Below are 131,871 nucleotides of genomic sequence, written 5' to 3'. Positions count from 1 at the left end.
ACTGCGTCGTAGCTTCCAGGTTGCGGGTGACTCATCCATATTTATCCGTTCTGACAATGAGCTACTCACACTAATTTACTACTTTAGATTAATATGATTGACATTTCATTTCAGCACGCAGCCCTCCTCTCTCCCCCTCTCCCCTCCCTTCCTCTCCCCCCTCTTTGTATGTCTGACAACTGATTGGCTGAGCAGGGTGGTAATCACTGACAGCCCATTAGAAGAGTCTGCCACAATTATCTCACTAATTCAGAGGGTTATTTTTTAATTTGGCAGCATAAAATTGTCTATCTTGGAAGGATAGTCGGCCTCATTCCCTTTTCCAGACCAGGACTAAAATAAACAAGAGAGAGTGGGAGAGTGAGAAAGAGAAAGAGAGAAAGAGAGAGAGAGAGAAGGCAGACAGCGAGAGTGAGACAGAGAGGAGAGAGAGAGAGAGAGAAGGCAGACAGAGAGAGAATAACAGAGAGAGAAAGAGAGAGAGCGCGAGAGAGAGAGAGAGCACGGAGAGAGAGAGAGAGAGAGAGAGAGAGCGAGAGAGAGAGAGAGAGAGAGAGAGAGAGAGAGAGAGAGAGAGAGAGAGAGAGAGAGAGAGAGAGACTCATTAAACAACCAGTCACTACAGCCAGGTAGGCAGGGGGAATGCTGCTTCAATGGACTTCTGACAAAGCGAAGGCAAAGACATCCTTTCCCTTTTCTATCTTCAAACTCAAACCGATCTGTTAAGTGTGCGTGCATGCTTTCGGCATGCATGAGTGTGTGTGTGTGTCTGTTTGAGTGAGTATGTCAGACAGACAGAATATGAATATTAATGTCTCTCAGAGAGGTTTTAACTCTCGCACCACTGCCCCTGTCATTCAGAATGATGTGCATTGGAAGAATCTACTGAATAGTTCCTGTCTTGATATGTGTGTCATGTTGAGTGTAACCATTAGGAGAAACAGAGAGGGAAGATGCTGTAACGTTGATCACCCTGACCTCCCAGTGGGCTGCCATTCCTTCATATTGCTAGGTCTTAAGTCTAAACTAACTATTTTGCTATGCTAACATCCATCACTTACTGTCTACCAAATGGTAAACACAGAGATCCAGAACCAGACTGTGCAGGCTTCACATGTTCTCATGGGCTGAAGTCCCACTTCTCTTCCTACAGTGGCTGTGTGTAATGACCCATGAGTTTGTCAAAGCAAGACTACCCCTTCACTTCACAGACCAACCCTCATAGAATGGATTCAGAGCCGCCTGCTTTACAATGCAGGAGCAGTACACAGCTACCACTCCAATCTAGCATCTCTCACACTGGGCTTTTCTCCTATTTGTTCATGATTGCTGTTATGCTTTAGGGGTGGTAGTAGGGGTCATTTCATCAGCACCCAGAAGAGGGCCTCCAACCCAACTCAAGGACCAACGAAGGATTGAAGTTTGAACACGAAATAGGAGAGTGGATGTGAGAGGTGGGTGCAAAACACTAGAGTGAAAAAGGGAGATGGAGATTCTTTACATGAATGAGAGAGAACAAACCCTTGGCATTCTGAGCTCGAAAATGTTTTTCAAGATGTACACTCAGAACCAGAGAAGATAATTAGCTGCAACGTGCAACACATCCTCCCTCCCTCCCTCCCTCCCTCCCTCCCTCCCTCCCTAACTCACTGTTCTCCCATCAAGAGTAAAATAAATCAATACACATTTTCACTTGCATTAATGGATATAACTTAATAAGCTAAAGCATGTTATTATCAAAGGCTGAACAGTTCAATGTTTCCAATATTTACAACATTTTAACAATAACAATCACTGCACCGGTCAGATATGATGCAAGGTTATATGGTACCAACAAAACTCCATAAAGCTAAAACGTTTGCCTCTGAAATGTAGCCCACATTTAAATTCAAATCAGTGCTTTGATTGCGTATTATCATGTTCAGAACAGGCTTGGCTAGGACTGAAAGACAACACAGAGAGCCATCTGAAGTCATTGGTTGTTCAACCATAAGAAAACCTCATTTCTGGGAATCTATCTATAGGACTTTCTGACTGTGTTTGAGAGTACTCGTCTTTCTGCTGCTGAACCTCTGAGAGTTTACAGACTCATTAATAAAATATCCTGTTGCAATCCTTGAGTAGTAATGTTGCATTATTTGATTCATTCACAAGCCTTGTTTTCATTTGATTCACACTGTTAATATTCATGACTTGGCACAGTTGGCAGGCAGGGTGAAAGGAAAGAGATTCCTCTGAATGGAAGGAGGGCAACTGGGCATCGCCATCCTACCAGAAGAGGGCATCCAAGCATCGCATGAGGACACTGTTGAGCAAGCAATCGTCAATGTGATTATTGATCTAAAATTAATGTAACTTCCATTCATATTGTAATTTAAAGGATACCTAGAAACTGGATAGATATGGGAATTGGATAATAATCAGCTTTGTAAGGATGACAACAGAAGATATACATAATATCCATTGAACAAGCCCCTCGCATGCCTATTAGACTCAAAGTGAGTCTACGTTACTGATGCAACAAATACATCAAAGCATCTGTGCCACAGTAACCCCTTGTTTACTTTAGCTGTTGTACACACAACATTGCTCTGATGTAGTCCACCTCTAAGCCTGACCCTTCCTATTTATACCCTTAATCTCTTCCTGGTTTGTACAGATGTGTTCCTCCTGGGTTCCTCCTGGTCTGGGCAGTGAGTCAGTAATATACAAAGGGGGCCGTTTGGGTTTGGAAAGGGAGAATTCAGTGAAAATGTCACCAAACCTTGAAACAGAGTGGGCAGCTGTGGGTTTTTCCAATAAATCAAATGATCAAATGCCAGCCAGTCCACTGTAAACCTTACATTTGAATAAAACTAAAACATTTGATTTGTCCTATGTTGAAGTGTTCGCAAAACTTCAGTAGGCACAGAACAATTTCTCATGTACATCCGTCTGCAAGAAATCAGTTAGCTCAGGGCATCATAGAAAAGTACTGGCATTGCTATCCCTGTAAGATCTTAGAAACTGGAAAGGTGAGTGGCAGACATTGGTTTCTATGTCTCACATGTTCGTTGTACTCTCTTCAGCACCTAGTAGTATCATCATAGTTAATAATTATCAACATGATATTACATGTTTTTACCAACATGTAATTCATCCACATGCTATTATCAATGGGTGAAGAAAGGATCTTTCTCACACAGGCCACAGCATCGGACATGTTGCATCTCTACTAGATGTTATTTCAGCGGGGACAGACCAGTTTGTTTACAAGTCTGTTCTACTTGGTGAAACTGTCCACAGCTAAGTTGACAGGCCCTGTCAGGATGGTGAGAGTGTGTCACCATCTTAGTGGTGACTGGTGGAGACATACATTAGCTTATGCTAGCTAGCAACTCTTCTTGATGTGTGAAACTGTCACATATGTATTATAAAAGCTTTCAGACAACATCCGATTCACCTTGAAAATTATCCTTTTATTCTGATTATATCAGAAAGTGAGACTAGAATTTCTGAGGCTGATTTGTGTGATGATTTTTCAACATACAAAAAACGAATGGTTTCCACAGAATAACCCAACATGCTGTGATTCCAACCAAGTGGCTACAGACATTTTCAGTGTTCTGTTATATTCCTCCAAAGGATCTGGTTTTTTTTGTGCCTGAGCCAGTGCTGTTTCGCTAGTGAGGTAGCTAAACTGTTCACTAGCGTGGTAGATGACCAGATTTCACAGAATGACGGTAGAAGGCCCACTTTCTATTGACCAGAGGCTCTCTGTTCCAGAGTTTCTTTCCAAAATGCTATATCCACCAATTTTTCAAAAAATGATTGCTTATGGTTACCATCATGTTTGTGTAAAAATATTGCAGTTCCCAGATTTTTTATTAATAGATTTTAGATGTGTATGAAAATTCATTTTTTTGCAAAACGCTATATATCCATTGTTTAGCTTGAATGGAATGTTTGTATCCTGTATATTTGACTGTGATATGATGTTGACTCACCAAGCTATTTTACGATGAATGCACTTACTGTAAGTCACTCTGGATAAGAGCATCTGCTAAATTACAAAAATGTCAAATGTAAATGTTTTACATACAGATCTCATATTACTGTATTGAATTAGAAAAATAAATAAAATAATGTGTGTGTGTGTCCATGCGGCGCCTTCAGTTTTGACATCTTCATGTACTCCAGGGCATCTCTCTCTCTCTCTCTCTCTCTCTCTCTCTCTCTCTCTCTCTCTCTCTCTCTCTCTCTCTCTCTCTCTCTCTCTCTCTCTCTCTCTCTCTCGCTCTCTCCACCCCTCCTCTACTAAGATTTCACCCACCTCCGCCCCTCTCTGCTCTCCAACCCAGATGCCACAAATGTATAATTTGTACAGTTCTTTATAAAAAATTGTGTAAAAACTAGCAGTACTACTTATTTCTTTGAGAGTGAGGCAGATATATAGCGTTTAGCAAAAAACATGATTATTTTGTCTCTCTGAAAAGAAACCATCAAGTGATAGATTTTAAACAAATACATGTCTGTCATTGAACATGATTAGATAGTGGAAAAAAACACACCAATCTCTTTCATCATTTCTTTAATTAAACAATAAAAGCTAATTTACCAACATTTCTGAAAATGGATATATAGCATTTTTGGAATGAAACTCTTCCCTTTCTTCCTCTCTGCCTGGACTGTCGTTGGGTGGGGTTGGTCGGGCTCAGGGCTGACGGGTAGAGAGGGAGGGTAGGAAGAGAGGGAGGAAAGGAAAGGGGCAGAGGAGGAGGTAGAGAATTCAGCTGAGAGCAATGTCTCACCCAGGTACGACAATTTCTTCATTAACGAAGACACACAGACACCAGAGGATGAGGTGGGATGGGAGGAGGGGGAGAGGACGGGTGAGGGGGAGAGGGGAGAGGGGAGAGGGGGGAGAGGGGAGAGGGGAGAGGGGAGAGGGGAGAGGGGAGAGGGGGAGGTCTGCAAACACACCACCCCCTCCTCTGCGCTGACTAGCTGTTCCAGATTTGACTACTTGTTTTTTGGTGGTGGAACCTCATAAATCACCCAGAATGCTTTGCTCTCTGACTCACCATCATAACCGGGGTGTTTGCACTGCTGCGGCCGCTTCGCCCTCTCTCTCTCTCTCTCTCTCTCTCTCTCTCTCTCTCTCTCTCTCTCTCTCTCTCTCTCTCTCTCTCTCTCTCTCTCTCTCTCTCTCTCTCTCTTTCACTGCCTGCTCGCTCTGCAAAATATTCCTGGAAACAGAGGGATACGTGAGAGAACTAGCTAAGGACAGGATAGGAGAGAAGGCCTCATCCCCAGAAGCTTGTGTACTGAACGTAGAGATTGATAAAGGTTGGTCAATCAATGCCCAATCAGACTGTCTTATACTGTACTGGCTTTGGAATCTATCTATCTATCAATTTATCAATTTATCAATATATCAATCAATCAATCAATCAATCAATCTATATATCTATCTATCTATCTATCTATCTATCTATCTATCTATCTATCTATCTATCTATCTATCTATCTATCTATCTATCTATCTATCTATCTATCTATCTATCTATCTATCTATCTATCTATCTATCTATCTATCTATCTATCTATCTATCTATCTATCTATCTATCTATCTATCTATCTATCTATCTATCTATCTATCTATTCAGCTCTCCTTGTGTTTTCAATATACAGGAGAGGCACCTAGGGCAGCACTATGTATAAACTATATACAAATAAGTAAACAAGAGGACTTTCTACTGTCTGATTGGAGTTTCCTGACCCCTTAGAACACCACTTAACTTATCAAAACTCAATTGACCTCTTCTGTTTGGGATACACAGACCAGCCCTCCACACCCTAATGCTGGGCACACTCTGTAGAGCATATTTGGATCACACACACACACACACAATTAACGAGGACCAACAGAGACTGCTGATCGGAGCGATCGGAGCAAGCTGTGTACTCAGCTCTCTGGACGGACAAAGACTTCAGTCACTGAACTACTGTATGTATGTCTGTCTGCAGCTACACACACATCCCATAACAGAGCAGACAGATGGCCTAACTCAGCAGGACTTATTTACCACTGGTAGACTGAGCAAAGACCAGCATGTGCTGCCCAATCAGCAAACATCCTCACTGAGTATCCAGAAACACTCACACACAAGCAAATGCACAGGCACAGGCACGCACTCATGCATACACGTGTGCACACACAGACACAGACATGCACAGACACACACACACTGATGACACAAGTGAGATACTTTTACACAACTCTTATTTTTTTATACAACATGAACCAGTCCAAACTACAGTTTTCATATATTCAACACAAAAAAACTTGGACATCCCAGTCCTTTCAGTCATAAGATGATCAAATGTGAAAGTTAATGCTCCTTGAAGCTGCCATAAAGTGGACAGAGGTATGGAGTTTGAAGTTGTAAAATGAAGGTATGGAGGTATTCTGATCGAGGGGAACATTTGCTCCTTGCTCCAGCACACAGGGCTGCTTTTCTCCGGCCTGCTGCAGTCTAACCCTAACCCGGCCAGGCCCTGCCAGCTGGATGTCACATTGCTGCTTCATTACTGTTTGCTGGTGGCCCTGTGACCCTTCAGTTTTCATTTACACCCTGGTGTGGAAACCTCCATCACTGTCCAGTCCTGGGACAGGTCCCCCGCTCTGCTCTCTCAGCCTGTCAGAGAAAGAACGCAGAGAGATAACGGTGACATCATCATTCAGTACATATCAACCTAACCTGATGCCTATCATGACAAAGATGGAATATAAGAGTTGAAAGTGTACAGTGGGGAGAACAAGTATTTGATACACTGCCGATTTTGCAGGTTTTCCTACTTACAAAGCATGTAAAAAATCCAGAAAAGTGGCTACAGACATTTTCAGTGTTCTGTTATATTCCTCCAAAGGATCTGGTCCAGAAAATCACATTGTATGATTTTTAAGTAATTAATTTGCATTTTATTGCATGACATACAGTCATGGCCAAAATTGTTGGCACCCCTGAAATTTTTCCAGAAAATGAAGTATTTCTCACAGAAAAGTATTGAAATTACACATGTTTTGCTATGCACATGTTTATTTCCTTTGTGTGTATTGGAATAACACAAAAAAAACAGGAAAAAAGCAAATTTGACATAATTTCACACAAAACTCAAAAAATGGGCCGGACAAAATGATTGGCACCCTTAACTTAATATTTAGTTGCACACCCTTTGGAAAAAATAACTGAAATCAGTCGCTTCCTATAACCATCAATAAGCTTCTTACACCTCTCACCCGGAATTTTGGACCACTCTTCTTTTGCAAACTGCTCCAGGTCTCTCATATTGGATGGGTGCCTTTTCCCAACAGCAATTTTAAGATCTCTCCACAGGTGTTCAATGGGATTAAGATCTGGACTCATTGCTGGCCACTTCAGAACTCTCCAGCGCTTTGTTGCCATCCATTTCTGGGTGCTTTTTGAAGTATGTTTGGGGTCATTGTCCTGCTGGAAGACCCATGATCTCGGACGCAAACCCAGCTTTCTGACACTGGGCCCTACATTGCGACCCAAAATCCTTTGGTAATCCTCAGATTTCATGATGCCTTGCACACAGTCAAGGCACCCAGTGCCAGAGGCAGCAAAACAACCCCAAAACATCTTTGAACCTCCACCATATTTGACTGTAGGTACTGTGTTCTTTTCTTTGAAGGCTTCATTACATTTTCGGTAAACAGTAGAACGATGTGCTTTACCAAAAAGCTCTATCTTGGTCTCATCTGTCCATAAGACGTTCTCCCAGAAGGAATTTGGCTTACTCATGTACATTTTGGCAAACTGTAGTCTTGCTTTTTTATGTCTCTGTGTCAGCAGTGGGGTCCTCCTGGGTCTCCTGCCATAGCGTTTCATTTCATTCAAATTTCGACGTATAGTTCGCGCTGACACTGATGCACCCTGAGCCTGCAGGACAGCTTGAATTTCTTTGGAACTTGTTTGGGGCTGCTTATCCACCATCCGGACTATCCTGCGTTGCAACCTTTCATCAATTTTTCTCTTCCGTCCACGTCCAGGGAGATTAGCTACAGTGCCATGGGTTGCAAACTTCTTGATCATGTTGCGCACTGTGGACAAAGGAACATCTAGATCTCTGGAGATGGACTTGTAACCTTGAGATTGTTGATATTTTTCCACAATTTTGGTTCTCAAGTCCTCAGACAGTTCTCTTTTCCTCTTTCTGTTCTCCATGCTTAGTGTGGCACACACAGAAACACAATGCAAAGACTGAGTCAACTTCTCTCCTTTTTATCTGCTTTCAGGTGTGATTTTTAGATTGCCCACACCTGTTACTTGCCCCAGGTGAGTTTAAAGGAGCATCACATGCTTGGAACAAACTTATTTATCCACAATTTTGAAAGGGTGCCAATAACTTTGTCCGGCCCATTTTTTTTAGTTTTGTGTGAAATTATGTCAAATTTGCTTTTTTCCTGTTTTTTTTTGTGTTATTCCAATACACACAAAGGAAATAAACATGTGCATAGCAAAACATGTGTAATTTCAATACTTTTCTGTGAGAAATACTTCATTTTCTGGAAAAATTTCAGGGGTGCCAACAATTTTGGCCATGACTGTAAGTATTTGATACATCAGAAAAGCAGAACTTAATATTTGGTACAGAAACCTTTGTTTGCAATTACAGAGATCATACGTTTCCTGTAGGTCTTGACCAGGTTTGCACACACTGCAGCAGGGATTTTGGCCCACTCCTCCATACAGACCTTCTCCAGATCCTTCAGGTTTCGGGGCTGTCGCTGGGCAATACAGACTTTCAGCTCCCTCCAAAGATTTTCTATTGGGTTCAGGTCTGGAGACCGGCTAGGCCACTCCAGGACCTTGAGATGCTTCTTACAGAGCCACTCCTTATTTGCCCTGGCTGTGTGTTTTGGGTCGTTGTCATGCTGGAAGACCCAGCCACGACCCATCTTCAATGCTCTTACTGAGAGAAGGAGGTTGATGGCCAAGATCTCGCGATACATGGCCCCATCCATCCTCCCCTCAATATGCTTCATGGTTGGGATGGTGTTCTTGGGGTTGTACTCATCCTTCTTCTTCCTCCAAACACGGCGAGTGGAGTTTAGACCAAAAAGCTCTATTTTTGTCTCATCAGACCACATGACCTTCTCCCATTCCTCCTCTGGATCATCCAGATGGTCATTGGCAGACTTCAGACGGGCCTGGACATGCACTGGCTTGAGCAGGGGGACCTTGCGTGCGCTGCAGGATTTTAATCCATGACGGCGTAGTGTGTTACTAATGCTTATCTTTGAGACTGTGGTCCCAGCTCTCTTCAGGTCATTGACCAGGTCCTGCCGTGTAGTTCTGGGCTGATTCCTCACCTTCCTCATGATCATTGATGCCCCACGAGGTGAGATCTTGATTGGAGCCCCAGACCGAGGGTGATTGACCGTCATCTTGAACTTCTTACATTTTCTAATAATTGCGCCAACAGTTGTTCCCTTCTCACCAAGCTGCTTGCCTATTGTCCTGTAGTCCATCCCAGCCTTGTGCAGGTCTACAATGTTATCCCTGATGTCCTTACACAGCTCTCTGGTGTTGGCCATTGTGGAGAGGTTGAAGTCTGTTTGATTGAGTGTGTGGACAGGTGTCTTTTATACAGGTAACGAGTTCAAACAGGTGCAGTTAATACAGGTAATGAGTGGAGAACAGGAGAGCTTCTTAAAGAAAAACTAACAGGTCTGTGAGAGCCGGAATTCTTACTGGTTGGTAGGTGATCAAATACTTATGTCATGCAATAAAATGCAAATTAATTACTTAAAAATCATACAATGTGATTTTCTGGATTTTTGTTTTAGATTCCATCTCTCAAAGTTGAAGTGTACCTATGATAAAAATTACAGACCTCTACATGCTTTGTAAGTAGGAAAACCTGCAAAATCGGCAGTGTATCAAATACTTGTTCTCCCCACTGTATGTGTATACCTATGATGGGTGTCCATGGTATTGTAGTGATCCACGCTATATGAGCCACGTTACGATTCCCACCAAGTGAGTTAACCCTATTGGCGGTGTTTGACTTTCACACCAGCGACCTAGGTTCACTTCCCTGCCCTGCCATTCGCTACATTGGTGTTAGAAGTGGGATGGTGGCCATCGGAACGCACGGCCCGGACATGTAAGGGGTCTGAGTAGTCGAGGCACGGGGACGTGCCTTCCTTTTCAGAAGGGGCAGTGTAGCAATTCTCGCTATATAAGAAACATTACAATTCCCACCAAGTGGGTTAACCCTATTGGCATGATGCGTAGGGTGTTTGCCTTTCACACTAGTGACCCAGGTTGGCTTCCCTGCTCTGCCATTAGCTACAGTATAATACAAATGGTTTATTGTTGGGGAAATGAGAGGATGATATGGTCCAAATTAGATTGACCCGCTTCACCCAATACACTAGAAGACACGATATGAGAAATGTACATTTCAGGGACACATAAAGCAAAACAACCATGAAAATGGAGAGTTAAAGTTCTAAATAAAGCTTTGAGGCGTTGTTGCTTTCCATTTTAATTCTCTCCCTGGTGCGAGGCAGTCTGGCCTGTTGGCATACGGCATTTGGGGTTCATATACTTTTTTTGTTTAATGACAGCCAGGGAATTCTAAACGTGTTAGCCGTGTGTCACACCTTCATGAAGATTGTCACAAAGACGCGTCAGCGATGGAAACCCCTCAGAAGGATTCCTCAACCTGAATGGTTCCGTCTCTACGTGTCATATCAATTACACAAGACGATTCACTTAGCATAGCTGTGTTGGCACTAGTATTTATAAAACACTCCATCCAGCAGCCTCAAAAGATGATTGAATTTGGGTGCAGGAGACCACAACATCAGTGTAGGCAATGTGTGATAGGTACTGTGTAGGTTATGTGTGATAACCATAGTACTTTGGCAAGGTCTTATTTTCAACAGTTATTTCCTCACAATTTGGCTCTTTATGAAAAACTGGCCTGCTTCTCGTTTGCTTGTGTGGACTGTGTGAGAGTTCTATTTGAGTTGTGAGTTGTGAAAGGTTATAAAACAAGATGTATCTGTGGTAATGAATGCCAGCTGAAGTAGGCTATGTATTCACCTTAGTCCTGAGAAATATTATTTATGCTTTCATGCCGACATGGGCTCAGTCTTTGGCTTGCAGTTTTATATTATAAACTTAAATATGACATGGGCTGAAATGTATAGATTCAATCCCTCTTCACCTTTTAGGAAATGGAAATTGTATGATTGTAGACACAGTAATGTGGTGGGTAAGAAGAAGCTAAGGTAGTGCATGCCATGGCTCATTTCATTGACAGTGAATGTGACTGTAATTGACACACTGAAGTCATATTTGAGAAAACAAAGGAACTTTTAATTTATTATTAAAATGACATAAATAAACATAAACTCCCAATGAGTCCAACAAATACAAATAGAATAGATATGTACATATTATTGGCAGGGAGGGAATGTACACAGAGCGAAAGAGGAGAGACACCTGTGCTTTCTCCTGGGCTACTGTGGGAGGATACAATACACTTCTTTCTTTCATTCTTTCCTTCTTTCTTTTCCTTCAGGCCACGAAAAGCAACACACTGACACTGGATCCAAAACAGTTACATGTAAACGGCTAACAATGAAAATGGACGTTAATTTATTTTATATACACACATATACATTTTTTTATGTTAGATCAACAGATTATTTCATCTTATTTATCTGTATTATAATAATAACTAAACTAATTTTAACAATAAACAGTCAAACATAAGGATTGGCCCCTTTAGTAAAGTTGAGGGGGTTACTTCATAAACTTAGCTTTGGGTAGCTAGTGATCCTGATTGTCTTCCGCCAGCGTACGATTGTCTTGGTGTACTGTGTCTGTACTGAAGGACACGACAACAGTAACACACCAGCAACTGGAACAATTGTAGAGGAAGTATATTCAGATTGTCTTTGGCTTTTAACTGCACCTTGGAGAGAGTGAAGGAAACTCCCAATGTAACTTCAGAATGGCAACCTATGGACTTAGGCTTAGAATGCCTAGGGTTTTTGGAATGGAAGACCAACCATGTCATGTTGGTAAAACACAAGGCCTGAGAGGACCCTAAATCGCTCTGCTTCAGATAGATCTTCTTCTGAGTTGACTCTCTGCCTTTCACAGGCGTTGCTGTCCACATGTACTGCTTCAACCCAAAGGTTTCCTAGCTGATAGTCAGGCAGTAGAGAGGAGATGGTGGTGATGTGGAGCAGGATGGTGGTTGAGGAGAGTCAATGGCTATGGAAGCATTGTGCTCAGTAGCTCTGAGCCACGGGTGCCCAGGAGGCAGTGAGCCTGGCGATGGAGCTTTCGAACTGGGCCTCGCCCACTCCTACACCCACCTCGCTAAGGCTGGGGTCGTACATGGAGGATGGTGAGGATACAGGCAGGGAGGAGGTTAGGCCTGTGTAGGAGGAGCCTCGCAGGAACTGGCTGGTCAGGCCGCCAGCGATTGAACCAGAGGCGGAGCCGGAAGGAGTTAGGGCCGTCCCGGCAACAGACCACAGGCTGGGATACTGGCTGTAAGAGAGAGAGAGAGAGAGAGAGAGAGAGAGAGAGAGAGAGAGAGAGAGAGAGAGAGAGAGAGAGAGAGAGAGAGAGAGAGAGAGAGAGAGAGAGAGAGAGAGAGAGAGAGAGAGAGAGAGAGAGAGAGAGAGAGAGAGAGAGAGAGAGAGAGAGAGAGAGAGAGAGAGAGAGAGAGAGAGAGAGAGAGAGAGAGAGAGAGAGAGAGAGAGAGAGAGAGAGAGAGAGAGAGAGAGAGAGAGAGAGAGAGAGAGAGAGAGAGAGAGAGAGAGAGAGAGAGAGAGAGAGAAAAGAGAGAATGGGTTTAGAGTATGAGTTTTTTTCTAACCAGGAAGAGATCTGGGCCTAGTAAAGGTTTAGGCCTAGGGCCCAGAATGTTCCTGATCAAGTCATGTAGTCAGGAAAGTACTGAAAACTAAACAGTGATATCAGAAACATATATATGATCAACTATGACCATGTATTGCCATACCTGGAGTTGGATGCGGAGTTGCTGGTGTGGGCCAGGGTTCCCATCCCAGTGGAGTTAGGGATCTGCAGGGCTGACCAGCTGTCATGGGGGGGCAGGGCTCCCGACGAATTGTCCATGTAGTTGTCTAAACAATAAAGTACATAGAGAAATTACTAAAAACAGCATACAAACATTTCTCTGATCAAAACAATGCATTTCCTTCAGGGGAGATTTCTCAAACATTTTTTAACCAACATCTTGAAATCCATGAAACCACCATGCTGTAATCTATACCTATGTGTCTGACTAGTGATCAGAATAAACAGTAAACAGTGGATTCCCAGAGTGCTGGGTTGGGTAGAGGATGGTCTTACTTGAGCTGGTGGAGCGGTGTGGGTAGTGGCTGGGGTAGGGGGCGGCCCTGTGGCCCCTCAGGCTGGAGTACCTCTCACAGTAGGACCCTGAGGAGTAGCCAGGGGCCCCGCTGAACGGAGGGGGGCTGCTGCTGGGGCACATAGGACCGTTACCAGGTAGAAACCAACCACCAACTGGAGGGAGAGAAGAGACAAAATGGTTCGGTTAATGCACATCAAGATGTATGATGATGATGATAATTGTTTTCTGAACGTTTAAGAAAAGTTTGTTGGAAAATTATGTCACATATAATGACTTGGTTTGATTGTTGGAATTGAAATGGAGAGATATAGAAATAGCTTTTCTAATGTGGTTGATGTTGCTGAACTGAAGAGAAGACTTACGTTGAGAATAACCAGACTGTTGACTGTCTCCACCATGGTCTGGCATGTCTTTATGGTCGCTCCTAAAATTGTAAGCAGAACATCAGAATTCACACATAAAATAAAATAAATACAGAACAAAGCATCATCATATTGCTGACACAATATCAGTCTCTTCCTCTCACCTCTCTTTGGCATCGAGGAAAGCTTTAGCGAATGGATTGTGTTTGATCTTCAATGCAGTTATCTAGAAGGTACATAAATATGACAATTAAAAGCACTTTCTTCATTCACTGTAAGCTGAACACAATATAATGTTTATTATTGTGAACAATGATTATCTCTGTGACTGTGTTATTCAGGCCAACTGACCTCTTCGTTCTGGTAAGCAGTGACAGCGATGAACTGAGTCTCGGGGAAAGACTGGCTACTGATCATCTTCTGTATCCCTCCAACCTTCACAATGTGTATTCTGGGCTCATACTTGTGCAGAGAGTTCAGCATGATCTAGATATAAATTATACATTATTTTAATAATATCACAATAAAGCATAATACATTTTTTTTATCTAAAACAAAAAAATATCTAAAACACACACCCCAAATGAATAAGATAGCAATGTGCAATGGGCCTACAGAGGCCTAATAAAACATTGTGAAGTTGATTTGCCATGAAATGAACACCGTTTTTCCCCAGAAAAGGCCTAACTTTGTAATTCAGCACAGCAGGGTAGAGCATCATTAGCTCTGAGAGAGCTGGGCAATCTGACCTAGCCTACCAAGTTGACTTTAAATTGATTTACATAATAATGAATAAGCGTACTACAAATACGAACCCAGAAGACGACAAAACAAATCGGGGCCTTACCTGTCCTCCTCCGTTGAGTTTATTGGACAGTTTGACTTTGCTGAATGAAACAGGTGCTTTCATCCAGTGCGCTCCGAAGTTAGGCGAGTCTGGGTGGATGTAGACGCAGCTAGGGCTCTGTGGCTCGGGCTTGCCACCGGGAACCCACTCGCCGTTCACGTACTTCCACCGATTGTTGTCTGCAGCCACGAAGTCCAAGAGGACTGAGTACATGGCGTTGGGGTCCAAGCCGCTCACATTCGCTCTGAGCACTGGAAACATCCGCCTGTAGGTTAAAATAAAGTTGTTAAATAAACATATAGCCTAAGCAAGCCCAAATATTATGTTATGTTGGCTCAGCCGTTGATCTTTATAAATGAATTATTTGACATAGATATATTTGCATTAAAATGGGTGCCACTTCTGGGCCTGTTACTTTATCTTAATAATAGGTTTTATACGATTTGACGACCGTTGCGCGTTATGCCTAATTCTTGACATGGTATTCAAGTTGTAGCAGTAAAGTATAGATATGGCCTATTGCCTGGCCAACACCCTCTCATCTAGACTATTCTAAAAGGCTGAACATGCCTGTTGCAGATCTAACCTGTGCGCATCAGTAACGTTTAACTTTGTAAAGTCGTGCGTAAATGCGCGCTACGATCTCTCCAGATAAACTTTGCTTTTAGCGAGGCAGGCCAGTAGGCCTCGAAGGCCTCATTTTGATCCGTAGCTAACAGCAAAAACCAACCATAGCCTACCTGCCAGTCTTGGTGACGATCATTTCGTTGGTTAGTTCTTTAAACTTGGTCCATAATTCTGCGTCTTCTAGTCCCAGTTTAATATCCCTCTCCAAGGCATCTCCTTTCTCGCTGCCCTTCTGAAACTCGTTCTCCACCACGCTCAGAAGGTGGTCCAGCCGCTGGTCGGAGTTTGAAGTCATATTTCCTATAGGATGAGTTCTTGTGGAGTTCCGCGAAATGTACCGTTAGAATAGGATTCACTGTTTGAAGATTAGTTTTGACAGTGAGATAAGTACTACTGGCTTCGGAACCCAAGGCCTGATCATATAAGGCCCCCCAGGGACCACATGGGGACAAGGGCGTGGCGTTGCGTTCTAGACCACGCCCCGATGGCTTAACGGTCTCGTTTCGAGCGTCTCCTCGATGTCCCCAATGCAAAAAGGCCCACCATAACTGCGTCAATACAAAATTAATACATTTACCTATAGGCCTCTAGGCCCACTTTAAACAGGGTCATGTCTGAATAAGAATAACGTATTCATTGCATTTTCCTTTAGGTTTTTCGCCTACATGACCTAGGCCTATGCATTTTCTAAAATTGTTTGGATATTCGTTTACTTTTGCATAGTGTAATACATTTCAGAGCTGTTCATATTTCATACATTCCTTATTTATCTTAAATGACCCTCTAACGAAAAAAATACATGTGATTAGGCCTTATTGCCAATAATACACAATATGTTTATGGAATTAAAAATAGTTGATTAGTATCCTATGCTATATCATCTATTTGTCAGATGGGAAAAAACATCGTTGGATGATTAGGCCAAACAAAGTTTTTTGAATATTTAAATAAAAACAAAAGAAGGGAAGAGACAGGGCAACTGGCTGCAGCCACTGTGCCTTTGAACTAAGTTGTATATTTGCGAATAATGCTAATCTTTTGTTGTCCCAAATACACACGTGAGAAGTGTAGTGTTGACTGTGGCCGGGCCATTAGGCTGTTCCTCTGTTCCTGTACTTGGCGAAGTGTGGATAGCCCCGAGGTGACATCGGAGATCTGCATAATGGGGCCGCCAGTCTGTTTCTGATCTCACATTCACTCTCACTAACATCGAGGAAACATTTATTCACACTTCATTGTAAAAGTATTAGACTTCTTTATCATTAAGATCGGGGATTGAGATTATAGGGGATTAATAATTGTACCCTATACCAAATTATCTGCTTATGGCCCTTTTTTTCTCATCCTGATACCATGGTCTTGAGCAATGTCTGTAGCCTAATGTGTTGCTGTATATATAGGCCTACTTAGAAATTATACTGATATTAATTATCATAATTTCATATTTTTTTCCAGTTTATCTTCTTATCCATTTTATTCAATTTATTTTTTACATGTGGTTTCCTGAAGATCCCTCCAAATGTTATATGTTAATTTCAAGACAGGTGAGGCCTTGAACCTGTGTCCCTCCCTATAATGTCAGAAGATTTAGGAGGGAACTTGTGTGGCTAAAGTCTTTCCTGGTGTATGAAGGTTATATTAGGTCTAACAGTTACCACTGATCCTGAGGGAGGCAGAATACAGTGGGTCTGTGTGTTCTTGTGTTCCTGTCTGCTCTGTCTCAGGCTCTGTGATGTACTTGGAATTGAGTGGGTTCTGTGGAGCGTGACTCCAGTTTACTACTCCACTTCCTGCAGCTCTACAGAGGTCATAAATGTAAAGGGGTTCTCTCACACCTTTCCATCCCATATCATTCAGCTGCCTCTTCCTTTTCCCCCTCTTTATTTTGAGGCCTGAGAAGAGAGAGAGAGAATTTCACCACCAGCTACATAATACAGGACTGTTCTCCATCCCGACCAGGCCCTCTGTCTCCGCTCCTCACTATTCTCCCCCAACCCCGACACGTACACACACACACACACACACACACACACACACACACACACACACACACACACACACACACAACAATAATAATTTACAGTGCCTTCAGAAAGTATTCACACCCCTTGACTTTTTCCACATTTTGTTGTGTTACAGCCTGAATTTAAAATTGATTACATATCTATTTTTGGTCACTGGCCTACACATATTAACCCATAATGTCAAAGTGGAATTATGTTTAGAGAAATGTTTACAAATTAATAAAAAAATTTAAGCTGAAATGTCTTGAGTCAATAAGTATTCAACCCCTTTGTTATGACAAGCCTAAATAAGTTCAGGAGTAAAAATGTGCTTAACAAGTCACATAATAAGTTGCATGTGTGCAATAATAGTGTTGAACATGATTTTTGAATGACTACCTCATCTCTGTACCCTATACATAGAATTATCTGTAAGGTCCCTCAGTCGAGCAGTGAATTTTAAACCCAATGGTTTTCCAATGCTTCGCAAGGAAGGGCACCTGTTGGTAGATGGGTAAAGCAGACGTTGAATATCCCTTTGATCATGGTGAAGTTATTAATTACACTTTGGGTGGTGTATCAATACACCCAGTCACTACAAAGATACAGGTATCCTTCCTAATTTAGTTGCCAGAGAGTAAGGAAACCGCTCAGGGATTTCACCATGAGGCCAATGGTGACTTTAAAACAGTTACAGAGTTCAATGGGTGTGATAGGAGAAAACTGAGGATGGATCAACAACATTGTAGCTACTCCACAATACTAACCTAATTGACAGAGTGAAAAGTATGAAGCCTGTACAGAATAAAAACTATTCCAAAATATGCATCCTGTTTGCAACATGACACTAAAGTAATACTGCAAAACATTGTGGTAAAGCAATGCACTTTTTGTCATGAATAGAAAGTGTTATGTTTGGGGCAAATCCAATACAACACATTACTGAGTATCACTCTCCATATTTTCAAGCATAGTGGTGGCTTTATCATGTTATTGGTACGCTTGTAATCGTTAAGAACTGGGGAGTTTTTCAGGATAAAAAAGAAATGGAATGGAGCTAAGCACAGGCAAAATCCTAGAAGAAAACCTGGTTCAGTCTGGGAGATGAATGCACCTTTCAGCAGGACAATAACCTAAAACACAAGGCCAAATCTACACTGGAGTTGCTTACAGTTTTGACTTATATCTACTTGAAAATCTATGGCAAGACCTGAAAATGGTTGTCTTGCAATGATCAACAACCAATTTGACAGAACTTTAAGATTTCTGAAACGTATAATGGGCAAATGTTGCACAATCCAGGTATGGAAACAAAGTAAGGGGTGTGAATACTTATATAAATTAGATATTTCTGTATTTCATTTTCAATACATTAGCAACAATTTTTAAAAACATGTTTCACTTCTTTTTGGTTCTAGGCCTATGTATTTAAATAAAAACTTGGTGTTGAGTTGTACTGTATGGGTGCTGTTCTACTCAACCAATAATACATCTGAAAATAAGATACATGTAATTCCTTAATTTCTAATGTGTACGTAAATGTTATTTGTCAAATTGTGTTTCCCATCATCTCCTTGGCCTGGTCCATTGGTGACGTGAGGGTTAAACCATCCAGTCTCCTCAGGCATCAACACACACTCACCTAGGTGAGAAATATTACAGAGGCCTGGTGCTTCACAAAGGGACAGTTATAAGGCCAGGCATATTTTCCAGAGGACCTCGTCTTCATCTTCACTGGCCTAAATAAGTAAACACAGAGACGAGGATGAGTCAGCCCTGAGAAGAAGAAACAACTCACCAGACACACACACACACACAGACACACACACACACACACACACACACACACACACACACACACACACACACACACACACACACACACACTTAAGTTTGTGTCTCTTGTCACATTAAAGTCTAATAACCTCATTGTTATTTTCTTTTATAAGATGCTTTACTATAAGTTAGTGTGAACACCATTGAATCCATCTATCTTTTCTCACAGATTTCAGACTCAGTGGTCCTCCTGATCTCATCGCATATAGTATATCTGCTGTGACCACAGACTTCATTTTCCTGTTTTTGTGTTTCATCCTCCTCTCTTTGTCTGTTTCAGGATATAAGGTAACACATATAACAGTACTGTAATAACATGAAAGTACATGCTACTTCCCATGCCACTGTCATTTCACCAGCCTCTTCAAGCTCCACCATAGAACTATCTGTCTGTGTTTTCTTCTTTTGTTTATCACCGATAATTCAAGGTGGGTTTGAGTGGAGCGAGTTTTGGGTTTCTATTGCGGTCGTTGTATTGTATTTTAATGGTACTTTATTAGTGACTGGTGTAACTGTGGCTCTGTGTGACTAAGCAAAGGTGTTGTTGTCCATAGGGACAGATAGGACCTGAGTGAAACACACCAATAGCCACTTCCCTTTCCTAAACCCACAGCGTAACCCTCCTCCTACCCCTGTCCCTTACCCCCTCCCCCCCAGCCCTCTCTGATGTGGATTGAGCCCTAAGATCCGTCTGTCACTTTTGCGTTTCCGTTACAAGTTCAGGAAATCTAAACTTTCCTCTTCCAATCACCAAGGCCTTTGAAAGGGATATAAATAATTAGTGGAGACAGTGATTGCCCCCCTTATCCCTACCCCACCCCTACCCCCCTCAACCCTCTAGAAGCCTAGTGGATGTGGAGGCGCCCTAGATGAGACCCTGGGACCTTTGGGATGCTAATGCCAGCTCAGCTCAGGCTCAGCTTTGACACGACAGATGATGAACTTTCTCTGTAGAGTGGCTGCTTCTGACTGGGGATACTGTAGTAGGATACTGTAGTAGGGAAGGTGTTAGAAGCTCAGCTTTGGTAAAGCTAGGACTCTAGCTATTAGCTATAGCTAGGCCACTGTGACTTGACTGATAGTTCGCTTGACAGCTAGTTTTATATCTGCCACGCATGTTCACATAGTGAAACATACAGTACTGGTCGTGGGATGGAAGTAGGGAGTTGACACACACAGAAATGTATTTGGGATGTCTCTTATGCAACACAATGTAACCACAACTCTGTAGTATTATGGCACTTCCTGATACATTGACATGTCTTTATACAATATTTACAGTAACAATGACTTTTCTAGGACTACCGTCCATCCCTTCTGTCCATAGCCACCATTGTAATGAGCTGAAACACAGATTCACAGATTGTGGCTTTGGATTGATTATTTAGATGTTGACTTTTGAAGTGGATACGGCCGGGGCCACAGTCTTATATACTACTTTTTGTAATGTCAGGTAGCCTAGCAACACACTGTTGTTTCATTAGATGTTTTCTTCTCATGTTTAACCAAGAAGTGTTCCCACGGGGGGCCAGTATGAAAAAAATATATATATGTATGCACTCACTAACTGTAAGTCGCTCTGTATAAGAGCGTCTGCTAAATGACTAAAATGTAAAATGTAAATCTGAAGGTCCTATATAAATAGACTAATATTTTTTAAGTATAGGAGGGCTCCAGAAAAACTTTTTTCCCCAGTGTCACTGGTGCCCCTGTAACTAGTTTGGCACCTGAACACCAGACCATTTACATTTTAGTCATTTAGCAGACGCTCTTATCCAGAGCGACTTACAGTTAGTGAGTGCATACATTTTCAAGGTAAAATAGTTCACTGCTGGAATGTGAGAGTGAGCTTCTCATAATATTTTGATAGCATTTATATTCTCACAGGCCTGTATACTATCTCAGAGGGAAAAAGTACAATAATTACAGGTATATGATTAAGGAAAATCCTTATTCTACTGAGGCTATATCATCAAGCCATTTAGTCTCCTGAAACTTGTCTGCCGGTCCGTCCGTCCGTCCGTCTGTCCCCCCCTCTCTCTCTCTGTCTGTGAGTGTGTTTCTGTTTTCAGTCTGTTTTAGTGGGTTTGGTGTTGCCTGGTGTTAATATGAAAAGCTGAGGTCAGCAGACACTAGTGTGTGAGAAAACATGGTTCAATCTGCTCAGTCCAGCCCCCAGCTGTGCCATCTCCCACACACACGCACACAAGCACGCACACACACATGATCATTGGTCATGTGTGGGTAAGTCATAGTTTGGATTTCCTGACTGCCTTCTCTAAGAACCCAACACCCTTTCCACTGGATATGAGGTGGCTGGGTTACATACTATAGGTATGGAAGGAAGGACATGAGCTGGCAGGATGGAGAGAGATCAAAAGGACGGAAGCACAGACACACAGACAGATAGCTCTGACAAATATAAAAATGTGTTAACCACCATCATGCATGGATTAATGGTAGCAGATTTCAAGACCCCTGAGGACGTTATTTACCCAGAAGAGTGATGGGATGTGAGCCCACAGAGCAGACACATCACTGAGCACTCTCTTCCTGTTGCATCACTTCCTCTTTATAAATGCAAAATTACATGTTCACACGATACGGTGTCAGCTACTGATGAATGTTCTATGAACTATTAGGATTTATTTTTTATCTATTAAGAAGCCTTTGTTGCCACTGGCATACAACAGACTAACAACACCATTTATTTGTATGGTTTTCTGGTGTTAATCCTGGGACACATAGGGGAGATGGATTAAGATGGTCTGTTGCTGAGTAGTTGAACGTAATCTTTAGCTAATCTTTGTTAAAAGAGAAAGTGCTGGAACACACACTGCTGAGGCAATGCCCTACAGAAGTGCTCCTTTTTTGACTGATCGGCTTCCCTATATGTGTCCCAGGTTTTCCACGTAGGAAGGAGCTCCTCTCTGGGCAGCCAGAACCAAAGCGAGGATAAGAGCCAGCCAGGGCACCAGCCCAGAGTCTTGTCTGTCTGGCCAGTCTGAGGGGGCTAACCAGAAGCTGTAGGCCAGCAGACTATAAAATGGGGTAAACAAAGGGGTTGGGCCGGAGCTGGGGGCTTTTTACTGCATTCCCACGCCAGCAGCAGCAGCAACTCACTGAGAAGTGCTACCTGGAAAACGCAGGCAGCCCCCCCCACCCCCCACCCAGTCTCCACCCATCTACCCCCATCCCCACTACCAGCAGCAGGAGTAGACAACCAATCCAAGGCTAGTGCTGCAGCCCAGGTGTACAAACACTAAACACAGCCCCAGATCAAAGGGTCTCATTAAAGGATAATAGATAGACCCCCGTCCCACCACCTAATCCAGGTTTGTACCACAACATGAGCCTTCTCTATATCAATCCCCTTCCTTAGGCTACACCCGCTAGAGCTCCCCCTACTGTCTGGTCAATCCAGCGGCAAGACAGTCACTTTGAGTCAGGGAATCTATCAGGATCGCAACACTGCCCCTATTGGCCGGTTACTGACTGGCCCTTGTCCTGATCTTTAAGTTTAGCTGAGATTCTAGGTGGTTTGCTTGTATACAACTCTACGTTATCATCACCCAGGACTTTACATGTTGTATTGTATACACACAAATAAAGACACACAGCAGTTATGAGCTAAATAGATTGTCCAGAACAATTATTCACTCTATCCAGTCATTTTGGACAGGAAATGCAATATCGAACTGGTACTAGGCAACAGTGGATTTCGGCCTGTTCATGTATTCACCCACACTTGTGAGTGAGCAGTGAAACTGTATCGGCCTCTTATAATAAGATAAACAAATGGAAAAACACAATCAAGTGGATGTCGTGTCACTATGACCCAGATGTGCTGGGTATTACAACAGCTTTATATAGCAATGATAAATATACACAAGTGGGTAGATACTTCATAGCAGAATCATCCTTAAGAATTTGTGTGTCAACTCAGGCAGGCTCTCAAAAACAAGCTGTAAAAAAAAAGAAGAAGATCAGAACCCCCATAAAAGGTGCACTGCCGCATCATTTGATTTAGATTCAGAAAGATTTATTGATAGATGTCAGTCAGGTCAGGCCTGGGAAAGGTCTGTCTTTCTGGACTGAACAGACCTCTGAGGCCCCTACCAGCTCCTGTGTGTCTTTGATGGGGAGGCCCTCTCTTTGTAGTTGGCGTGTTAGTCAGTAAAAGTTAAAGGGCTTAAATGGTCCCTAACAGGAAGCAGTTTACACGGTGACGCTCAAGCTGCCTGTGGCCCCTATTGTTCCAGGGCCCCTCACCACTTCATTACCATTTCCATAAGAAAGGAACAGTAATTTACCCTTTTCTTCTTGTCTCCCTTCATCTTGGTGGAGTGCACCTCTCTCTCTCTTTTCTCACTCATTCCTTCTCTCCTCCAACGTACCCATTTATGGTTTGGATATCTAAGGGTTGGTTATGTAATGGCCATGTATGTTTTGAAAGCAAGTTTGAAAGCATTTCAAAATCATGGAGACCAGTTAGTAAGGATTACAAATAAGTAAAATTGCCAAATTAGAATAAAAGTGTATAATGTACAAGCATTTGTCTGTTTTGTGACTAGAAGTAGGACTAATTTGTAGAGCACATTGACCTGAGAAAGTCAGGTCTGTCTATTGATGAAAGAGTGGTTAGAGTTCATAAGGTGAAACTTGATGTCTTTGGTGTCTTCTGAGGAGCTGTACATAGAGAAAATGTTCAAATCCTGACTGACTGAAGGGTCACTGTGACTGACCCCTCTGTCCTCTGACCATTCTGTCTTCTGACCTGGACGGAGAGAAGGCTACCAGCTGAGTTACCGAGACAATTGTGGAGAGCGGGAATGATACTTTCAAGAAAATATAGATATAATGGTCATCCACATTATAAGGCATGGATGGTGTTCAAAACCAGCAAAGTTGACTGTATAGTGAATCCCAGCTGTGGCAACGCAAATGAAGGAAAGAGACCCCCCCCACACACACACACAGCCCACCCCATACTCCACCCCATCCTCCCCTTCCCCTTCCCCTGCCCCTCATCCCACACTTTGAACCTCTGAAGTGAGAAGGGGAGAAATGCAGCGAGAGCAGAATTAATCTATGCAGAGAGAACGATGTGTAACCTCTCCAGTTAATCCCATCAACCCTAGCGCATGGACACATCCTGGGACACATGCAAACACCGATCAAACATGTCTTCTCTCACTCACACCTGGTAGGATACCCCAGGATCCCCATATAACCTACTGGGTGGGCAAATACCCCTGAGTCTCCTATGATAGACCTCAGTCCTGTAAACCTGTGAACGACCTTAGTATTACCCACAGATATAATGCATGACACATCTGGATCACAGCATTACATGTGTTTAGGAGTGTTTGCATGGTTGAATGCACCAGATTCTGTTTTCAGTCCAACAGTAGCCCTGTCCTGCCCTGCCACTCCATTCACAGGAGTAGGTGGTTTGATTGTTCCCCCTCACTATTGAATGTCACTTGTCAACATGAGGTGAAACAGTCTGTCATTATATCATCCAGGGTGGTTATAATTCCAGCTATAACACCTCTCTATAAGGACCCATGGTTCTATGGTTCCTGTTTCTCGAGGGTCTTGGCTGGAAGGCTGGTTGTTGTTCCTCCAGTCTGAGAAGGGGAGAGCACCCGGCAGCGGACCCCCTCAGTGAGTTGGGCTGTTTTACCCACGGCCCCATGCAGACCCTGACAATACAGCCAGGCTGGAATCATCGTCTGACCTATTGTTGCATGGGGAGCCAGAGAGGCTGGAGGCTGGTTGAGGTCCAGAGCACATATTCACAACGTGTCTCAGAGTAGGAGAGCTGATCTAATCAATATGATTTAAAAGGCATAACAGATCCTAGATCTGCAATCCTACTCTGAGACGCTTTGCCACCGCCCCAGCATGCCTCCTTAGTACACTGTGACTCTATTTGATTTGGAGATGACCTCATCCCAGGTGACCCTTTATAGGTTACCGGCTCCTCTTAATGATCCTATATTCCTTTACAATGCCATCATTTTTTTTTGGTCTGACCCACTAACTACATATTCTAAAGAACGAATTTGATAAAAAATATATACTGATACAAATATAAACACAACATGTAAGGTGTTGGTCCCATGTTTCATGAGCTGAAATAAAATATCCCAGAAATGTTCCATACGCACAAAAAGCTTATTTCTCTCAAATTTTGTGCAACATTTTGTTTACACTGCTATTAGTGAGCATTTCTCCTTTGCCAAGATAATCCATCCACAGGTGTGGCATATCAAGAAGCTAATTAAACAGCATGATCATTACACAGGTGCACCTTGTGCTGGGGACACTAAAAGGCCACTCTAAAATGTGCAGTTTTGTCAACAATGTCACAGATGTCTCAAGTTTTGAGGGAGCATGCAATTGGAATGCTGACTGCAGGAATGTCCACCAGAGCTGTTGCCAGAGATTTGAATCTTAATTTCTCAGTCGTTTTAGAGAATTTGGCAGTATATCCAACTGGCCTCACAACCGCAGACCACGTGTAACCACACCAGCCCAGGACCTCCACATCTGGCTTCTTCACCTGCGGGATCGTCTGAGACCAGCCACCCAGACAGCTGATGAAACTGAAGAGTATTTCTGTCTGTAATAAAGCCCTTTTGTGGGGAAAAACGTATTCTGATAAGCTGGGCTTGGCTCCCCAGTGGGGGAGCCTGGCTTCCAAGTGGGTGGGCCTATGCCCTCCCAGGCCCACCCCATGGCTGCGCCCCTGCCCAGTCATGTGAAATCCATAGATTAGGGCCTAATTTATTTATTTCAATTGACTGATTTCCTTATATGAACTGTAACTCAGTAAAATGGTTGAAATAGTTTATATTATTGTTCAGTATATAGATCAACATTTTCTTGTTTATAATGAATAGAACATTCTGCAAATACTGTAGTAAAAAAAAAAAAAACTGATTTCCATTACCTATGGACAATTAACAGTCTTATCTTTTAATTTACCTGATCAAATGGATGGTAGAAAACTGCACAAAAAAAAGACTGCTGCTTTTCGAAGTAAAATAACGCTCATTGTGGTGAGATTGTATAAACAACAGGAGACAATATTCCATAAAGAATTATACCTAAATATATCTAAAATAATTTAGTAGGACTTTTAATCATATTTGTTTATTTAGTACACCCGTGACATTTATATTAATAATCTCTTCAGTGATGTCGGGTTCTTAATCTAAAATACCATGATGACCTCACCTAGTAACCTGGTAATATTGACTCAACCATTCCCAACCTATAAACTACAAATATTGATGTCATCCACTCTGTACACACTGAAGTTGTATGCTTGCTCTCCAGCCCCACCTGACACATGCTCCTTACTCTATATACCTGATTCTATATCAGATCATATTTAAAGCGATTCATAGGGGATCCATACAAACCTCTAGTCTCAAGGGCATCACACATTGCACAATAGCAACACATGGTCACTCAACACCTACAAGTTTCATTTCAAACACATTGAATATGTCAGTCAGTCGGGAGCCCTTGGGCCTGAGGCTTGGATGTCCTCCAAAATCAATACGACTACCTGTTAAACTGGCCTTCAACTACGTTTTACGATAGTACACTTTAAATTCATGGGTAATAAAAACAATATGAGAACAAATAAAAAATGTGACATTTGCCGCCTGTCACAACGTCTCTGAAAGCTCTTGTTAGATTTCACAATGAATTAAATGCCTAATCTGCATGGTAGCTAATCTCACATGGTATTTCAGTAATTTTTCTCTTACAGTAAAGTACCAATGACGCCATATTTCAATGAATGTGGTTTGAATTAATTTATTTTTAAAAAAGGAAAAGGCTCCAAACATTTCTTTAAACATTCAGAACATAGTAACACATGCAACAGAACGAAGATGGGAGTTATTACAGTCGTCAAGTTTCTGTCACAGTCACAGGAAAGAGACTAACAAGAACCCAGAACCTCAGGACTACAGAAAAGGGGAGAGACAGAAAGCGAGAGAAAGGGTAATGAAGACAGATAAAGAGAAGAGAAAGATTCAATTCAACTGTAAGATCGGCGCTGGAGGTTGGTTTTGATAAGGATTCATAGTCATCGTTTTCCTGGGCAGAGTAAGAGCGCAGAGGGGTATGGAGGGTTGGCTGGGGAACGACAGCGACGTCTCTTAGCTGAATTTGGCTTTAGAGAAGTCCATCTCTGGGTGCTGCGACATAAACCTGGAACACAATGACAGAGGGGGGGGTCACATCATAGAGTCTGAACAGTGAAAGAGTAGCCTGGTTCCAGGCTACAAGGGTTTGACAACAACCATAGGAGTTTGCAAGACTAGCCATGTTTAATAGAGTCAGATTACACCAGATAAACTCATCCCAGCTTTGAGTCCAGTAAAGGGACAGGGACAGTGGAGGAAGCCAAGCTGGTAGCAGCGCAGTGATGCCGGTTACTCCCGAGTGGCGCAGTGGTCTAAGGCACTGCATTGCAGTGATAGCTGTGCCACTAGAGATCCTGGTTCGAATCCAGGCTCTGTCGTAGCCGGCCACGACCGGGAGACTCATGGGGCGGCGCATAATTGGCCCAGCGTCGTCCAGGGTAGGGGAGGGAATGGCCGGCAGGGATGTAGCTCAGTTGGTAGAGCATGGCGTTTGCAACACCAGGGTTGTGGGTTCGATTCCCACGGGGGGTATGAAAATAAATAAATATATATATATAATGTATGCACTCACTAACTGTAAGTCGCTCTGGATAAGAGCGTCTGCTAAATGACTAAAACGTTAATGTACAGATGTGGAAATTTTGGGTGATACCGATAGGTCAATATTTTCTTAGCAATACTGACCTCTCTCTTTGTTTTCTCACCACAACGGGCCGATGCAGATATATTTTTTGGTTATTATGGTCCGATACCGATATGGTCAAAAGAGCACCTACAAAGTAACCACATCAGACTAACATCCATTTATAAAGGATTTGGAATTATTATATTGTGTCACACAGTAATGAACATACGTCTAACCATAGTAAGTGTACTTGATATTTTGAACGAGACACTTTCATAAACAAGAGAGGAAGTGTGAGGCAGAATGACATCACACATATAACCAGCTAACCTATCATTGGCCTCGCCTCGTCATGACCAGGACAGGGAGTAGAAGGGCTTAATAACCTGAACTCTGATAAGAGACTGCCCTCTACATCCATCACCGACGCCTCCCCTCAAACAGTGTTTCTAGTAAGCCACAGGTGAACAAGGGTAACCTGGCCTTGCTCGTGACAGGAACTAGAAGAGGTTAATAACCTCCAGTGATAAGAGAAGGTCCTGTACATCCATATCCGATGGTTACTGCTCCTTCCCTCTATCCCTTACACACCCCTTATCTCTGTGTAATGGTCCTTCTACCTATACTAGTGTAGTGAGTCATACAGAGATAATTAATGCAGTATTTGCCAACCATCCCTAATGCACCTCACAATGCCCAAGTCACGTCACTAGGAAATAAGGACATTGTCACTGTCTGGTCATGTAATCTGTCGAATACAGAGCATATTCACAAGACTTATGCAGTATGTAAACTGCATATAACTTCATTCGTCAATAAAAAAACAGGGCACATAAACTATGCAATCCACCTGCTCATATAACAAAAAGTTCAACAGTGGGAGACATGCGTTTCCCACAAACACACTGAGACTGCCTGTACAATGATGGCCGAGGTCAGTGTGCGTTCCTGACTTTGAATAGGGATAACTTATGCACTACTCATAACAACACACTGCATAATCCACCTGCTGAAAATGTGTGCAGTGGGTGACATGGTTACAGTGTATTATGATGGTGGAGGAGGAAGAAGCGAGGTCAGCTCTAGTCCCGGACTCCGTTGGGAAGCTGGTACAGACGTCTCACTATCCGTTTATGGCCGCAATGATCGTGTGACCTGACCTTGACAGGAAACAGTAGGAGGCAGCCTGCTTTTACATTCACTCTTTCCTTTTACCTCATTTCTATGGCTATGTTAAACTATCCAGTATACAGGAACATGTTAGACAATAAAAAGAAAAGCACCAAGTAAACCTATAGAAAGTTAACAGCATATAGATCATTTTCAGTAGGTGTATAATATGAAGTACTCTATTCTAATGTTAAATTCTGTCAGTAGATTGTCAGTAGTTAAGTCCCAGGGATGACTGGGAGGGGTCAAACTTTTCACTGTCTATGTGAAGAAAAGTATTGCACTACTTAAACGTTATCATGATGGACATGCTATATGATGGTGCTATAACCAATGTACTGAAAGCTACTTTTTGAGGATGTCTTGTTTCTTCTGCTCTTCGGAGGTGGGTAGACCCATAGACTTCTGTCTCTGGTCGTACATCATCTTCTCCACCATACCACGGGTCTCCCCATCCAGATCGGACAGCTGAGACAGCAGTGAGAGAGAGATGGAGAGGGGGATGGAGGGTGAGAGGGAGATGGAGAGGGAGAGAGATGGAGGGTGAGAGGGAGGGGGAGGGAGGGAGATAGGTTGAGAGAGAGATGGAGAAAGAGCGATGGAGAGAGATGGAGGGTTAGAGAGGGAGAGATATAGAGAGACGGAAGAGGAGAGAGAGATGGAGAGAGCGAGATGGAGGGTGAGAGTGAGGGAGAGAGATGGAAGAGCAAGGGAGGGAGAGAGGGAGAGAGAGAGAGAGATGGAGGGTGAGAGGGGGGAGATAGATGGAGAGAGATTGATGAGAGAGATGGAGGGTGAGAGGGAGGGATATAGAGAGATAAAGAGATAGAGGGTGAGAGAGGGAGGGAGGGATATAGAGAGATGAAGAGGAGAGAGAGAGAAAGAGATGGAGGGTGAGAGAGAGAGAGATAGAGATGGAGGGTGAGAGAGGGAGGGAGGGATATAGAGAGATGAAGAGGAGAGAGAGAGAAAGAGATGGAGGGTGAGAGAGAGAGAGATAAATTATTCACCTTTAAATAAAGGAGAATAATTACACGTTCTCTTGCAATATACAGTGAGCCTTGCATCAGTAGATTGGCGTTGGTTACCTTAGAGTTCTCAGGACAGATCTTCTTTGTATTGAGTTCTGGATCCGTGGTCACTATCTTATTCCACCACTCCATCTTGTTGATCTGAAACAGACGCAAGGCATGATTTAGTGACTTAAAAGGTTTCAGCGTGAAATACTTTTAATCTCAATGAAAGCACTTGTAATAAAAGATAAATAAAAGCAGTACCTTCTCCAGGTGAATGGTGACCACCTTGCCGTCCTCAATGAGCCAGGAGCTCTCCTCTACCTTGACGTCGTTGTAGAGCTGTCCCTCAATCACAGGAGGATGGCCCTTCAGACCCACCTTCAGCACACGACGCTGGATGTCCACCACTACATCCTTCCCCTTCATACGGAACTTCACATCAAAAGGCACCACCAGCTGGGGGGCGGAATAAAGGGGAACACCCAATTAGAATGAAGGCACGACCAGCTGGGGGGCGGGATAAAGGGAAACACCCAATTAGAATGAAGGCACCACCAGCTGGGGGGCAGGATAAAGGGGAACACCCAATTAGAATGAAGGCACGACCAGCTGGGGGGCGGGATAAAGGGGAACACCCAATTAGAATGAAGGCACGACCAGCTGGGGGGCGGGATAAAGGGGAACACCCAATTAGAATGAAGGCACCACCAGCTGGGGGGCGGGATAAAGGGGAACACCCAATTAGAATGAAGGCACCACCAGCTGGGGGGCGGGATAAAGGGGAACACCCAATTAGAATGAAGGCACGACCAGCTGGGGGGCGGGATAAAGGGGAACACCCAATTAGAACAAAGGCACCACCAGCTGGGGGTGGGATAAAGGGGAACACACAGAATGCCTGATTACCTTGTCTGCCCAGATTACATGTTGCCCAATACTAAACCAATCCCTAGTGACTGGGGGCAAAAAGTTTATCAACATTTGCTGTGAAATAGAGGGAGCTGCCCATGCAAAATGAACAGAGAGCACAAAATACCTCTTCATAGTTAAAGCAACAACCATGCTACAGTTAAACAACTTTAATATCCATATACTAGGGAACACTAACACTAAAGGCAAAAGGGAAACTCACGTCCACTTCAGACAAGGACTGTGTCCAGCGATAATTGGCCAGGTCAGCTCCGTTGCCAGCGTTAGGTTTTATCTTGTCCTTGTCTTTCTCATCATCTTCTCCATCTGAATCAGTCTGGCAGAAATGAACAAGTTATTCATTAGCTTCAATTGCCTTCAACATGCATAAAACACCCCTGCGCTGTAAACTATGTGCATACGTTTTTTCCCCATAGTTTATTTCCCAGGTGAGACGCCACGCCTATATGATAGCGGGGGAAACAGTGGTGTACCTCTACTGAGGCATCCCAGCAGAATCTCTTACCCCCTTGTCTCCCTTCTCTTCCCTTTCCTTCTCAGCTTTCTCAGGTGGAGTTACAGCATTTGTGTTTGTGGCCTCTTTCTTCTCCTCTTGTTTATTTTGCTGAAACCAAGACAAGACAAAGACATTAAAGTAGTGCACATACGCTTCATCAAGACAAAGACATTAAAGTAGTGCACATACGCTTCATCAAGACAAAGACATTAAAGTAGTGCACATACGCTTCATCAAGACAAAGACATTAAAGTAGTGCACATACGCTTCATCAAGACAAAGACATTAAAGTAGTGCACATATGCTTCATCAAGACAAAGACATTAAAGTAGTGCACATACGCTTCATCAAGACAAAGACATTAAAGTAGTGCACATATGCTTAATCGAGACAAAGACATTAAAGTAGTGCACATACGCTTCATCAAGACAAAGGCTAGGGCTGTCCCCGACTTTAAACATCTTGGTTGACGTGTATTTTTCCATATATTGACACATCCTATGTCTTTTAATCAAATCAACTATATTCACTGAGCTTGTCTGATGCTTTAAGCACACTGTTTGATTAAATAATTAAGACACAAATGCCTAGAGAGTCCGACCAGCAAATTATTTGACTGTGCCGGGACGGGCTCAGACTTACTGCCCTGTGTAAAAAAAAAAGACAGCAAGTGACTGTGACTAGCACCCGTTGTCTCTCTCTCCTCCCTGCTGCCATGACCACCACAAAACATCAAAGTGTTTATCGTAATGTCCGTGTTGCTGAAGCAGCAACATAATTACAGCCATTTCTGACTGAAAAGTTCTGTTACCAAAATCACTCATTTGTTTAGGAAAAACATTCCCTATTCCTTCAACACTTGATCTCTTTACGTGACACGTGTATGCATCGCATGCATGTGACCAAAGACCTATTAGCACAGGACTAGTATTACTAGAGAAAACCTGAAAGCACGAACCACCGCATTTAACCATGGCAAGGTGACTGGGAATATGGCAGAATACAAACAGAGTGGTCGTTCCCTCCGCAAGGCAATTAAACAGGCAAAACGTCAATATCAAGACAAAATGGAGTCGCAATTCAACGGCTCAGACACGAGACGTATGTGGCAGGGTTTACAGACAATCACGGACTACAATAGGAAAACCAGCCACGTCGAGGACACCGACGTCTTGCTGCCAGACAAGCTATACAAGTTCTTTGCCCGCTTTGAGGATAACACAGTGTCACCGACGCGGCCAGCTACGAAGAACTGTGGGCTCTCCTTCTCTGTGGCCGACGTGAGTAAGACATTTAAACGTGTTAACCCTCGCAAGGCTGCTGGCCCAGACGGCATTCTTAGCCGCGTCCTTAGAGCATGTGCAGACCAGCTGGCTGGTGTGTTTACGGACATATTCAATCTCTCCCTATCCCAGTCTGCTGTCCCCACTTGCTTCAAGATGGCCACCATTGTTCCTGTACACAAGAATGCAAAGGTAACTGAACTAAATGACTATCGCCCTGTAGCACTCACCTCTGTCATCATGAAGTGCTTTGAGAGACTAGTCAAGGATCATTCACCTCCACCTTACCGGTCACTCTAGACCCACTTCAATTTGCATACCGCCCCAATAGGTCCACAGACTATGTAATCGCCATCACACTGCCCTATCCAATCTGGACAAAGGAATACCTATGTAAGAATGCTGTTCATTGACTATAGCTCAGCATTCAACACCAGAGTACCCTCCAAGCTCATCATCAAGCTTGAGGCCCTGGGTCTCAACCCCGCCCTGTGCAATTGGGTCCTGGACTTCCTGACGGGCCACCCCCAGGTGGTGAAGGTAGGAAACAACATCTCCACTTCGCTGATCCTCAACACTGGGGCCCCACAAGGGTGTGTGCTTAGCCCCCTCCTGTACTCCCTGTTCACCCATGACTGCGTAGCCATGCACGCCTCGAACTCAATCATCAAGTTTGCAGACGACACAACAGTAGTAGGCTTGATTACCAACAATGATGAGACAGCCTACAGGGAGGAGGTGAGGGCCAAAAAGATAATCAAGGACAACTGCCACCCGAGCCACTGCCTGTTCACCCCGCTATCATCCAGAAGGCGAGGACAGTACAGGTGCATCAAAGCTTGGACCGAGAGACTGAAAAACAGCTTCTATCTCAAGGCCATCAGAATGTTAAACAGCCATCACCAGCACAGAAAGCTGGAAAATCACTGGCCACTTTAATAAATGAAACACTAGTCACTTTAATAATGCCACTTTAATGTTTACATACAGTGGCTTGCGAAAGTATTCACACCCTTGGCATTTTTCCTATTTTGTTGCCTTACAACCTGGAATTTAAATAGATTTTTTGGGGTTTTGTATAATTTGATTTACACAACATGCCAACCACTTTAAAGATGCAAAATATTTTTTCTTGTGAAACTTGAAAACTATACAGAAAACTTGAGCGTGCATAACTATTCACCCCCCCCCCAAAGTCAATACTTTGTAGAGCCACCTTTTGCAGCAATTACAGCTGCAAGTCTCTTGGGGTATGTCTCTATAAGCTTGGCACATCTAGCCACTGGGATTTTTTCCCATTCTTCAAGGCAAAATTGCTCCAGCTCCTTCAAGCTGGATGGGTTCCGCTAGTGTATAGCAATCTTTAAATCATATCACAGATTCTCAATTGGATTGAGGTCTGGGCTTTGACTAGGCCATTCCAAGACATTTAAATGTTTCCCCTTAAACCACTCAAGTGTTGCTTTAGCAGTATGCTTAGGGTCATTGTCCTGCTGGAAGGTGAACCTCCGTCCCAGTCTCAAATCTCTGGAAGACTGAAACAGGTTTCCCTCAAGAATTTCCCTGTATTTAACGCCATCCATCATTCCTTCAATTCTGACCAGTTTCCCAGTCCCTGCCAATGAAAAACATCCCCACAGCATGATGCTGCCACCACCATGCTCTACTGTGGGGATGGTGTTCTCGGGGTGTTGGGTTTGTGCCAGACATAGCGTTTTCTTTGATGGACAAAAAGCTCAATTTTAGTCTCATCTGACCAGAGTACCTTCTTCCATATGTTTGGGGAGTCTCCCACATGCCTTTTGGCGAACACCAAACGTGTTTGCTTATTTTCTTCTTCAAGCAATGGCTTTTTTCTGGCCACTCTTCCGTAAAGCCCAGCTCTGTGGAGAGTATGGCTTAAAGTGGTCCTATGGACAGATACTCCAATCTCCGCTGTGGAGCTTTACAGCTCCTTCAGGGTTATCTTTGGTCTCTTTGTTGCATCTCTGATTAATGCCCTCCTTGCCAGGTCCGTGAGTTTTGGTGGGCGGCCCTCTCTTGGCAGGTTTGTTGTGGTGCCATTTTCTTTCAATTTTTTAATAATGGATTTAATGGTGCTCCGTGGTATGTTCAAAGATTCAGATATTTTTTTAGAACCCAACCCTGATCTGTACTTCTCCACAACTTTGTCCCTGACCTGTTTGGAGAGCTCCTTGGCCTTCATGGTGCTGCTTGCTTGGTGGTGCCCCTTGCTTAGTGGTGTTGCAGACTATGGGGCCTTTCAGAACAGGTGTATATACAGTGGGGAGAACAAGTATTTGAGAGACGGAATCTAAAACAAAAATCCAGAAAATCACATTGTATGATTTTTAAGTAATTAATTTGCATTTTATTGCATGACATAAGTATTTGATCACCTACCAACCAGTAAGAATTCCGGCTCTCACAGACCTGTTAGTTTTTCTTTAAGAAGCCCTCCTGTTCTCCACTCATTACCTGTATTAACTGCACCTGTTTGAACTCGTTACCTGTATAAAAGACATCTGTCCACACACTCAATCAAACAGACTCCAACCTCTCCACAATGGCCAAGACCAGAGAGCTGTGTAAGGACATCAGGGATAAAATTGTAGACCTGCACAAGGCTGGGATGGGCTACAGGACAATAGGCAAGCAGCTTGGTGAGAAGGCAACAACTGTTGGCGCAATTATTAGAAAATGGAAGAAGTTCAAGATGACGGTCAATCACCCTCGGTCTGGGGCTCCATGCAAGATCTCACCTCGTGGGGCATCAATGATCATGAGGAAGGTGAGGGATCAGCCCAGAACTACACGGCAGGACCTGGTCAATGACCTGAAGAGAGCTGGGACCACAGTCTCAAAGAAAACCATTAGTAACACACTACGCCGTCATGGATTAAAATCCTGCAGCGCACGCAAGGTCCCCCTGCTCAAACCAGCGCATGTCCAGGCCTGTCTGAAGTTTGCCAATGACCATCTGGATGATCCAGAGGAAGAATGGGAGAAGGTCATGTGGTCTGATGAGACAAAAATAGAGCTTTTTGGTCTAAACTCCACTCGCCGTGTTTGGAGGAAGAAGAAGGATGAGTACAACCCCAAGAACACCATCCCAACCGTGAAGAATGGAGGTAGAAACATCATTCTTTGGGGATGCTTTTCTGCAAAGGGGACAGGACGACTGCACCGTTTTGAGGGGAGGATGGATGGGGCCATGTATCGCGAGATCTTGGCCAACAACCTATTTCCCTCAGTAAGAGCATTGAAGATGGGTCGTGGCTGGGTCTTCCAGCATGACAACGACCCAAAACACACAGCCAGGGAAACTAAGGAGTGGCTCCGTAAGAAGCATCTCAATGTCCTGGAGTGGCCTAGCCAGTCTCCAGACCTGAACCCAATAGAAAATCTTTGGAGGGAGCTGAAAGTCCGTATTGCCCAGCAACAGCCCTGAATCCTGAAAGATCTGGAGAAGGTCTGTATGGAGGAGTGGGCCAAAATCCCTGCTGCAGTGTGTGCAAACCTGGTCAAGACCTACAGGAAACGTATGATCTCTGTAATTACAAACAAAGGTTTCTGTACCAAATATTAAGTTATGCTTTTCTGATGTATCAAATACTTATGTCATGCAATAAAATGCAAATGAATTACTTAAAAATCATACAATGTGATTTTCTGGATTTTTGTTTTAGATTCCGTCTCTCACAGTTGAAGTGTACCTATGATAATAATTACAGACCTCTACATGCTTTGTAAGTAGGAAAACCTGCAAAATCGGCAGTGTATCAAATACTTGTTCTACCCACTGTATACTGAGATCATATTACACTTAGATTGCACACAGGTGGACTTTATTTAACTAATTATGTGACTTCTGAAGGTAATTGGTTGCACCAGATCTTATTTAGGGGCTTCATAGCAAAGGGGGTGAATACACACCACTTTTCCATTATTTATTATTTGGAATTTTTTGAAACAAGTAATTTTTTTCATTTCACTTCACCAATTTGGACTATTTTGTGTATGTCCATTACATGAAATCCAAATAAAATCCATTTAAATTACAGGTTGTAATGCAACAAAATAGGAAAAACGCCAAGGGGGATGAATACTTTTGCAAGGCACTGTTTCTTGCATTACCCATCTCATATGTATATATTGTATTCTATACTATCTATTGCATCTTAGACTATGCCTCTCTGATAATGATAATGCCATATATTTATATATTCTTATTCCATTCCTTGACTTAGATTTGTGTGTATTAGGTGTTTGTTGTAGAACTGTTAGATATTACTTGCTAGATATTCCTGCACTGTTGGAACTAGAAGCACAAGCATTTCGCTACACTCACAATAACATCTGCTAACCATGTGTATGTGACCAATACATTTGATTATATTTGAATGGTGGTTATGTAGTTTTTACTCCAGAATGTCCGTTATTCCAGAGGACGATTCAGACGGGATTAGTTTCCCCCCAATAAATTGACAGTAATAACGAAAGCCTGGAGGTTTTTATTCTAGGCGTGAAGATACAGTATTTCAACATGCCCAGGTGATAGGGCCACACTGATAACTCTAGCTTGATTGCCAAGTTTCTAAACCATACCAATCCATCTTTCCTATAGTGTCGCCATAATATTTGAATTCAGGAAGTGTGATCATAATCATTAGGATATTTTAGCGATCCGCAGGATGTCCAAATGCCCCCCAGCCTTCAGATGTGAGCTAAACAGTGCAAATGCACTTGAGATGCATTTTTAGGCTATGGATGAGAAAGTTAATTTATCATTTCCAAACGTTTAGGTCAGTTGTATGCTGCTTTGCGAACTATTAACAACAAGGGTTGCATTAAATAGGCTCAATATTTTTTTACTGATGCATTTGGCAATATTCAATTCATACGCACAAAATATATTTAAAAAAAAGCATTCACTGTGAAAGCTGATAGGCTACATGTAGGCCAGTCATATTTGGCTTATGCGCAGCACTTAGATCAATTGATCTAATCAGTTATTGTTTTCTTGCGCAATCCACGAGCAACACTTGTCAAACTCAGACATTTCTCTCAAAACACAGCGATGTCGATTCGCACGGGACTAGTATTATCAGAGGACCTTGGAGTTCGCCAAAAAACAGTCAGTTATTCTTGGTGGAATTGTTACTCTCCTGCCATTTAAAAATTACTGACATGGCTGATTCGGACGGGACTAAAATTACAGATGTGGTGCTTTGTGCTTGTGCACATAATTACATTACCTGACCTCCCCCAGTAAAACTAATCCTGTCCGAATAGGGTACAATAGGTCCTGACCTATAGCATATCATAATCACGTCAATACATTGGTTATAATAAACTCTGAACACCATAACACGTGACAGCAAAATGGATGCAGAGGACGTGACAAAAAAACTTGAAATGTGGGAAGGTTTACTGGTTGCTCAGGAGGTAAAGGGAAAGTCAGATGTGTGGAATAAATGTGACTAGTTGTGGAAAATCCCGGAGATCAAGAAAAATAAGGTAAGGAGCAAGCGCTGCGTGCATATTATGTGTGCCAAACAGGTGCTGTATTGATTACACTATAATTTTTCGGAACGTTTGGAACAATGTAAACAACACTAAATAAGGTATAAGCGTACCAGAGAGTCTGTTGTAATGTTTTTTTTTTTGTTAAGCCTTCATTACAGTGAAGACTAAAAACAGTCACATTCATTCGTGAATGCAATTTCCCAAATGGAACGGTTTATTTATTGTATAAGCTAATTATTAAAGGCTCGCTTTATTGTATTTTAAACCTAAAATGCTTGATTGCATTTAAAATCATGAATGACTCGTATGCTGTGTGATGACATGAACGAATGAATGATTGATACAGTAGCCTATAGAAGTATTGAAATATAGGCCTAAGTAAGTCACGGTATTAAGACTAAACAGGATGTGCTCTTAGGCCTACAGTTCGATGGTGGTTATACAAGGCTGCTATACTAAGCTTACTAATGATAATGACATTGCTTATTATTATGATAATAATAATAATAGTAATAATAACAATAAGGAGATCAAGAAAAAGGAGCGTTATTATTATTATTATAATTTTTCAGACAATTTGGAACAGTGTAAACACAAAATAAATTAAAAATAATACAAGAGAGGCTGTTCTAACAAAAAAAATTGTTAAGCCTTTATTACAGCAACGCAAAGATTAAAAACAGTCGAATTTGTGAAATTGTTTACTTAACATGTCGTTGCGTGAGGCTTGGTGCTCACGGAATCAGAAGGCTATTAAACAAACACTTAAACAGGCAACAGTAGCAAGATCTGTCTTATTTCTATAGATACATTGATTAATTATAAAGCCAGGCACATTTAACGGTTAGGCTTTTGATTATAGACCTAATTAAGTTGGGGTTTCCTCTCTCCTCACTTTTCTTAGACAATAAGGCAAGGGCTGTTTTCTCATCTCCTCATTCTGCTGCTGCCGCCACGGCATTGTTCTCAACATCAATATGCTGGTTAACTTTGCTATTATGCACATAGCAACATGGTCTAGGAAAAGGCACTAATTCAACAGCGCACTGATGTGTTTCAGAACCGTGGACAGCGACCGCTATCCAATGAGGGAAAAAGCGCATTTGTTATAAAATAATATTATTTCTATTAGTGTTGCACCATTGTTTTTATGTAATATAACCATATACAATTTCAGTATAACATGTCTTACACTGATGGACTGTGCCATCCCCACGGCCTCCACAATGGATCAGTCCACTCAGTGCGAATAAGACAGGTGTCTTGTACACCATAATATTTTTAGCTACTGCTCGACTAAAGAAATTGACCAGTAGACTAAATGGGGTCAGCCCTAACAAAGACAAACGGTTAAATCTAGTGTGTATAGCACATCAATCAATCATAACTGACAATCCGTATTTTTTTTATTTTTTTATTTTATTTTTCAATTTAAAGTTTTATTAAGTTTTCAATCAACCAACCAAACACATTCCACATTCACAGACGTGAATTAAAAAATTAAAAAAATAAAAAAAATAATAATAATAAAAAATTGTTTTATATATGTATATATATATACATACATATATATACACATACATACATACATACATACACACACAAATAATAATTATAACAAAATTTAAATTATAGAACTTGCAGCAGCACTATCAAGGTTCTTATTAGCTATTTCCAGCCTTAGCTGAGATGACGAGCCAATAATTAGTTTTTAGGTTTTACAGCACCTTACACAACACGCATCTGCCCATCTCCCTGATTCCCCATTCACTCTGTCCAATTTGAAATATAGTTGAGTAGTGGAGACCAGAGTCTATCAAACTTGGGCTGTCTCTTGTGGAGGTCATAAGTGAGCTTTTCAAGAGGGAGAAAGTCAACAATCTGGTCAATCCACATTTTAAATGTAGGAGAAGTATTAGAGGCCCACAATAGAAGAATACATTTCTTAGCAAAGTATGTAATGGTCATGAGCAAATTTTCTCTGTCAGGATCAAGAACAAAGTCCTGCTGGGCATTAAGAAGATAGAGACACGGGGTCATATCAAACTGTACATCTAGTATTTTCTGTGCAGCAGTATGTATAGATTGCCAAAATCTGGCAATCTCTCTGCAGCTCCAAAATACATGCATATAGGTTCCACTTTCAGAGGTACATCTATTACAATTAGGAGAAATGTCTGTTTTCATTTTATGGAGTCTCAGGGGAGTGTAATAAAATTTGTACAAAAATTTGTAATTAGATTCTTTCATTTTTCATTAGTAGAGGAGCAGTATACCCTGTCGCAAACCTCCGCCCATAACTCATCACTGATAGTCAGACCAAGGTCCTTTTCCCATATTATTTTCAAAGGAGTAAGGAGGATCCTCCTTTCTCAGAAAGGAGTCTATAGATATAGGATATTTTGCCTTTAATGGATTGTGCTGTGACAAGAAGGGTTTCAACTTCATTCAACTGAGTTCTAAACCTCCTCTTGGAAGTAAATGAGGAGATGACATGTCTAATTTGTAGATATTTAAAAAAATGGGATCTTGGCACATTGAATTCATTGCAGAGCTCTTGAAAGGATTTCAGTGTAGTGGTCTTCTGATGAAATAGGTCTGAAAAGGTCCTGATTCCTAGAGTATGCCAAAGATTAAAGTTGGCATCTCTCAGGGCTTTTGGCAAGTCTGGGTTGCCTACTATAGGCGAGTGAGAACATATTTGGGAGGAGATGCCCAAGTATTTCTTACAGTCCCTCCACGCTCGTAGGGTACTGTAAATCACAAATGTTTTGGCTATGTTGCCCACTTCACTAAAGTTATCAATGAATATAGTTGAGCTTAGTGGCAATGAACCACAAGATTGGGCTTCTATCTGGCTCCACGTTGACTCTTGTCTGTTTGTGATCCATGTTAGCATGTTGCGGATTTGGGCAGACCAGTAGTACAATTGAAGGGAGGGAAGGGCAAGACCACCCTTAGATTCAGGTTTCGATAGAGTGGAAAGCTTGATCCTAGGTTTTTTATTGCCCCATATAAATTTGGTGATGCTTTGGTTAATTGTTTTGAAAAAGGAAGCTGGGAGATAGCATGGGAGCATCTGAAATAAATAGTTCAGTCTAGGGAGGATGTTCATACGGATTACATTAATTCTTCCTACTAAGCTAATTGGGAGGGGAGATCCAGGTTTGGAGGTTGTTCTTGATTTGATCCAGGAGTGGAAGATAATTCTCTTTGAAAAGCCTATTCAGATCTGGTGTTATGAATATCCCAAGGTATTGAAACCCCTGTGTCTTCCATTGGAATGGGCATAGTGTCTTCATAGAACTGGTGAGTATAATATTGAGAGGGCAGACAGTGGATTTGTTAAAATTAATCTTATAACCTGAAAACGTGCCATACTGAGCAATTGTATCTAAGATGGGAGGAAGGGATTTCTTAGGGTTGGATATGTAGAGCAAGACATCATCCGCGTAAAGCGAAATCTTGTGCTGCAGGCCGCCTGCAGGAACACCCATAATACTTGGATTGCTCCTTATCAACTCTGCCAGAGGCTCCGCCCCCAACAAGTAGAGCAGGGGGACAGCGAGCACCCTTGTCTTGTGCCCCGTCCCAAAGGGAATCTGTCAGAGTTCAGTCCGTTAGTAGTCACCATGGCATTTGGATGAGAGTATAGTGATTTGATCCATTTAATAAAGTTTGGGCCCATGTTGAACTTCTCTAAGACTGAGAACAGAAAGCTCCACTCCATCCTGTCGAACGCCTTCTCAGCATCCAGTGAAGCCAGCAGGACAGGGGTCTTCTGTGCGTTTACTTGATCAATAATATCAAAAAGACGGCGAATGTTATCAGAAGAGTATCTGTCTCTAATAAATCCCGTCTGGTCCGCTTTTATTATTTTGGGAAGAAGAGTGTTTAGTCTTTTGGCGAGCAATTTGGTGATTATTTTGTAGTCGAAATCCAACAAGCTTATGGGCCGGAAGGAGGAGCAGGATAGGGGATCCTTGTCTTTTTTGAGCAACACTGTAATGCGAGCTGTGTGCATTGAGTCTGGGAGAACTCCGTTTTTGCAAAAATCCTCCAGCATTGGCATGAAAATAGGGCTAAGCTGGGGCCAAAAAGCTTTGTAGAACTCTCTGGGGAATCCATCTGGGCCTGGGGACTTGTTAGGTGGCATGGAGGTAATTGCCTCCAGGATCTCCTCAGGAGTGAAGGGGGAGTTGAGATCTTCTTGGTCGGTCTCTGATAGTTTAGGTAGCGAGATTCCCTCTAGGAAGGAGTGGAGTTCTGCCTCCGTGTGTTTTCTCTCAGAGGTATATAGTTTGCAGTAAAAATCATGAAAAGTTAAATTGATATTTTTTGGATCATATGTGACCTCATCCTCTGCTGTTCGGATAGCCATAATTGTACGCTCTGACTGCTCTTTTTTTAATTGATAAGCAAGCAATCTACTAGGCCTATTGCTATACTCATGGTATTTCTGTTTAGTAAAGAAAACTTTTTTTTAAATCTCCCGAGTATAGTCCAAATTCAGTTTGGCTTTGGCTGCTTTAAGTTGACTCCAGGAGGTGCTGTCTGGGGATTGTTTATGTACTTTTTCACAGCGTTCCAGCTCCCTCTCCAGATCTAGCCTGTGTGCTTCCATTGCTTTTTTTCTTAGAGGAAGCATATGCAATTAGATGACCTCTTAGTGTGGCTTTGCAGCGTCCCACATTGTGGCCGGAGAAACAGGAGAATCTTTGTTGTCTTGTGTGTAGTTGTCTATCCATGTAGTTACCAATGTATGGAATGCTTCGTTTGATAGCATGGAGGTGTTGAATTTCCAGCTCTTTGATCTCGGGATGTTTTTGCAGAGGTCAAAGCGGAGGTGGACAAAGGCGTGATCCGAAAGCGCTATGGGTCCGATTGTACACGTGGCTGAATTTATGAAACTCTTTGGGATAAAAATGTAATCTATACGGGAGTAGGTGTTATGGACATTAGAGTAGTATGTATAGTCCATAGCTGAGCTATTAGTCTCTCTCCAGATATCTATCAGTCCCATCTCTTTAGTAAGAGAGTTCAACATCTTTGCAGATCTAGGATTTGTGGTGGTGATTAGAGATGATTTGTCTAGGGTTGGGTTCAGGGTACAATTAAAATCTCCGGCCAACACTCCAAAGGAGACACAATGCTCATTGAACAGAGTTATCATTTTCGACATAAAAGCAGGAGTATCTGTGTTAGGGGCGTATATGTTTAAGATAGTAATTGGTTGCCCATACAGTGACCCAGTTATCAAGATAAATCTCCCCTCCGGATCAGATATGTTTTTGTCAATTATGAATGGAACATTCTTATGGATAAGTATTGCTGTACCTCTACTGTTGGATTTGAAAGATGAGAAATACACCTGTCCCACCCAAGCTCTGCGGAGTTTGGCAATGTTCAGCATCACAGAGGTGTGTCTCTTGCAATAGCGCGATGTCTGCTTTTTCCTTTTTTAGAGCACATAGTATCTTTTTCCGTTTTATTGCATGGCCTAGACCGTGGCAGTTCCATGTCAATAGATTTAAGGTACTAGTCATCGTCATCGAACAGTAATCCAACTTTAGTGCAAGTCATCTCTGGGTAAAGGTGGATCGTAGTTACAGCTGCGTTCACATAAAAGGAAAATAAATGGTTTACATAAAATAACAATCTCTGAACACCCCAGCCGAGTTCCCAAACAACTCGACATATCCCGTTGGATCTATTACCTCCCCGCTCAGTCACAATTCTGTGTTCCAACAACAACAAAAAAAAAGACCGGGAACAGTTAGCAACGCACAACGTCTCCCCCTCCCCACCAAAGAAATGCCTCATCCTCTCCGCCCGCATTGAGTAACTGACAACGTAGCCCCCGTCCAGACCACATTAAGAAAGGGAGAAAATAAAATCAATAGCCCAGCCTACATACAGTAGGCCTAAGTTATAATATGGGGCCTATCCCTCTCAGCTAAAGGAACATAAATATAGATTGGACGGCTATAATGAAATTTTGCAGGGCGGTGGGTCTTTGGATATCGGCTATATGTTGTCTTACCTCCTTTAGTAATAACAGTAATCGCATTAATCGCATTTAGTCAATGGTCCATTTCTCATTGAACGGGGTTGTCTTTCAAAAAACGTTTTGCCTCTTCGGGAGTTTTGAAGTGTCGCAGGGCTCCTTGGTGAAGAATCCTGAGCTCGTTTGGGTATTTGAATCCCCTAAAGATGCCTCGGTCAATGGAGCATTTCTTCACCTCGTCAAACTCTCGGCGCTTTCGGCGTATTCCAGCTGACAGGTCCTGGAGTAAGGTGAGTTTGGCGTTTCCCACTGTAATGGTGTTGGTTTTCGCCGCCTGTAGGACTAGTTCCTTGTCGGTGAATCTCAGGAAACGTATGGTGATTGGGCGCGGTGGTTGTCTGGCTGCTGGTGGGGGCCTCAGTGCTCGGTGAGCTCTCTCGAGTTCTATGGGCCTGTCGGTGGACAGGTGGAGCCACTCGGGAAGTTTGTCTTGCAGGTAGCGGATCAGTGGCATGTTTCCCTCTTCTTTTTCGCCCAGATTTAATAGAACACAATTATTCCTTCGCCCCCTGTTTTCCAGGTCCTCTGTTTTCTCTTCCAGCTGCTCTATTTTTTTTTAGCATATGCTATTGTTTCCATGGCGTCTGCAATAAGTTTTCCGTGGATAGGATTCGCCCCTCTGCCTCGTCCAGGCGCCCGCGTTTATGGTTATCTTGTTGTTTATGTCAGGCAAGGCATTTTCCAGGATTGTCACCTTGCCCCCTATCGCACTGAGCTGAGCGTTAATGGCATCTAGTTTAGTGTTGAGTTCTGTACGTTGGGATCTCAGCTCAGAAAAGATGTCTTCGACAGAGTGCGAGGTTGGCATTCGTTGGGCCTCGGGGGGACGGGTCCTCTTTCTCCTGGCTAATGGCGCTAGCTTTTTCTGAAGCTAGCTGCTTCTTGGAGGCTTTTTCCGTCGCTAGTACTCGAGTCCGGGTAAAAATGTCACCTGTAGTGTTGCCTTTTGAAGCCGCCATGACTTTTTGACTAAAGCTAAATGAGTTTAAACTTGAAGTGGAGGTAAGATTAGGAATTGGAAACTACTTGTGCGGAGCTCCTAGTTCATGCGGCCATCTCGTTCAAGGGTCACGTGATCCCCCCCACTATCTTTATTTTATTTTTTATATTGCAGATAGATTGTAACTTCCATCAATGTAATTGTCTGCATCACTTCCAATCCCCCATGTTTTTTTTTCCTTTTCTCGCATATACAGTGAGGGAAAAAAGTATTTGATCCCCTGCTGATTTTGTACGTTTGCCCACTGACAAAAAAATTATCAGTCTATAATTTTAATGGAAGGTTTATTTGAACAGTGAGAGACAGAATAACAACAACAAAAATCCAGAAAAACGCATGTCAAAAATGTTATAAATTGATTTGCATTTTAATGAGGGAAATAAGTATTTGACCCCCTCTCAATCAGAAAGATTTCTGGCTCCCAGGTGTCTTTTATACAGGTAACGAGCTGAGATTAGGAGCACACTCTTAAAGGGAGTGCTCCTAATCTCAGTTTGTTACCTGTATAAAAAGACACCTGTCCACAGAAGCAATCGATCAATCAGATTCCAAACTCTCCACCATGGCCAAGACCAAAGAGCTCTCTAAGGATGTCAGGGACAAGATTGTAGACCTACACAAGGCTGGAATGGGCTACAAGACCATCGCCAAGCAGCTTGGTGAGAAAGTGGAAGAAACACAAAAGAACTGTCAATCTCCCTCGGCCTGGGGCTCCATGCAAGATCTCACCTTGTGGAGTTGCAATGATCAGTGATGTACAGTGGGGAGAACAAGTATTTGATACACTGCCGATTTTGCCATGCTTTGTAAGTTTTCCTACTTACAAAGCATGTAGAGGTCTGTAATTTTTATCATAGTTACACTTCAACTGTGAGAGACGGAATCTAAAACAAAAATCCAGAAAATCACATTGTATGATTTTTAAGTAATTCATTTGCATTTTATTGCATGACATAAGTATTTGATACATCAGAAAAGCAGAACTTAATATTTGGTACAGAAACCTTTGTTTGCGATTACAGAGATCATACGTTTCCTGTAGGTCTTGACCAGGTTTGCACACACTGCAGCAGGGATTTTGGCCCACTCCTCCATACAGACCTTCTCCAGATCCTTCAGGTTTCGGGGCTGTCGCTTGGGCAATACGGACTTTCAGCTCCCTCCAAAGATGGTCTATTGGGTACAGGTCTGGAGACTGGCTAGGCCACTCCAGGACCTTGAGATGCTTCTTACGGAGCCACTGATGCCCCACGAGGTGAGATCTTGCATGGAGCCCCAGACCGAGGGTGATTGACCGTCATCTTGAACTTCTTCCATTTTCTAATAATTGCGGCAACAGTTGTTGCCTTCTCACCAAGCTGCTTGCCTATTGTCCTGTAGCCCATCCCAGCCTTGTGCAGGTCTACAATTTTATCCCTTATGTCCTTACACAGCTCTCTGGTCTTGGCCATTGTGGAGAGGTTGGAGTCTGTTTGATTGAGTGTGTGGACATGTGTCTTTTATACAGGTAACGAGTTCAAACAGGTGCAGTTAATACAGGTAATGAGTGGAGAACAGGAGGGCTTCTTAAAGAAAAACTAACAGGTCTGTGAGAGCCGGAATTCTTACTGGTTGGTAGGTGATCAAATACTTATGTCATGCAATAAAATGCAAATGAATTACTTAAAAATCATACAATGTGATTTTCTGGATTTTTGTTTTAGTTTCCGTCTCTCACAGTTGAAGTGTACCTATGATAAAAATTACAGACCTCTACATGCCTTGTAAGTAGGAAAACCTGCAAAATCGGCAGTGCATCAAATACTTGTTCTCCCCACTGTACATATATACACTGCTGAAAAAAATAAAGGGAACACTAAAATAACACATCCTAGATCTGAATGAATGAAATAATCTTATTAAATACTTTTTTCTTTACATATTTGAATGTGCTGACAACAAAATCACACAAAAATTATCAATGGAAATCAAATTTATCAACCCATGGAGGTCTGGATTTGGAGTCACCCTCAAAATTAAAGTGGAAAACCACACTACAGGCTGATCCAACTTTGATGTAATGTCCTTAAAACAAGTCAAAATGAGGCTCAGTAGTGTGTGTGGCCTCCACGTGCCTGTATGACCTCCCTACAATGCCTGGGCATGCTCCTGATGAGGTGGCGGATGGTCTCCTGAGGGATCTCCTCCCAGACCTGGACTAAAGCATCCGCCATCTCCTGGACAGTCTGTGGTGCAACGTGGCGTTGGTGGATGGAGCGAGACATGATGTCCCAGATGTGCTCAATTGGATTCAGGTCTGGGGAACGGGCGGGCCAGTCCATAGCATTAATGCCTTCCTCTTGCAGGAACTGCTGACACACTCCAGTCACATGAGGTCTAGCATTGTCTTGCATTAGGAGGAACCCAGGGCCAACCGCACCAGCATATGGTCTCACAAGGGGTCTGAGGATCTCATCTCGGTACCTAATTGCAGTCAGGCTACCTCTGGCGAGCACATGGAGGGCTGTGCGGCCCCCCAAAGAAATGCCACCCCACACCATGACTGACCCACCGCCAAACCGGTCATGCTGGAGGATGTTGCAGGCAGCAGAACGTTCTCCACAGCGTCTCCAGACTCTGTCACGTCTGTCACATGTGCTCAGTGTGAACCTGCTTTCATCTGTGAAGAGCACAGGGCGCCAGTGGCGAATTTGCCAATCTTGGTGTTCTCTGGCAAATGCCAGATGTCCTATACGGTGTTGGGCTGTAAGCACAACCCCCACCTGTGGACGTCGGGCCCTCATACCACCCTCATGGAGTCTGTTTCTGACCGTTTGAGCAGACACATGCACATTTGTGGCCTGCTGGAGGTCATTTTGCAGGGCTCTGGCAGTGCTCCTCCTGCTCCTCCTTGCACAAAGGCGGAGGTAGCAGTCCTGCTGCTGGGTTGTTGCCCTCCTACAGCCTCCTGCACGTCTCCTGATGTACTGGCCTGTCTCCTGGTAGTGCCTCCATGCTCTGGACACTACGCTGACAGACACAGCAAACCTTCTTGCCACAGCTCGCATTGATGTGCCATCCTGGATGAGCTGCACTACCTGAGCCACTTGTGTGGGTTGTAGACTCCGTCTCATGCTACCACTAGAGTGAAAGCACCGCCAGCATTCAAAAGTGACCAAAACATCAGCCAGGAAGCATAGGAACTGAGAAGTGGTCTGTGGTCACCACCTGCAAAACCAGTCCTTTATTGGGGGTGTCTTGCTAATTGCCTATAATTTCCACCTGTTGTCTATTCCATTTGCACAACAGCATGTGACATTTATTGTCAATCAGTGTTGCTTTCTAAGTGGACAGTTTGATTTCACAGAAGTGTGATTGACTTGGAGTTACATTGTGTTGTTTAAGTGTTCCCTTTATTTTTTTGAGCAGTGTACATATACATGCCCGTCTGAAGTTTGCCAATGAACATCTGAATGATTTTTTTGTTGCTATTCTGTCTCTCACTGTTCAAATAAACCTACCATAAAAATTATAGACTGATCATTTCTTTCTCAGTGGGTAAACGTACAAAACGTTTTTCCCCTCACTGTATATATACATACATATCCTTAAAAATATATATATATATTTCCCTTTATTACTTTCCAACCCCACCATCCCTTCCCTAATTGGAGTAAACTAGTGAACAACAATGCTTAGGCCTCTACTTCATGCTTATACATACTATATACATTTTATGGACCCAGTTAATAATTATATTTTGTTTGTTTTTACTCCTGAACTTCCTCCGATCATTTTCATGATGTTCATGATGTCCATCTGGTATGCTTCTATATATCTTTCTAACTGTGCTCTTTCACAAAAGCTCACAATATATAACCTATATACTTATTATGGACACAGCATGTCTTACACTAGTTATTAGTCGTTGTTATTAGTCCCATCCTTCAGCTCCATTCAACACCTCCCATCTATCTCCTAACACCATCCATATTGGATTTCTATTTGCCATATATATTTTTTCAACTGTATTGTGATGTTTTACAAAAGTTCTGAACCTTTCTATTCTCATTGTTTCTACAGTTTGTGAATTGAAAATAAACATTTTTGCTAAAAGTATTATTATATTATTGATCGATTGACTATGACTTTTCAGATCACCCTGTAGTGCTATCTGCAGGGTCCGTTTTTCTTACCTTGTCGATTTCGGACTGAAGTCTCTCTGCCTCTTCATCTGTCAGTTCTTTGATTTTGGGCTCGACATCTGCTTTCTTAATCTTCTTTTTCTCCTCTTCCTCAGCTAGCTTGGCAGCCCTCTCTGTTTTCTCTCTCTTCTCCTTCTCCTGTCTCTTCTCCTTCTCTCTATGGGCCTTCAGGGCAAGACCGCTGTGGTGGGCAAACGACTCCTTCACCAGCTGGGGACAGAGGGGTCGTCACTAGGTAACACAGCCACAAAGTCATAAACCCCTCTTATTTCTACAATTTCTCTTCTTAAAATCTGATTTTAAACCTGACCATAACCACAACCCTAAAACACATTTTTGTTTTCATACATTTTTACAATATAGCCAATTTGGACTTTGTTATTGTGCTAGTTCATAAGATTAGACAGATTAGTTCAGTATCGCTTGATGTATGCATCTTTGTTCTGTTAGGTAGCCAATTCTGGACTTACCTTCTTTGGTGCACCTGCCTCGCCACCCGTGAAGAAGTCTGTTTTACGCCGGAGGAAGCTGAAAAACGTGTTTACTAGCTGTTGGACGAATAAATATTACATTAGAGATGATACAGTTAGTTTCTCAACCGACTGCCTCGCCTGGTTCACCAACTACTTTTCAGATAGAGTTCAATGTGTTAAATCTGAGGGCCTGTTGTCTGGACCTCTGGCAGTCTCTATGGGGGTGCCACAGGGTTCAATTCTCGGGCCGACACTATTCTCTGTGTATATCAATGATGTCGCTCTTGCTGCTGGTGACTCTCAAATCCACCTCTACGCAGACGACACCATTTTGTATACATCTGGCCCTTCATTGGACACTGTGTTAACAAACCTCCAAACGAGCTTCAATGCCATACAACACTCCTTCCGTGGCCTCCATCTGCTCTTAAAACGCTAGTAAAACTAAATGCATGCTCTTCAATCGAATGCTGCTTGCACCCGCCCGCCCGACTAGAATCACTACTTTCTGGTCTGACTTAGAATATGTGGACAACTACAAATACCTAGGGGTCTGGTTAGACCAAAAATCTAGAATCGGCTTCCTATTTCGCAACAAAGCCTCCTTCACTCATGCTGCCAAACATGCCCTCGTAAAACTGACTATCTTACCGATCCTTGACTTCGGCGGTGTCATTTACAAAATAGCCTCCAACACTCTACTCAGCAAATTGGATGTAGTCTATCCCAGTGCCATCCGTTTTGTCACCAAAGCCCCATATACTACCCATCATTGTGACCTGTACGCTCTCGTTGGCTGGCCCTCACTACATATTTGTCTCCAAACCCACTGGCTCCAGGTCATCTATAAATCACTTCTAGGCAAATCCCTGCTTTATCTTAGCTCATTGGTCACCATAGCAACACCCACCCGTATGATACGCTCCAGCAGGTATATCTCACTGGTCATCCCCAAAGCCAACACCTCCTTTGGCCGCCATTCCTTCCAGTTCTCTGCTGCAAATGACTGGAACGAACTACAAAAATCTTTGAAGCTGGAGACACTTATCTCCCTCATTAACTTAAAGCATCGGTTGTCAGAGCAGCTTACTGATCACTGTACCTGTACACAGCCCATCTGTAATTAGCCCACCCAACTACCTCATCCCCATATTGTTATTTATTTTGCTCATTTGCACCCCAGTATCTCTATTTGCACATCAATCACTCCAGTGTTAATACTAAATTGTAATTATTTTGCACTATGGCCTATTTATTGCCTTACCGCCATAACTTACTACATTTGCACACACTGTATATATATTTTCTATTTTCTATTGTGTTATTGACTGTACGTTTTTGTTTATTCCATATGTAACTCTGTGTTGTTGTTGTTTTTATCGCACTGCTTTGCTTTATCTTGGCCAGGTCGCAGTTGTAAATGAGAACTTGTTCTCAACTGGCTTACCTGGTTAAATAAAGGTGAAATAAATGAATAAATAAAAAATACATAGCCAACCGGAGCCTTATACATGTCACAAGCCTATTTGCTATGGCTTACTAACGTTACCACACCAGCATGCATAAACACAACTAGCTAGCTAGCTAGCTAAACTATGGTTAACGATTACGCTACTGGTGTGATATTTATTATATGCGACTAACATTAGCTACAGGTTTGTGTTGCTATATGCATGGTGCAAACGCTGGACACTTTCCCATCCCCCATATAGCTAACATAATTTAGCCGGCTAACCAGTGGTTTAATGAGGAATGTGCTAGCTTATGTTAGCATACTAACTTGCTAGCATGCTATCAAGCTATAGTTTACCTCCTGTACACCTCCTTCGTGCTGTTGTGCCATAACAAGCAACATCCCGTCATACTTTTCATCATCACCCATTTTCTGTCCTAATGTTTACACTTGATTGAAAATATAATTTGAAATGGACAGGCTAGCAGCAACAGGGAGCAATGTAATGTCACGTTGCTGTGCTACTTCCTGGAAACAAGCACCACCTTGTTTGTAAAAGAATGGGAAGTTTGATGCAATAGGATGCCAACCTTTTGATTGACAAACCAAACAGCCAATTAGATCGTGTTAGATGAACGGATATGGCACGTTCAAATTATGACGGTGGGAAACGGAGTGCAGCAGCGAACCGAATATTCTAGATGAGGAATTAGTGTTTGATTGATGGCCAAAAATATTGGTAATTATTTATGCCATAATTATCGTATATTCATTTCATTTCACGATTACAACTTATTTCTTAGGTTAATCTGTTATAACTGTGCATTTGAATGAATTCAAATGTATTTATGGACAGATATTTTCACATGCAAACACATGATTTGTATGCCCAAGGATAGCGTTCTGATTCTGAAATTCTTTGTTGTAGCCATTATAGCTAATTTCCCCACCTCTGAATTGGTAATGACCCATGTTTGTCTTCAGAAATCCCATTGAAAATGTTACATTTAATAGTTGGATAACATCTTTCTAATTCTAATCCTCATTTATTGTCAATGATAGTGATTTAGCAGGAGATATCGCTGATGGATAGGTGTCAATGACCAACAGCTCACTGTTCCATTCTTTGACCCCGATAACATATCTGTGGAGCCATGACTGAACTATTCAAATAAACTGAAATAAGGGTCACAGTGACCATCACACATTGTTATGTTAAGTGATATGCAACATGGGTGGAAAGATTAATGTTTTCTAGGTTGGATAGCCTATTTGCAAAAACACATGTAAGGCCAAAAATAAAGTAGGCTATTGATCATGAGAATAAAATTATATCTATCTATGTGATTAGGATCTAGGCTACTTGTGTTGTTATTTTCCTAAAATTATATTACTCCTTGTCAATACCAAATGCTGCTATCCTATGATCCTGAGTCCCCTTTTGTTTACCCCTTAACTAGCACGTAATGGAAGACTGAACCAAGGCTGTGTGTTGGGGTAGCAGTCTGTATGGGATCATTGACCCCGTCCTTGGTAGCCTGGTACAGGCTGAGTTAATAACTGGAGATAAACATGATAAATGATAAATGTCATTGACCCCGTAGTGCAGCCGGCTTCCTCATGTCTCTCCCTCCCTGCAGGGCAAATGTCACAGTTGTATTGAATACGCCCTTTCACCTCGCTCCACGTGGAGAGAACCTGCCTAAGTGATTACCGCCCCATAGCCCTCACGTTGGTTGCCATGAAGTGCTTTGAAAGGCTGGTCATGGCTCACATCAACACCATCATGCCGGAAACCCTAGACCCACTCCAATTCGCATACCACCCCAACAGATCCACAGATGACGCAATCTCAATCACACTGCCCTTTCCCACCTGGACAAAAGGAACACCTATGTGAGAATGCTGTTCATTGACTACAGCTCAACGTTCAACACCATAGTGCCTACAAAGCTCATCACTAAGCTAAGGACCCTGGGACTAAACACCTCCCTCTGCAACTGGATCCTGGACTTCCTGACGGGCCGCCCCCAGGTGGTAAGGGTAGGCAACAACACATCTGCCACGCTGATCCTCCACACTGGGGCCCCTCATAGGTGCGTGCTTAGTCCCCTTCTGTACTCTCTGTTCACCCATGACTTTGTGGCCAAGCACGACTCCAACACCATCATTAAGTTTGCTGATGACACAACAGTGGTAGGCCTGATCACCGACAACGATGAGACAGCCTATAGGGAGGAGGTCAAAGACATGGCAGTGTGGTGCCAGGACAACAACCTCTCCCTCAATGTGAGCAAGACAAAGGAGCTGATCGTGGACTATAGGAAAAGGAGGGCCGAACAGGCCCCCATTAACATCGACGGGGTTGAAGTGGAGCGTGTCGAGAGTTTCAAGTTCCTTGGTGTCCACTTCACCAACAAACTATCATTGTCCAAACACACCAAGTCAGTTGTGAAGAGGGCACGACAACACCTTTTCCCCCTCAGGAAACGGAAAAGATTTCGCATGGGTCCCCAGATCCTCAAAAGGTTCTACAGCTGCACCATCGAGAGCATCCTGAGCGGTTGCATCAACGCCTGGTATGGCAACTTCTCAGCATCTGGCCGTAAGGCGCTACAGAGGGTAGTGCGTACGGCCCAGTACATCACTGGGGCCAAGCTTCCTGACATTCAGGACCTATAGACTAGGCGGTGTCAGAGGAAGGCCCAAAAAAATTTCAAAAACTCCAGTCAACCAAGTCATAGACTGTTCTCTCTGCTACCACACGGCAAGCGGTACCGGAGCGCCAAGTCTAGGACCAAAAGGCTCCTTAACAGCCTCTACCCCCAAGCCATAAGACTGCTGAACAATTAAACAAATGGCCACCCAGACTATTTACATTGACCCCCCTACTCGCTGTTTATTATCTATGCAGTCACTTTATTATCTATGCAGTCACTCGACTAACCGGTACCCCCTGTATATAGCCTTGTTTTTGTTATGTAATTTTCTTGTGTTACTTTTAGATTTTGATTAGATTTTTTGACTTTAGTTTATTTAGTAAATATTTTCTTAACTCTATTTCTTGAACTGCATTGTTGGTTAAGGGCTTATAAGTAAGCATTTCACAGTAAAGTCTACACCTGTTGTATTTGGCACATGTGACAAATACAATTTGATTTGACCTAACACAGCGAGCAGAGCAGTCCAGGGTCACTCTGTTGTTCTCAGGTGTGTGTGTGTGTGGTCTGAGGGGGAGGGGTCAAGGCTGACTTGTCACACACAGATCAGAGGAGCGTGTCCTATCTTCCTATAAATAGGACTCGGGCTACTGGAGTTGTCAGGCAGTCAGAGCTGCTGATCATACCGCTGGACAATATTTCAAAGAGAGAATGTGACTGTTCTCACCTCTGTAGCATAGCTCTGTAAAGCTTCTGCCCTGGTGACATCTTATCATCTATTGATTGGTTGATACTTTATTGATCCTCAAAGGGAAATTCATCATGATGTTTCCTCTTGAAGAGATGAAGACCACCTGTCACTGTTCAGGTTACCGGGAGCAACAACAAAAACCTCACAGCATCCTGTACAATATCCTGAGCTGGGCAGACAGTAACTACAGCAACAACAACAGCCTGATCAAAAACAACCACGTGAACCAGTACGACTACAACATGATGATGCCTCACAACTGTCATTGCGAGCGGCGACGGGCAGTGTGTCTGAAGAACCCTGAGGGAACTTGTCAGGTGGCATCTGATGTTCTGGTCAAAACCATCCGCTTCATGAAGAGTTTACCCTCCTTCAGTCAGCTTCCAGTGGAGGATCAGCTAACTCTGCTGAGGGACTGCTGGGTGCCCCTGTTCTCTCTGGGACTGGCCCAGGAACGGACTGTGTTCGAGGTGAAGGATGTACCACAGGCTAGCATGCTGAGGAGGATCCTCCTCAACGGTCAGGGGCCACAGAGTGAGGAAGAGCATGAGGAGGAAGATGAGGGGAAGAGGTCACTGCCCACGCTTGCTGGGGTGCATAAACTCAGATCCTGTCTGTACAGACTGTGGACTCTAGATCTCAGCCCAAAGGAATATGCCTATCTGAAGGGTGCTATGCTGTTCAATCCAGGTAAAGATCTTCTTCTTCTACTTCTTCTCAGCAGTCTATGATGTAATGTGGAACTCCAAATCTACCTGAACTGACATTCTATTAATGTCTTTCGATTGAAATATTTGAAGCAATCAATGGCATAATCAATGATTATTTAATAATCTAACATGACAAATGATGGCAAACAGCTTAACTCTTCTGTCACATTAGTGTTGAACTGCTGATGGTGGAATACAGTTGAATTGACATTCCATTTACCCCACTTCCTCTTAATAGCTGTCCCAGGACTGAGCACCACTGTATTCATTGACGGTCTTCAACAGGAGGCCCAGAGAGCTCTACAGGAGGTTGTCCTGACCCTTCACCCAGGAGACTCGGGTCGATTCAGCCGCATCCTACTATCGACCTCTGCCCTACAGGCTGTCAGCCAATCACTCATCACAGAACTGTTCTTCAGACCTGTTATTGGTCAGGCGAATCTGTTTGACCTGTTAAGTGAGATGCTGTTTATTAGACAAGAGTACAGCTGAAAGTTTGTGTGGGTGTATGGTGTATGTGTGTGAATGATATTTTAAGGTATTTTCTACTGACAAATATGAATGTGAAGATTGCAACCAAGCAATAAAAGTTGTATAAACACAATTTTTCAGTTTCTCTCTCTTCTATCCATATGTTTAATCATTCTTCTATCATTCGTTTTTGGCATACATCTGGCAATTTATCAGTGGTGTGAAAAAAATAAATGAATATAGTGAGAGCTACTGTATTTTTAATTGATAGAAAAATCATGGACTATTGTACTGGCTCGTAGCATGATATGTACTCTGGCTCCCACTAGTGGTTTTCTACCTGTAACTACAAATATCTGTTGTGCCGTATACTGAACAGGGGAGTATGGAATGGAAAGTCCCCAAAATCCCTTGAGTGACGTTACCTGGGATTTAACATTTCAACGAATGGTAAGGGAGACTTACAAAACTCCAACTAGCTCAACAATGTGTCAACACTCATCTATTTCCTGTCTATGGCCAGAACCAGAATAACCTGTTTTACATGAACAACCAAACATGTAATCAGTCATCGTGTTACAGTCGTTTGGTGGCCTGTATTATTTTGTCCTTGCCAAAGATAAAAGTTGTCCCCAAGGGGCACAAATGAACACCCGGTCACTGTGCACCTGCAAGAGATGTCTGTGTAGCTTAAGTCATAAATGTGGGCCTGTTCAACAGGGCAAAACATTACAGAACATTCAGACAAAAATGGATTGAGTAAAATAAAAAATAAATGCTTGCCTTCCATTGTAGAATAAGAGAATTGTGTCAGATCTTTTCATTTCAATCTGCAACGTTCTAAATGTTTCACTTCACAGAACCCTCATTGGTTCTCACGGTCTGCATGTTGTCAGACATTCTTCCATTTTGATACATCAACTCCACAGAACTGAGTTGTAAATAGATTGGAAGAATACTGCGTGTTGTAAATAGATTGGAAGAATACTGCGTGTGAGTAACTCGCTGACTCATGTCCAGTCATGCGAGGGGAAAAGGCTATTTAGAGAGAAAGAAAACACAGACATACACATAACTTAATGTCAACAACAGACAAAACGTAGTACTCTTGACTCTTCTACTGGCAAGCTAATGAAAGGTGAGCTAGTCACAGGTTCTGACATACTTGCCTGGAAGATTTTTTTATTAAAATGTAAGTCATTAATTTAGACACGCTTAGAGTGGAAGATCCTAACTTCCACATAAGCCCACTTAGTCTGCCATTATGCGTCACAAAAATTAGACTTAAGTGGAAGTTAGAATTCTCAAAATAGAGAGCAACTCATTTCCTTTATACCGACCACAATAAAACAGAAGACAAAATGTGCAAGATTAGAATGGCATTAATGCCTTTACAAATTAATTTATGTATCACTTTTTTTATAGTTTTATTTAAATCACAGAATTGCATACATTATAAGTTAATTTCACATTGTACTCATTGGAGTCTACAATATCATGTTACAGCATTAGCTGGGCCACATGCTCACTAGAGATTGAAGCATAACCAATCTTAAAGCGATACCAGGATTAAAGTTATGTATAGTAGTATGATATTCCCATGGCATCAAAACGTACATCTACAATTGTATTTCACAGTCACCAATAAGTCAATACCATCATCCATTGTCTTTGAGGTGTTCTGTGTTCTTTCTTCATACGTTCCGAGTGGTTTTTGGCCTTCTTTCTTCATACGTTCCGAGTGGTTTTTGGCCTTCAGTACATTCCAGGTTGGTTCTTGGTGTCCAAACCACTGCATTATTCACATGGGTTAACCCTTACGAAGACTAAGACCGTCGGGTCCAAACATTGCACAATAAAACCGTGGAGCAATCAAGTGTGCAGTTATCTATATTTCTTGGGTCAGTATACTTCACCCTGCACCACACTGGAAGTGCTTACACTACCTTGAAACTGGTTCTTGTACCACAGTGTTGTGGGTTGAACTGATAAAGCAGAAAGAGGTCAAACAGCAGTGGAGAGTCGGGTTTCCTATCAACACAGCTAGTTGTTATTCAAGGGTAAAGGGACACACACAGCACTAATGTAATATGAAGGCGATAAGAAGAACGGACATCAAAACAGGGGGAGCTGCTTTAAGGGTCTGGTAAGTCTACGGTACCTTCTCTCTGAGACAAACCAACACCCAAACATGGACGCAATATGTCAGAATCAAAAATACATTCACTACCCTGAGTACATTATAATCCTTCAAAATACAGATGACACGATTCATAGTATAGTTTTCAAAGCAAAGTCATGGTCTTTGGAGGAGTTTGCATCTGCGTAATACTCCTCCCACTTCATTAAACCGAGTGCAATTCTCTGGCTCCTTCAAGGTCCCAACACAGAATTAAATATAACATACAGTGAGGGAAATACAGTGAGGGAAAAAAGTATTTGATCCCCTGCTGATTTTGTACGTTTGCCCACTGACAAAGACATGATCAGTCTATAATTTTAAATGGTAGGTTTATTTGAACAGTGAGAGACTGAATAACAAAACAAAAATCCAGAGAAACGCATGTCAAAAATGTTATAAATTGATTTGCATTTTAATGAGGGAAATAAGTATTTGACCCCTCTGCAAAACATGACTTAGTACTTGGTGGCAAAACCCTTGTTGGCAATCACAGAGGTCAGAGGTTTCTTGTAGTTGGCCACCAGGTTTGCACACATCTCAGGAGGGATTTTTTTGTCCCACTTCTCTTTGCAGATCTTCTCCAAGTCATTAAGGTTTCGAGGCTGACGTTTGGCAACTCAAATCTTCAGCTCCCTCCACAGATTTTCTATGGGATTAAGGTCTGGAGACTGGCTAGGCCACTCCAGGACCTTAATGTGCTTCTTCTTGAGCCACTCCTTTGTTGCCTTGGCCGTGTGTTTTGGGTCATTGTCATGCTGGAATACCCATCCACGACCCATTTTCAATGCTCTGGCTGAGGGAAGGAGGTTCTCACCCAAGATTTGACGGTACATGGCCCCGTCCATCGTCCCTTTGATGCAGTGAAGTTGTCCTGTCCCCTTAGCAGAAAAACACCCCCAAAGCATAATGTTTCCACCTCCATGTTTGACGGTGGGGATGGTGTTATTGGGGTCATAGGCAGCATTCCTCCTCCTCCAAACACGGCGAGTTGAGTTGATGCCAAAGAGCTCGATCTTGGTCTCATCTGACCACAACACTTTCACCCAGTTCTCCTCTGAATCATTCAGACGGGCCTGTGTATGTGCTTTCTTGAGCGGGGGACCTTGCGGGCGCTGCTGTATTTCAGTCCTTCACAGCATAGTGTGTTACCAATTGTTTTCTTGGTGACTATGGTCCCAGCTGCCTTGAGATCATTGACAAGATCCTCCCGTGTAGTTCTAGGCTGATTCCTCACCGTTCTCATGATCATTGCAACTCCACAAGGTGAGATCTTGCATGGAGCCCCAGGCCGAGGGAGATTGATAGTTATTTTGTGTTTCTTCTATTTGCGAATAATCACACCAACTGTTGTCACCTTCTCATCAAGCTGCTTGGCGATGGTCTTGTAGCCCATTCCAGCCTTGTGTAGGTCTACAATCTTGTCCCTGACATCCTTGGAGAGCTCTTTGGTCTTGGCCATGGTGGAGAGTTTGGAATCTGATTGATTGATTGCTTCTGTGGACAGGTGTCTTTTATACAGGTAACAAACTGAGAGTGTGCTCCAATTCTCAGCTCGTTACCTGTATAAAAGACACCTGGGAGCCAGAAATCTTTCTGATTGAGAGGGGATCAAATACTTATTTCCCTCATTAAAATGCAAATCAATTTATAACATTTTGGACATGCGTTTTGCTGGATATTGTTGTTGTTATTCTGTCTCTCACTGTTCAAATAAACCTACCATTAAAATTATAGACTGATAATTTCTTTGTCAGTGGGCAAACGTACAAAATCAGCAGGGGATCAAATACTTTTTTCCCCTCACTGTATAATATGTGTATCTCTATGGGTCCAACCTCTCCAGCTGGGGACTGGTGAGTAGCTTCATGGCATCAGAAGTGTTGAGGATGGGTCATCATGTTCTGATGCTCAGAACTTTCTGCTTAAATCAAAATATGATAAAGAAGGCATGAGTTGTAGAATATAATAGAACAGACAAACTTCATTGTCCACGTAATGAGGAAATGTGTCTTTGGCTTCATAGTTCACATATAAAATGCAAATTACATAAAAACATCAGGAGTACCTAGTCATCAACATCATTAACTTACAAAAGTGTGCAAAATGAAGTTAAGTCCACAGGTTTAGTCATATTTACATAATTGGTTCAAGACCTACATCATCAAGAACAACTTGTCATCTACATGATTCAATAGGTTCATATTCCAGGGTTTCGTTTCTACCAATAGTTACCAGCAGAATGAAGTGAAACCTATTTATTTGTGTCTGACAAATACAATACAAGTCTGACTTGCCCAATGAGATACAACCTTAAGGCAACCAATCAACCTCTTGGATAGGCTTAAATAAATAGGATGTTCACAATAAATGTCACGGAAAGGTAAGTACAGTATCTATCAGGGGAAGAGATAACGCTGGATATTTGCCACAACATTCAGTCTATTAGATCTCTCTCACTCACTCAGATACTAACCCAAACAGTTTCAGTGCTTCCCCTACATAATTTTTTGTGCAGCGGTGGCAAAGTTCGTGGAAGGGGGGAATCACCGGGGAATTCCCATCTGGATAATTTTTTTGTATAAGGACTGTGAGAAGAGAGATATATATATATATACACACACACACACATACACAAAAGTATGTGGACACCCTTTCGAATTAGTGGATTCGGCTAATTCAGCCACACCCATGGCTGACAGGTGTATAAAATGTAGCACTCAGCCATGCAATCTCCATAGACAAACATTGGCAGTAGAACGTCCTTACTGAAGAGCTCAGTGACTTTCAACGTGGCACCATCATAGGATGCCACCTTTCCAACAAGTCAATTCATCACATTTCTGTCCTGCTAAAGCTAACCCGGTCAACTGTAAGTGCTGTTATTGTGAAGTGGAAACGTCTAGGAGCAACAACGGCTCAGCCGCGAAGTGGTAGGCCACACAAGCTCACAGAACAGGACCGCCGAGTGCTGAAGCACGTAGTGAGTAGAAATCGTCTGTCCTCGGTTGCAACACTCACTACCGAGTTCCTAACTGCCTCTGGAAACGACGTCAGCACAATAATCGTTCGTCTGGGTTTCTATGGCCGAGCAGCCGCCCACCAGCCTAAGACCACCATGTGCAATACCAAGCTTCGGCTGGAATGGAGTGGTGTAAAGCTCACCGCCATTGGACTCTGGAGCAGTGGAAACACGTTCTCTGGAATGATGAATCACGCTTCACCATCTGGCAGTCCGACAGACAAAACTGGGTTTGGCGGATGTCAGGAGAACGCTACCTGCCCGAATGCATAGTGCCAACTGTAAAGTTTGGTGGAGGAGGAATAATGGTCTGGGGCTGATTTTCATGGTTCGGGCTAGGCCCCTTCGTTCCAGTGAAGGAAAATCTTAACGCTACAGCATATAATGACATTCTAGACGATTCTGTGCTTCCAACTTTGTGGCAACAGTTTGGTGAAGGCCCTTTCCTGTTTCAGCATGACAATGCCCCTGTGCACAAAGCGAGGTCCATACAGAGATGGTTTGTCGAGATCGGTGGGGGAAGAACTTGACTGGCCTGCACAGAGCCCTGGCCTCAACCCCATCGAACACCTTTGGGATGAATTGGAACGCCGACTGCGAGCCAGGCCTAATTGCCCAACATCAGTGCCCGACCTCACTAATGCTCTTGTGGCTGAATGGAAGCAAGTCCCCGCAGCAATGTTCCAACATCTAGTGGAAAGCCTTCCCAGAAGAGTGGAGGCTGTTATAGCAGCAAAGGGGAGACCAACTCCATATTAATGCCCATGATTTTGGAATGAGATGTTCGACGAGCAGGTGTCCACATACGTTTGGTCATGTAGTGTAATTTCTGGTGACATTTTATAAGGAGATTCTACTCCAAAATGAATGAAAATCAAATGTTGCCAACACCATCTATCTATAACCCCTCCCAGAAATGAGCCCAATAACATATTGGTAAAACAATATTTTAGTACCGATTATTTTACCATACATGGCACCATACACTATTATCAGGCAGGTGTGTGCAAGGTTTTTTTCTGGGTCAAAAGTGGCCTACTTTCCTTCTAGGAACATTTCCATGGAGCTGAGACAACATTTTACCATTTTAAAGCAAATTGTCTGCAATTCTACAAATGTTGCTATGGCTAATTCTGTGTTCTTATGCTCAAACATAAAATCAATGGGGACCCCAACTGGGACCCCTGTGCATGTGCCCTGCGTGCCTGGGCGGTAATCCAGCCATGCCAAAAGTACTCCTAAATTCATTGTTTTATTTAATTGGTTTCATTGCTGTAGATTTTCTTGGGGTGATTACAAGTTCTCAAAGACTATAGGATTTAAAAGTTGAGTAAGTAAGATTTTTTTTTAATATACTAACATTTCTATTGTAAATAGTTTATGATTAGTGAATTACATAATGTAGTTATTTTGTTAGATACTTCTCCCTCTTAGCTGAAAACATATTTTTTCCAAAGCCATTTTAGCTGTCGTGCTAGCTGTTCAAATAATGGGAATTTGTTTCTCAATGCAGAAGTTAACTTCCTCCGAGGAACAGGTTGCTAGGCAACACCCCTGCACTTGCCGCTCTGTTCGTGGCTAAAGCCAGTATGAGAAACGTGCTAACAAACGTTTGTGCTATAAAACTAAATAAATACTGCACTCTGACCCACAAAACATCTTTGCTAGATTCATGATAGTGTTGTTAGAAAAAAGTAAGGAAAGTGAACTTGAAAACATAATGTTGTTTTATTGGAACTTACAGATGTTGTTGGTAAGTAATGAATCTGCTAGCTTCTGACAAGACTTACTGCATCTTAAAAAATATATAGATCAATTATATTTTCTATAAACTTAGTCTGGTTTTAGTCATTTAAGTTTACACTGAAATAGTTTTTCGATCCCCACAATTTTTCTGGGGTGTAGTGGCAACAATTTAGCAGAGGCAATGCGGTTTCAGTAAAAGTGTGTCTTGAAGGACTCTAACCCTATCATAACAAGCGCTTAATGATGACTACAATAACACTGTACAGTACACACAGCAACATACAGTACACACGTCAAGTCTCTTACCTGCTCCACTGTTCATCCTCATGTTCCTAGCGTTCATATCAGAATCTGTCTCCTTGGATATCTGGATATCATAATCATCTTCGAGGTAAAAAAAACAACAAACAGAGAGTGACAGTCAACTAACAGTGTAATAACAAATTAATGACAATGAAGTATCACTTCAACAAGTATGTAAAATAAGGGAAAAGCTATTGGAAATGTTTATCAGTAGAGGTGTTGCTTACTGTTATTGCTGATGGTTGATGCTTGGTAGTTGCTCATGGTTTCGTTACCGCTGTCTGAGGTTCTCCTCTGTGACCTTTTGCACTGAGGTCTCTTCTTGCTCTTCCTAGTGCTGATCCTGATAAAATAGATGAAAATAGTATATCAACTTTATTGTCCATTTTACAAAGTAAATGTATTAATTCGCTGTCACGATACCCAACTGCTTGTGCGCACGCACACACACACACACGTTGTACCCTTGATCAAGGCAGTTAATCCCTACCAGTGAATGGTAGCTACCTGATGATGCCCTTGACCAGTCGACACTCTGCATCCTGCTCATCAAGCTGATGCTCCTCAGCCAGGTCACTGATAAGCTGGCTGATTTCACTGGTCTTCTTCAGGAACACTGAGTCTGAGGTGCAGTGGGCCAGCTCCTCGATCTGGTACTCAGAGTATAGCTCCAGAAGCTTCTGGGTGATCAGAGAGTCCACGTCACCCATGCTCAGATCACCCATATCCCCCTCGTTCCAGGAGTAGGAGGGAGGGCTGTACAGGCTCCCTCCTCCTCCACAACCTCTTCCATTGTGTAATGGAGGCCTGGTAATGATCACCGGCTCCTCCTCCATTCTGGGAATGTCCACTTTGACCCCTCTGATGTAGACGTCCTCCGACCAATCAGAGCCACCACCCCCACTCTCCTTCCTGGTTCGGGGGTCATTGGTCACAGGGTGGCCCTGGAGACCCCGGAGGCTGACCTTCTCCTGATCGTCATCTGGGGAGCTCCCTCTGGGACTGGGGGCCAGGATGGTGCTCCAACACTCCCTGTAGAGTCCACAGGTCAGCACACTGCACACCCAGCTCTTACAGCTGCCTGGGGAGGAGGGGGCACAGGGACCACACCCCTGACCCCCTGAAGGAGAGTCTGCTGATCCGGGGATGAAGCCGATGGTCTCCTCAGCCTCCCTGCCGTTGGCCTTGTGGTAGGTCACCTTGGGCCCCTGGTGCCTCTCCTCTACCGGGTCCACACATCGCTCCTCATAGCAGTACTCCTGGCTGGTGCTGCTGCCCCGGGAGAGTTGATGGTTGGGTCCCACAGGGGCGAGGCCGTCCTGGCCCCCTGGCTCTGACCAGGGTCTGGGGCTCCCTGTGCTGCTGCTGGGCATGGTGGTTAACTAGAGCCAGGGCCTGGGAAAGAAGAGGACAGGGAGTGTGGGGGGGGGAAAGGGCAATGCATTACGTTAATGTATGAAATATGCATGTTATATTTATAAAGAACATTGCTTAGCCCTGTCATAATAATCAGCGGTTTCAGACAGACAACGTAAAGTAGACGTGAATCAATAGACAACAACGATACTACATAGATATTAAGTCAATGCCTGACTATATGACATGTCAAATGTATGCTGCAGGCCCTTGGCATGGCAAATCAAACTTTAAACATTAGTCACCTGAGGCTGCAACCCCTTCCAAACCAACCAACAATATCAACCATCACATATCCCTTAGTGCCAAGAAAAGTTACCCAATCTATCCTGTGGGTGTGGGGTGTACGTAACCTACAGGATCAATGAAACACAACAAGATTAAATACAAAAACTTCCATTTCAGCCTTATATGTGTTATGGCCGACACTACGGTGACCCCTGCCCACAGTGGTGCACGTTTGTGTTCTAGCCCAACATTAACACACTTGATTCAACTAAATCCAAGGGCTTGGGGATTAGATGAGAACCTGATTCAGGTGTGTTATTACTGTGCTAGGTCAGAAAATTGCGCCCTGGATCTCCAGAACGCCCTGGCCAATATGTTAAAAACCTTCTTTCACAGAAAGTAAACAACACGCTATTAATAATGGCATTATAGAAGCCAGAATGAGGACGGTGACAGTCCATTCAACGTAGGCTGCTGAAGTAGGCCAAAATGTAAACAAATGTGTCATAAAGTGAACGTCATCAAAATATTTTGTTTGATAGACTTTACGGGGAGTTGAGATTAAAACAATCCGCCGAACAGCTGTTTGATAAACCGGCCGGGCCTACTTCATATAATAAAAGGTTACTAATTTGCTGACACTCAGCACCGCAAACCAGCGAGTTGAACTGCACGACGACTTTTTCAGTCTATCTACAGCCTTCTGTCAAAATAAATTACTATAATTGTCAAGGCGCCACTTCCAAAATACATATCCAATCAAATATCGTGTTTTGTTCCATCTGTAGTGTATTGTTACAAAAATTACACTTGGGTTTATTAATTTGCCTGTTTTAACAAAGACAGTACATATGCGTTTCCATGTGTTAAGGCTACGTTTTACTCACGGCATAGGAAGAGTGATCGCGGGTCTTTCCACAGAGTTTTCTTCCGGAAGGTTATATTCCTCAAAGAGCAAGAGTTTACATTTGTATTCTACTATTGTTCTTAAATTAAATTGGCCACAAAACAGATGCGGTATAGTTTCGTTTCCCAAATGCTTCCTACAACAGTTTTTTACCTGCGAGACAAGGTAAACCAACTATAAACTCAACCAGAGAGGAAGAGGCGAAGCCAGAGGGTTTACTCCGCCCAAAATTTGTCCACGAAAATACATCTACGAAGTGAGGAATTTTTCGATGGCGGTCAAGAGACTGCCGAATTTGGTCAACAAAAAATGGAATTGCTAATTTCCCTAGTCAAAAAATCCTATAGGATTAATGATTTTTATAGGATTCTCACAATCCTATAGGATTTTATACAACGGGTGGTTCTAATCCTGAATGCTGATTGGTTAAAACCGCATTCCAGCCAGTGTCTATTCCACAAATTACCACTGGCTAAATCTATGACATAAAAATGTCTATTTACTCTGTTCCATTTTACTGTGCAATCCACTACCTCATCAGCCCAGCCAGACAATTTATAAACTTGATCTCCACTATAAAAAGCAGGTAGACATTGACTAACATTTCGTTTTCAACAGTGGAGATTTGTATAAACCTTGCCTGTCTCTCCGACATTTGCAACATTGTTTCAATATTCAAATTCGATCTCCAGCTGTGCATAGAAATGAACATGTCGGGATTCGGGATGAGACAGACAGGCAGGCAGCTTTTCTCAGCCAGTCGAAATCATGAATCATGAAATCGTGCTTCATTAGCTCATTGTTAGGAATCTATCCAAATAAATGCAACTAGAAAACAGCTTATGCAAATGCGGCTACTTTGTTGTTATTCTGGCTGCACTGTTTGACGTGACTGTAAATTAGTCGTAGTTGCTAGCTGGCAAGCAAGGGATAAAGAACGTTGTCAGCCAATATGACAACAGAACATTTAGAACGAATGACTGAGTCATGTCCATTGATACAGAACAAAAAGACTTAAGGACTGGGTCACATCAAGGGCAACCAATCTGATAAAACGAACGACCAGCCTGCTTGGGTAGCAATCCTAGATTTGTGTTGGGACTATATCTTGTGGAAGGATGAAAGAGTATGAATAAATTCATCAAAATAACGTTTTTAATTAAAATATATAAATCATATTTGAATATGTTGGTAACCCCTTGTATAAAAGTGATAATGCCCTTGTAGCTGGTGTTGGTTAGGATTTATTGCCAATATATCCTCCAAACATAGGCTTCTCTGGCATTATCACTTAAATATACAACGGATGGGTCTAATTCTGAATGCTGATTGGTTAAAACCTGTGTCTATTCCACAAGTTACCACCGGCAAAATCTATGACATTAAAATGGCCATTTACTCCCGTGCCAATATATCCCCCAAACACCGGCTTCTCGGGCATTACCACTTAATTGTGTCACCTCTATCAGAATCCCATTGGAATCCTATTGGACTACTTTTTTCCTATTGGGAATCAAAACTAATCCTATTGAATGCTATATGATTCTTGCAATCCTATAGGATTTTGTATCACCCTTATTGGAAACCTATTGAACTACTTCTTTTCCTATTGGAAATCCAAAGTAACGCGATTGGATCCTATAGGTAGGATTTTGTCACCCCAATCAGAATCCTAATATTTAAAAAAATATTGAACCCATTAAATTATAATTTGTTGTCATTAGTTCCAGTACAATATAACATTAATTACAAAACAGTTCTATATTAATTTCAATTTTAGTCACCTGTAAGAAAGCCTGTCCCTTTAAGGGTGACTGATGACGTCACATCTAACAGGCGCTCGCAGTGTTATGCAGCTAACTCCCAGCTAAATTTAGCTCGTCACCTGTAGCTGTGCAGAGAATCACTGGTTTTCTAACATTATTATTCTAACTGTTTTATCCTTTACTGCGCGTGAATTCAAGAACTGTGAGTACAATATTTCCATGTCTATGTAGCTAGTTTTCGAGTTACTGTATTGTTATAGCAGATGAGAAATGTTTTTTTTTTTCTTGTTTATTGCTAGGTACACTGAGTATACAAAACATTAAGAACACCCACTCTTTCCAGGTGAATCTATGTAAAAGCTATGATCACTTATTGATGTCACTTGTTAAATCCACTTCAATCAGTGTAGATGAAGGGGAGGAGACAGGTTAAAGGAGGATTTTAAAGCCTTGAGACAATTGAGACATGGATTGTGTATGTGTGCCATTCAGAGGGTGAATGGGCAATACAAAATATTTAAGTGCCTTTGAACTGGGTATGGTGCCAGGTGCACAGGTTTGTGTCAAGAACTGCAATGCTGCAGGGTTTTTCACACTCAACAGTTTCCTGTATGTATCAAGAATGGTCCACCACCCAAAGGACCTCCAGCCAATTTGACACAACTGAGTCAACATGGACCAGAATCCCTGTGGAACACTTTCGAAGCCTTGGAGAGTCCATACATAGATTAATTGAGGCTGTATCAATATTACGAAGATGTTCCAAATGTTTGGTGTACTAAGTGTATACAGTTGAAGTCGGAAGTTTACATACACTTAGGTTGGAGTCATTAAAACTTGTTTTTCAACCATTCCACACATTTCTTGTTAACAAACTATAGTTTTGGCAAGTCGGTTAGGACATCTACTTAGTAATTTTTCCAACAATTGTTTACAAACAGATTATTTCACTTATAATTCACTGTATCACAATTCCAGTGGGTCAGAAGTTTACATACACTAAGTTGACTGTGCCTTTAAACAGCTTGGAAAATTCCAGAAAATGTCATGGCTTTAGAAGCTTCTGATAGGCTAATTGACATCATTTGAGTCAATTGGAGGTGTACTTGTGGATGTATTTCAAGGCCTACCTTCAAACTCAGTGCCTCTTTGCTTGACATCATAGGAAAATCAAAAGAAATCAGCCAAGACCTCAGAAATACTATTGTAGATCTCCAAGTCTGGTTCATCCTTGGGAGCAATTTCCAAACGCCTGAAGGTACCACGTTCATCTGTACAAACAATAGTACGCAAGTATAAACACCATGGGACCACGCAGCCGTCATACCGCTCAGGAAGGAAACGCATTCTGTCTTCTAGAGATTAACGTACTTTGGTGCGAAAAGTGCAAATCAATCCCAGAACAACAGCAAAGGACCTTGTGAAGATGCTGGAGGAAACAGGTACAAAAGTCCTATATCGACATAACCTGAAAGGCCGCTCAGCAAGGAAGAAGCCACTGCTCCAAAACCGCCATAAAAAAGCCAGACTACGGTTTGCAACTGCACATGGGGAAAAAGATTGTACTTTTTGGAGAAATGTCCTCTGGTCTGATAAAAAAATAAAATAAAAATAGATGGCATCATGAGGAAGGAAAATTATGTGGATATATTGAAGCAACTTCTCAAGACATCAGTCAGAAAGTTAAAGCTTGGTCGCAAATGGGTCTTCCAAATGGACAATGACCCCAAGCATACTTCCAAAGTTGTGGCAAAATGGCTTAAGGACAACAAAGTCAAGGTATTGGAGTGGCCATCACAAAGCCCTGACCTCAATCCTATAGAACATTTGTGGGCAGAACTGAAAAAGTGTGTGCGAGCAAGGAGGCCTACAAACCTGACTCAGTTACACCAGCTCTGTCAGGAGGAATGGGCCAAAATTCACCCAACTTATTGTGGGAAGCCTGTGGAAGGCTACCCGAAACGATTGACCCAAGTTAAACAATTTAAAGGCAATGCTACCAAATACTAATCGAGTGTATGTAAACTTCTGACCCACTGGGAATGTGAAGAAATAAATAAAAGCTTAAATAAATCACTACTATTATTCTGACATTTCACATTCTTAAAATAAAGTGGTGATCCTAACCTACGTAAAACAGGGAATTTGTACTAGGATTAAATGTCAGGAATTGTGAAAAACTGAGTTTAAATGTATTTGGCTAAGGTGTATGTAAACTTCCGACTATATTTTTGCAAACAATTTCTAAAAACCTGTTTTTCCTTTGTCATTATGGGGTATTGTGTGTAGATTGAGGAAAAAAATATATTTAATCCATTTTAAAATAGGGCTGTAACGTAACAATTTGGAAAAAGTCAATGGGTCTGAATACTTTCCGAATGCACTTGTGATGGAAATGTTAATGTTGGTGCTTTCCCATTCTATACATTTCTATATTCTATTTAATGTGCTGTTCTAATAACCCATTTCTGTGTTCAAGTAAGTGCCTGATCGGACGAATCCTCACTCATCAGTATCTGCAATTTGGCAGTATGCCCAGACCTTGTTTTGAGAACGTGAGGAGAAAGATATCTCAGTTTCAAGGTATCAGCTTGGAGAGAAGAAGCCTTGTGAGGTATTGGTCTGTCACATGTTATGAACCAGTATTGGTCGGTCACATGAATAGAACAAAACGGGAATGATTAATTAATTATGCTAAATCATGCAGATGTAACTTGTCTGTGTATAGCCGTAAATAAGACTAGCAGAGCTTCTGACAGACGTGTACTATGGTGCATTGAGTTGGTTTGACCCTCTCCAGCACGCTGTGAAAAACGGATTCATTTAAGATTGACTTTGAGTGTCCCTGTGTAACAATGTCCACAACAATATGGCGTCACAAACAGGATCAGTGATTTCACCTGTGGAGCATCCCAGTTAAGGTCTGCGAGGGAGACACCGGTGCCGCATTCCCTAGTGGGAAAGCGTAAGGGAAATTCCCTGTCTGATCAAAGACGACATGGAACCGCCCAGACCAGACTTTTACTGAGAGCTACCCGGAGGAAGATACCTGATTTGTCTTCTGAATTTCAGTAAGTCAATTTAAATGTGTGTGTATATATATATTTTTAATGATAAAAAAATACAATTTAAGTGAGTAACGCATTAAAAGGTACCCATAGTCTTATAGAGAGAAGACCATTCACTAGTTTTAGGAGAAAACTAGAGCGAGGGTGTAACGGTACCATGGAAAGCACCACTGACAGCTGTCTGTAGGCATTTATAAGAGAAATGTCTACGTGGTGTGCAGCCACTACAAAATAACACAAGGTATTTTTGAATTCGGGGTGTTATTATACACTACCGTTCAAAAGTTTGGGGTCACTTAGAAATGTCCTTGTTTTTGAAAGAAAAGCAAAAAAATTTTGTCCATTTAAAACAACATCAAATTGATCAGAAATACAGTGTAGACATTGTTAATGTTGTAAATGGCTATTGTAGCTGGAAACAGCTGATAAAAAAAAAATGGAATATCTACATAGGCGTACAGAGGCCCATTATCAGCAACCATCAGTCCTGTGTTCCAATCGCATGTTGTGTTTGCTAATCCAAGTTTATCATTTGAAAAGGCTAATTGATCATTAGAAAACCCTTTTGCAATTATGTTAGCACAGCTGAAAACTGTTGTGCTGATTAATGAAGCAATAAAACTGCTTGAGACTAGTTGAGTATCTGGAGCATCAGCAATTGTGGGTTCGATTTACAGGCTCAAAATGTCCAGAAACAAATAACTTTTTTCTGAAACTCGTCAGTCTATTCTTGTTCTGAGAAATGAAGGCTATTCCATGCGAGAAATTGCCATGAAACTGAAGATCTCGTACAACGCTGTGTACTACTCCCTTCACAGAACAGCGCAAACTGGCTTTAACCAGAATAGAAAGAGGAGTGTGAGGCCCCGGTGCACGTAACATGTCTCGTTAGTAACGAGGATAACATGTCTCGTTAATGTCCAGGATAACATGTCTCATTGGTAACGAGGATAACATGTCTCTGAGGTTAACGTGACTTTAGATTACATGAGGATAACATGTCTCATCAGTAGTTTGATGTATAACGTTATTATGTGCGTGGAGTTGTGAAAGAGTACTATTCCGAAATGCTGTTAAACAGGACTAGTGTAGATATCTAAATACCGGTTAAATAGAACACTAGCGTATGAGAGAAATGTGTTAAAGCAATGTGCTTGTGAGAGTTAACAAAATATGAGTATTGTGTGCTTGACTAATTTACTGAACAGATTAGCTCCAGCATGAAAGCTGTGTGGTTGTGAAGGTAAGTGTTAATTTGAGGAACATTTTTAGAAGATGTTAGTTTTTTTTCCTCCCTCTTAAACACTTTAATGATGGTTAAGAAAAATAGTAAGAGCAGGAGGGACGATCTGAACAGGGGGCCGTGTAAAATAATGGCTAATAAATTTGGTAGGGGGTTACTGAACCAAACAGAAGATTGGACAAAATGAACAGATGGAGATTTCCCAGCTGACGGGACAGTGAGCATTGATAAACTGGAGTCTGTGAGAAGCCACCTTGAGAGAAAAGAGAGACAGAACAATAAAATGAAAGTGAAGTGGGACGATTTCAGAAAATGGGAGAGGGAAGCAGAAAAGGCAAAAGATAAAGCTGTAAGAGGACTGATGGTGAAACGAGTGGAACTACCAGAGAAGAAAGAGGAGGATGAAGAAGAAAAAGCCTGTCTGGCCGTTCTCCGATGGGAACCCTTTCATGGGGCTCCCCTGGTATCCACCACTGCCCAATCCTCCACCAGTGGACGGAGTTGGTGGCCTCCCACCCCTTCACAACCCATTTGGGGGTGCCCAGGTGCCCGGAGGAGCAGGATATTTAGGAGCTGTCGGTAGAGCTGCAGAGGGAGCTACCTGCAAAAACAACAGGAACGGAAGAGAGCGAGAGTGAAGAACCACTAGAGGACCTCAGAAGAGAACTGGAGAAATGTAAGAGACAAAAAGAGAAGCGAGAATGTAGAAATACTAGACGCAAATTAAGGAGCGAAAGCAGCAGGAAGTAAAGAAGAAAGTAGCCAAGATGAAACAAGCAGCAGTGAAGACGGCAACGAGAAGGAAAGAAAAAAAAGATATGAGAAAGAAGAAAAAGGCTCCCCCGGGAATGTATCAGATAATGCGCTACCCCAACCCCAATGGTGATGGCATGTTGGAAATGGAGAGACCGTGGGATGTTGACGAAATTAAAGCGATAGTAGGTGATGTCACTGACCCAGCAAAAGATGCTGTAAAATGTGAAGAGGTAAAAGCAATCATTTCCATGTACAACCCCACCACCAGAGAAATTGAAGAAATATTCAGCCGCTGTTTAAAATTTAAATGGAAGGACTATAAACATGTGGGATCGCGATGTACTAGTGGCTGATCGTGGTGACCATCTGGATGCAGTGTTTACAGCTATAAAGGCTGCTTTCCCTAAACACACAAACTGGCAGAAACATTGAGTGACTACATGGAAAGAGTAGAAACAGTCTTCCTCCAACACTCAGGCCTGACTCATACAGCAGCCTAATGTACCATGCTGTGGTGACAGGACTGAGACAAGATTTGAAGACAGCTGTAACAAAAACTTGTATCGCATGGGAAACAACCACTGCCTGATGTAAAGCCATACATCACCCATGTGGAAAGACAGTTGAATGAAAATGAAACTAAGGACGGAAAGACACTGAAGAAGGCGCAGCTGATGTACTACTCTGGAAGAGGAAGAGAACATCAATGAAATGGAGGTAACCTTGGAAACCGTAGGGGCAGAGGAAGAAGTAGAGGCCGAGGGGCCCCTGATGGAGCTGACGGAGAGGGAGAGACTGGAGCTGCTACAACTGTGGGAAGTTAGGGCATTTCTCAAGAGATTTTCCTGAAGGAGGAGAAAAACTAAACAATTGGCCTTCCCCACCTGTTGGCATACAGGTTGACAACCCAATTGGAAGAGGAGGTCGTCGAGGGGGCTACCAAACAGGATGAGGTGGAAACAGAAGAAGAAGAAAACAATGATGAGGAAGCAGAAGAAACCTGTCAAATGTTAAAATTGACCACCTTGTCAACCCAAAAACCCCTGATTTGACATTTTTGTAAATAACCATCCAATTCCATTTTTGGTGTACACTTGGGCCGCGGTCTCAGTGTTAAACATCTGTTCTCCCCTCAAAGAAAACAATGCGCACAGTTGGAGCGTCTGGAATTCCCTATGAAGAATGTTTGACCTTTCCCCAGAGATGGTTAAACCAAAAAGAGAAAGTTGAGAACTATGAATGGGATATACAGAGGAGAAGACTTCGTAGCAGCTGGAGTGTTGTTGACGGATACTAAGAGTAGTCTGTATGAAGTCCCTGGCTCTGTTCCCCATTGTAGCTCCTGGAAAGCAATATAATGATGTGGGTGTGTGGATGAAGACAGTGATGGAAGAAACTGATTGGGTATCTTGAGAAGGAAAGTGGTCAGCTTCAACAGCAATTTTCTATTCCCCATTCTGGGACATGACATTACCAAGAAAATAACCAATTCCCATTGAAACCATGCCTGTGGTATTACAAGATAATTCACACATTGATTGGCTAAAAGACATACCTGAAGAACTGTGGGCTAAATCAAAGACTGACATTGGACGCATGAAAGGAGCTGCACCAGTTGTGGTAGTTCCAAAAAGCACCCACAGACCTTACAAAGCTCAGTACCCTCTTAGCAAAAAAGCTGAAATGGGTATTATTCCCATTCATAGTGTGTTGGTTGAAATATGCCCTCTGGTTCCCTCCCCGAATTCACCCTGTAAGACACCAATTTTACCTGATGATTATCGTTTTGTGCAAGACCTTAGAATGGTAAACGATGCTGTACATGCTGGAGCACCGCTGGTGCCTAACACTGTTACCATTTTATCCCAGGTGCCTCCAGGTAGTTGTTGTTTTTCAGTGATTGATTTAGCTAATGCTTTCTTTAGCATCCCTGTAGCTGAAGAGTTACAGGACTGGTTCTCGTTTATGTTTCTTGGAATCACCGGCGATCTTTGCCTAAAAAATGTCTCAACCTAGAGGGTTTTGTTGCTCCGGGAGGGAGTACTTTGGTTCAATATGTTGATGATTTGTTGCTTTGCTCACAATCCGAGGAGATATGTCATGAGGACACTCAAGCATTGTTGATTTTCTTAGCAGAAAATGGTCACAAAGTTTCCCCAAGTAAAATGCAGTTATGCCGGAGCTCCGTTAAATATTTAGGTCATGACATTACTTCTGAGGGTCGTGCCCTCTCCAAAAATAGTTTAGAGGCAATTCAAGTTTTGCCTAAACCTGTTACTAAGCAGCACATGATGTCTTTGTTGGGTGTGGCTGGTTACTGTCGTCCGTGGTTGAAAGACTATGCAGAGATAGTTCAACCATTGCATTTATGGGAGAAAGATGGAGGCGAGTGAGATTGTGGTCTGGACAGATGAGGCTGAGACGGCATTGGTCAAATTGAAACAAACTGATGTCAGCCCCTTGCCTGGGCCTGCCAGACCATATGAAACCTTTTCATCTGTATGTTTCTGAGATGGGTGGGTTTATGTCAGCAGTTTTGACACAGTATCATGGTGTGGGATATAGACCTGTGGGTTATTATTCTAAACAATTGGATAGTGTGATCAGGGGAATGGTTTCCTGTTTGAGATGGGTAGCGGCTGCTACTGAGGCTGTTTTGGCATGTTCTGATATTGTGGCTATGTCTCCCCTAACCGTCCATGTGCCCCATGTTGTGCACGCAATTATTACACAGACAAGAACATTTACATTACATTTTAGTCATTTAGCAGACGCTCTTATCCAGAGCGACTTACAGGAGCAATTAGGGTTAAGTGCCTTGCTCAAGGGCACATCGACAGATTTTTCACCTAGTCGGCTCGGGGATTAGAACCAGCGACCTTTCGGTTACTGGCACAACTCTCTTAACCACTAAGCTACCTGCCGCCCAGGTTCATTTGACGCCTGCGAGACTGCTAGATTATCAGAACATTCTGTTGACAGTGTCCCATGTTACTCTGAAACGATTTACAATTCTTAACCCTTCAAATCTTCTCCCCACAGCAGAGGCCGGTGAAGACCATGCTTGTGATTTAGCTATTGAAATTGACTGTAGGCCTAGGTTGGACTTGAGACACCCCATTAGAGAATCTGGATTTATAGTTTTTTGTAGATGGGTCTGCTCAGCGTAATAATAAAGGAGAGCCTTTAGTTGGTTATGCTATTGTGACTAGTTTAGAGACGGTGGAGAGTGCAAGGCTCCCATCGCACTTGTCTGCTCAAGCAGCCGAATTATTTGGTTTGACTAGAGCTTGTAATTTGGCTAAAGATAGCTCTGTTAACATATACACCAACATTAGATATGCGTTTGGTGTAGTGCATGGTTTTGGAACATTGTGGAAGAATAGAGGGTTTTTGACTTCCTCTGGAAACCAAATTGCTCAGCCTAAGCTTGTCTTCTCTGTTGGAGGCTGTTTAACTCCCCTCGTTAATCTCGGTGATAAAGTGTCAGGCCCATACTCCCTCTAAAGATAATGTTTCTCTGGGCAAAGCCAAGGCTGATTGTGCAGCTAAACAGGCTTCATCCTCTTCTGTTTCCCCCCTCCTACGGATGGTGGTAGTTCCAGCTCCCACCAACTTTTTCTTAATGATATCGTTGCTTTACAGGCCACGACTGATGCTTCAGAGAAATGCAAGTGGGCCGGGTGCTGCCATAAGGACGCCTCGGGTGTGTGGCTTGATGAATGGAGCAGACCTGCCATGCCCCATTGTACATTCCATTTCCTCACAAAATTGTCACATGGTCAAGACCATGTGTCAAAAGTAGGGATGGTGGATCTTGTAAATAAATATTGGTGTACAGTAGGTTTTACTGTGCCGGACTGGATACGCGCACCACTGGTTTGGTGCGGGGAGCAGATATGGGCCGTACTGGACTGGATACGCGCACCACTGGTTTGGTGCGAGGAGCAGGTACGGGGCGTACCGGGCTGGCGACACGCACCACTGGTTTGGTGCGAGGAGCAGGTACGGGCCGTACCGGACTGGATACACGCACCACTGGTTTGGTGTGCGGAGCAGATACGGGCCGTACCAGGCTGGGGAGGCGCACTGGTGACACAGTGCGTCGAACCTGAGCAGGATACACTGGACCGTGGATACTTACTGGAGGTCTGGAGTGTACAGCTGGCACAACTCGTCCTGGCTGGATGCCCACTTTCGCACGACACATGCAGGGCGCTGGCACAGGACGCACTGGGCTGTGAATGCGCACTGGCGACACAGTGCGTATCCGCATACCTTGGTTCCTCAATGAACACGCGCTCCTTTTGTTGCCTGACCAGCTCCTCTCTCCGTGCATCCACTACTTCCTTCTCCCTACAGGCCTCCTCTTGAAGGGAGCTCTCCTGCTCTAACCTCGCCATCAGCCCCCGTAACGTGGTGGCCTCCTCTCTTAAATTGCTGATCCGCAGGTCTTGGAGGACCTCTAAAATAGCGGCCTCCGCCTCTACAGTCAGCCCTTTCACGGCCTCCTGCTGCCCAGTCGACCACCCCGTGTGCCCCCCCCCACATTTTTTTTTTCTTGGTTGTCTCTCGGGTCTCCTTCGTCGATTCGCCTTTTGGAGTCGCTGTCTTTTCTCCCTCGCCACCTCTTTTTGCTTCCTGGATCTCCTCCCATGTCCATGATCCCTTACCATTTAATATCTCCTCCCAAGTCCACGATTTCTGCTCCTCCTGGGTACGCTGCTTGGTCCTTGTTTGGTGGGATCTTCTGTCACGATCGTTGAGAGATGGGTCAGACCAAGGTGCAGCGTGGTATGCATACATGTTTATTAATAAGAATAAACACTTGACAAAATAACAAAAACAACGAAAATGTGAAGTCCTATGGGCTATACACACAACAAGCCTAACAGGAACACAAACAAGATCCCACAACTAAGGTAGGCAACATGGCTGCCTATGTATGATCCCCAATCAGAGACAACGAGCGACAGCTGCCTCTGATTGGGAATCACACCCGTCCAAACATAGAACTACAAAACTAGATATACACACAGAAATTCACACCCTGACCAAACCAACTATAGACAACCGGGCTCTCAAGGCCAGGGCGTGACACAAATGCGCCTTTTCCACAGAACAGGTTGTCCCTGCAAGTTCCTGATCCAGAAGACGATGGACGTTCGCCAGTTCCAGTGATGCAGTGTGGCCCTCCTCTGCATTAGCACAGGAGTGAGAACCGTAGGTTGACCCGTTGTGGGAAACCTGACAGAGGGTAGAAGGAGCCCTGAGCGAAAGGGGCCAACGCTGGTCTGGAGCAGTGACCCAGAAGCAGATGGTCATCATTGAAAGAGAGCCCTGCTGTGCCCTCACAATAATGAGGACAATTTGTTTGCGTAATTGTGTTATTAACGTGCTATAAGGCAATCTGTGCCTCTCTGGCTGGTAAGATTTCAGCAGCTATCATGTTTTCTGCTCCTCCAGAAAATGGTGAACTGAATGAACTGCCAACTCTGGATGAGCTGCCATTTCCCACTGTAGATACAGACGATGAGTAATGATTGAAGGTTGTTTTATTTTAACAAGTTGAGGGTAAGGTCATCTGAACCCTTAATCTGTTTCCCATGATGTGGAACACTGAGCTAATGAGCCAGCACCAACCTTTTGAAGGCCTTAGCAGAATTGTTAAAGAACAGGGTTGTATATTTTCACTAAGTTGATGTCCCAGGGACAGTTAGAAAAACAGGTCAATCCAACCCGATTGTGGTAAGAGATATGGAAACAATGGTTAACATTGAGAGATTTATTCACCTCTGAATCTACAGATCCCTTGTATGTGTGTGTATTTTTGATACTCACTCCCAAATAGAAGTATAACCTTTATTGTGATTATAGTATTACCATAATAATTGGATTGTACAACCCAGAATGAAGGGTTTGAAATGATGAAGTGTCTGGTTTTTATGTGTTGATTTAGCTTATTTTAATATAAATATTTTGATAGAACCTCCTTTGAGGGAAGCTAAAATCTAAATGATTACATAAAAATGTTATGATTATTATCACACAAGTGATAAGAGGATGGAATTTGATGGAAATGTTAATGTTGGTGCTTTCCCATTCTATACATTTCTATATTATATTTAATGTGCTGTTATAATAACCCATTTCTGTGTTCATGCAAGTGACTGATCGGACGAATCCTCACTCATCAGTATCTGCAATTTGGCAGTACGCCCAGACCTTGTTTTGAGAACGTGAGGAGAAAGATATCTCAGTTTTAAGGTCTCAGCTTAGAGAGAAGCCCTGTGAGGTATTGGTCTGTCACATGTTATGAACCAGTATTGGTCGGTCACATGAATAGAACAAAACGGTAATGATTAATTAATAATGCTAAATCATGCAGATGTAACTTGTCTGTGTATAGCCATATAAAAGACAACAGCTGGGACTGCCCCAGCAGAGCTTCTGACAAACGTGTACTATGGTGCATTGAGTTGGTTGGAACCTCTCCAGCACGCTGACAAATAAACTATGATTAATTTAAGATTTAAGCTTTTATTTATTTAACCTTTATTTAACTAGGGAAGTTAGTTAAGAACACATTCTTATTTACAATGACTGCCTACCAAAAGGCAAAAGGCCTCCTGCTGTGATGGGGGCTTGGATAAAAAATATAGGACAAAACACACATCATGACAAGAGAGACACCACAACACTAATGACACTAATGTCTGTATATTATTGTATATATATATATACAGTGGGGAAAAAAAGTATTTAGTCAGCCACCAATTGTGCAAGTTCTCCCACTTAAAAAAATGAGAGGCCTGTAATTTTCATCATAGGTACACGTCAACTATGACAAACAAAATGAGAAAAAAAATCCAGAAAATCACATTGTAGGATTTTTAATGAATTTATTTGCAAATTATGGTGGAAAATAAGTATTTGGTCAATAACAAAAGTTTCTCAATACTTTGTTATATACCCTTTGTTGGCAATGACACAGGTCAAACATTTTCTGTAAGTCTTCACAAGGTTTTCACACACTGTTGCTGGTATTTTGGCCCATTCCTCCATGCAGATCTCCTCTAGAGCAGTGATGTTTTGGGGCTGTCGCTGGGCAACACGGACTTTCAACTCCCTCCAAAGATTTTCTATGGGGTTGAGATCTGGAGACTGGCTAGGCCACTCCAGGACCTTGCAATGCTTCTTACGAAGCCACTCCTTCGTTGCCCGGGCGGTGTGTTTGGGATCATTGTCATGCTGAAAGACCCAGCCACGTTTCATCTTCAATGCCCTTGCTGATGGAAGGAGGTTTTCACTCAAAATCTCACGATACATGGCCCCATTCATTCTTTCCTTTACACGGATCAGTCGTCCTGGTCCCTTTGCAGAAAAACAGCCCCAAAGCATGATGTTTCCACCCCTATGCTTCACAGTAGGTATGGTGTTCTTTGGATGCAACTCAGCATTCTTTGTCCTCCAAACACGACGAGTTGAGTTTTTATCAAAAAGTTCTATTTTGGTTTCATCTGACCATATGACATTCTCCCAATCCTCTTCTGGATCATCCAAATGCACTCTAGCAAACTTCAGACGGGCCTGGACATGTACTGGCTTAAGCAGGGGGACACGTCTGACACAGCAGGATTTGAGTCCCTGGCGGCGTATTGTGTTACTGATGGTAGGCTTTGTTACTTTGGTCCCAGCTCTCTGCAGGTCATTCACTAGGTCCCCCCGTGTGGTTCTGGGATTTTTGCTCACCGTTCTTGTGATCATTTTGACCCCACGGGGTGAGATCTTGCGTGGAGCCCCAGATCGAGGGAGATTATCAGTGGTCTTGTATGTCTTCCATTTCCTAATAATTGCTCCCACAGTTGATTTCTTCAAACCAAGCTGCTTACCTATTGCAGATTCAGTCTTCCCAGCCTGGTGCAGGTCTACAATTTTGTTTCTGGTGTCCTTTGACAGCTCTTTGGTCTTGGCCATAGTGGAGTTTGGAGTGTGACTGTTTGAGGTTGTGGACAGGTGTCTTTTATACTGATAACAAGTTCAAACAGGTGCCATTAATACAGGTAACGAGTGGAGGACAGAGGAGCCTCTTAAAGAAGAAGTTACAGGTCTGTGAGAGCCAGAAATCTTGCTTGTTTGTAGGTGACCAAATACTTATTTTCCACCATAATTTGCAAATAAATTCATTAAAAATCCTACAATGTGATTTTCTGGATTTTATTTCCTCAATTTGTCTGTCATAGTTGACGTGTACCTATGATGAAAATTACAGGCCTCTCTCATCTTTTTAAGTGGGAGAACTTGCACAATTGGTGGCTGACTAAATACTTTTTCCCCCCACTGTATATAGACTACAGCACAGAGGTAAGAAGGTAGAACCAACAATACATCACGCGAAGCACCCACAAGTGTCAGTAAGAGTGTCCTTGATTGAGTCTTTGAATGAAGAGATGGAGATAAAACTGTCCAGTTTGAGTGTTTTTTGCAGCTCGTTCCAGTCGTTAGCTGCAGTGAACTGAAAAGAGCAGCGACCCAGAACGGGTGTTGTATGTGGAGGATGAGTGCAGCAGTAGGTATCTCAGATAGGGGGGAGTGAGGCCTAAGAGGGTTTTATAAATAAGCATCAGCCAGTGGGTCTTGTGACGGGGATACAGAGATGACCAGTTTACAGAGGAGTATAGAGTGTAGTGATGTGTCCTATAAGGAGCATTGGTGGCAAATCTGATGGCCGAATGGTAAATAACATTTCTCACTAGTTTAACAGAGTAAAAAATGCTCTTATGCACAATTTAACCGGGCGCTCTAGAAAGAGCTCCCATAGTGACTGTGCAGCAGCCCGTTTATTCGCCCTGCCTACTTATTATAACCTGTCAAGCCATAGTATTGATATTATTCTACTCATTGGCATTTCAGACCACATTGTATGGACACTACAATTATCCAATAAAACTGTATTTTTCCAATCTCAAAGCTAAATATGGCACAGAAACTTGAACATATATGTTAAACTGCAATCAAAGACCAGTAAACTGAGGAACAGCCTATTTCCCGTGTCTCCGGAGCACAATCTCCATATATTTGCCCTCTCACACCAGTGATATTTACCTGAGGTTTTCAACCTCTTCAACACACCATCACAATATGGGAGTTATTCAAGGCTGCAAGTTAAATATGAAGTATGACCAATCGAAAAATCCTATCAAATTTTGGAACCAGTCCTTTTGGCGTCCTATAGGATAGGTTCCAAAATCTGGTAGGATTTTCTATTGGCTATTATTTTATTGGAATCCTATAGATTTGTTTTACTAGGGTTGCTATGTGAGCTTATTTGATCGAATACAAGTTTCCTACCTTGTGAATATAATAGAAAATCTTTGGCTCAACCCACAGGTGAGAGATGACATCATACCCACTCGAGGTTCTCCCCACTAACCAGGTTTTAATGCGAGTAAAGTACATGTCGGAAAATAATGTCACGACAGGCTTGATAGAAACATCAAATTTGTCGGTAAACTTTCCAAATGTTGACAAAACTAAATACGCTAGACAAAGTGGGATCCTTTTGTGTCTGTAAAATTAATTTTGCGAGAACGAGCGGTGGACTACGACTCGGGAAAGCATGCAGTTTATTTGGCAACAGATGAAATATGATGAACTACACAGGGTGGTGAAAGTGCACGTGATGAGCTTGATGCTCCTTTCCAATTAATATCGAGGTGATATGATGATCGATCCTTGACTGCCATTTGTCCACAATAATCTCATGTAGGCCAGCCAATTTGCACTGTATCTGCAAGCTGTTGGCTAGAGCGCACAAACCAGAATGGGCACATTTACTATATAATGCAACATATTTTGTGACAAAACCATCAGTAGACTTGAAAATGCGATGGAAACTCATGAAACTTGTCTTTTTTATTCTGTACATGGGAATTTAACTGCAAAAGTTATTTTTATGTGCACTATGTCATCACGCACAGCCGTTTATTCGCAAAAAGTCAATCTGATGGTGTGGTAGAAATATTTAACTGAATAGTATCTCTCAAAAAACCGGAGCTTGTGAATTCAGAATATACTTTATTATAGCGCAACAAAGCCGGGCTGGTCCATGGAGCAACTGCCTGCCCTGTCTCTGAGCTCTCCTTTTACACAGAATCAATGCATAGTCATGCTTATACAACCTACACAGTTACTTTTTGGGCATACATTGTTTCCTTACAAGGGCTACGTGCGCTTCTCTAGGTTGGGCCTCTGTCTCTTATCCTATTATATTGGTGGCGTGACTCAGACACTTTATTAAAAAATAATATACATTCACACATTAAAGAACAGTTACACACTGCATTGACTATATTCACTATTCAGGCATGCATCTGGATTACATAGTATCAGTCATGTTTACTATATTTTACCTTTATCATTTCACAACATTTGTATTAGAAAATTATCTATAATGGAAACATCTCTGGTGGGAAAATGCAACTAGTTTTTCTGCAGATTTTTGAATATTCGCATGAAAACTTGTCGCCAATTGGATGGAAACATAGCTAATGTTAATGATGTATAGGCCTATCATTGGTTCCCCCTAGTGATTAAATGAACTCTGCTCTACTCATATTTTAGGGCCACATTAGCTAGGGTTCCATCCAGTTGGCAACAGATTTTCATGCGAATATTCAAAAATCTGCATAAAGAAAATATGCGCATTTTCCCACCAGTGGTGTTTTTCTACTAAACGGACTTGTTGCAGATAAAAATCAGTGGCCGGCAGGGATGTAGCTCAGTTGGTAGAGCATGGTGTTTGCAACGCCAGGGTTGTGGGTTCGATTCCCACGGGGGGCCAGTATGAAAAAAATAAAAATAATGTATGCACTCACTAACTGTAAGTCGCTCTGGATAAGAGCGTCTGCTAAATGACTAAAATGTAAAAATGTAATGTTAGGTGTGCTGTCATTATAAAATGTCTATCAGCTGCCTCCAGAAGGTGAGTGAGAAGGGATGCATTATGTTCTACTAGGCCCTCTGCACCACCAACTCCCTGATGTTCATCCACCCTATCCTACCCGCAATTCAGTAGTGGTCTTCAGTGAGGTGCACAGCTGCAAGTTTTGTCCTCCGTGACTGGGAAAGGCCCAGAAGATCCTACATGCACCTGGTTTGCATCCCAGTATTGTGTTAGTTTTCACAGCCCTTTAAGTATTGAGACTTTAAGATGGTGACCATACAATTAGGAGTAAGATTACTATGCATGTGTGGGCTACTATGCTATCTGAACTATGAATACAAAGACAGACAGTTTAACATATGGCTCAGATGGTACAAGCAATACAAAATACTTTTATGACAAAAACAACGAATGGGTTAACTTTTTATTTGGAGTTATATGATGGGGTAAGACAGGACAGTCAACCAATATTTATTCATAAATAGGGGTAAAAACAGTAGCAATAAATTCGTCTCAATTCAAGCTGATCCAAAAAGTTGCGTGATAGACCCCTTCACTTTTTCCACATTTTGTTACGTTACAGCCTTATTCTAAAATGGATTAAATAAATAAAACTCCTCATCAATCTACACACACTACCCTATAATGACAAAGCGAAAACAGTTTTGAAATGTTTGCAAATGTATTACAAATAAAAAACGGATACCCTATTTACAGTGCCTTGCAAAAGTATTCATCCCCCTTGGCGTTTTTCCAATTTTGTTGCGTTACAACCTGTAATTTAAATGGATTTTAATTTGGATTTAATGTAATGGACATACACAAAATAGACTAAATTGGTGAAGTGTGAAGTGAAATGAAAAAAATAACTTGTTTCAGAAAATTCTAAAAAATAAATAACGGAAAAGTGGTGCGTGCATATGTATTCACCCCCTTTGCTATGAAGCCCCTAAATAAGATCTGGTGCAACCAATTACCTTCAGAAGTCACATAATTAGTTAAATAAAGTCCATCTGTGTGCAATCTAAGTGTCACAAGATCTGTCACATGATCTGAGTATATATACACCTGTTCTGAAAGGCCCCAGAGTCTGCAACACCACTAAGCAAGGGGCACCACCAAGCAAGCGGCACCATGAAGACCAAGGAGCTCTCCAAACAGGTCAGGGACAAAGTTGTGGAGAAGTACAGATCAGGGTTGGGTTATAAAAAAATATCAGAAACTTTGAACATCCCACGGTGCACCTTTTTTTAATCCATTATTAAAAAATGGAAAGAATATGGCAACACAACAAACCTGCCAAGAGAGGGCCGCCCACCAAAACTCACGGACCAGGCAAGGAGGGCATTAATCAGAGAGGCAACAAAGACAGCAAAGATAACACTGATGGAGCTGCAAAGCTCCACAGCGGAGATTGGAGTATCTGTCCATAGAACCACTTTAAGCCGTACACTCCACAGAGCTGGGCTTTACGGAAGAGTGACCAGAAAAAAGCCATTGCTTAAAGAAAAAAATAAGCAAACACCGTTTGGTGTTCGCCAAAAGGCATGTGGGAGACTCCCCAAACATATGGAAGAAGGTACTCTGGTCAGATGAGACTAAAATTGAGCTTTTTGGCCGTCAAGGAAAACGCTATGTCTGGCACAAACCCAACACCTCTCATCACCCCGAGAACACCATCCCCACAGTGAAGCATGGTGATGGCAGCATCATGCTGTGGGGATGTTTATCCATCAGCAGGGACTGGGAAACTGGTCAGAATTGAAGGAATGATGGATGGCGCTAAATACAAGGAAATTCCTGAGGGAAACCTGTTTCAGTCTTCCAGAGATTTGAGACTGGGACGGAGGTTCACCTTCCAGCAGGACAATGACCCTAAACATACTGCTAAAGCAACGCTCGAGTGCTTAAGGGGAAACATTTAAATCTCTTGGAATGGCCTAGTCAAAGCCCAGACCTCAATCCAATTGAGAATCTGTGGTATGACTTAAAGATTGCTGTACACCAGTGGAACCCATCCAACTTGAAGGAGCTGGAGCAATTTTTCCTTGAAGAATGGGCAAAAATCCCAGTGGCTAGATGTGCCAAGCTTATAGAGACATACCCCAAGAGACTTGCAGCTGTAATTGCGGCAAAAGGTGGCTCTACAAAGTATGGACTTTGGGTGGGTGAATAGTTATGCACGCTCAAGTTTTCAGTTTTTTTGTCTTATTTCTTGTTTGTTTCACAATACAAAATATTTTGCATCTTCAAAGTGGTAGACATGTTGTGTAAATCAAATGATACAAACCCCCCTTAAATCCATTTGAATTCCAGGTTGTAAGGCAACAAAATAGGAAAAATGCCAAGGGGCTGAATACTTTCGCAAGCCACTGTACATAAGTATTCAGACCCTTTGAGATGAGATGTTTCTACAACTTGATTGGAGTCCACCAGTGGTAAATTCAGTTGATTGGACATGATTTGGAAAGGCACACACCTGTCTATATAAGATCCCACAGTTGATAGTGCAAGTCAGAGCAAAAACCAAGCCATGAGGTCGAAGGAATTGTCCGTAGAGCTCCGAGTCAGGATTGTGTCAAGGCACAGATCTGTGGAAGGGTACAGAAAAGATTATGCAGCATTGAAGGTCACCAAGAAGACAGTGGCCTCCATCATTCTTAAATAGAATAAGTTTGTAACCCTCAAGACTCTTCCTAGAGCTGGCCGCCTGGCCAAATTGAGCAATCGGGGAAGACGGGCCTTCATCAGGGAGGTGACCAAGAACCCGATGGTCACTCTGACAGAGGTTCAGAGTTCCTCTGTGGAGATTAAATCTCTGCAGAACTCCACCAATCAGGCCTTTATGGTAGAGCGGCCAGACGGAAGCCACTCCTCAGTAAAAGGCACATGGCAGCCCACTTGGAGTTTGCCAAAAGGCACCTAAAGGACTCTCAGACCATGAGAAACAAGATTATCTGGTCTGATGAAACCAACATTGAACTCTTTGGCCTGAATGCCAAGCGTCACGTCTGGAGGAAACCAGGCACCGCTCATCACCTGGCCAATTCCATCCCTACGGTGAAGCATGGTGGTGGCAGCTTCATGCTGTGGGGATGTTTTTCTACGTCAGGGACTGGGAGATTAGTCATGATCGAGGGAAAGATGAACGGAGCAAAGTACAGAGAGATCCTTGATGAAAACCTGCTCCGGAGCGCTCAGGACCTCAGACTGGTGCGAAGGTTCACCTTCCAACAGGACAACGACCCTAAGCACACAGCCAAGACAACGCAGGAGTGGCTTCGGGACAAGTCTCTGAATGTCCTTGAGTGGCCCAGCCAGAGCCCGGACTTGAGCCCGATCAAACATCTCTGGAGAGACCTGAAAATAGCTGTGCATTGACGCTCCCCATCCAGCCTTACAGAGCTTGAGAGGATCTGCAGAGAAGAAATGGGATAAACTCCCCAAATACAAGTGTGCCAAGCTTGTAGCGTCATACTCAAGAAGACTCGAGGCTGTAAGCGCTGCCAAAGGTGCTTCAACAAAGTACTGAGTAAAGGGTCTGAATACTTATGGAAATGTAATATTTCATATACTTTTTTGTATTACTTATTTTTAACCTGTTTTTGCTTTGTCATTATGGGTTATTGTGTGATGATTGATGAGGGGGGAAAACAATTTGATCATTTTTAGAATAAGGCTGTAACGTAACAATGTGGAAAAAGTGAAGAGGTCTGAATACTTTCTGAATGCACTGTATCATTAGCATGCACCAGAGTGTCAGTTGGTTGGGATTACAACATGTATACAGTTAACCAATTATTGAAAAGGGGAATCTCCTGAGGACTTAACAGTTGACAAGAAGTACCATCCTATCATGGGAAAACTTGATGGCCAAACAAGTCAGTACCCCTAAACAAGTCAGGACCTGGGGGTTTTGGAGGGCCAGACAGCACCTCATTCAATTAAGTAAGTAGGCTTTCACGGGCATGGCTTGTGCGAGCCGGAACAGCATCTCCTTAATGCTGTGCCATACAGATACACATTGGGTCCCATTTTTACAGTCCTTGCTAAACTCAGACGGGGATCGAACTTCCAACCTTCCAATCATAGGGTGGACACTAACCACAAGACCACACTGACAGCCCCTACCCCCTCTAAAATAAATCACTAGGACAAATGTATTTTTTTGGCCCATTCGACCCCTTGCCTTTCCGCTGCATATTGTCAGTGTGCTGCTGCAACTCAAAACTACGGTTTTAGGTTCTACTGTGATTTCACCTTCAAACAAGTTGTTTGAGGGCAATCGCTTAGCGAAACCGTTTTAATGCATTCTGAGTTGTAAACATTGGTGGTGGCCAGACACAATTCGTTTTATAATGATTAAAAATATAAACGCAACATGCAACAATTTCAGTGAGTTACAGTTCATATAAGGAAATCAGTCAATTGAAATAAATTCATTAGGCCCTAATCTATGGATTTCACATGACTGGGCAGAGGTGCGGCCATGGGTGGGCCTGGGAGGGCATAGGCACACCCACTTGGGAGCCGGGCCCACCCAATGTGGAGCCAGGCCCAGCCAATCAGAATCAGTTTTTCCCCACAAAAGGGCTTTATTACAGACAGAAATACTCCTCAGTTTCATCAGCTGTCCGGGTGGCTGGTCTCAGATGATCCAACTGGTGAACAAGCAAGATGTGGAGGTTGGACGTATTGCCAAATTTTCTAAAACGGCAGAGGCAGCTTATGGTAGTGAAATGAACATTACATTCTCTGGCAACAGCTCTGGTGGACATTCCTACAGTCAGCATTCCAATTGCACGCTCCCTCAAAACTTGAGACATCATTGGCATGTGTTGTGTGACAAAACGGCACATTTTAGAGTGGCCTTTTATTGTCCCCAGCACAAGGTGCACCTGTGTAATGATCATGCTGTTTAATCAGCTTCTTGATATGCCCACACCTGTCAGGTGGATGGATTATCTTGGCAAAGGAGAAATGCTCACTAACAGGTATGTAAACAAATGTGTGCAAAAACATTTAGAGAAATAAGCTTTTAGTGCATATGGAACATTTCTAGGATCTTTTATTTCATTTCATGAAACATGGGACCAACACTTTACATGTTGCATTTATATTTGTGTTCAGTATATATTTACAGGATGCATGACACACCCATTTGTGTACACTGAGTCAAAACCATATTTTCTGTTCGCATTTGGTAGACTGGGACAGCAGGTTAGATAAACTGGGACACCATTATTATAGTCTTAATTGTACCCCAATGACAATTCAGTTCAATTTTTGTGTGATTAGGAAACATCTGAGGATTTCAGAAATGTATCATCTGTTGGACTAATATGTTGGATAGATGTCTCGAGGTCACAGAATATGGAAATGTGTCCCATTTTTCTAAATTCATTAAAATAACAGTACAAATATCAGTACTAATAACAGTACTACAAGAAAAGATTTACAGGATATTTTTATTTATTTAACCTTTATTTAACTAGGCAAGTCAGTACTACAAGAACCAGAGCCCTGCCTAAACTAAGTACAGGGGGTCCCTAATGTAAACTGGATCTCTTTCCTCCATTGGAAAAGCCTATAAGACTGTCCCACTTTAGCTACTCCATGCTGTCCTACTTTAGCTAGCTATGGTTGGTAAAGCAAAAAAAAAGAAAATTTGTAAATTTAAACATGATATTGGCAACTTTTTAATGTAGGCACATTTACATCACAATTTGGCACAGTACATTATTTGACAGTTTTATAACCTTAACATCAAAACAGAAAAACATCTATGTCACTGAACTTACCATGTGCTTTGTAGGGTGGGCTTCCTGTTTGAAGCTTGCTCTGCCCCCCTCTATGATGTCACACCAATTAAGTGATATGGTTTTGATCATGTGGTTTCTCTGCAACGGCTTAGTAACAATAGTTTAGATTTTATTTTGTTAGACCAAGAAATAAATAAATGTGTCAGGATTAAGCAGTCCCAGTCTATATGATGTCCCACTCTTTCCAAATTCACCCTAGTTAAGTCTACTTACACAAGCCTCAGGGCTGGATTCAATCCGTATTGCGAAAGATCTGCGTAAAAATGTAAAGGTCATTTCCGATTGAGCTGACATATGCAGTGTTTACAGTGAACGAACGCGGGAACATTGCCTTTACATTTCAATCTAGCTGTAACACAGCTCTTCCGCAATACAGATTGAATCCAGCCCTCACAGTGGATTTCCACAGGGGACGACATGGGGCGATGAAACTTCAGAAGCCATTCATTTTCAATGGAGGGAAGGGAAGGGAAGGGAAGTGAGCGGTGCGAGCAGGACCAAAGTTGGGGAAAGCGGAACTTTATGCAAATAGGCTACTCTTAGACATTGCGGCACTATTGACCAATCAAAGCTCACTATAACTTCCAGCCGCTACTGGATTGGCTGTTGATTCCTATCACTACCTAGCCTGCTTGTTAGCTTGCTGGCACCCACATGAGGGTGAAGCTAGCGGAATTATCATGTTATGTGGAAATCCCCAGTCAGACTTTCTACAGTTTACTGAAGCAAGGGTGTAATCATTAGTCCACACTGTAATCATTAGTCTACCACTGTAGCTCAGCTGGTAGAGCACGGCGCTTGTAACGCCAAGGTAGTGGGTTCGATCCCCGGGACCACCCATACACAAAAAAATGTGCACGCATGACTGTAAGTCGCTTTGGATAAAAGCGTCTGCTAAATGGCGTATTATTATTATTATTATTATAAAACGGAACATTTTGTAACAAAAAAGAGTTTCTATTGGACATATTCATTAAGGTCCCTCCCCGTTTTGTTCCATTTGCTTCCGTTTAAGAAATGTTTTGCAACAGAATTGGTGTAATGAATACGCCCATGATCCACACTACCCAATTACACATGGCAGTGCACCATTTCACCAGTAGATGGCACCCACTTCACATCTATAAAGAGTGACATGGAGATCGAGGACCTACTTTCATACAGTAATCAATGCCTGGCCACTGGTCTCTAGGGTTAAAGGATGGCTTGCAGGTTCTTTCTCAACAATGCAACAACAATAAGAAATAATAAAATATAAGAATACAAACATAAAGTAAATGGCTGTTGAATAGAATACATTTTTTAGCATAAGTATAATACAGGAATGCACAATTTATAGTCCAATATTTACACGTATATTGGAGAAGGGGGGGTTGTGGTCAAGTGTATAAATTGAGCAGTATAATTAGAGTCTGGTAGCAGCAGTTGTGATGTGTGTAGCATGAATATACAGTATATGTGTGTGAGCGTATGTCTGTGGATGTGTGCATGAGTGAGTGCATGTGTGCGGAGAATCAGAGCAGGTGGTCAGTCCAGTTCAAGTCCATTTCAAATGTTCAGCAGTCTTGTAGATAGAAAATGTCTCAGAGCCTGTTGGTATCAGACCTTATGTTCCAATACCATCTGCCCGACGGTAAGGGAGAGAACAGCTCGTGGCTGGGGTGTGTGGGGTCCTTGATGATGCTGCGTTCCTTCCTCAGGCACAGTTTCGAGTAGATGTCCTGTATGGGTGAGCCATCTTCAGCACCCGCTAGAGGGCCTTGTGTTCATGGATGGAGCAATTCCCGTACCAGGCCGTGATGCAACCGGTCAGGACGCTCTTGATGATGTCGTATTTGGAGAGGACCTGGGCGGCATACCAAATTTCTTCAGCTGCCTTAGGAAGGAAAGACGCTGTTGCGCCCTCTTGACAAGAGTGGTGGTGTTGTTGGACCATGACATGTCCTCGGTGATGTGTACGCAGAGGAACTTAAAACTCGTGAATCTCTCTACTGCAGTCCCGTTGATGTGGATCGGGGCATGTTCCCTCCTCTGCTTCCTGAAGTCAACAATCAACTCCTTTGTTTTGATGACATTGAGGGAGAGGTTGTTGTCATGACATCACAATGCCAGTTCACTTACCTCCTCCCTATAGGCTGACTCGTCGTTGTTGGTTATCAGGCCTACAATCTTGGTGTCGCCAGAAAACTTGATGGAGTTGGTGTAATGCAAAGCCACACAGTCGTGGGCGAACAAGGAGTACAGCAGAGGACTGAGGACACACCCCTGGGGGGGCCCTTTGTTAAGAGTCAGTGTGGAGGAGGTGTTGTTGCCAATCCTCACAGCCTGTGGTCTGCCCTTCAGGAAGTCCAGGATCCAGTTGCAGAGGGTGGTGTCCAGACCCAGTGCTCTGAGCATGTTGTCGAATAGTGTTGAATGCTGAACTGTAGTCAATGAACAGCATTCTCTCATAGGTGTTCCGCTGGAAGCAAATTGGAGTAGTTCCAGTGAACCTGGTATGCTGGCCTTGATGTGGGCCATGACCAGCCTCTCGATGCACTTCATGATGAACAAGGTGAGCGTGATGTGGTGATAGTCATTTGGGCATGTCACCTTGTTTTTCTTAGGCACTGGGACGATGGTGATCTCCTTAAAGCAGGTAGGGACTAAAGGTCTTCACGGATGAACCTGTACCCCAATACCCGAGACCCGATCCGGGACCCGAGCGGGTCCGGATCCAGAATTCTAAATAATGTCACCGGTCTGTGTCGGATCTGAAATTATTGTCACAGCTCAGGTATGTGTAATTTTAACTGACTTGTCTGGAAGGGCCAGTACAGATCCGAATGTGACTGCTACAGTAGAGAGAGAGAGACTGAGAGAGAGACATTTTATCATTTTTATTGCTGCTCTTGCTTTTCACGAGAGTGTAGCGTGGTACGTGTAGCTTGTTGTTGACCAATCATTAGTCATCAAAGCGGCAATACAATAGGCTACAGCCTCATTGTGTGGCAAAAGTTAGGAGATGGAAGATGGAATTAAAATTAGCTAATTAAAAGGAGGCTAGTTGTTGTTATTTGTAACTTTAGGATGAGAAAACGCATGCATCGCAGCCTCAATTAACCTAGCTAGCTAACGTTAGCTAGCTTAACAAGCTTCTCCCGGTTTGATGCAGTCAAGACAGGTACTATGCAATCATACTTGGTTGGTTGCTGTCTCTCGTCTCTCCCTCCCTGCTCCCTGTGTCACTCGCTCACAGTACGGCCCCTCCCCCGCCTGCTAGAGCGGCATCTCTCTCTCCCTCCTCTCGCGCTTTATCAGCTCTGGTTAATAAAGTAGCTTAAAAATATATATTGTCTGCCGCTTCCCTCACTCAGATCGGGTTTGGATCCAACCAGGTCTATATGGAATGGGTCTGGTTGTCCTCGGGTCCTTTCGGAACGGGTCTCTACATTAGAAAAATATTCGGGTGGGAAAGCCCCAGGTCCATTTCAGAACGGGTCCAACTTTTTGGACCTGTGAAGACCTCTAGTGGGGACTACAGCCTGGGACCGGGACAGGTTGAAGAAGTCCGAGAAGACGCCCACCAGCTGGTCAGCACACACTTTGAGACCAGGGATGCCATCTGGGCCGACGGCTTTGTGAGTATTCACTCTTTTGAGAGTTTTCCTCACATCAGCCTCGGCGAGTGAAAGCACCTGGTCATCCGGAACAGCGAGAGTCTTCCTGGATGGCTCGGTATTGTCTGCCTCTAAGCGAGCATAGAATGTGTTAAGCTCGTCTGGGAGGGAGGCATCAGTGGGCACTGCACAGCTCGATTTGCTTTGTATTGCAAAGGCTGCAGTGGAGCAGGTTGAGAGTTCCTCTGTATCCAAATCACCTCTTCCCCCTCAGGATTTCACAGTAAGGTCTACGACCTGTTGTATTCGGTGCATGTGACAAATACAATTTGATTTGATGAGATTGAAAAGATTTGGGAAGGGCCCTCCAAATAGTTCTACAGCTGTATCAATGACAGCTTCTTGACTGGCTGCATCACTGTTTGGTATGGCAATAGCACTGCCCTCGATCGCACGGTGCTGCAGAGGGTGGTGCAGACAGCCCAGTACATTATTGGGGCCGAGCTGCTTGCCATCCAGTACCTCTATATCAGGCGGTGTGAAAGGAAGTCCCGGGAAAATCATTAAAGAGTCCAGCCACCCAAGCCATAGACTGTTCTCCATAGACTGTTCTCTCTGCTTCCACATGGGAAGTGGTACTGGTGCATCAAGTCTGGCTCCTGAACAGCTTCCCCAAGCCATGAGACTGCTACATTGCTAAATAGATGGCTACACAGACTATTTTATTTTAACACTGTCTATATGCACACTCACAGGGCCCTACACACTCAGGCATACTGACACTCCATCACACACACAAACTCATTTCATAATTTGCTCACACACAAATAATATGCCCATATATTTATACTGACTCTACACACACACACACACACTCACATACAATCATCATATACAGCACGCTGCTGCTACTCTGTTGATCATATATCCTGATGCCTAGTCACCATACCCCTATACATACAGTGGGGAGAACAAGTATTTGATACACTGCCGATTTTGCAGGTTTTCCTACTTACAAAGCATGTAGAGGTCTGTAATTTTTATCATAGGTACACTTCAATCCAGAAAATCATATTGTATGATTTTTAAGTAATTCATTTGCATTTTATTGCATGACATAAGTATTTGATACATCAGAAAAGCAGAACTTAATATTTGGTACAGAAACCTTTGTTTGCAATTATAGAGATCATACATTTCCTGTAGGTCTTGACCAGGTTTGCACACACTGCAGCAGGGATTTTGGCCCACTCCTCCATACAGACCTTCTCCAGATCCTTCAGGTTTCGGGGCTGTCGCTGGGCAATACGGACTTTCAGCTCCCTCCAAAGATTTTCTATTGGGTTCAGGTCTGGAGACTGGTTAGGCCACTCCAGGACCTTGAGATGCTTCTTACGGAGCCACTCCTTAGTTGCCCTGGCTGTGTGTTTCGGGTCGTTGTCATGCTGGAAGACCCAGCCACGACCCATCTTCAATGCTCTTACTGAGGGAAGGAGGTTGTTGGCCAAGATCTCGCGATACATGGCCCCATCCATTCTCCCCTCAATACGGTGCAGTCGTCCTGTCCCCTTTGCAGAAAAGCATCCCCAAAGAATGATGTTTCCACCTCCATGCTTCACGGTTGGGATGGTGTTCTTGGGGTTGTCCTCATCCTTCTTCTTCCTCCCAACACAGCGAGTGGAGTTTAGACCAAAAAGCTCAATTTTTGTCTCATCAGACCACATGCCCTTCTCCCATTCCTCCTCTGGATCATCCAGATGGTCATTGGCAAAATTCAGACGGGCCTGGACATGCGCTGGCTTGAGCAGGGGGACCTTGGTGCGCTGCAGGATTTTAATCCATGACGGCGTAGTGTGTTACTAATGCTTATCTTTGAGACTGTGGTCCCAGCTCTCTTCAGGTCATTGACCAGGTCCTGCCGTGTAGTTCTGGGCTGATCCCTCACCTTCCTCATGATCATTGATGCCCCACGAGGTGAGATCTTGCATGGAGCCCCAGACCGAGGGTGATTGAACGTCATCTTGAACTTCTTCCATTTTCTAATAATTGCGCCAACAGTTGTTGCCTTCTCACCAAGCTGCTTGCCTATTGTCCTGTAGCCCATCCCAGCCTTGTGCAGGTCTACAATTTTATCCCTGATGTCCTTACACAGCTCTCTGGTGTTGGCCATTGTGGAGAGGTTGAAGTCTGTTTGATTGAGTGTGTGGACAGGTGTCTTTTATACAGGTAACGAGTTCAAACAGGTACAGTTAATACAGGTAATGAGTGGAGAACAGGAGGGCTTCTTAAAGAAAAACTAACAGGTCTGTGAGAGCCGGAATTCTTACTGGTTGGTAGGTGATCAAATACTTATGTCATGCAATAAAATGCAAATGAATTACTTAAAAATCATACAATGTGATTTTCTGGATTTTTGTTTTAGATTCCGTCTCTCACAGTTGAAGTGTACCTATGATAAAAATTACAGACCTCTACATGCTTTGTAAGTAGGAAAACCTGCAAAATCGGCAGTGTATCAAATACTTATTCTCCCCACTGTATCTACCTCTATCATTCCAGTATCCCTGCACATTGTAAAATGGTACTGGAACTGACTGACCCTGTATATAGTATGCTTACTTACTTTCAATTCAAGTTTGAGTCTTTTTGCATCCCTAATAGATTTGCGGAGCTCATACCTGCATGCCTTGTACGCATTGTGTGCCACCGAGTCATCAGGGTTCATTCTGGTGACATTGAATGCTTCAGTACAGGCTCTCAGTATTATACGGATATCTCCATTCATCCAGGGTTTTTGGTTGGGGTATGTCCGGATTGTTATTGTGGGTACAACATCATCAACACATTTCCTGATGACTCCTATGACTGACGATGTATATTCCTCAATGTTGATGGATGACTCCTGGGTGGATGAATCTTTGAACATATTCCAATCAGTATTCTCAAAACAATCCTGCAGCATTGAGTCTGCCTCCTCCGTCCAACGCTTCACTATTCTCTTTGTTGGAGGCTCCCTCTTGAGTTGCTGCTTGTAGGCGGGGAGTAGGTACAGAGAGTTGTGATCTGATTGGCTGAAGTGGGGGAGGGGGATGGCTTAGTAAGTGTCACGGATGTTTGTGTATACATGGTCAAGCACACTGGATCCTCTTGTGGGGAAGGATATGGGTTGGTGATATTTTGGAAAAATGTGTTTTAGATGGGCTTGGTTAAAGTCACCCGTGACAATAAAGACTGCTTACGGGTGAAAGGATTCTTGCTGGCTAATGATCTTGTACAGATCGCTGAGTGCCACCTTGGTGTTTGCTTGTGGCAGTATGTACACCAGTGGAGGCTGATGGAGGAGCTATAGGAGGACTGGCTCATTGTAATGGCTGGAATGGAATAAATGGAACCGAGTCACATATGTGGTTTCCATATGTTTGATGTGTTTGACACGTTCCATTTATTCCATTCCAGCCATTACAATGAGCCAGTCCTCCTATAGCTCCTCCCACTAGCCTCCACTGATGTACACAGATTTGATAATAACGCACAGTAATTTCCTCGGCATATAGTGGGGTCGGCATTTTGGCATCAGAAAATCCAGGTCAGGTAAACAGGAGCTCGCAATGTTTTCAACTTCGGTACACCAGGAATTGTTTCTGAGGAAACATACACCTTCCCCCGACTCTTACCAGAAGCCGCAGTTCGATCAATTCAGAATATGGAGAAGCCGTCTTGTTTGAATAGCAGAGTCAAGTGTAATGTCCGTAAGCCACGTCTCTGTAAAAACAAAGACACAGCATTCCCTGATGTCCCTCTGCGATTGAAACATTGTTCTGAGTTCAAAGTTTATTTTCCATTAGGATAAGGATGCCGTGTAGCCCCTCTTTTCAGCCTAGCTTGGAGTCACCCTTTCCTTCCTCTTCTTCGTTGCCGACAAAGGAGCGAATGTATACTGAACAAAAACATAAACACAACATGTATTTGTTGGTCCCATGTTTCATGACCTGAAATAAAAGATCCCAGAAATGTTCCATGCACACAAAAAGCTTATTTCTCTCAAATGTGTTGCACAAATTTGTTTACATCCCTGTTAGTGAACATTGCTCCTTTGTCAAGATAATCCATCCACCTGATAGGTGCGGCATATCAAGAAGCTGATTAAACAGCATGATCATTACTCAGGTGCACCTTGTGCAATTGGCATGTGTGCAATTGGCATGCTGACTGCAGGAATGTACACCAGTGCTGTTGCCAGATAATTGAATGTTAATTTCTCTACCATAAGCCACCTCCAACGTTGTTTTAGAGAATTTGGCTGTACGTCCAACCGGCCTCACAACCGCAGACCCAGACCACGTGTAACCACGCCAGCCCAGGACCTCCACATCCGGCTTCTTCACCTGCGGGATCGTCTGAGAGCAGCCACCCGGCCAGCTGATGAAACTGTGGGTTTGCACAACCGAAGAATTTCTGCACAAACTGTCTCAGGGAAGCTCATCTGTGTGCTCGTCGTCCTCACCAGGGTCTTGGCCAGACTGCAGTTCAGCGTCGTAACCGACTTCAGTGGGCAAGTGCTCACCTTCGATGGCTACTGGCATGCTGGAGAAGTGTGCTCTTCATGAATGAATCCCGGTTTCAACTGTACCGGGCTGATGTCAACGTTGTGAACAGAGTGCCCCATGGTGGCGGTGGGGTTATGGTATGGGCAGGTATAAGCTACGGACAACGAACACCATTGCATTTTATCAATGGCAATTTGAATGCACAGAGATACTGCGACGAGATCCTGAGGCCCATTGTCGTGCCATTCATCTTCCGCCATCACCTCATGTTTTAGCATAATAATGCACAGCCCCATGTCGCAAGGATCTGTACACAATTCCTGGAAGCTGAAAATGTTCCAGTTCTTCCATGGCCTGCATACTCACCAGACAAGCCATTAAGCATGTTTGGGATGCTCTGGAGCATGTTCCAGTTCCCGCCAATATCCAGCAACTTCGCACAGCCATTGAAGAGGAGTGGGACAACATTCCACAGGCAGCAATCAACAGCCTGATCAACTCTGTCGCGCTGCATGAGGCAAATGGTGGTCACACCAGATACTGACTGGTTCTCTGATCCACGCCCCCTACTTTTTTTAAAAAGGTATCTGTGACAACAGATGCATATCTGTATTCCCAGTCATATGAAATCCATAGATTAGGGCCTAATGAATTTATTTGAATTGATTGATTTCCTTATATGAACTGTAAATCTTTGAAATTGTTGCGTTTATATTTTTGTTCAGTGTATTATTCCAGATCTGGGAGGCTGAAAGATGAGTGTGTAGCTTCCGATTCATGATCCAGAAGTGTTTGTCAGTCGTAGGAAGTTATTGCACAAACATTCTGAGCAAACAAAGTAATAATTAACGCAGAAATACCCATAAAAAAGCAAAACCGGAAGCGGCAAGACGGGCACCCTCCACAGTGCTGCCATCATATCATATTCATAAGCTCAACCCACAGGTGAGAGATGATGTCATACGCACTCCATGTTCCCCCCATAACAATTGAATGAGCTCTACACATATTTTTTATTGCCACATTTAGATTTTAGGTGCAAAATGAAGTTTGTGGTTATTGTGCTGTTAAGCCTCACATGCTGACCAAACCGGCTCAGCGCGTGTGCCATCGTGTGCATGTTGATTTTGTCTATCCCCACCTTATGCGTTCATGACATGCAGGTTAAAGTACCAGAACCAACTGTGAACCAACTATATTAATTTGGGGACAGGTCAAAACACACATGAAACATTCATGGACATTTGGCTAGCTTGCTGTTGCTAGCTAATTTGTCCTGGGAGATAAACATTGGGTTGTTATTTTACCTGAAATGCATATGTGTAACGCCCTGGCTCCGGGACTCTGAATATTGAGCCAGGGTTGTTCATTCTTTTGGGTGTATTTCTATGTGTTTGGTCAAGTGACTCCCAATCGGAGGTAACGAGTGTCAGCTGTCGGCTCGTTATCTCTGATTGGGAGCCATATTTAATCTGTTTGTTTTCCGTTGGGGGTTGTGGGTTTTTGTTCATTGTTCTATGTTCAGTCGGTGTACTGAGGACGTTACGGATCGTGTTTTGTTTTGTCGTTATTTCAACATTAAAGTCATCATGTTCACTCCCAACGCTGCGCTTTGGTCCTACTTTATTGGCGATCGTGACAGAAAAACCCACCACAACGAGACCAAGCAGCAGTTGGATAACGAGTGGTGGAGCCAGAAGAGCGAAGGTTGGGAGAGGACTATGGAGGCCTGGTCCACCGAGAGGAGAGACCCCCAGAAATTTTTTAGGGGGCTCACGACGTCGGGGCAGAAGGTGTACGGCCCGGAGGAGTGCAAGAGGTTGGCAGATATGGCCGCCAGTTTAAGGGGGCCACTGGTTACGAAGGGGATGGAAAGTGTGGAGGCACGGCGAGAGGTACTGGGGGGTGTTTCCAGTCCGGTCCGGCCCGTTCCTGATCCCCGTGTAGGGCCAGGGGTGTGTGTCCCCAGTGCGGTTCTGTCTGTCCCTGCTCAACGCACCAAGCCTACGGGGTGCGTCGCCAGCCCAGCTCGGCCTGTTCCTGCGCCCCGCACCAAGTCTGTGGTGCGTTTTGCCAGCCCAGCCCGGCCTGTCCCTGCTCCACGCACCAAGGATACGGTGTGCGTCGACAGCCCAGCCCGGCCTGTCCCTGCTCCACGCACCAAGGATACGGTGTGCGTCGACAGCCCTGCCCGGCCTGTTCCTGCTCCACGCACCAAGGATACGGTGTGCGTCGACAGCCCTGCCCGGCCTGTTCCGGGCACTCGCACCAGGGATACGGTGCGCGTCGCCAGCCCGACCCGGCCTGTTCCGGCCACTCGCACCAGGGATACGGTGCACGTCGCCAGCCCGGCCCGGCCTGTTCCGGCCACTCGCACCAGGGATACGGTGCGCGTCGCCAGCCCGACCCGGCCTGTTCATGCCACTCGCACCAGGGATACGGTGCGCGTCGCCAGCCCGGCCCGGCCTGTTCCTGCCACTCGCACCAAGCCAGGGGGGCGAGTCGTCAGCCTGGTAAGGCCCATTCCTGTTCCACGCACCAAGCCAGGGGCGCGTGTCGTCAGTCCGGCTCCGGCCAGCGGGGCTAGACAGGACCGGGGTACTTTGGGGGTTGGAGAGGGAGTGGGGATCAGGGCCGGAGCCGGAGCCGCCGCCGAGGAGGTGTGCCCACCCAGCCCTCCCTTGTGTAGCCCTTGTTGAGGCGCGGTCGCGGTCCGCGCCTTTAGGGGGGGGTACTGTAACGCCCTGGCTCCGGGACTCTGAATATTGAGCCAGGGTTGTTCATTCTTTTGGGTGTATTTCTATGTGTTTGGTCAAGTGACTCCCAATCGGAGGTAACGAGTGTCAGCTGTCGGCTCGTTATCTCTGATTGGGAGCCATATTTAATCTGTTTGTTTTCCGTTGGGGGTTGTGGGTTTTTGTTCATTGTTCTATGTTCAGTCGGTGTACTGAGGACGTTACGGATCGTGTTTTGTTTTGTCGTTATTTCAACATTAAAGTCATCATGTTCACTCCCAACGCTGCGCTTTGGTCCTACTTTATTGGCGATCGTGACAATATGGTCCTTTTATTTGCTGGATATTTGTAGAATTTTGACCCATTTTGAGTCATTCAAAATCGTGTGTTCTCTACACCGACAATTAATCCACAGATACAGTGAGGTAAAAAAGTATTTGATCCCCTGCTGATTTTGTACGTTTGCCCACTGACAAAGAAATAATCAGTCTATAATTTTAATGGTAGGTTTATTTGAACAGTGAGAGACAGAATAACAACAAAAAAATCCAGAAAAACGCATGTAAAAAATGTTATAAATTGATTTGCATTTTAATGAGGGAAATAAGTATTTGACCCCTCTGACTTAGTACTTGGTGGCAAAACCCTTGTTGGCAATCACAGAGGTCAGACATTTCTTGTAGTTGGCCACCAGGTTTACACACATCTCAGATCTTCTCCAAGTCATTAAGGTTTCGAGGCTGACGTTTGGCAACTCGAACCTTCAGCTCCCTCCACAGATTTTCTATGGGATTAAGGTCTGGAGACTGGCTAGGCCACTCCAGGACCTTAATGTGCTTCTTCTTGAGCCACTCCTTTGTTGCCTTGGCCGTGTGTTTTGGGTCATTGGCATGCTGGAATACCCATCCACGACCCATTTTCTATTTCAAATATTTTTATAACTAACCCTAGATAGACCACAGCCTGTCATTTCCAATTGGAGCAAAATGAATCATAGTGGGCAGAACAAGCAAGGTGGGCAGAACCAAGCACGAGCTAGCTAGAGCCTATTGGCGAGTTCAAGCATTATTTTCACATTTTTCCGTTAGGGAACGCCTAGTGTGTAATAACTCATTTCGCCCTTGCACTCCTAAACAACTCTTTTTTTTTTACTTTAGCAAAGGGTAAAGTCTACTAAACTTAGTCCACTCTGTTCGTAACAGATTCTAGTTTTGGAAACAGAAAACTGTATTGAGATCAAATGTTTCATCGATGAAAAATCTAGCAGAATGTCGGTGAAAATCCATCTTGCCCCAATCGCACACTGCAGATCACTGGGCTTCCTCTCACCATCATATTTGGTAGTGAGTGGAAACGCCAACCGGATACTTCACGTTTATACATCTGGCAAAATATCTGTCTCATTGATGTGTCTGTGGTTATATGCTTGTAAAAACCAATGAGTAGATGGGAGAATGAGAAGACGGGAGAGGCGGGATTGCAGCGCGTCAAGTGTCTAAAATAGAACCCAGTTGTATTTTAGAGAAATGATTGAATAACATGTATGTGTGTACATTTATTTTGCAATGATCGTGTTGCGTACACAGCCTTTTTGGTCAGCATGTCATGCTATCTACATATTACTGAAGCTGTGACACACTGCCCAAGCAAAAATGGTAGTGCACCATTTTAACAGTAGATGAGACCTACTTCACATCTATAGAGGTGACATGGAAATGTAGGCCCTACCTTCCACACAGTAATCTCAATGCCTGGCCACTGGTCTCTAGGGTTCAAGGATGGCACAGTAAATGGCCAAATAATGCATTACAGAAAAACTTACTGTTGGTTGAATGGTTTATTTTAAATATTTGTCTGAATGCAGTCATGCAAGTGACACATTTCCCAGCTATCCAAAACATTTCAATACAACTGCAGTAACATCTGCTAAATATGTGTATGTGATTTGATTTGATTTGGTTCAGGGCAGGTGGGCCAGAACCCCCACCTGTTTTGAGCCCCACCTGTTTAGCATTTTTTATTTTATTTTGCCTGTTTTGTTTGTTATTTTGCCATGAATGTGTGTCACATATCAGTTTGCAAACAATGTTAAAAAGATAATAATTTAGTTAATAAAGCCGCATACAAACATGGTCTCTTTTTTGCTTTCTTGAGTAAGGCAGCTGCAAAATGCAGGTATTTCAGCCTAGCTCCGTGCTTTCTGTGGTGGTGGTGGGGCAGCCAGCAGAAAATACAGAGCGTAGGGGTTGGTAATGTTCTCTAGTTGTGCCATGATTGGCTCAGTGTTCTGTCACTCATGGGGACACTATGTCACTGCAAAATCTACAGGGAGAGCTAGAAGGTTCAAGCCCCTTGGGTGCTGCCATAGATTTACATTAGAAGTGCCCATCCAAGAAGGCTCAAGGTCATTGGCCACAGATAAAATTATGTCAAATCATGTTATATCTACCGTAGCTTTGATTGGAATGATCATGTCAACATCATACTTTCAAAATCTTAGCTAGCAAGCTAGACTAGCAGTCATCATCATGAATCAAGTCGACAATCTACTGGCAAATCCTTTTCAATCCTTGTCATATGAAGATAAATTATAGATACAATGTATCGGTGCTCAAAGGCCATTGGATATAAACAGTACACAACAAGTTGGAAATCTTAAATTCAACAATGAGTGGTTTGGAAGGAATCAGTGGCTAACTGCAAGTGTTGCAAAGCAATCACTAGCCTGATATTCGGTGGAGAGGGTGTGTGGTCCAAGTCTGGGTTTAAGGGTCTCTTTTCCAAGCTTAAAAGGATAAACATTCACATGCAACACCATGGGCAAGAAAAGGTTCTATACATTGGCCATGCTGTCAGTCCAGCATGACCTCTGCCTCATTCTAAACAACTGGAAACTCGGAACTGGGAAATCTCAGACTTCAATGAGTTCAAGACAGCTGGTAACTCTGAAAAAAACAAGCTCCGACTGGGAAAATATGTTTTGAATGGTCTTCCAACTCGGAATTCCAAGTCGGGAACTCGGGCCTCTTTCTAGAGCTCCGACCTGAAGATCACTGGCGTCATGATTCGACCTTGTTTTATTCCGAGTTCCCAGTTGTCGTGAAAGCACCATAAATCCAGAGAATGCCAGACTTTGATGACAAAGTTTGCCCACAAGAAAGGACTGCCGCGCCACCTTCCTGTTCAAGTGAGCACAGCACAACAAGGTGAGTGCAAAAATGTATTGTTTGCTGCTGCATAAATTATGTAATATGCCAGGGAGTTATGTATGCTGTAGCTAAGAAAGTAATACTAAGTGTATGTTGTGTATTAAGCTGTTAGTAGCCCATGTACCTCACCCTAATAATGTGGTCCCTTTCCCTCTCATAACTTAGCCTACTGTGCTGACTTGGTGGTGCACATATATGCCTATAACCTGTTTTAGTCATCATCGAATATTATAAGAGCTTTCATTGTCTGCTTATATGCCCCCTTTATTTATCCTACGGTTCTGACTTGGTGTACAGGGAGAATACTGTAAGAACCGCACATGTTCTGAATTCTGTCGCTGTACATTTCAAAAGTGCTGAACAAATAGTTATATTGACTACGTCGCTCAATAATGAGCTCGCTCATTAATGTCTTAATCTAAATTACAGATTGCCTCTTATCCGCTCATCCGCTATTGGGACAGCTTCATGTAGGCCCTAACAGTTTGTGGTCACCGTTATAGTGCAATTAATGTATTGTTTAGTGTTGTGTTGTGTAGTGTAGTGTAGTGGCTTTGCTGGCATGCATACTTTTTTGTTGTTGTTGAGTTTGCCCCACCAAGATTTACATACTAAAATCGCCACTGCTTGTACCCATAACCTTTTTTAAACGAACTATCCTATTTGTTGATTAAATCGGGCTTTATTCATATAATGAGTAATCCAGGAATGTCACGAGTTAATTGACATGACACCTACCTTTCTTTGGAGGGCATATAAATGTCGGCCCTTGGACTCAGAGTCCCATCTCTTCTGCCACACATCTATCAAAATGGCTCTGATCTTACATTTGGCCTCACCTCTACCCAGTGGAACATCAATTATATCTAGTTTCAAAGCTCTTTTGGCTAACTGGTCTACAATTTCAGCAGAATCTCACTACTACACCCATTCTCTCAATTCTCCATAATAACTTCAATACCTCCAATAGTAGGTCACTCCTATTACATTTACCAGATGATAAACTATTCGATACAGACAGAGAATCTGAGCATACTATAATTCTAACAGGTTGTACATCCTCCACCCACTGGAGGGCAACTATTATCGCCAACACTTCAGCTGAGTATACTGACAGTTCATCTGTTAGTCTTCTACATATCTACACATCAAATTCAGGAACGTAAATGCCTGCTCCTGTGCGCCCACTATCTGGGTCCTTGGATCCATCTGTGAAAAGCGGTAAAAAAGCATAAACACTTCTACCAATGTAATTGGCAACCAGTTTCCCTTTTTCACTGATTTCTGACTAATCTTTCCTTTTCTCTACTAAGGTTAGATCAACAACAGGATCTGGGAGTAACCATGGAGGAACATCCTCTATCACCACAGGAGGGCCAACCTCCAACTCCCTCAAACCACTCAGCAAGCTTTCCAACTGTCCAGCCAAAACCACTGCCTTGTCTACTAGTATATTCCCAACAGTCATCTAGAACAGTAGCAGTGCTCAACCTCACAGCTTTTCAACCTAATAAGCTAATGACCATTTATTACGCTGTATAACCAAAGGCATCTCACCTGCCTCCACTAGTAAGGCACATACAGATGTTGATTTAAATGCACCAATACATATCCTTAAAGCTATATACTGGATTTTGTCCAGCTTCTGAAGCCAAGTCTTCACCCCTGTTCCATAAACTATACACCCGCAATCAATTGTCGTCCTGATCAGAGCTCTATAAATATCCATCAACGGTTGTCTGTCAGCACCCCATTCATAACCAGAGACCGATTGCATAAGATTCACCACCTTCTTACACTTTGTTTCAACATTTATGACATGATCTTTCCATGTATATCCAGTTATATAATCTCCCACCAATACCAAGTCTTTCCGTCTTAATCAGTAGGCCTTCTCTCCACATAGTGTCATAAGCCTTTTCAATGTCAAAAAAGACAGTAGCCATTACTTCTTTCATATGACCAGAGTTTTCAACTTCATTTCTCACCTTTACTAATGCATCCAAAGTAGATCTACCTTTTTATTTATTTATTTTATTTAACCTTTATTTAACCAGGTAAACCAGTTGAGAACAAGTTCTCATTTACAACTGCGACCTGGCCAAGATAAAGCAAAGCAGTGTGATAAAAAACAGCAACACAGAGTTACATATGGGGTAAACAAAACATAAAGTCAAAAATACAACAGAAAATATATATACAGTGTGTGCAAATGTAGCATGTTATGGAGGTAAGGCAATAAATAGGCCATAGTGCAAAATAATTACAATTAGTATTAACACTGGAATGATAGATGTGCAAGAGACGATGTGCAAATAGAGATACTGGGGTGCAAATGTAAAATAAATAAATAACAATATGGGGATGAGGTAGTTGGGTGGGCTAATTTCAGATGGGCTGTGTACAGGTGCAGTGAGCGGTAAGGTGCTCTGACAATTGATGCTTAAAGTTAGTGAGGGAGAGAGTCTCCAGCTTCAGAGATTTTTGCGGTTCGTTCCAGTCATTGGCAGCAGAGAACTGGAAGGAATGGCAGCCAAAGGAGGTGTTGGCTTTGGGGATGACCAGTGAGATATAGCTGCTGGAGCGCATACTATGGGCGGGTGTTGCTGTGGTGACCAATGAGCTAAGATAAGGCGGGGATTTGCCTAGCAGTGATTTATAGATAGCCTGGAGCCAGTGGGTTTGGCGACGAATATGTAGTGCGGACCAGCCAACAAGAGTGTACAGGTCACAGTGGTGGTTAGTATATGGGGCTTTGGTGATAAAACGGATGGCACTGTGATAGACTACATCCAATTTGCTGAGTAGAGTGTTGGAGGCTATTTTGTAAATGACATCGCCGAAGTCAAGGATCGGTAGGATAGTCAGTTTTACGAGGGCATGTTTGGCAGCATGAGTGAAGGAGGCTTTGTTGCGAAATAGGAGAGTATACAGTCTAACCAGACACCTAGGTATTTGTAGTTGTCCACATACTCTAGGTCAGAACCGTCGAGAGTAGTGATTCTAGTTGGGTGGGCGGGTGCCAGCACCGTTCAATTGAAGAGCATGCATTTAGTTTTACTAGTGTTTAAGAGCAGTTGGAGGCTACGGAAGGAGTGTTGTATGGCATTGTAGCTCGTTTGGAGGTTTGTTAACACAGTGTCCAAATAAGGGCCAGATGTATACAAAATGGTGTCGTCTGCGTAGAGGTGGATCTGAGAATCACCAGTAGCAAGAGCGACATCATTGATATACACAGAGAAAAGAGTCGGCCCAAGAATTGAACCCTGTGGCACCCCCATAGAGACTGCCATAGGTCCAGACATCAGGCCCTCCGATTTGACACATTGAACTCTATCTGTGAAGTAGTTGGTGAACCAGGCGAGGCAGAAATTTGAGAAACCAAGGCTATTTAATCTACCAATAAAAATGCGGTGGTTGACAGAGTCGAAAGCCTTGGCCAGGTCGATGAAGAGGGCTGCACAGTACTGTCTATTATTGATCACGGTTATAATATCGTTTAGGACCTTGAGCGTGGCTGAGGTGCACCCATGACCAGCTCGGAAACCGGATTGCATAGCGGAGAAGGTACGGTGGGATTCGAAATGGTCGGTGATCTGTTTGTTAACTTGGCTTTCAAAAACTTTCGAAAGGCAGGGCAGGATGGATATAGGTCTGTAACAGTTTGGATCTAGAGTGTCACCCCCTTTGAAGAGGGGGATGACCGCGGCAGCTTTCCAATCTCTGGGGATCTCAGACGTTACGAAAGAGAAGTTGAACAGGCTAGAAATAGGGTTTGCAACAATTTCGGCTGCTAATTTTAGAAAGAAAGTGTCCAGATTGTCTAGCCCAGATGATTTGTAGGGGTCCAGATGATCTATGTGATTGATAGTTGGCCCCACGGGGGGGCAGTATGAAAAATGTATGCACTCACTAATTGTAAGTCGCTCTGGATAAGAGCGTCTGCTAAATGACAAAATAAAAAATAAAAAGTTAGCCTTATTTACTTTGAAGAACTACTAAAATAGTGATTTTGTCAGACAGCATATGCAGCAGCTCTATAGAGATGATGACTTGGAAATAATTAATAAAGTCATCAAATAAAGCAAATGTAATATACACAACAACTGAAATATTTTAAAGTATTGTGAATAAGTGATGGTTAATAAGTGATAAGCAGTAATTGGCAGTCACTACCATCGTGGGACTTGTTTTATTCTGTGTTGTTACAGCATTCAACCCACATAATGCATAGTGCATTTAATGTCCCCCAAAAAATTTGAAACCTTGGAAATTATAGGCTACAATGACTTTGCTCATGATCATGCATGCCGCAAATGACATGTAACTATACATTTCTTGAATTTTCATTCGTGGGTGCCTTTTCATTATCTGGATAGACCCTTGTGGTTTCTAGCAAATGTTACATCAATCAAAGCAGTGGAGTGTGTAGTGTAGCAAAACTTTTGTGGTCAAAGCCATTCATCTTGCGGCGACGAGGGGGAGCGGGTTTGCAAAATGCTATCACGCAATTATAACATTTATAAAATGGTCAGATCACAGGAGGTTGCTGAGGGGAGGACGGCTCATAGTAATGGCCAGAAGAGACCTAATGGAATTTTTTTACATTTTAGTCATTTAGCAGACGCTCTTATCCAGAGCGACTTACAGTTAGTGCATACATTATTGTTTTATTTTTCATACTGACCCCCCGTGGGAATCGAACCCACAACCCTGGCGTTGCATGACGATGAGGACGAGGAGCCCAGTCAGGTACTGGTACAAATCCGGAAGGTTTCCCTCTAAGCTAACCTCCAATTGTTGCTGTTGAGCTTTGTAACCATGACAGGCCCATCCACCCCCAGGGACAACACCATACAGACATTCAGGATTCACAAATGGGCAGTCCATTGGTCCTCCTTTAATATTACAGCACTTTCCATATTAATTAACATACTTTTCTGGAGCTCCCTGAACAGGTTGAATTATTAACAATTCTCTGTACAGTCATTTGCTTTACTGTGGTTTGGATCAAAAGTGATTTCAACAACGGCAGTACACAACAAAAGACCATTCCCATTACTACAAGTGCTATGCCTATCATGATCGCCATTTTTGTAAACATTGCTCTCCACTTTCCCAAAGTTAAGTCCATCCAATCCCAAGTGTGAGCATCATGCTCAGCATTGTCCTTAACTTATTTCCGTAGTCCTTTGATCTTAGTCATTGCTTCAGTGAATTAACCATCCGGGGTAGTATTATTGGGAATGAAGGTACAACATTCATCCCCAAACATAACACAAACTCCACCTTTTTCTGCCAACAGCCAGTTTAAAGCCTGCCTATTCTGCCATGTCATTCTACTTGTAGCCTGTACTTGCTCTCCCAGAGCTGTTAATGCAGAGTCTGTGTAATTAATAAACTTCTGTTGATTATAGTAAATATAATTGATTCATTCTAGGTTTTTGTTTGGTGATATCCAGACGAATATTGATTCAAATCCTACTTTAATTTCATCTCTTGCCTTATATTGGGTGATTGCCATAGTTACATTAGCTATCCCTATTTCTCCTTCCTGTCTAGGTTGACGAGTGGGAATAGGAGTAATATCAATAATTGTTATATTGTTCCCTTCTGACCATTTAGTGCTGACTATTTCCAAAACATATTTTGCATAATTCTCTTGTGTCAATTCCTCTAAGGTAATTTCCCAAGTAATGTTTCCCTTATCAATTTTTATTTTACAGCCATATTCATCCCAGATTGCTTCTCCTATTGTTTGATTATTAGCCCACCCACAGAGTGATAGTTCTGGCAGAGGTTTGATCCTCCGTATTGAAAAGGATCTTTGAGTTTCTGTAGCTGTCATTTCTTGGGATGGAATAAAAATACTAGTTTCCAATGGTACCAGCTTTTTTATTCTATTTTTATTCCAGCTTCAGGGGCCAATTCCTTAAGTACTGGTGAGATCATAAGATGTTTGGCTTGTTTTATATCCATTTTTGCATATCTATTCCCTACAACTTTTCAATTTTTATTAATTTTTGGCTTAACTTCCACACAATTATTTTTTAGGCATTTTATTTTAAACAGTACATATCCTTCTATCTGACATCTGCCTAGTCTAGGCCAGCTTGTGTACAATATTTAGTCTCTGTTCACAACAGATACTCTTCCTAGTTCAGTAAGGCTATCTCTAGAATACTGTATAATTGTGGGCAGACTCACTACCATCTTTCCTAGGTTAACTGCTATTAGTGTTAGAGCAATTCCACAGCTCTTCAGTTGTTGGGGACCATAAGAGGGCAGAGAAGTCAATCGTTGGGAAGTCACTCTCCTCAATGGCAGGGGAGTCACTTTCTTCAATGGCAGGGAAGTCACTCTCCCCTCCATCTCCTGTTGTCCCTCCATTGCCTGGGTGATCGCTTGTGCTTGGGGCATCTGCCATAGCAGGTATCCTATCAGCAGTATTCCCCACATCATCATGCCCCATCTCCTGACTCTGTATTTTCAGGAGGCTCGTGCTTGCTTCTTCTTCTTATTGGACTCCGCCTGGTGCCTCAACATCCTCAGCTTCCTCATGACTCACCGATGGCAGGCCGGTTCCTTTCGAGACCCTGGTGCAGTGATTCAGATGGTACCACGTTGTACTTTCCACCTGTATCGCCGTGGGCGTTGCTCGGATCACCGTGTATGGTCCTTCTCTCCTGGGCTCGTTCCACGTTCCACTTTCTGCGGAACACTCGGATGTAGATTTGGTCTCCTGGGATCACCGGTACTGGCTCCTCTGGTCTGGGTTCCGGTTCTCGCCTTTTTTCCTGGAGATAGATCACTTTATGTATAGCAGTTAGTTGTCTTACATATGCTTTAAGCTCCATCTGTAATTGTTGTAATGAGGGTCCTTTGTAGGGCACTCTCAGAACTGGCACTGGCATGGGTCGACCCGTAAGCATTTCATGCGGAGTTAGGTGCGTATTTCTGTTAGTTTACATGCGAAAGCTCATCAAAGCTAGTGGTAGTGCATCCACCCAATTGAGCTTTGCACTGGTACAGATTTTATTCAATTTAACCTTGAGGGTTCCATTTATTCTCTCAACCATTCCTTGCGACTGCAGATGATATACACACCCCAGTCTCTGCTTAATCTTTAACTGCTGTAGTACTTGCTTCACCATTTTCTGAATAAATGCTGATCCATTTTCTGAACTGATTTCTGTCTGTATTCCAAATCTGGGTATTACTTCTCTGGTTAGAAATGTGATTACTGTCCCTGATCCTGGATCTGCTGATGGTACCGCCTCTACCCATCTGCTAAATCTATCTATGATCACTAGCATGTATCTTTTGCCATTCACCTTTTTTATCATATCTACATAGTCCATGACTAGGTGTCGAAATGGTCCCTCTGGGACTGGTATGTGACCTATAGGCATGGTTATTCCTTTTCGTACATTATTTTGTGCACACACCTCACATTTAGTTAATACCTCATCTACCGTTGCCTGTAGATATGGTGACCAGTATCCCTGTTTTTAAAATTTTCTTTATCACTTCCCCCCTTGCGCAATTGTCAAAACCATGTGCATCAGTTATCAGTAGATTGAGCAACATAATGGGTGCTACTATGGTTCCTTCATGAGACCTCCATAGTCCTGTCGCATCTTTGGTGGCCCCTCTTTGGTGCCACATTGTTTGTTCATAAGGTCCTGCCCTTTCCTGCATCCTAATTATGTCATCTGGTTGTGGTATAGATTAAATAATGACCATTGGTGCCGTTAACACTGGGATGGTGCATGTAGATGCCTTTTTGGCAGCTTCATCAGCCGCATTGTTTCCTTGGATTACAAGCCCATTTCTTTTCTTATGCGCCTGACACTTTATTATTGCCAGTTTGGTGGGGTACATTAACACCATCATTAATTTTACAATCTGCTTGTGGTGTTGTATGGGTGTACCATCACTTTTCCCAAACACTCGTTGTTTCCAGACTGCCCCAAATAAATGACATACCCCATGTGCATATGCCGAATCAGTATAAATGTTAACTGTCTTTCTTTTTCCTAGGATGCAGGCTGCGGTGAGTGCTTTTAGTTCAGCTAACTGGGCTGAGCATGGCTGCAGACAGTATTCTGCTATCACTTCTTTAAACTCCTTTCCTTGTTTTTGTACTACTGCATAGCCTGCATGATCTCCCATATGATCTTTATAACAGGACCCATCCACAAGATATTATTATATGTACTCTTCCCCCACATTAAGCAACAGGGTTGACTCTAGGTCTGGTCTAAGTCTGGTAAACGTCAAGGAGTCTGCTACACAGTCATGTGCTTGTCCCTCAAATTCCAAAGGAATTCTCTCCACTGGATTTACTGTACTGCACCGTTTAATGGAAACGTCTGGATAGGTCAGCAGAGTCATGTATTCTAACGTTCTGGCATTGGTAAGAACAAACTTTCCTTTCTCTATCAGCTCCACTATTTTATGGTGTGTGTATATTGTTACTGGATATCCCATGGTAATGGTGGATGCCTTCTCATATGCATATTGTAACGCAGCTAAGCCTTGATAGCAGGGTGGGTATCCCTGGGCAACAGAGTCCAATTTAGTACTATAATACGCAATGGGCTGTTTTCGTCTTCCACTGCATGTTTCTTGCATAAGTACCGCCGTCGCATACCTATCACATCTGGTTGCCACATACAATAATGGTTTTGGATAATCTGGGGCTGCTAGAGCCGGAGCGGACTTCATCTCCTTTTTCATTGTTTCAAATGCAATTAGGGCATCGCTGTTCCATTCAAGACATGCTCTAAGGTCTAGCTGGCCTGCTTCTTTCATGATTTCTTGCAGAGGAGCAGTTTTAACCGCATACTCCTCTATCCGGTCATCCCTAAGAACGTCATCATCTGAGCAACTTTTTGAGGAAGCGGCGCTTTGCTAATTCCTTCTAGTTGTCCTGGCACTATTGCCTTTGTTCCAAGCACAATTGTTCGTTCTAGGTATTCAACTTGGGATTGGCAGTACTGAAGTTTTTTTTTTTTTTTGACACCTTGTGTCCTCCTTCTGCCAATCGCTTTAAAACCTTCATAGAATCTGCAAGGCATTGTTCCAAGGAGGGGGCACAGATCAATAGATCATCCACATACTGAATCAATGTTCTTTCAAGTATCAGATCTTCCAGGTCTGCTCTTAGCACCTGATTGAACACATGAGGAGAATGCTTAAATCCCTGTGGAGTTCAGGTATATGTGTACTGTTTACCTTTGTATGTAAATGCAAACAAATGTCTGCATTCTTCCGCCAGGGGCACACTAAAAAAATGCTCCACATAGATCAATTACTGTAAAGTACTTGGCTTCTGGGGGAACGTTGGTCAGTAGCGTGTGAGGATTTGGAACTTCAGCAGACCAGTCTTGTACTATGTCATTTATGGCCCTTAAATCATGGACTAGCCTCCACTTCTTCCCATCTGCTTTAAGAACCGGCAACAGAGGTGTGTTACAACAACTTTGTGTTTCTATCAGCACTCCTGGTTTTATCAGTCCCTCGATTGTCATGCTGATACCCTCCTCTGCTTCAGGTTTCATATGTTATTGAGCCTTCCAAGGGGGCTTGGCATCTGGTTTTGTCTTGACGCATACAGGACTTGCTGATTTTACCAATCCAACATCTGTATCATGTTGTGACCATACCTCATGTGGTATGTTTCTCTCCATTTCCTGTTTTTGATGGTTCTCTGGTTCTGTTACTTCCCCTAGCTGTATTAGCTGTTGGGCTGTAACTTCCACCTCCCTTGAGTCTCCAGTCATTACTGTGGTAGTTAATATCTTAATGAGAGCTTTATCTTTTGAGTGATAAATCAGCAGGTTTTCTGTTTTGTTCCATTGACTTGTTTTTGCTCGCTTCATCATGGGGCCCAAATCCTTGGCCTCCATTCCCTTGTTTACTAGTAAAGTAATGTGTGGGGCAGCACCAGAAACATTATACCATTTTGCCACCAAGTCTGAGCCGTCCCTGTCTGTTACCTCCATTGCTGCTCCCTGTTTTCCAATGACTATATACTGAGACATCATTGGTACTGATTTCTCATTTGTGTTTAACAACAATATCTGTTCTAAAAGATCATCACGATAGGGATCGTATTGCATTGTGCAATGATATTCAGATTTTCCCCTATCTGCTTCTGGTATCTGAGCCTGAATAAACCTACCCTACTTCTTGACTGTCTTATCTACTTCTGTCTCAATGCCCCCTAACCAATATACATTTGCTGTGCCCTGTGTCATTACCATTTGTAAGTTTAACCCTGCTTTATCTATAATTACCCCTTCAGAGGAACACCGAATTTGTATACCCATTTTGCATAGGGCATCTCTTCCTAATAAGTTGACAGGGGTGTGTTCTGATACGAGTATAGGGAGGGTTGCGGATTTGTCATCTGCTGTTAGGCGAACTGGAGCTGTCATTGGAATTAACTGCGTTTGTCCTAAGAATCCTACACTTTTGGCGTATTTGCCAGACATGGTGAGGTGAGAGGCATAATTTGGATTTACACAAGTGTAAGTGGCTCCAGTATCTATCATCATGGGTGTGCCTCTATTTTCTATTTGAACCTGCAGCAGAGGTTCTTGATCAGCTCGCGTAGTTAACACTTGAAACTGACCCTCCCCTGTAGGATTCTCTGGGCAACTCTAGTACCCCTGATTGTGCCCCACCCATGGGTTCACAGGACCTTGGAATTGTTTCTGATTTTGTTGCCAGCCGCCAGTTTGTTTCCAATTACTTTGGTTTCTGTTCCCCTGTTGTTGCCAGGGGTTTGTGGGGCAGTTTCGTCTGGTATGCCCTGGCTGTTGGCATCCCCAGCAGGTTCCAGGTGGCCCTTGTGGGCCCCGGTTTCTTCCTCTCTGGTTGTTTTGCAGAGGTTTTTGTTGTCTATTGTTATTATTCCATTGCCGGGGTTGTTGTGCATACACATTCACTACTGGTGGTGTAGGTTGCACTTGGGCCTGTGTTGTGAGAAGCAGTTGTGGCCCCCTGGAGGAGACTGCAGCCACCATTCCTGTCTCAGTCATAGGTGCTGTTACTGGAGCCTGGATTTTCTTCTTTCCTTTGTCAGTTCTTCCAGCTGGAGTTGAGTCAGCTTTCTTTGAATGTCTCTCCCCTGTTCCATGAGTCTCTGTTCATCCTTTCTGAGATTTTCTACTGCTTGTATCACATGGTCACATAATTATTTGTGTGATTTTGATGTTAGTCCTACCACATCCTCCAGCCTGCTTTTCACTGGCTGGGGCATGGCCTCTATCACTGAGTTTCGGAACAGAGTTGTCATTAGTGGATCCCCTTCTGGGTCTCGTTCTGTTTCCAGTCTCCATCGTTTCATCTGTTCGTGTAGGTAGGCAGCAGGATTCTCCGTTTCCCCCAGTGTTCCCCCTTTTAGTGACTTGGGGTCAATTCTCGCAGGATATTCCAGTCTCAGTGCTCGCCAGACTTCAGGGCGGTGTGAGTCAAAGTCCATCCCGTCTCCTTGCGGGTCACTCACTTCTCTCCCCAGGTCACTGTTCCTCAGTACATCCTCCATTTTTGCCTTTCCTACCACCCTTGCCAACAGTGCCTTCAGATCCCCCACAGCCAGCAGTTTCCCCATGATTTGCTCCTCAAAGGTTCTCATCCATTTTCCTGCCCCATCATGCAAATCTGGCAGGCGGGCAACCAATCCTTCCAGGTCCTGCGATCCGCATGGAACATAATGTGCCTGGGTACCTTTTATTAAGATTGGATATTGCCCCTCATATTTTTTTCAGTGTTCTCCTATTCCGCACTCTTCCCTCCCTTACTTCTTGGTTGCAGACTCCCCCCCCATATTTCAGCCGCTGCTCTTTCTTCCTCCTCCTCTAGTTCCCTGTCAGTCTGTTGTCTAACCCAGCTCTGTTCTCTCTCCCTTTCTTCCCTTTTCATCAATTTTCTCATCATTTTGTCTATTTTTCTTCTTATTAGTTTGTTTGTTGCTTCGATAGTTGTCATATCTTCATCCGGAGATTCCCCATCCTCTTCTTTTGTCATCTTCATTTTTTCTAAAGCCTCGCTTAACCCTCCATAGCGGAGCGGTTTTGTTTCTGCCCTTTGTTTGATTCTTCCTGCTTCTTTCGGGTCCTTTTGTCACGGATTCAGCCGAGGCTGCTCCTCCTCCTTGCTCGGGCAGGCTTCGGCGTTCGTCGTCCCCGGAGTACTAGCTGCTGCCGATCGATGTTTCGGTGTTTGTCTTGTTTGGTCTTTATTGTTTACACCTGTTTCCCATTATGTTGGATTGTATTCCCTATATTAACCCCTGTCTCTCATTTGGTTATTTTGTGTGTGATTGTTCGTTTGTCATTCCGGCAGTTTCTCGTATGTACGGGTCTTTGTGTTTTCCTCCCTGTTTTGGAGGTTTGTTGTTTTGTACGTTTATTTTACTGTGTTCAGTAAAGAACGTTGCCAGCCGCTCTGTGTCCTGCATTTGACTTCGCTAACCGCATACACGTCGCCTGACAGAATCACACACCTAGACATGGAGTCAGCAGGAGCGGCGGTGCCAGATGGATCACTGGAGGAGCGCGTATCACAACAAGCGGCCATGATCCAGGCTCTTGGCACCGCCATGAAAGGGGTGATGCACACCTTGGAGCGATGGGAAAGAGGAGGTTTGCCCACACCTCCTCCGAGGATACCACCACCATCAGCTATACCCATCGCCTCACCTCCGGAGTCCAGTGGGATTCGGCTCTCTCTCCCGAGGGCTTATGATGGCACCGCGGCCGGGTGTCAGGGTTTCCTGCTCCAAGTGGAACTCTACCTGGCAACCATCCACCCGGTGCCCTCGGGATACGAGAGCGTGTCCGCCCTCATCTCCTGTCTGTCCGGCAAGGCACTGGAGTGGGCCAACGCCGAGTGGGGGGGAATAGACGCCGCTACAGTCAACTACCGCTTCAGGGCGGTGTTCGATCATCCCCCAGAGGGGAAGGCGGCAGGTGAGCGTCTGTTCCACCTCAAACAGAGGAAGAGGAGCGCGCAGGAGTTCGCACTGGACTTCCAGACTCTGGCTGCCAATGCGGGATGGAATGAGAGGGCCCTCATCGACCACTACAGGTGCAGCCTGAGGGAGGACGTGCGTCGGGTGTTGGCCTGCAGGGACACCAACCTAAGCTTTGATCAGCTGGTGGACATGTCGATTCGCCTAGATACCCTGTTGGCTACCCGCGGACATCCGGAGTCAGGGCCGTCCATTCCATCCCCCAGCACTTCCGAGCCGAGCCCTATGGAGCTCGGGGGTGCTGGTGCTAGGGAGACCAGGAGAGAGACCAGGAGAGAGGCCGTCCCCTGCACCAACTGTGGCCGCAGAGGACACACTGCGGTTCGGTGCTGGGGAGGGTCTCCTAGGAATCGAGGCAATAGGCCGCGCACTGATGAGTCATACCATGGGGCGGCAGGTAGCTTAGTGGTTAAGAGCGTTGTGCCAGTAACCGAAAGGTCGCTGGTTCTAATCCCCGAGCCGACTAGGTGAAAAATCTGTCAATGTGCCTTTGAGCAAGGCACTTAACCCTAATTGCTCATGTAAGTCGCTCTGGATAAGAGCGTCTGATAAATGACAAAAAAAAACAAAAAAAAACAGGTGAGTAAGCACCCAACTCACCCAGAGCTCTCTGTTGTACATATGTGTATTGAAGTTGTGTTTCCCGAGGTTTCTTCTCATTCCCAGCATAAGGCGCTAGTAGATTCAGGCGTAGCTGGGAATTTTATCGATCGCCGGTTCACGTATAAGTTAGGGATTCCTATTGTACCAGTTGATGTGCCCTTCCTCATCCATGCCCTAGATAGCTGCCCTTTGGGGTCGGGATTGATTAGGGAGGTCACAGCGCCACTTAAGATGAAGACGCAGGAGGGCCATGAGGGGATAATACAGTTGTATTTGATTGACTCTCCTGCGTTTCCCGTGGTGTTGGGACTTCCCTGGTTAACATCTCATGACCCCAACATTTCATGGCAACAGAGGGCTCTCAAGGGATGGTCTGATCAGTGTGTCGGGCGGTGTGTAGGTGTTTCCGTAGGGGCAACGACGGTGGAAAGTCCGAACCAAATTCCCACCATGCACATTCCTCCTGAGTATGCCGATTTGGCACTCGCCTTCTGTAAAAAGAAGGCGACTCAATTACCTCCTCATCGACAGGGGGATTGTGCGATAGACCTCCAGGTAGGCGCTGCGCTTCCTCGTAGTCATGTGTATCCCCTGTCTCAGGAGGAGACGGCAGCTATGGAGACATACGTCACTGAATCTCTGAGACAGGGATACATACGATCGTCCACTTCTCCTGCGTCCTCAAGTTTCTTTTTTGTGAAGAAGAAGGATGGGGGTTTACGCCCGTGTATTGATTACCGTGGTCTCAATCAGATTACAATCAAATACAGCTATCCTCTCCCTCTGATTGCTAGTATGACGGAGTCATTACACGGGGCGCGATTCTTCACAAAATTACAACCTGGTGCGCATTAGGGAGGGAGATGAGTGGAAGACAGCGTTCAGTACCACCTCGAGTCATTATGAGTACCTCGTCATGCCATACGGTTTAATGAATGCTCCTTCAGTCTTCCAATCATTTGTGGACGAGATTTTCTGGGATTTGCATGGACAGGGTGTAGTGGTGTATATTGATGACATTCTAATATACTCCGCTACACGAGCCGAGCATGTGTCCCTGGTGCGTCGGGTGCTGGGTAGACTGTTGGAGCATGACCTGTATGTGAAGGCGGAGAAATGTCTGTTCTTCCAGGAGTCCATCTCCTTCCTGGGACATCGGTTGTCCGCGTCAGGGGTGAAGATGGAGATTGACCGCGTTTCAGCCGTGCGTAATTGGCAGACTCCCACCACGGTGAAGGAGGTGCAACGGTTTTTGGGTTCTATTCTAAGAAGCTCAGTCCGGCGGAACGCAATTATGACGTGGGGGACAGGGAGCTGCTAGCGGTGGTCCAAGCCCTGAAGGTGTGGAGGCATTGGCTTGAGGGGGCTAAACACCCTTTTCTCATTCTGACTGACCATCGTAACTTGGAGTACATCCGGGCAGCGAGGAGACTGAACCCTCGTCAGGCTAGGTGGGCCATGTTTCTTACCCGGTTTGTATTTAAGCTCACTTATATACCAGGGTCACAGAACGCTAAGGCAGACGCCCTGTCCCGACGTTATGACACAGAGGAGAGGTCCATTGAGCCCACTCCCATACTTCCGGAGTCTTGTCTGGTGGCAACGGTGGTGTGGGAGGTCGATGCAGACATCGAGCGGGCGTTAGGTGCCGACCCTACTCCCCCAGAGTGTCCAGAGGGACGGAGGTACGTGCCGCTCGAGGTCCGTGATCGACTGATATATTGGGCTCACACGTCACCCTCCTCTGGTCATCCTGGTATTGGTCGGACAATGCACTGCCTTAGTGGGAAGTACTGGTGGCCCACCTTAGCTAGGAACGTGAGGGTTTACGTTTCTTCCTGCTCGGTGTGCGCCCAGTGTAAGGCGCCTAGACACCTGCCCAGAGGGAAGTTACAACCCCTACCCGTTCCACAACGGCCGTGGTCTCACCTGTCGGTGGATTTTGTCACGGACCTTCCCCCCTCCCAGGGGAATACCACGATCTTGGTCGTTGTGGATCGGTTTTCTAAGGCCTGCCGTCTCATTCCTATGCCAGGTCTTCCTACAGCCCTACAAACGGCCGACGCCCTGTTTACTCACGTCTTCCGGTACTACGGGGTGCCTGAGGATATAGTGTCTGATCGGGGTCCCCACTTCACCTCTAGAGTCTGGAGGGTGTTTATGGAACGTCTGGGGGTCTCGATTAGCCTTACCTCGGGTTTTCACCCTGAGAATAATGGGCAGGTGGAGAGAGTAAACCAGGATGTGGGTAGGTTTCGGAGGTCCTATTGCCAGGACCGGCAGGAGGAGTGGTCGGGGTATATCCCCTGGGCAGAGATAGCCCAAAACTCACTCCGCCACTCCTCCACTAATCTTACGCCTTTTCAGTGTGTGCTGGGTTATCAGCCGGTCCTGGCACCCTGGCATCAGAGCCAGATCGAAGCCCCTGCGGTGGATGAGTGGTTTTGGCACTCAGAGGAGACATGGAACGCTGCGCATGTCCATCTGCAGTGGGCTATCAGACGGCATAAGGCTCCGGTTTATGCACCGGGAGATCGGGTCTGGCTCTCGACCCGAAACCTGCCCCTTCGCCTGCCCTACCGGATGCTGGGTCGGCGGTTTGTGGGGCCATTTAAAGTCCTGAGGAGATTGAATGAGGTATGTTATAGGTCACAACTGCCCATTAATTACCGCATTAACCCCTCGTTCCATGTGTCTCTCCTCAGGCCGGTGGTATCTGGTCCACTCCAGGAGAATGAGATACGAGAGGCTCCTCCGCCCCCACTAGACATCGAGGGGGCTCCGGCGTACTCAGTCCGTTCCATCGTGGATTCGAGGCGTCGGATGGGGGGTCTGCAGTATCTCGTGGAGTGGGAGGGGTACGGTCCGGAGGAACGGTACTGGGTCCCTAGGAGGGACATCCTAGATCCCTCCCTATTGAGGGATTTCCACCGGAGTCATCCGACTCGCCCTGCTCCGGGTCCTCCTCCCCCAGGCCGGGGTCGGCGCACGGGGGGTACTGTCACGGATTCAGCCGAGGCTGCTCCTCCTACTTGCTCGGGCAGGCTTCGGCGTTCGTCGTCCCCAGAGTACTAGCTGCTGCCGATCGATGTTTCGGTGTTTGTCTTGTTTGGTCTTTATTGTTTACACCTGTTTCCCATTATGTTGGATTGTATTCCCTATATTAACCCCTGTCTCTCATTTGGTTATTTTGTGTGTGATTGTTCGTTTGTCATTCCGGCAGTTTCTCGTATGTACGGGTCTTTGTGTTTTCTTCCCTGTTTTGGAGGTTTGTTGTTTTGTACGTTTATTTTACTGTGTTCAGTAAAGATCGTTGCCAGCCGCTCTGTGTCCTGCATTTGACTTCGCTAACCGCATACACGTCGCCTGACACCTTTTCTCTCCTTCGGGAAGATGTAAAAGGAGTTATTTCTTCTTCCATTTATTGTCCACAGGTGTATGGCGGAGGTCCCGTGGACTTTCTCAACATGTTTCTGGCTTCTTGTATGTTTTTTAGCAGTCCTTCTCCCTCTATTTTAAACATGTTGTGTACTTATTTTTCTCTTTCTCTTTTGGCCTCTCTTTTGTTTTATAGTTTTTTATTAGTGTTTCCATTTCCTCACACACTGACCATTTGGTGCCCATCTTCCTAGTGCGTTGTTCCCATTTTTTAGATGTTTTTATTATTTCTCACTTGTGTAGGGGATACCTAGCACTCAGGATTCTACTGCCGTTTTATTCATATTTTATGGCCTGTATTTTTGAACTCGCTAATGCCAGTCCCAAGTTTTAACCCCTTTTTTGGTTTATTTTAATATTCGTACTATTTTTCTTTTTATATTGGTACTTGCTTTTCTCTTATTGTTAATCTGTTCGTGCCTTTGATTATTTTATCCAGAACTTATTTATCATAAATGTGTGTTTGGTTATTTCTTATATCTCCTGATGTCCACTTTTCTCGTGTGGAACACCTCATTAATCTTCCCCTTGCATATTTCTCCTATTTCCCAACCACTGAATATCTAGTTATCATAAATATATGTTCGGTTTTTCTCTTATCTTTCCTGATGTCCACTTTTCTTTTGTGTGGAACACCTCATGAATCTTTCCTTTGCGTATTTCTCCTATTTCCCAACTACTGAATATCTAGTTATCATAAATAAATGTTCGGTTTTTCTCTTATCTTTCCTGATGTCCACTTTTCTTTTGTGTGGAACACCTCATGAATCTTTCCTTTGCTCGTGTTTTTCTTAACTTCAAACCACTTAACTGTATGTGTGTTTCTACCCCTAGTACTTTAATGGGCGTTCACACACCGTTCACTCTTCTTCTCTTAGTGTGAGACCGGGTGCGTCCTCTCTACCAGGCTACACTTAAGCAGCGATCCAGAAGAGGTGCGCCATCTTTTCCCCACCAGAGCAGAATTATTTTCACACTCACTTGCACTCTCACCATTCCATACGCTTTCCTAAGTGACCTGTAAATTCAGCCCCTTTCCTGATTCACTTCCTCAACACAAGAAAAGCGGTATTATACAGGATTTTTGTCTATCTATGCAGCCCTCTTAGTGCTAAACTTCCATACGCTTTCCTAAGCGACCTGCAAATTCAGCCCCTTTCCTGATTCACTTCCTCAACACAAGAAAAGCGGTATTATACAGGATTTTTGCCCACCTATGCAGCCCTCTAAATGATTCACTTCCTCAACACATTTAGAGCGGTATTCGCAGGACTTCTGCCTACCTATGCAGTTATATATCATGCACGTTCCTAAGCGACCTGTAAATTCAGCCCCTTTCCTGATTCACTTCCTCAACACAAGAAAAGCGGTATTATACAGGATTTTTGCCCACCTATGCAGCCCTCTAAGCGATTCACTTCCTCGACATGCCTAGAGCGGTATTCGCAGGACTTCTTCTTTATTTTCTGATCGCCCAAACTGATGGACAGCCACTCGTGCTGAAGCGACCTAGACTGAAAGATCAACAGGGTGAATCAAATTAATCGATCGAATTGAACAAATGCCCCAGAGGAACAACCAAGTGACTTCGATTATTGAATGCACGAATTGAGTGATTGACCCAAACATATTGACCGGACTAACCAGATGAGCAACCTGAATGAAACTCAATCACACTGAATGAATCACAATGAATCAGACAGAACGACCAGCCGGACGAACAAATGAATCAGACGATTCGAACAAATGCCTCAGACGAATCAACTGAGTGGCCTCGATGAGTACAAAACGAGTCAGACAAAACAATCGAATGAATCAAGCGGATTTGATCACACTGAACAGATGAGCAACATGAACGAGACAGATAAAACATCCAACCCGACCACAACTGAATGAACCACAATGACCCAAGCAAACCACACACCTGCCCGGACCGAGCAGATCTACTCTTACTTAAACTATTTCCTATGTATTGCAACCCTCAAGGATTTGTATCCCTTTATTTTTTAGCATGCATTTCCAATTCAAAAGCTCCCAGTCTCTGGTTTTCTAGTTCTTAAATTTGGAGAGACCTACTTGGTGTACTGCAGCTGAGGTCGGGCCCCGGAGCGAACCACACAAACTTTATACTATTAAGTAAGAACTTTTGGTTACCTTTTTTTAGTGGCCACTTGTTTGTGTAGCTCGTCCAAGCCGTTCACAGCTGCAGGTGTTCACCGTCCCAGGTCCCTGTTTGTCACTCCTGGCAAGCTCACCATTTATGTGGTAGAAATATTTAACTCAAAAGTTATTTTAAATCCACAACTAGAATCTCTCCACAGCCTCATAGAGGATCTAGATACATTTTCTAACCTCTCTGGATTACAACCAAATTATGACAAATGTACTATATTACGTATTGGATCACTAAAAAAATAAAACATTTACATTACAATGTAGTTTACCAATAAAATGGTCTGATGGTGATGTGGATATATTCAGAATACATATCCAAAAGGAAATAAATGATCTCACTTCAATACATTATAATAGAAAGTTAGCAAAAATAGATAAGATCTTGCTACCATGGAAAGGTAAATACCTGTCAATTTGTGGAAAAATCACCCTGATTAACTCTTTAGTATTATCCCAGTTTATGTATTTGCTTATGGTCTTGCCTACGCCTAGCGAACAGTTTTTGAAATTATATGAGAAAAAAATATTCCATTTTATTTGGAACGGCAAGCCAGACAAAATTAAACGGGCCTATTTATATAATGAATATGAATTCAGAGGACAGAAATTATTAAATATTAAAGCATTAGACCTATCACTAAAAGCTTCAGTCATACAAAAGTTATACTTAAATCCGAACTGGTTGTCTAGCAAATTAGTAAGATTGTCTCACCCAATGTTCAAGAATGGCCTTTTCCCCTTTATTCAGATTACAACCACTCACTTTCAGTTATTTGAAAAGGAAATCATCTCCCAAAGTCATGCTCCTCCAATGAAATGAAAACAAAAAGACCCAACATGTGGTCCTCTGTAGCTCAGCTGGTAGAGCACGGCGCTTGTAACGCCAAGGTAGTGGGTTCGATCCCCGGGACCACCCATACACAAAAATTGATGCACGCATGACTGTAAGTCGCTTTGGATAAAAGCGTCTGCTAAATGGCATATTATTATTATTATCTGCTGCGGCACTGCATACAGCCAGCCAGAAGGAACAAAACTGTCTATTCTGTGACAGTGCAGACCACAAATCAGAAAACTGCCCTGACCACAATATTGCTACACGCAAAGAGAAACTAAAGAAAATGGGAAGATGCTTTGTATCTTTAGGACAGAAACACATAGCAAAATTCTGTAAAGTTAAAGATGTGTCATGTGCAACCTGTGGAAGCAGACATCACATTGCTGTGTGTACCGGTAAGAGGAGTGAGGTGCAACCCCCTACTGTTTCTGCAGATGCTGTTGTTTCCTAAGTTATTCCCCATTCAGTGAAGATGAAACCAGATGGACAGAACACTGTGTTGCTACAAACGGCAAAGGCATGGGTAGAAGGCCCATCAGGCAGGAAGATAGCTCGTTGCTTACTAGATGGAGGCAGTCAGAGAAGCTTCATACATGAAAACCTTGTGAAGGGCTTGAAGCTACCAGTAATCAGACAAGAGGCACTCACTCTTCACACGTTTGGCTCCTCTGCTCCAGCAACATCGCAACGCAACAAAGTGAAAGTAATCTTGGAGAATGTATGGGATAAACAGCAGAGAATAGAGATAGAGGCAATTGAAACCCCACAAGTGTGCACAGCTGTGATGAAGGTTCCTGGTGAACAGATTCAACATGAGCTCAATAGAAAGGGACTGCAGCTCGCAGACTTTCCAGGAGATGACAATGATCCTGAACTCTCTGTCCTGATAGGAGCGGACTACTACTGGCAGATAGTATCAGGCAGAGTGGAGCGACTGACGGAGACGCTGGTTGCTTTAGAGAGCAACTTTGGATGGTCGGTGCAGGGACCCGTGTCCATGTCAAGTGTCGCCGAGGCAACATGCATGTTCATCCCACTTGATGAAGACACACTAGTCTCCAAACAACTGCATGCATTCTGGGAGCTTGAGTCTCTGGGTATTATAAGCGAGAAAGCACAGAACCCAGAGGAAACGAGGCTCTACAGAGGTTTGAGGAAACAACCACCTTCAAAGATGGGCGATACCACGTGGAGTTGCCATGGAAACAAGAAATGCCAGAACTCCAAGACAACTATAGAATCGCCAAGAAACAGTTTGAAGGTCTGAAGAAAAGACTGAAGAAGGATGTGACGTTGTACAGCAGATACAATGAAGTCGTAGAGGACTACTTACAACAGGATATGGCAGAGGACGTGCCCAAGGACAACGCATCAAGCGCAGACAACATAAAATACTACTTACCTCACCATGCAGTACTCCGAGAAGATAAGGTGACGACAAAACTGAGAGTGGTGTTTGATGCCTCGTCCCTTGAAGATGGCTGTCCATCCCTCAATGACTGTCTACTCACAGGACCGAACCTGAATCCGGATCTGCTCAACGTTCTGATAAAGTTCAGACTACATGAGATCGCATTCATGGCAGACATCAAGAAGACTTTCCTGCAGATATCCCTAGCAGAGACAGACAGAGACGCCGTGAGATTTCTATGGCTCACAGGCCCACCAAAGGTAGAAAATGAAGAGGATCTGCGTGTGCTGAGGATGAAAAGAGTGGTATTTGGAGCTTCCCCAAGTCCATTCTTGCTGGCAGCTACAATCAGGAAGCACCTAAAACAATATGAAACAGAACAACCAGAAGTTGTAGAGATACTGAGAGAGTCACTCTATGTAGATTACTTCATTGCAAGTTCACGCAATGTTGAAGAGGCTTACCTTGTGACCACAACTGCAAGGCGAATGCTGTCGATTGCAGGCATGGACCTCTTCAAGTGGATTACCAACTCTCCTGAGTTGAAAACAAAATGGGAGGAGAGTACGACAACTGACCACCCATTGACACTAGAAACACAAGGAGTAGTGCTGAAGGTTTTAGGTTTAGTGTGGAGACCGGGAACAGATTACTTTGTGTTTGACCTCAGGCCGCTACTGAGCATTCTAAAGCAAAAGGAAAACACAAAGAGAAGTGTTCTGCAGTCGTCTGCACGTATTTTCGACCCTCTTGGTTTCCTGACACCCTTCACCATCAGGATCAAAGTGCATGTTCCAGGAAATGTGGGAGAGGGGACTCAGCTGGGACGAACAATTACCACCTGATCTGACACGAGAATGGCAACAGTGGTGTTCGGAACTACCCCAGTTACACCAGCTCACCATACCAAGGTGGTACAGAACAGACATGCGGCCACAGAATAGTCACACCCTGAAACTACACGTGTTCTGTGATGCAAGTGAAAGGGCTTACAGTGCAGTAGCTTATTTGCAAAGTGAATCACAAGACAGGGAAACAACAAGTCTAGTCGCATCCAAGTCCAGGGTAGCCCCACTCAAGAAAATGACGCTGCCACGCCTGGAGCTCATGGGAGCTGTGATTGGAGTGAGACTAGCAAACAACCTTATGAACACACTGAAAATGGAAGAAAAACAGATCAAAATGTGGACAGACTCGATGATCGTGCTGCATTGGATTTGCAGCTCAGCTCAGAAATGGAAATAGTTTGTCGTGAACAGAGTGACAGAGATCCAGTCCTTGGTCATGGTCAAGTCATGGTCACATATTGAAGGGAAAACTAATCCAGCTGACCTCCCTAAAAGAGGACAAACTGTTCGAAACTTGACACAGAGCGAGCTATAGTGGAATGGACCCAGAATTCTGACATCACCCAATCAGCCCAAGGAGACTGATGATAACAAGGTTCCAGAAGAGGTAAACACAGAACTCAAGTCCAGTTGCCAGGTTACTGTACAACTCGCAGCAAACAGCACAGACATTACTGAACCTGTGTTGGAGCTTGAAAGGTACAGCAAATTGAAAAGAGTGTTCAGAGTCACCGCCTGGATAAAGAGATTCATAGCCAATGCTCGTACAAACATAAAGATGCAAGGTGAACTGACTGCTGACGAACTGTTCGATGCAGAAAAGTACTGGATTAAGGTAACACAACAACAGAGTTTCGGACAGGAGATCAAACTGCTGAAGGCAGGAAAAAGCCTAAACAATGACTGTAAAATCAGAGAACTGAAACCGTTCTTGGACGAACACGAACTACTCAGTGTAGGAGGAAGACTGCAACAATCCAACTTAACATTCAGAGAGCAGCACCCATGGGTTCTGCCCAACAAGTACATATACTCAGAAATGCTGATACAGTACCACCATGAGAAGGTGATGCATTCTGGAACAACAGACACTCTAGTACAAATCAGAGAGCGATACTGGATCTTGCGTGCTAGGCAGCTAGTCAAGAGCACAGTGGCAAGATGTATAGTGTGCAAGAGATTCAAGGCAAGGGCCGGACAGCAGGTCTCTGTGCCTTTACCAAAAGACAGAATAACTGAATCCCCACCATTCGAAGTCACAGGTGTGGATTTTGCAGGACCGCTCTATGTGAAAGAAAATGGTGCTGTGAAGAAGTCATACATTGCACTGTTCACTTATGCTGTAACCAGAACAGTGCATTTGGAACTGGTCTCAGATCAGTCAACAGAGACATTCCTGTTAGCTCTAAAAAGATTAATCTCAAGGAGAGGATTATGCAAGGTAATCTACTCAGACAATGCAAAAACGTTCAAGAGAGCTGATCAGGACTTGAAAGAGCTGTGGAAGGCAATCGAAGAGCCCCAACTCTTGGCATTCTTCTCAGAAGGGGGCATCACCTGGAGGTTCATTGCCGAGCGAGCAGCCTGGTGGGGCGGATTCTGGGAAAGACTCGTCAGGTCAGTGAAAACATGCCTGCGAAAGGTTCTTGGGAGAGCTTCACTCAACTTTGAAGAGATGTCACGGTCCTGACAGAGGTTGAAGCTATCCTAAATTCTAGGCCTCTGACCTTCGTGCACAATGAAGTGGATGAACCACAACCCCTGACCCCAGCACACTTCCTGGTGGGTAAAAGACTAACCTCTTTGCCTCCAAAGCCATTTCCAGCTGACACTCAGCACCCAACGCTAAAAAATGAGGAAATGACACGCAGATGGAAGTACAGGCAGACAATTGTGACCAGTTTCTGGAACAGTATGCGAAGAGACTACTTGCTGGATCTAATGTCAGCACACCGCTGTGACACGCCGCAGCCCACCCCGCTGAAAGCGGGTGACGATGTACTCATTGGAGAAGATAACACACCCAGACAAACCTGGAAACTAGGAAAGATTGAGGAACTGTTTCCAGGCCGAGATGGCCTAGTTAGGTCATGTTCAGTTCGTACTGCTTCAGGGACTTGGTTGAGGAGACCTATTCAGTTGATATACTGCCTAGAGATTTAGATGAACACAGTTGTTCATCGGGGGGAGGATGTTGTAACTTTAATGGGTTACAGAGTTAATGTTTAAGTTCATTCATTGAGCTGTATCTAAAGATATTTTTTTTACAGTTATTTACATATGTAATTGTATTTGAATTTGTGTGTTGGAGATTGAGAGAAGTACATACATACTTTGTTTTATTGGTTAGTATTGAATTACTCTTTTGACTGCAAGTTCCAGAATGCCTGGCGACCGGGGGGAGAGACAAAAGTCTCCAGTTATGTCAAGTGATTATCCTGACTTTTCGCAAGCAACTTACTTTTATTGTTTTATAGAATCTAAAGTTGTTCAATGTAACATGAACAAGTATTATTACTAAAATAAGCATTCATTTCAAACCTGACGTTCCGAGTCATTACTGTGAAGATAGTTATTCTATACATAGTCATGTTTATACAACCTACAAAGTTATTCCCTTATATGTACATGATTAACATCTTTCGATGTCATGCCACCATCATCTTCCAAAGTCCAAGTCCAAGTACCACGCATAGTTTCCTTACAAGGGCTATGTGCGCTTCTCTAGGTTGGGCCTCTGTCTCTTATCCTATTATATTGGTGGCGTGACTCAGACACTTTCTTAAAAAGTAATATACATACACACATTAAAGAACAGTTACACACTGCATGGACTATATTCACTATTCAAGCATGCATCTGGATTACAAAGTATCAATCATGTTTACTATGTTTTACCTTTATCATTTCACAACATTTGTATTAGAAAATCATCTATAATTGCTGCAAATAAACCACTACTAAAGGACACCAATAATAATAAGAGACTTCCTTGGCCAAGAAACACGAGCAATGGACATTAGACCGGTGGAAATTTGTCCTTTGGTCCCACCGTAAAGCATGGAGGAGGAGGTGTGGAGGTGCTTTGCTGGTCTGCCACACTTAACCAGCATGACTACCATAGCATTCTGCAGTGATACGCCATCCCATCTGGTTTGGGCTTAGTGGGACTATAATTTGTTTTTCAACAGGACAATGACCCAACACACCTCTAGGCTGAGTAAGGGCTATTTGACCAAGAAGGAGAGTGATGGAGTGCTGCATCAGATGACCTGGCCTCCATAATCCCCCAACCTCAACCCAGTTGAGATGGTTTGGGGTAAGTCGGATGGCAGAGTGAAGGAAAAGCAGCCTACAAGTGCTCAGCATATGTGGGAACTCCTTCAAGACTGTTGGAAAATCATTCCATGTGAAGCTGGTTGAGAGAATGCCAAGAGTGTGCAAAGCTGTCATCAAGGCAAAGGGTGGCTATTTGAAGAATCTCAAATATATATATATTTTTTAATTTGTTTAACACTCTTGGTTTCTACATGATTCCATATGTATTATTCCATAGTTTTGATGTCTTCACTATTATTCTACAATGTAAAAATAAAGAAATACCCTTGAATGAGTAGGTGTGTCCAAACTTTTGACTGGTAGTGTATACATACAGTGGGGAAAAAAGTATTTAGTCAGCCACCAATTGTGCAAGTTCTCCCACTTAAAAAGATGAGAGAGGCCTGTAATTTTCATCATAGGTACACGTCAACTATGACAGACAAAATGAGGAAAAAAAATCCAGAAAATCACATTGTAGGGTTTTTAACTGTATTAATGGCACCTGTTTGAACTTGTTATCAGTATAAAAGACACCTGTCCACAACCTCAAACAGTCACACTCCAAACTCCACTATGGCCAAGACCAAAGAGCTGTCAAAGGACACCAGAAACAAAATTGTAGACCTGCACCAGGCTGGGAAGACTGAATCTGCAATAGGTAAGCAGCTTGGTTTGAAGAAATCAACTGTGGGAGCAATTATTAGGAAATGGAAGACATACAAGACCACTGATAATCTCCCTCGATCTGGGGCTCCACGCAAGATCTCACCCCGTGGGGTCAAAATGATCACAAGAACGGTGAGCAAAAATCCCAGAACCACACGGGGGGACCTAGTGAATGACCTGCAGAGAGCTGGGACCAAAGTAACAAAGCCTACCATCAGTAACACACTACGCCGCCAGGGACTCAAATCCTGCAGTGCCAGACGTGTCCCCCTGCTTAAGCCAGTACATGTCCAGGCCCGTCTGAAGTTTGCTAGAGTGCATTTGGATGATCCAGAAGAGGATTGAGAGAATGTCATATGGTCAGATGAAACCAAAATATAACTTTTTGGTAAAAACTCAACTCGTCGTGTTTGGAGGACAAAGAATGCTGAGTTGCATCCAAAGAACACCATACCTACTGTGAAGCATGGGGGTGGAAACATCATGCTTTGGGGCTGTTTTTCTGCAAAGGGACCAGGACGACTGATCCGTGTAAAGGAAAGAATGAATGGGGCCATGTATCGTGAGATTTTGAGTGAAAACCTCCTTCCATCAGCAAGGGCATTGAAGATGAAACGTGGCTGGGTCTTTCAGCATGACAATGATCCCAAACACACCACCCGGGCAACGAAGGATTAGCTTCGTAAAAGAAGCATTTCAAGGTCCTAGAGTGGCCTAGCCAGTCTCCAGATCTCAACCCCATAGAAAATCTTTGGAGGGAGTTGAAAGTCTGTGTTGCCCAGCGACAGCCCCAAAACATCACTGCTCTAGAGGAGATCTGCATGGAGGAATGGGCCAAAATACCAGCAACAGTGTGTGAAAACCTTGTGAAGACTTACAGAAAACGTTTGACCTGTGTCATTGCCAACAAAGGGTATATAACAAAGTATTGAGAAACTTTTGTTATTGACCAAATACTTATTTTCCACCATAATTTGCAAATAAATTCATTAAAAATCCTACAATGTGATTTTCTGGAAAAAAAAATCTCATTTTGTCTGTCATAGTTGACATGTACCTATGATGAAAATTACAGGCCTCTCTCATCTTTTTAAGTCGGAGAACTTGCACAATTGGTGGCTGACTAAATACTTTTCTCCCCCACTGTATATATATATATTATTCTTTTTTAATTCTTTTTGAATACAAAACTAGCTAAAAGTGTGAAAATTGACAAATTATCCAATGGATAATGATAATTTTCTGGAAAAAAAAAAAGTGGAGGTACAAAATCATACGTTTTCACACCCTATTATAAATTGCTCCATGGAATAATTTTGCAGCTGTTTCTGATTAATAAACAATGCCATGCTGGAGGGTTGTAACGTTCAAATACAATTTCTGCTGGTGTGGGCGTTTAAGTGCTACAGCACCCACAGACTAAAAAATGCAATAGCTGCCAGCTAGCAAACTTAGGCCCACCTACTCTGTGACTTGGGCTGTGTTTAGACAGGCAGCCCAATTCTGATCTTTTGACCAATCTGATCAGCTCTGAAAAAGATCTGATGTGAAAAGATCCGATGTGAAAAGATCCAATGTGATTGGTCAAAAGACCAATTTGTGGGGGGGAAATCAGATTTGGGCTGCCTGTCTAAACACATCTTTACTGCCTTTACTGTGTAGTTGGTATATCAGCTGGGTGTATGTTTGGCTGTGTTTATACACGCAGCCCAATTCTGATCATTTTTTCGTTAATTGGTCTTTTGACTATCTGATCGGCTCTGAAAAAGAGCGGATGTGAAAATATTTGATGTGATTGGTCAATTAGTGGAAAAAATATAATAATTGGGCTTCCTGTGTGCATATGCAGTCGTCATCACTGTTTGCTTGATTGATCATGTATGTTTGGCTGTGTATGTTTGGGCGGCAGGTTGCTTAGTGTTTAAGAGCG

General features: G+C 43.4%; 4 protein-coding genes across 5 annotated transcripts; 1 reads left to right on the top strand and 3 right to left on the bottom strand.

Moving 5' to 3' along the window:
• Positions 1-11,398: 11,398 nt before the first annotated feature.
• Positions 11,399-15,651, bottom strand: LOC121572916 (T-box transcription factor T-A). The gene is made up of 8 exons (XM_041884950.1): positions 15,388-15,651; positions 14,648-14,912; positions 14,152-14,286; positions 13,965-14,026; positions 13,801-13,862; positions 13,417-13,590; positions 13,064-13,187; positions 11,399-12,588 (listed from the first exon to the last, which is right to left on the bottom strand). Exons 1-8 carry the CDS (start codon positions 15,567-15,569, stop codon positions 12,324-12,326), a joined length of 1,269 nt encoding a protein of 422 aa, XP_041740884.1. The 5' UTR covers positions 15,570-15,651; the 3' UTR covers positions 11,399-12,323.
• An 11,285-nt stretch (positions 15,652-26,936) lies between these two features.
• Positions 26,937-52,066, bottom strand: LOC121571945 (nuclear migration protein nudC-like). The gene is made up of 9 exons (XM_041883741.1): positions 51,871-52,066; positions 50,058-50,135; positions 49,579-49,797; positions 31,534-31,632; positions 31,231-31,344; positions 30,360-30,554; positions 30,171-30,254; positions 29,432-29,550; positions 26,937-27,351 (listed from the first exon to the last, which is right to left on the bottom strand). The coding sequence occupies exons 1-9, from the start codon at positions 51,940-51,942 to the stop codon at positions 27,300-27,302; spliced, it is 1,032 nt and encodes a 343-aa protein (XP_041739675.1). The 5' UTR covers positions 51,943-52,066; the 3' UTR covers positions 26,937-27,299.
• A 2,750-nt stretch (positions 52,067-54,816) lies between these two features.
• Positions 54,817-56,238, top strand: LOC121572917 (nuclear receptor subfamily 0 group B member 2-like). The gene is made up of 2 exons (XM_041884952.2): positions 54,817-55,614; positions 55,873-56,238. The coding sequence occupies exons 1-2, from the start codon at positions 54,996-54,998 to the stop codon at positions 56,124-56,126; spliced, it is 873 nt and encodes a 290-aa protein (XP_041740886.1). The 5' UTR covers positions 54,817-54,995; the 3' UTR covers positions 56,127-56,238.
• Positions 56,239-60,038: 3,800 nt separating this feature from the next.
• On the bottom strand, positions 60,039-66,225 carry LOC121572918 (keratinocyte differentiation factor 1-like). Of its 2 annotated transcripts, none has more exons than XM_041884953.1 (5): positions 65,887-66,225; positions 63,863-64,750; positions 63,583-63,698; positions 63,359-63,436; positions 60,039-60,208 (listed from the first exon to the last, which is right to left on the bottom strand). In XM_041884953.1, the coding sequence occupies exons 2-5, from the start codon at positions 64,726-64,728 to the stop codon at positions 60,159-60,161; spliced, it is 1,110 nt and encodes a 369-aa protein (XP_041740887.1). In that variant the 5' UTR covers positions 64,729-64,750; positions 65,887-66,225; the 3' UTR covers positions 60,039-60,158. The 2 variants fall into 2 exon arrangements, with proteins under 2 accessions (XP_041740887.1, XP_041740888.1); XM_041884954.1 differs by having other exon boundaries at positions 60,039-60,205.
• Between the last annotated feature and the right edge of the window lie 65,646 nt (positions 66,226-131,871).

Source organism: Coregonus clupeaformis, chromosome 8, assembly GCF_020615455.1.
Source record: "Coregonus clupeaformis isolate EN_2021a chromosome 8, ASM2061545v1, whole genome shotgun sequence".
Classification (NCBI taxonomy): domain Eukaryota; kingdom Metazoa; phylum Chordata; class Actinopteri; order Salmoniformes; family Salmonidae; genus Coregonus; species Coregonus clupeaformis.
The sequence above is the reverse complement of the archived record's forward strand: the minus strand, read 5'-3'. Positions and strand labels throughout refer to the sequence as shown.

Coding starts and splice junctions, on each gene's coding strand:
- LOC121572916 (XM_041884950.1), bottom strand. CDS start 15,569: ATGACTTCAAACTCCGACCAGCGGCTGGACCACCTTCTGAGCGTGGTG. Junction 13,591..13,800: donor ACAGTCTGGTTATTCTCAAC/GTAAGTCTTCTC, acceptor CTCTCCCTCCAG/TTGGTGGTTGGTTTCTACCT. Junction 13,188..13,416: donor ACACCGCTCCACCAGCTCAA/GTAAGACCATCC, acceptor TTTATTGTTTAG/ACAACTACATGGACAATTCG.
- LOC121571945 (XM_041883741.1), bottom strand. CDS start 51,942: ATGGGTGATGATGAAAAGTATGACGGGATGTTGCTTGTTATGGCACAA. Junction 30,555..31,230: donor AGTCCTTGTCTGAAGTGGAC/GTGAGTTTCCCT, acceptor TCCGCCCCCCAG/CTGGTGGTGCCTTTTGATGT. Junction 30,255..30,359: donor TCACCATTCACCTGGAGAAG/GTACTGCTTTTA, acceptor CGTCTGTTTCAG/ATCAACAAGATGGAGTGGTG.
- LOC121572917 (XM_041884952.2), top strand. CDS start 54,996: ATGATGTTTCCTCTTGAAGAGATGAAGACCACCTGTCACTGTTCAGGT. Junction 55,615..55,872: donor TGCTATGCTGTTCAATCCAG/GTAAAGATCTTC, acceptor TCCTCTTAATAG/CTGTCCCAGGACTGAGCACC.
- LOC121572918 (XM_041884953.1), bottom strand. CDS start 64,728: ATGCCCAGCAGCAGCACAGGGAGCCCCAGACCCTGGTCAGAGCCAGGG. Junction 63,437..63,582: donor ATCAACCATCAGCAATAACA/GTAAGCAACACC, acceptor TTTACCTCGAAG/ATGATTATGATATCCAGATA. Junction 60,209..63,358: donor GAGGATGAACAGTGGAGCAG/GTAAGAGACTTG, acceptor TTTTGATTTAAG/CAGAAAGTTCTGAGCATCAG.